Source organism: Ranitomeya imitator, chromosome 2 (assembly GCF_032444005.1).
Source record: "Ranitomeya imitator isolate aRanImi1 chromosome 2, aRanImi1.pri, whole genome shotgun sequence".
In the NCBI taxonomy this organism is placed as follows: Eukaryota; Metazoa; Chordata; class Amphibia; order Anura; family Dendrobatidae; genus Ranitomeya; species Ranitomeya imitator.
In genome coordinates this window covers 162,621,578-162,765,756 of record NC_091283.1, presented here as the reverse complement: position 1 = coordinate 162,765,756, position 144,179 = coordinate 162,621,578, and the positions used below count along the sequence as shown (strand labels likewise).

Sequence of the window (144,179 nt, the reverse complement as noted above, 5' to 3'; positions counted from 1 at the left end):
CCGTGCACACACAGGAAAATACACACACCCAGGAAAACACCCACACCCACCCAGGAAAACATACACACAGGAAAACACACATACATACACACATAGGAGAACACACACACACACATAGGAAAACACACATACATAGACACAGGAAAACACACACACTCCCACACAGGAAAACACACACACACTCCCACACAGGAAAACACACACATATAGGAAACACATACATATAGGAAACACATACACACACACAGGAAAACACTCATACACACAAAGGAAAACACACACAGGCTCCCACCCAGGAAAACACACAGACACACGAAAACACAGATATACAGGAAAGCACATACACGCAGGAAAACACACACACACCCAGGAAAACACACACAGGAAAACACACACCCAGGAAAAGACACATACACACACAGGAAAACACACACACAGGGAAACACACACACAGGAAAACACACATACACACCCAGGGAAACACACAGGAAAGCACACATGCATACAAGAAAACGCACATGCAAACAGGAAAACACACACAGGAAAACACCCACACCCACGAAAACACACACACAGGAAAACACGCATGCATACACACACACATAGGAAAACACACAGGAACACATGCACACACATAGGAAGACACACAGGAAAACACACATACACACACACGGGACAAAATACACATATGAAAACACACACACACATAGGAAAACACACACATAGGAAAACACACACACAGGAAAACACACACGCATAGGAAAACACACACACATAGGAAAACACACATACACACATAGGAAAACAGACACACACTCCCACACAGGAAAACACACACACACACACACAGGAAAGCACACACACATACAGGAAAGCACACACAGGAAAACACGCACCGCACACACACAGGAAAACACACATACACACACACACACAGGAAAACACCCAGGAAAACACACATACATGAAAACACACATGCAAACAGGTTAACACACACACAGGAAAACACCCACACCCACCCAGGAAAACACACACACAGGAAAACACACACATAGGAAAACACACACACAGGAAAACACACGCACACCCAGGAAAACACACACATAGAAAACACACAAACATATGGGAAAACACACAGACACGCATAGGAAAACACACACTCCCATCCAGGAAAACATACACACACAGGAAAACACACACTCCCAGGAAAACACACATACAGACACCCGGGAAAACACACACATACACACACATAGGAAAACACACACTCTCACACAGGAAAACACACACACAGGAAAACACACACACCCAGGAAAACACACATACATACAAGAAAACACACATGCAAACAGGAAAACACACACACAGGAAAACACCCACACCCACCCAGGAAAACACACATACAGACACCCAGGAAAACACACATACATACAAGAAAACACACATGCAAACAGGAAAACACACACACAGGAAAACACCAACACCCACCCAGGAAAACACACACACAGGAAAACACGCATGCATACATACACATAAGAAAACACATACACAGGAAAACACACAGGAAAACATGCACACACGTAGGAAGACACACACAGGAAAACACACATACACACGGGACAAAATACACACACATAGGAAAACACACACATATAGGAAAACACACACACACAGGAAAACACACACGCATAGGAAAACACATACATACATAGGAAAACACACACATAGGAAAACACACACATAGGAAAACACACACAGGAAAACACACACACACACACACACATAGGAAAACACACACAGGAAAACACACACATATAGGAAAACACACATAGGAAAACAGACACACACTCCCACACAGGAGAACACACACAGGAAAGCACACACACATACAGGAAAACACACACCCAGGAAAACACACACCCAGGAAAACACGCACCGCACACACACAGGAAAACACACACACCCAGGAAAATACCCAGGAAAACACACATACACACAACCAGGAAAACACACATACATACATGAAAACACACATGCAAACAGGAAAACACACACACAGGAAAACACCCACACCCACCCAGGAAAACATACACACAGGAAAACACACATGCATGCACACACACATGGGAAAACACAAACACAGGAAAACACACATACATACACAGGAAAACACACACACACACATAGGAAAACACACAAAGGAAAACACACAAACACACAGGAAAACATACACACACATAGGAAAACACACACACACGAAAACACACACACACAGGAAAACACACACGCATAGGAAAACACATACATACATAGGAAAACACACACATAGGAAAACACACACATAGGAAAACACACACAGGAAAACACACACACACACACATAGGAAAACACACACAGGAAAACACACACATATAGGAAAACACACATAGGAAAACAGACACACACTCCCACACAGGAGAACACACACAGGAAAGCACACACACATACAGGAAAACACACACCCAGGAAAACACACACCCAGGAAAACACGCACCGCACACACACAGGAAAACACACACACCCAGGAAAATACCCAGGAAAACACACATACACACAACCAGGAAAACACACATACATACATGAAAACACACATGCAAACAGGAAAAAACACACACAGGAAAACACCCACACCCACCCAGGAAAACATACACACAGGAAAACACACATGCATGCACACACACATGGGAAAACACAAACACAGGAAAACACACATACATACACAGGAAAACACACACACACACATAGGAAAACACACAAAGGAAAACACACAAACACACAGGAAAACATACACACACATAGGAAAACACACACACACAAAAACACACACACACAGAAAAACACACATATAGGAAACACACACACACATAGGAAAACACACAGACACACATAGGAAAACACACACTCCCATCCAGGAAAATATACACACAAAAGAAAACACATACACACAGGAAAACACACACCCAGGAAAACACACACTCCCAGGAAAACACACATACAGACACCCAGGAAAACACACATAAACACACATAGGAAAACACACACACACCCAGGAAAACACACATACATACAAGAAAACACACATGCAACCAGGAAAACACACACAGGAAAGCATGCATGCATGCACACACACACATAGGAAAACACACATACACACACATAGGAAAACACACACACATAGGAAAACACACAAAGGAAAACACACATACACACAGAAAAACATACACACACACATTGGAAAACACACACATAGGAAATCGCACACACACACACACACATAGGAAAACACACCCAGGAAAACACACACACACACACAAAGGAAAACACACACATAGGAAAACACATACACACTTCCACCCAGGAAAACATACACACACAGGAAAACACACACACACAGGAAAACACACACACAGGAAAACACATACACACAGGAAAACACAAACACACACAGGAAAACACAAACACACACACACAGGAAAACACACACCCAGGAAAACACGCATACACACACCCAGGAAAACACACACCAAGGAAAACACACACCCAGGAAAACACACACACCCAGGAAAATACCCACCCAGCCAGGAAAACACACACCAACCCAGGAAAACACACAGGAAAACACACATACATACATGAAAACACACATGCAAACAGGAAAACACACACAGGAAAACACCCACATCAGCCCAGAAAAACACACATGCAGGAAAACACAGATGCACAAACATGCAGGAAAACACGCATGCATACCCACACATAGGAAAACACACACATACATAGGAAAACACACACATACATACATAGGAAAACAAACACACATAGGAAAGCACACACACACACAAACATAGGAAAACACACACACATAGGAAAAACACACACACATAGGAAAACACACACAGGAAAACACACACACATAGGAAAACACACAGGAAAACACACATACACACACCCAGGAAAACACACACAGGAAAACACACACACAGGAAAACACACATAGAAAGCACACATACACACACACACACACAGGAAAACACACACACACACACATAGGAAAGCACACATAGGAAACTGCACATACCCAGAAAAAAAAACACATAATCTAACCTGCCATGTTTAATTTGTCAAATGCCCCCTCCCCCTGCTACTTAGCACAGGGAAAGTTGAGATGGGATTCTGGAGAGGTTACCTGGAATGTGTTGGGTAGTGGGCACACAGGGCAGCTATCTCTTACCTTGTCCTGCTGTCCTGTGTTGCTGCTCTGCACACTGTCGCTCCTCCCCCTCCAGGTCCTGGCTGATGGGACATCGGAGACAGATCTGCACACAGAATAGGAGGATGCTGCTTGCGATCACTCAGTAACGCACCCTCCTCCTCTTCTTAGTTGTGTGCCAGGAGCTGCCCCCTCTCACCGCTGCCTGCACATTACTGAAGCCAGCCATTGCTCCAGCCACACGTTCTTCCCCTTCTGGGCCTGCTCATCACATGCTGTTGCAGCCTGCATGCGGAGGCGGCAGGCGGGATGACGAGACCACGCACTACAGGTGCATTATGTTATAAAATCACTGCCGATCCTCCAGCGGCACAGTGCAGCTACTTAGGCACGGGGGGACATATGCATTCCTGCCACCTGGCCCAGCCCGACATTGGGTCCCAGTTCCAGGGACAGTTTGAGGCCCCCCTTCCTTACCGAAGACCGTCACATTGTGACAAATACTGCTCCTGTGTACAAGTAAATAACCACTATATTACTGCCCCTATGTACAAGTATATAACTATTTAAGTATTGGTCCTAGGTACAAGAATATCTACTATATAATTGTCTAAGGGTCACTTCCTTCTGTCTGTCTGTCACGGAAATCGGCCACGACCAATCAGCAACGGGCACAGTCGGGTGGCAAAATGGCCACTCCCTTCTCCCCTGCAGTCCGTGCCCGCTACATACTCCCCTCCAGTCAGCGCTCACATAGGGTTAATGGCAGCGTTAGCGGACTGTGTTATGCCGCGGTGTAGCGCACTCCGTTAACGCTGCTATTAACCCTGTGTGACCAATAGTAAAAAGATCTAATGTTAAAAATAATAAAAAAATTAAAAATCATTATATACTCACCCTCCGTCGGCCCCCCGGATCCAGACCAGGCTTTTCCTTGCTCCTCGCGACGCTCCGGTGACCGGTCCATGCATTGCGGTCTCATCAGATGATGACGTAGCGGTCTCACGAGACCGCTACGTCATCATCTCGCGAGACCGCAATGCACTCTTGGGACCGGATTGTCGCTAGGAGCATCGGTAAACGCCTGGGCTGGATCCGGGGGGCCGACGGAGGGTGAGTATATAACTATTTTTTATTTTAATTATTTTTTTAACAGGAATATGGTGCCCACATTGCTATATACTACGTGGGCAGTATTAGATACTGCGTGGGCTGTGTTATATACTACATCTGTACTATATACTATGTGGGCTGTGCTATATACTATGTGGCTGTGGTATATATTACATCGCTGTGCTCTATACTACGTGGCCTGTGTTATATACTGCATGGGCAGTGTTATATACTACGTCTCTGTGCTATATACTACATGGGCTGTGCAATATATTACGTGGCTGTGCTATATACTATGTGGCTGTGCTATATATTATGTGGCTGTGCAATATACTACGTGGCTGTGCTATATACTACGTGGCTGGGAAATATATTACGTGGCTGTGCAATATATTATGTGGCTGTGCAATATACTACGTGGCTGGGCAATATATTATGTGGCTGGGCAATATATTACGTGGCTGGACAATATACGACATGGCTGTGCTATATACTACGTGGCTGTGCTATATACTACGTGGCTGTGCTATATACTACGTGGGCTGTGTTATATACTACGTGGGCTGTGTTATACGCTACTTGGCTGTATCTGTTCATCATGAATCATGGTTTGTCTTAAAGAGGAGGGCCCACTGAGACTCTCTCGCCCGGGGCCCTCAAAAACCTGGAGCCGGCCCTGGCTTCACTGATTGGTCACGGCCGGGAGTGACCAATCAGCGACAGGCACAGTCCGCCCGCGAATTGGCACGGAATCTGAACTACGCTTCGCTAATTGGTCGCAGCCGGCCGGCCGAATCCTGTGTATAAATTGCATTATTCTGAAAACTTCATAAATATATTCTAGAATACCCGATGCGTTAGAATCAGGCCACCATCTAGTAACTACTATAATACTTCTCCTATGTACAAGACTACAATTGCTATAATGCTCTCCTATGTACAAGAATATAACTACAATTCTGCCCCTATGTACAAGAATATAACTTCTATAATACTGCTCCCATTTCCAAGAATATAACTACTATAATACTGCCCCCTATATACAAGAATATAACTAATAATAATAATATAATAATCTTTATTTTTATATAGCGCTAACATATTCTGCAGCGCTTTACAGCTTTGCACACATTATTATCACTGTCCCCGATGGGGCTCACAATCTAAATTCCCTATCAGTATGTCTTTGGAATGTGGGAGGAAACCGGAGAACCCGGAGGAAACCCATGCAAACACGGGGAGAACATACAAACTCCTTGCAGATGTTTTCCAAGGTGGTATTAGAACCCAGGACTCCAGCGCTGCAAGGCTGCAGTCCTGTCCACTGAGCCACCGTGCTGCCCTATACTATAATATTATACTACTATAATATTGCTTCATATATACAAGAACATAACTACTATAATGCTGTCTGTTATGTACAAGAATATAACTACTATAATACTGCTCCTATGCAGAAGAATATAAACTAATATAATGATTTTTTTTATTTAAAACTGACAACCATATATTACAGAAATATTACATTAAAATCACAAGACAATAAATAAAGGAAATAAATATTGTGTTGTTACATCTCTTTACACGATAGCATTAGGAAGCATTCACAAATCCCGATACATGGATGTTCCTCCAGGTCACATTACCCGGGTTACTCTTTATATCCTTGAAGTGACCGAGGGCAAGGTCGCCCATGTATATCCATGATCTGGCCCAGCAAAACTTCCACACTCAGATTCTATTTTAACAACAGTATCTTTACTGTTATACATTTTCTTTAACACAGCAGAACACAATAATATACAGTACAAAATATGCCTATTCACAGAGATAACGTGTAATAACAAACTGTCCCTCACTTTCCCTATCCACACGTTACCAGTTCCTTTGTTCCAAGAGGTTATCTTCCCACGTCGCAGGCCTGTCTGTCACTGCAGGGGGACGCTCCAGCCGAAGAGAAAAACAACAGGGATTGAACAAAACTCCGTCTCTCAGGTCCAGACTGTAGTCCTTGGGGTTCAACAGGTAAGGGTGGAATGTTCGGCCTCTCAACAGAGGACCCGCTTACAGTTCATGGGCTCCAGGATCTGTGAAGATGTCACCGTTGGGTGCTCCGCAGTGTGGGAGCTGGGAACAATCTGGATGTCGGCTTCCAAGAGATAGCGGTCATCCAGGCAATCTTCTATATCGCCTCTACAGGAGGACGCCAGCAGACACAGACCTCTCTCTGCACACACCAGTTTCCCGGGCTTTCTCTTTTCCTCCCCTTCCTGTTCACATGACATCACAGGGGGAAGTTTTGCCAATACAGTTTGTCCCTCTGTAATCACATTTGGCATAGGTATAACTTCTGGCCACACGGGGGCAGTGTCTGTCACAGATTCTATGTCAATGATAACAGAACAGTCACAGCCGGCCAGCTCACTACACGCCCCCCCCGCTTAAAGGTTGGCAGTCCCTGTCAACGACTGTCTCCAGGGCGGCGATGGCTGTGGAGGTTGTAGGACCCGGCTGCGAAAAGGGCCACACATATTGGTCTCTGTAGGACTGTCCCGGGGGCACTCCTGCGGTGGTCCTCGTTGTCCGCCTAACGGGTGCTAACCTCTCTTCCCGATCAGTCACCCCACTCTCTGCCCCAGTCGGTAAGTCAGTCGAGGAGGTAAGGGGTTCAGACGCTTCAGTCAGGCGAGCAGGGGTAGGGATGTCTTCCACCTCTACATCCCCGGTATCGGTGTCTCCCACAGTATTAGTGATATCCATCTCTCTAGGTATCACAGGAGGGGAGTCAGACTGAGAACGACAGGGGCGCAACATGTTGCGGTGCAGGGTGCGGAGGCTGCCGCTGTCTTCGCCTTGTACTTGGTAGACGGGGCCACCAGGGTACGGGTGTCCAATTATTCGATAGACTTCGGTCTCCCACTTGGGCCGGAGTTTTCCTTGCGGTTTCTTTATACGAACTAGGACCAGTTGACCCACACTCAGTAGGTCTTCTTGTACTGGAAGTGGATCAGCGTGGACCTGGTCCTGGATCTGCTGTTCCACCAGCCGGTAGACAGTTTCCATCCTTTGACGGTGTGCTTGTAGCCAGGAAGGATAGGTACCACAGGTGTCTTCATCAGAGTTAGACAGGTGTAGCTCATGGATGCCTTTGCCTGGGCGGCCAAAAAGGAGGGTGTAAGGCGTGTATCCGGTGACAGAATGAACTTGATTGTTATAGGCCCACAGCAGTTCTGGGAGGAATCGAGGCCAGTCGGGCTTTTTGTCTTCTGCTAAGGTTCGGATCAGTTGTAAGAGGGTCCGGTTGAAACGTTCACACGCGCCATTCCCTTGCGGATGATACGGGGTGGTCCTGGACTTCTTGATTCCATACATCTGCTGGAGTTCTTCAATGACTCGCCCTTCGAAACACGCCCCCTGATCAGAGTGTAGCCGCTCCGGACACCCGTAGACCCGAACAAAGTGCTGGCAGATGGCCTGTGCAGCTGATTCGGCAGTCTGATCTTTGGTAGCAACAGCGACGGCGAATTTCGTGAAGTGGTCTACCATCACCAGACAGTACTGGTAGCCACTATTCGCCGTTCCAATCAACAGATAGTCCACCATCAACAATTCGAGGGGCCTGGATGTGCTAATAGTCTGGACGGGTGCACGCTGCTCAGTAGACTTGTGGAGTTCACATGTACGACATCCTAGGCAGACGTTTTCAACCAGCTTACGGAGTCCTGGGCAAAAAATGAATTGCTGGGTCCACCGGAGGGTCTTGTCTATGCCGAAGTGGCCGTTCCTTCTGTGGGCTTCAGCCACCATCTCATGGGCCAGCTGCACCGGGACGACAATCTGCAAACATTCTTCCAGCATATGGGATAAAAGGGCCCTGCGATACAAGACTCCATCCTTCACGATCAGCCGATCCCATTGGGCAAGTAGGGCAGAGGTCCTGGTTGAGAGTCGGGCTCTTACTTCGGAGGGTGGTTTCTCTTGTGTCTTCACGTACTGTTTCAGTAAGACGTGTTCAGGGTCTCGATCTTGAAGCTTGGCCCATTCTTGTTGGGACAGGGGTGACCCCACTATGGCTTCGATCCCGCCTACAGCATACTGGCGGCTATCTTCTATTTGTTTAGCTAGCCGGGCAAAGTCGGGCAGTTCATCTTCCTCCAACTCTTCATCCCGGTCCCCCACTGGCGAGGATGATGTCACTCTGGAAAGGCTGTCAGCATTCTGATTCTCCGTCCCCGCTCTGTATTTAATTTTGTATTGGAATCTAGAGAGCCTTGCCATCCAGCGCTGTTCCATTGCCCCTAGTTTGGCATTTTCTAGGTGGGCAAGAGGATTGTTGTCTGTCACGACCAGCACCTCCGCCCCTGTCAGGTAGCCAGCAAATTTCTCTGTCATAGCCCAGGTCAGGGCCAGGAGTTCCAGGCGGAAAGAGCTGTAGTTGACGGGGTTCTTTTCGGTGTCACGGAGGGATCTACTGGCATAGGCTATTACACGTTCCTTGTTATCTTGGACTTGGGAGAGGACCGCCCCGAGACCTTGAAGGCTGGCGTCTGTGTATAACTGGAACGGCAGGGTGTAATCTGCAAATGCCAGAATAGGGGGCGATGTCAAAGCAGCTTGAAGCGCCCGGAAGGATTTTTCTTGGTCGGGCCCCCAGCTGATGCGTCGTCCTCTGGGACTGTTCGCGGTCCCTCGGAGAGTCTCATGCAGTGGTTCCGCAAGCCGGGCAAAGTCCTTGACAAATCGGCGGTAATAGCCCGCTAGTCCCAGGAAAGCCTGGACTTCTTTGATGGTAGTTGGTTGTGGCCACTCTCGGACAGCTGCTATCTTCTCTGGAGAGGGTTGGACACCTTCGGCTGAGATCCGGTGTCCCAGGTAATCGATCTCCTGCTGGAATAGACGGCACTTGCTGGGCTTCAACTTCAAGCCGTGTCTCTTCAAGCGCTGGAGCACTTTGCCAAGCTTGTGAAGATGATCCTCAAAGGTGGCGGAGTATACCACGATGTCATCAAGTTATATCAGCGTGAATTCGAAGTTGAAATCTCCCAGACAGCGTTCCATCAGTCTCTGAAAGGTCCCTGGTGCGTTACTCAAGCCGAATGGCATCCGGTCAAACTCGTACAGGCCCATGGGAAGGATGAAGGCGGTCTTTTCTCTGTCCTTCTCACTCATGGGGACCTGCCAATATCCACTGGCCAAGTCTAGAGACGAACAATATTTGGCCTTCTTCAGGGCGGTCAGTGACTCTTCGATCCGGGGGAGTGGATAGGAGTCCCGGATCGTGCACGCGTTCAGCCGACGGTAGTCTACGCAAAATCTCAGGGACCCATCTTTCTTTTTGACTATCACCACGGGTGCAGCCCATGGGCTCTGGCTCTCCCGCACCACTCCAGCGTGTAGCATAGATTCTAAGAGGCTTTTCACCTCCTGGTATTGTTGAGGTGGTATTTGTCGGTACCTCTCGCGAATAGGGGCAGTATCGCCCGTGGGAATCTCGTGTTGGATACTGGTGGTGTACCCGAAGTCGGTGTCATGCTTTGCAAAGGAGTCTTGGTGTTCTCGCAGTAGTCCCTCCACTTGAGACACTTCCTGTTTGGTGTACTGGGACGGGTCCAGTTGCACTTTTTCCAGTAATTTTCGCCCAATATCTTCATCATCTGCTTGAGCATTTATGGCTGAGACAGTTACCATCCAGCCATCTTCTGTAGACGGGGTGAATTGTAAGGGCCCCATGGGGTTCACTTCTGTGGGTAGAGCATATACTCTGGCAAGTTGCGTGCCAGCTTCGAGGGCTACACCTACGTCTGCGGTGTTGTTCAGCCGGACAGGGACTCTTCCGTTCCTCACGACGGCTAGGGTGCGGGCGACCAGTGGGTTTAGCTTACCCCCACTTGGAGCCCTCGGCTCGATTAACACTTCAACTCCTTCAAGCTGTCGGTTGGTGTTAAGAGGCAGGGAAATGACTGTCTCTTTTTCAGCGGGCAAAGTAATCCGGGTACAGCGGGGCACTTTAATGGCTGCTAGGGGTAGTTGTTCCTTTGCCATCTGTTGGAGTCCAACGGTCCGGATTACGCGCTGGAACGCCAGACGAGTCGGTTTATGTTTCGTAACTTTCTGCCAGTACTTGGGCCCTTTTCTTGTCAACAGCATAAGATCCAGGTCTTTCAAGATATTCATTCCGATTATTACTGGGGTCTCGGAGCCGAAGCCTTCCTTGACAATGACGATTCCTCGTTTCCCTAGGTCTTGTCCGCAGGCCTTCGTATCCATCCAGGCGACTCCGGTTACTGGAATGGGTAGGTTATTAGCCGCAATTATCTTAATGGCGGTATCTGGATCACAAGCAGTCCTTTGTTTGAGGTACTTTTCATAAAACTGTTCAGAGATCGTGGTCACTTGCGACCCAGTGTCCATCAATCCTTGTACTGCAACTCCCTCCAGAATAACTTCAAGTGTAGGACTACTCGAGGCAAGAGTACTCCGTTGCTGGCTCTGTTTTTCTACACCCCATTCTCTGTCCCCCCCTGCTGCTCGAACCTCAGCTGCAGGGGTGTCTAATTTAACGGCGGCCATTGTGGTGAGACCTGGCGTGGCTGCTCTGCTCGTGGATGTAGCTGATATTCTGTTCGTCGTGGTAACTGATGGTTTGTTCGTTGAGGACAACGATTCGCCCTATGACGAGGATCACCACATGACCAACACGGTCCTGCGGGACGGCTAGGTTGCATCCGCTGGTCTCTCTGTCGTTCTAGTGTTAACTGTGACACCTGTTGCTGTAAATCTGCTACCATCTGTTTCAGCTCCTCGGTGTCACTGTTGGGCTGTTTAACGTCTAATATGGATCTGCACGCAGCGCTTTGAGTCCCCACATCCATGACGGGTCCCCTAGAACGTTCTATGGCCTCCTGCTTGACTTCAGCGAAGGTGAGAGTCGGCGTCATCCGAATCAAGTCCTGTAGCGTACGGTTAAGATACTGGTCTATCAGCCCTATAACGAATTGGTCTCTCAGTACCAGGTCACGAGGAGCTATAGTAGTCAGTTGTTCCCCTTTTGCACAGACTTGTTCAAGGAGTACCTGAAGGGCATTTGCATATTGGGGGATGTCTTCCCATTCAAGCTGTGTCCGTCTAAAGAACAGGTATCGCAGTGTTCCCTGGTACGTAGTAGGTCCATAGGTCTTTTCCAGCACCCGCACCAAGTCCTCCAACGTACGCTGCCCCCTGACCGTCTCCAGTCTGACTGTCGTCCATGCCTCCCCCTCTAGCGTCAGTACCGCCATTTCTGCCAAGGTCTTAGGGTCAATATTATACATTTCTCCCAGTATCCGCACTTGTTCCGCCCATTCTGGTACGGGGTAGTTTCGCCCGCCAAACTTCCTGACCTGGTTTACAATGGACACCGGCGGCGGTTTCTGACTGTACACTGGGTGGGAATCCTGCTGGGCACAGATCCTGCCGACTACGCCAGATGAAGTGACCGAGGGCAAGGTCGCCCATGTATATCCATGATCTGGCCCAGCAAAACTTCCACACTCAGATTCTATTTTAACAACCGTATCTTTACTGTTATACATTTTCTTTAACACAGCGGAACACAATAATATACAGTACAAAATATGCCTATTCACAGAGATAACGTGTAATAACAAACTGTCCCTCACTTTCCCTATCCACACGTTACCAGTTCCTTTGTTCCAAGAGGTTATCTTCCCACGTCGCAGGCCTGTCTGTCACTGCAGGGGGACGCTCCAGCCGAAGAGAAAAACAACAGGGATTGAACAAAACTCCGTCTCTTAGGTCCAGACTGTAGTCCTTGGGGTTCAACAGGTAAGGGTGGAATGTTCGGCCTCTCAACAGAGGACCCGCTTACAGTTCATGGGCTCCAGGATCTGTGAAGATGTCACCGTTGGGTGCTCCGCAGTGTGGGAGCTGGGAACAATCTGGATGTCGGCTTCCAAGAGATAGCGGTCATCCAGGCAATCTTCTATATCGCCTCTACAGGAGGACGCCAGCAGACACAGACCTCTCTCTGCACACACCAGTTTCCCGGGCTTTCTCTTTTCCTCCCCTTCCTGTTCACATGACATCACAGGGGGAAGTTTTGCCAATACAGTTTGTCCCTCTGTAATCACATTTGGCATAGGTATAACTTCTGGCCACACGGGGGCAGTGTCTGTCACAGATTCTATGTCAATGATAACAGAACAGTCACAGCCGGCCAGCTCACTACATCCTTGTTATATACAGCCTTGAGACTTTCTAGGATCTTATACCTGACAGTATCATAGGACAGGACTTCCTTATTGATGAGCAGGCAGCACCGCGCACACCACAGGTGGTAGATGGTCACCACATTTATTAAATAAAAGGGAGCTTCTGTTATACCCCCTGAGCTCAGGCTGGAAGTCTCCGTACAGCAGCTGACTATATGATTGTCCAACCAGGTGCGGTAACTTTAGGAACAAGGACACAGACTCCCATACCTGCATACTAAAGGGACACTCCAACAGCAGATGCTCCATGGTCTCCAGTATATGGGGGCACTTTTCTCTGGGACAGGATCTGTCTGATACATTCCTGCACTTTAGATTATTCCTAACGTATATTTTACCATGGAGCGCCAGCCGCGCTACGTCTGTCATATGAGGGGGAACTCTGGGATCTAGCACGTTTCTTGCAGCCTGTTTTACATCTACACTTGGGGCGCCCCTCAGTTGTACCTGGACACTGAAGTGAGAAGACAGGACATTCTTATATAACTCCTTTCTACTGAGCTGCTTGATGTCATCATACAAGATCCTCCATCTAACGACCTTATTTATTATGTGGACACCATACCAAGAAACATTATTTTTAGTTGTCCTGAGATTCTCTTGATGGGGTCCCCTACCGACCACACAGACACAAACTGCTGGATCTGGCTCTTAAACAAACAAGACCATGGCACCTTCTCTGAAGTCTTACAAATTCTTCATAAGAAATAAAAGATTAAAGAAGAGCTCTGGACAAGGCATGGAGAGACCACCATTCTTATGAGGGAGATAGACAATGTTTCTCCTGACCACATTCACTCTGTTACCCCACAAAAAGTGAAGGAAGACATTGGTAAGTCTGGGGAGCAGCATATCTGGCTCCGGGAACACCACACTGATATAGAGGAAGAGTGGGAGCAGGAAGGTCTTCAGCAGGCGGATCTTCTCCAGATATGTCAGCTTCCAGTCTTTCCAGCTCTGCACCTTCTGCTCACACACCACCAGCTTCTCCTCCCAATTGACCTTCCCATCATCTACAGCACCAAACACAACTCCTTTGTAAAAACTTGTTTGATATTTTTGGACGTAAAAACTGCTTTGGTGCTTTTTCTTGTATATGCTATGAACTGCAGTCTGTCCGGCTAATTGTCCTATTATACTGGGGTATAGTTTTGGCTATATAGTTCTTGCCAGAACTTATACTACTTTTTCCCCCGGGTATAGACAATGTCACTGTGTTTTTACCTTATACTAATTATTTCTGTGTTATGCACAGGCTCCTTCGGTGACAGTATGGACTACCGAGCCAAAGAACAATCTTGGCTCAATCAGATGGATCAGGTGTTTGGGGGCAGTGGGAGTGGTGTGCAGCAGCCGGGCGATCCTATATGGGAGGAGAAATTGTTATCCATGAAGACTATGATCACCAGACGTACCAGGATCTGGTGGAATCGATCATTTATGGAAAAATATGTTAATACTAAGATGATCCCCAGGGGTCTAAGAGTCCGTGTGATTCCATCATACCCAGTGGAGGATGAGCAATTTATTATCAAGTGGGAGGATGCCTGCAATATATGCTCATTAACCCTGATGCAGCTTCTGATTAATCTTAACGCCACCAGCATTTCTGAACTTGATGGCGTGATTGATAAGGCTCAAGTGGAAATCCGGGCCAATTGCCCTGCGGATAAAATCCAACAATTTGAGATTGAACTTGAGAAATCGATGGATACATTAGTCAAAAAAATCCAAGAATCACAAATCCTTAAATATAACAGGGACCTTAGGGATTATCAAACTAAGAGAGTGTATCTCTGGAGGAGCAAACATAATCAGGGTCTCCGTAGGACTCCATCCACTGCTTCGGTATCATCTATCAGCGAAAAATCAGATATTTCCTCTGCATCCGAAGGAGCAGTGGGCGGATTGGATAGAGCCAGATTCCGTGACCATTCGTTCCATCCTTATAAAAGATCTGCTGCGACATCATCCTTTTCTAATAATAAGGATAATAAGGTGATTAATTTGAGTAGCTATTGTCTGTCTGATGCTGACCTCCGGCTCCTTGGAAGGGGTTTATCCTTTTCACCTTCATCTAAATTTGATGTTTTTACCACGGTGAAGGATTTAAATATGTTTGCCAGGTCATTACTGTTTAAGCGATATTTCTATAACAACGATCTACAATTGTTATTCCCTACAGAGGAGGAACAAGATGCGCTAAGGATTTTGGAGGAACTAGCGGTGGAGCATTTACATGAAGGAGGTAAGGTTCCTCCTTCTATACGCCCCCGGTCGAGGAAGTTTCCCCCTCTGTCATCATGTGCTAATATAGACCTTTTTGTTAAGGTGGTGACGGAAGAGTTTAATAAAATTCCTGGGTTTATTCCCCATGATAATCTATCTAGGGAGGAGAGAGTTAGACTTGGGGTTCTTCAGAGACTGCCGGATGTTGTTGTGAAGCCGGCGGACAAAGGTGGTAACGTCGTTCTGTGGCCAATGGCCATGTATGAGAGGGAGGCATTTAGGCAGTTAAACAATACAACTTGTTATAAAAAACTTACCTATAACCCCCTCTCTGCATACTGTGCCCAGTTGGATACCATCATTAAGCGGGCTTTACAGAACGACGTTATCACCAAAGACCTGGCTTCCGCACTGGTGGTGTCTGAACCCACCATAGCCACTCTATATCTCCTCCCTAAAGTACATAAAAATATTACGTCACCACCAGGAAGGCCAATAATTTCAGGTAGGGGAAACTTCCTCGAGAACGTAAATAGATGGATTGATTTCCATCTCCAGCCCTTGGTTGTCAACCTTCCTTCTTTTCTTAAAGATACAGGGGAGTTATTGCGCAAGGTGGATGGGTTGTGTTTTGGGGGTGACACTCTTTTGGTCTCAGCGGATGTAGAGTCCCTCTATACCAACATCAAACATCTCGATGGTATTTCTGCTGTTCGTTATTATCTTGCCACATCTACGCTCTCTCGTGGTCTGAGGGACCTACTGCTGGAACTATTGGAGTTCACCCTCACCCACAATTTTTTTGTTTTTAAGGGGTCATTCTACCTACAGCTCCAGGGGACGGCTATGGGGGCTTCCTTTGCGCCCTCCTATGCTTGTCTTTTCCTGGGGCTGTGGGAGAGGGACCTCTTCCTGTCCGACGAACAGGGGTTGGTGGACCGTGTCCCACTTTGGACGCGGTACATCGACGACATCTTCTTCGTCTGGCAGGGCACACCCACCGACCTTGCGCAATTTATCTCTACACTTAACAGTAATGACCGTAACATCCATCTAACCTTTATATGGAGTATAGAAAAAATTGATTTCTTGGATGTTACCATCTCCAGGGATGTGGCAGGGATGGCACAGACAGACATCTTTAGAAAAACCACCGCCACTAATACACTCCTTCACGCCTCCTCTGGGCATCCATCCCATATGGTTAGAGCTATTCCCATTGGACAGTTTCTGCGGCTACGCCGCATCTGTTCAACCGAATTTGATTTTGAAAAAAGATCTCTGGAACTAAGGGAACGGTTTAGGTTACGGGGATATAGTAATAGAGTGATAAAAAGAGCCTATCATAGGGCAAAATATACCTCCCGTCACAATTTACTATATGGGGCCAATACAAATACTCGTGGCCAGGATGATGTGGTTAGATTTATTACCTCATTCAGTTCACAATCTAAGAGGGTGAGGGCCGCTTTGGAAAAGGCTTGGCCTATCTTGACCATTGACCCCATTATTAGTAAATTCCTCCCTGCTAGGCCGTCCATCACTTTCCGCCGTTCTAGGAATCTTAGAGATTTTTTGACTAGGAGCCATTATACTGGGTCACGTCCATCCACATTTTTGGATGGTCATTCCAGTGGGGGTGGTTGTGTCCCCTGTGGTAGGTGCGTCGCCTGCCCTAACATAGATCGGTGTGCTTCCTTCGCGGACTCTAGCGGCAAGAAGAGCTTTAGTATCAGACAACGTATTACATGTACCACAAGATACGTAGTTTACTATGCATCATGTCCTTGTGGCTTGATATACGTTGGTCTGACTACACGCCAGCTGAAGGTCCGTGTAAGGGAGCATGTCTTGGGCATTCAGGCGGCATCTGCGCAGGTGGACACTTCCACCCTCAAGACGCTACCACGTCATTTTAAGACCTTCCATGACTGTGATGGCTCACTATTACGGGTACGGGGCATTGATGCCCTCCATATTAATATCCGGGGGGGTCAGTTATCTAAACGCCTTGGTATGATGGAATCACGCTGGATATGGACCCTTGGGACAGTCCACCCTCATGGACTAAATGAGAATCTCTCATTTGCCCCATTTCTGTGAACGCCCTTTTGCTGCGCACCTGATTATGTTACAGTGTATCGTTGTTTTTAATTGGTTTTAATTGTTCTTTACTTTTGTAGTTCACCTATTGTGCTTTTGGAATGTCATGTCCACTATGACATCAACACTACCATCTATCATGGATACAGTATTTCGGCTGATTGTCGGCATGGACATCGTGCCTGTATAGCCAAACATTACCCTTTATGGACTGTTTTTATATATGGGAAATCATATACGCATGAAACTTAATATAACTAGAGAAATGTCCCTGTGCATATATGTCATATGGATGATCTTGACTGTACGTTTTGGCAATTCACCCAGTATACCATCTGCTGGTACATAACTCCACTATGGCAATTGGTCCTTCTATATATCTATGTATCCATCTGTCTGTATATCATTGACTATGTATCACTGCTGTATATTTCTGTAATTGCATGGACATGTGTGGCCATGACACTGCTTAGCACATGTTTTTATATATATCCGTTTCACTCCTTAGTTGTCCTTTTGTTTAGTGGTTATTTGTGATTTTAGCATGTCCGTATTATATGTCTTGTTTCTGCGCAAACGCCGTTGGTCTCTTTTTACTCACTGTGGTTCTTTGATGAGTAGTTTCACGGGGCTTCCTACACTCATAGTTTGTGTGGATTTTGTGGTGGGTTGTATGCGCAGGCGCGGCTGGTTGCTCGATCTTGTGCCTTGCGGCTGGTCTGTTGTCCGATCACGTGGGGCCCCACGTGTGTCGGCGTCAGCTGACCTGCAGGCGCTGTTCTGGCCCAGCTTTCCTGGTATCCTAGCGACAATTACTCACTTCTGGCTCCGTAGTGACACCTAGCGTTCTCATCACCATGGCGACGATGTCTCATTTCCGGTTTAGCGCAAGTATACACACTATAAAACGCGGTAAGCGGCTAACCACGACACGCCCCCTGAGGAAGGTTTCATTCCGAAACGCGCGTCGGGGTGAGCAGTGGACTGTGCGGTGACTGGTGTTCTGTTTACGGGTAAGATCGGGGTTCCATATTTCTCTCTCTTTACGTGATGCCTGTCACACTGTTGTAATACGATAGGGCAATTAATGATGGGAATGTGGCTTTGCATCTGTTATGGCCTTTATTGGCCTTGGGCTTGTTATATAATATGGAAATTCCCCATACATAGAATATAATTCACCTCGCGTACAGTCAGCTGCTCCGTTTGGGCATATGGTGTTATACTGTTTACATGTCTTCCTGTTGCTCATTATATACCTGTTTGTTGATCTTTTTTAACTAATAAACTTGTTTGATATTTTTGGACGTAAAAACTGCTTTGGTGCTTTTTCTTGTATATGCTATGAACTGCAGTCTGTCCGGCTAATTGTCCTATTATACTGGGGTATAGTTTTGGCTATATAGTTCTTGCCAGAACTTATACTACTTTTTCCCCCGGGTATAGACAATGTCACTGTGTTTTTACCTTATACTAATGTGTGAACATAGCCTTACTCTGGTCTAAGCCCACAATATACGCCCCCACATTGTGATGCTTAATGTACGTCACAGCTTCTCTCACCAACAGCAATGAGTCCTCTACTGTATTGTCCGACCCTTCACACCACACGTCTGGTTGGCGATGATGAGCTCACCGCCACCTCACTCAGCTGATAATACAAAACCTTGGCCAGAATTTTATAATCCGTATTCAGTAAAGACAATGGACGCCAGTTTTTTATATCTTTTAGATTTCCTTTCTTTGCCCGGAGAACCAGAACAGACTTATACTGGGACTGTAAGAGCTTCCCTGCAGAGAGGCAATCATTATAGACCTGCGCCAAGTCCAGAGCTAATAAGTCTCTGAACTCTCTATAAAACTCCCTGGTCAAGCCATCCAGCCCTGGGCTCTTGTTGGCCTTTAAGGAGTCAATGCTCTTCTTCACCTCCTCCTCAGTTATGGGAGCGGCCATACTATCTGCCTTCGCCGGGCCTAATGTTGGTAGGGACACCCCCTTCAGATAGGCTTTAATGTCCTCTTATTATTATAACTAATATAATACTGTCCCTATATACAGGAACATAAGTACTTTCATACTGCCCCTATGTAGAAGAATAAAACTACAATGATACTGCTTCCTGAGCATAGCCTCTGATTCTGCTATGGTGGTGCTGCCAGTCATCTACTCTCTGTGAGTACATGGAGGGTTGTCAGCTTGACTTTTTTCTTTTTTTCTGGATGGCTTACCAAAAAATTATAGACATACAATATTTTTTGCGGTACATTGGAAAACCATAATAAATCATTATGATTATTATAAGATATACAGTTCTACACAGTTCTACAACCCATAATTCTGATATGAGGATATCAGCTGCACTCACTGCAAAATGATTATAATTGCAATCAAAATAATTTGCGTAGCTTTCTTCAACTTCAAAAAATCACGGACAACTAACTTTTTTTATGGTCAGGGCAAAAAAGTGCCCTATCTTTATGGCATGTCATGGATTTTGTGGATGATTGGCAACCCTGGTACATGCTTGTTCAGGGGGTATAATTAATTATGTACTATTATTTGCAGTATGCACACACTGCAGTTAGCTTGGTCATCGAGGAATAGCATAGTATCACAATGTTACATTCAGCAGTTAGTCTGTTTTTTTCTGTCTGATCTTCAGACATACAGTATGGTCTGGTGATATAATGGGTCTACAAGTTTAATGGCTGACTCATTGCTGGTTTATTAACTTAGTCTTTTTGTGTGTAACTAGGGAATGTTGTTTTAATCATCCATAATGCCCCAGCGAGTGATCGGAATATCTCACCTTTAACTGTGAAGGGTAAGCACTGCCAAGCAGAAAATATACAACTATGACTGACCTTTCATGGTGTGGTTGCCTTATGTACCTTTTGTTGTTGCACTTCCCTCTCATATGGTGTACAGGGTGGGCCATTAATATGGATACACATGGGTGGGCCATTTATAAAGTTGGATCCAAAATGGCCAACTTCAAAATGGCCGTCATGGTCACCACCCATCTTGAAAAGTTTTCCCCCTCCCATGTACTAATGTGCCACAAACAGGAAGTTGATATCACCAACCATTCCCATTTTATTTAGGTGTATCTACATACATGGCCTACCCAGATCCATCCATATAAATGGCCCACCCTGTACAATCAAAAAGTGTATAAGTACCCATGCCATACGTTGCATACTAATGATAACAAGCAGTATTCAGTATGGTGCCTGGATAACACTGACAGATTTTGGTCAAATATCATTTTTATCCAATTGACAAAAGAATGATGTAATAAAGTGCTGCCACACAATAATACTGGCATACAGTGCTCACATACTACCACCACACAATGCTCACATAATAGCTCAGCATAATGCTCACATATTACCACCTAAGAAAGGTCAGATAATGCCACCATAATGCTCACATAACACTGCAATTCAATGCGTACATAATACCGTCATACAATACTCACATAACACCAACATACAATGCTCACATAATACCGCCATGCAATGCTCACATAGCACTGCAATTCAAAGTGTACATAATACATCATAAAATACTCACACAACACCAACATACAATGCTCACATAATACCGCCATACAATGCTCACATAATACCGCCATGCAATGCTCACATAGCACTGCAATTCAATGTGTACATAATACCATCATACAATACTCACACAACACCAACATACAATGCTCACATATTACTGCCACTTAATTCTCACATAATGACATTATACAAAGCTCACATAATACCACCAAACAATGCTCACATAATACTACCCTTCAATGCTCATATAGTACCATTGTAAAATACGCACACAATAACACCATACAATGCTCACATGATTCTGTCATATATTGCTCACATAGCATTGTACAATGATCACATAACAATGCTTGCATAGTAGTGCCATAAAATGCTCACGTAATACCATTGTACATTGCTTACATAATATCGTCATACAATGCTTACATAATATTACCAAAAATGCACACAAAATACCGCCATACAATTCTAACATAATTCCGTCATATAATGCATGCATAATATTGTCACACATGATACAATCATACACTGCTCACATAGTTAAATTAAACATTGCTTACATAATACTGTCATACATTGCTTTCATAATACCGCCATACAGTGATCCATTAACAATGCTACATAGTAACCACAAAAATGATGTAGTGGTGCCAGACCGTTCCTCTATAACAGGTCCACACAGTTTGCACAACCAAAGGCTGGTCCTGCCTACGTCTGCAGACTACTGGGGCCACTTGTAAAACTCGTTACAGGACCCCCGTCAACCAATTATTAAAGGGGCTCCCTTTTTAAGAGGCAACAAAGTCAGTTATGAGATTACAGATTTTTAACACCGTTACATAAATTGATCTATCCCTTAAAGAGAAAATAGTAAATAGAATTTCTAGTTAGTTACTGGGACATAGATGGCCACCAATAGAAACCGGTATGGCCGCTGTGCTCCCACAATAGCGAGTGCCCATCTCTCCTGGGGTCCTAAGGGCTCGTCTGCCCCTCACATGTATGTATAACTACTTATTACACCGTGGCAGAATATAAACTTTCAGACTTTGCACAATTTTTCCAGTGTACTTCTGGAGTTTTCGTCGACCTTTGAGACAGATTTATGGGCCGTATTCCATCAGGAGGTCTGCGATGTTGGGAACCGTCCCTTTATCTGGCACAGGCGAGATGTAACTGGGTTCATGCTGTCATTCGTAAGATTTTTCCCAGCTCTGTCGCACAACGGGCAAAGGTTCATTTACAGTTAAGCTGCCTACGCACACAAGAATCCGCGATGGGGTCACATTAGCAACTGTACTAGGGAAACAAAGATGGCGGCCAGAGCTCAGCGACAGCAGACTTACCAAACTGTCTAAACACATGACCATCTTGTTGCCCCAAGCAATCAATCACAGTGCAGCTTTCATTTCCTACAGTGCTCTTATAAAATGAGAGCTGCATTGTGATTGGTTGCAAGAAAACAGTTCTCCCACCTGGGATTCTTCGCTCTTGATTTTTCCTCCTCGCTTTCCAAGAGCTATTACTTTTTTATTTGTTGGTCAATAGAGCCGTGAGCCGTAGTTTTTTTTTTTTCATTTTGGGGTCCGTATGACTTTCTGATCTCTTTCTTTTCATTTACTTGGGAGTCTAAATCACCAAAAAAACAGGTATTCTGCCATTTTGATTTTTTTTTCTTTCGCCGTTCACTCTATGGGACAAATATGATATATTACTAGATTGGACTGTAGCACATGTGGTGATTACAAATAGGCTACATTTCTTTCTCTTTTTAGACTTTCATAACATTCTGGGAACAGAGAATGTCATGAACTTATACTGTATATACACTCTTCAAAAAAATAAAGGGAACACTAAAATCCCACATCCTAGATATCACTGAATGAAATATCCCAGTTGCAAATCTTTATTCATTGCATAGTGGAATGTGTTGAGAACAATATAAACTAAAAATGATGAATGTAAATCACAACTAATATCCCATGGAGGTCTGGAGTTGGAATGATGCTCAAAATCAAAGTGGAAAACCAAATTGCAGACTGATCCAACTTCAGTGGAAATGCCTTAAGACAAGGAAATGATCCTCAGTAGTGTGTGTGGCCTTCATGTGCTTGTATGACCTCCCTGCAATGCCTGGGCATTGTTCTGAAGAGGCGGTAGACGTTATCCTGAGGGATCTCCTCCCAGACCTGGATTAAGGCATCGGTCAACTCCTGGACAGTCTGTGGAGCAATGCGGCGTTGGTGGATGGAATGAGACATGATATCCCAGATGTTCTTGATTGGATTCAGTGCTGGGGAACAGGCAGGCCAGTCCATAGCATCAATGCCTTCATCATGCAGGAACTGCTGGCACACTTCAGCCACTTGAGACCTAGCATTGTCCTGCATCAGAAGGAACCTAGGGCCCAGTGCACTTGCATATGGTATCACAAGGGGTCTGAGGATCTCGTCCTGGTACCTACTGGCAGTCAGGGTACCTCAGGCTAGCACATGGAGGGCTGTGCGGCTCTCCAAAGAAAGGCCTCCCCACACCATTCCTGACTCACTGCCAATCCGGTCATGCTGAAGGATGTTGCAGGCAGATCGCTCTCCACGGCGTCTCCAGACTCTGTCATGTCTGTCACATGTGCTCAGTGTGAACTTGCTCTCATCTGTGAAGACCACAGGGCGCCAGTGTTGAATCTACCAATCTTGGTGTTCTCTGGCAAATGGCAATCGCCCTGAATGGTGTTGGGCTGTAAGCACAACACCCATTTGTGGACGTCAAGCCCTCATAACACCCTGATAGCATCTGTTTCTGACAGTTTGAACAGACACATGGGTGTTAGTGGCCTGCTGGAGGTCATTTTGCAGGGATCTGGCACTGCTCCTCCTGTTCCTCCCTGCACAAAGGAGGAGGGAGCAGTCCTGCTGCTGAGTTGTTGCCCTCCTACACCACCTCCATCGCTCCTGGTGTACTGGCCTGTCTCCTGGTATCTGCTCCATGCTCTGGACACTGTGGTGACAGACACAGCTACTCTTCTTGCCACAGCTTGCATTGATGTGCCATCCTGGATGAGCTGCACTACCTGAGCAACTTCTGTGGGTTGTAGACAACGCCTCATGTTACTGTACAGGACCTCTAGGGGTGAGAGCAATGACAAAATGCAAAAGTGACAAAAACAGCCAAAAAGGATGAGAACGGAGAAATGGTCTGTTGTCACCCCCTGTAAAACCACTCCTTTATAGGGGTTGTCTTGCTAATTGCCTATCATTTCTAACTGTTGTCTGTTACACTTGCACAACAGCAGGGGAAATTGATTCAAAATCAGTGTTGCTTCATAACTCGATGGGTTGATTTCACAGAAGTATGATTCACTTGTAGTTGCATTGTGATGTTTAAGTGTTCCATTTATTTTTTGAGCAGTGTATATTTAAACTTGTATTTTTATTTTTTCAGATTTTATTTCTTGGCCTCCATGTCCCTTATGATCGCTGGTATAATCCACTATAATACCGTAATAGTGTCCTCAACGGGGCAGAGACATACGCCTGTGCAGGAGCGTGGAGCCGAGGAGACTGTGTGGATGATGTACAGAAGCGTCATCCACACAAAGCAAAAAGGAGGACGGCGATAGTAAGAAGTTGGGAGGCGCCGGACCAAGACCAGCGACACCCCTCGGACTGAACCGCCCCGCAGGTGAGTATAATAAAAGTAATTTTTCTTGTCTTGCAGGTCAAGTTGGGGGCTTATATACAGCATTATAGAATGCCTCATATGAGGGCTGGAAAGTGGTGGCCATATTTTATATCGGTCACACATGGTGACATGTTCCCTTTAAGAGGGCATTATTACTAGGTTACTAATGCCCCCTTAAAAGGGGTCCCTTAGGGGCATAATACTTGTCTCACCTTGGACACTGGCAAACTACGCTATACCACTGTACCCGGGGTCTGGAGCTACTGAACAGGTAGCGCATTGCCGTGTGACCCAACCATATTTATGACCTGCTGATAAAGCTCGCTGATTGCAACAGTGAGGCCGGCGTCACACACAGCGTAAAACAATACGGTCCGTATATTACGGCCGTAATACCCTGAAAAGTCCCGAAAAAAGTGGTCCGTAGCTCCTCCGTAGGCAGGGTGTGTCAGCGTTTTTTGCGCATGGCATCCTCCGTATGTAATCCGTATGGCATCCGTACTGCGTGGTTTTCTCGCAGGCTAGCAAAACCAACATACCGCTATAGAAGTGATCCATGTGTCCCAAAAAGAAAAGAAAATATATATATACTGTCTATATATATATATATATATATATATATATATATATATATATATATATGTCAGTAGACACATATATTAGAGAGAAAAGCCGGTAATTCAGTGCGGTGTACAGTAAAATCACACTGACAGCTTACAGTAGAATAGGTAGAATAAATGTGTACACATAGAATAGGTATATATATATATATATGTCAGTGAGACACATATATGTATATATATTAATATTTATTCCAGCGCTATACAGCTTGAAAGCCGGTAATTCAATTACCGGCTTTTTCTTTCTCCTTCCTAAAACCCGACATGATTTGAGACATGGTTTACATACAGTAAACCATGTCTTCTCTCCATTTTTTTTGCAGATTCCACACTACTAATGTCAGTAGTGTGTATCTGCAAAATTTGGCCGTTCTAGCTCTTAAAATAAAGGGTTAAATGGCGGAAAAAATTGGCGTGGGCTCCCGCGCAATTTTCTCCGCCAGAGTAGTAAAGCCAGTGACTGAGGGCAGATATTAATAGCCTGGAGAGGGTCCACGGTTATTGGCCCCCCCCTGGCTAAAAATATCTGCCCCCAGCCACCCCAGAAAAGGCACATCTGGAAGATGCGCCTATTCTGGCACTTGGCCACTCTCTTCCCATTCCCGTGTAGCGGTGGGATATGGGGTAATGAAGGGTTAATGCCACCTTGCTATTGTAAGGTGACATTAAGCCTAATTAATAATGGAGAGGCGTCAATTATGACACCTATCCATTATTAATCCAATTGTAGTGAAGGGTTAAATAAAACACAAACACATTATTTAAAATTATTTTAATGAAATAAAAACAATGGGTGTTGCAGTATTTTATTCCTAGCCAGGGAGCTTTCTAGGTAATTTCCCACGATCTATGAACAGCCAGCAGAGGGCGCCTCACCGCAAATGAAGCTAAATATAGATCATTGATCTATTTTTAGCCTCATTTCCTGGGGTTTTGCAGCGAGGAGCAGCCTGCATTAGCACAGCTCCTTGCTGCAAAATGTTTTAACCCCTTCAGAAGGATTTACATCGTTGGACGTTACAGATCTGCGGAGGGTAAGTATATTGTTGGTTTATTATGTTTTTTTACTCACAGAACGAGGGTCTTCAGTGACTGGATTGGGCGTTGAATAAAATACTGCAACACCCATTGTTTTTATTTCATTAAAATAATTTTAAATAATGTGTTTGTGTTTTATTTAACCCTTCACTACAATTGGATTAATAATGGATAGGTGTCATAATTGACGCCTCTCCATTATTAATTAGGCTTAATGTCACCTTACAATAGCAAGGTGGCATTAACCCTTCATTACCCCATATCCCACCGCTACACGGGAATGGGAAGAGAGTGGCCAAGTGCCAGAATAGGCGCATCTTCCAGATGTGCCTTTTCTGGGGTGGCTGGGGGCAGATATTTTTAGCCAGGGGGGGGCCAATAACCGTGGACCCTCTCCAGGCTATTAATATCTGCCCTCAGTCACTGGCTTTACTACTCTGGCGGAGAAAATTGCGCGGGAGCCCACGCCAATTTTTTCCGCCATTTAACCCTTTATTTTAAGAGCTAGAACGGCCAAATTTTGCAGATACACACTACTGACATTAGTAGTGTGGAATCTGCAAAAAAAATGGAGAGAAGACATGGTTTACTGTATGTAAACCATGTCTCAAATCATGTCGGGTTTTAGGAAGGAGAAAGAAAAAGCCGGTAATTGAATTACCGGCTTTCAAGCTGTATAGCGCTGGAATAAATATTAATATATATACATATATGTGTCTCACTGACATATATATATATATATATACCTATTCTATGTGTACACATTTATTCTACCTATTCTACTGTAAGCTGTCAGTGTGGTTTTACTGTACACCGCACTGAATTGCCGGCTTTTCTCTCTAACAGCGCTGCGTATTTCTCGCAAGTCACACTGCTTGTCCGTGTGTAATCCGTATTTTTCACGCTTCCATAGACTTTCATTGGCGTATTTCTTGCGCAGTACGGTGACAAACGCAGCATGCTGCGATTTTGTACGGCCGTAGAAAGCCGTATAATACTGATCAGTAAAATACGGCAAATAGGAGCAGGGGCATAGAGAATAATTGTGCCGTATTTTTTGCGAGTTTTACGGACGTAGATTCTGCGCTCTTACGTCCGTAAAACTCGCAAGTGTGACGCCGGCCTTAGATTTGACATGGTGATGCCAGTATGCTGCTGGAACGGTGCCGACATGTTTTATAATAGGCTGATAATCACAAAGCATGAGATAATCATGTCCTCCATTAATTTTGCTCAATACCTGCAAAATTATAAATTCCACAAGCTGCCAATTCTTATTACTAGATGTTTATGGAATGCCAATGAGTAACCATGTTATCTATGACCATTTCTTCTCCAAGGACATAACCGCTATAATGCAACAAATGAAATCCCAGTTTGGGCAATTCAGGGGTGCTGATTACAAGTGAACCGGATGACCTGGAATGGCTTAGTATATAATGAACGGAAAGTACCAGACACCTGGACTAACAGAGTGAATGGTGTGATTAAGGCCGGGATCAAACAAGCGTTATGTTCTCTCATGCAAGATAATTGGGCCGATTATGCAACTCTGTCAGAGTGTGAGCCAAGTGCCAGAGCTTTGTGCCCCACTCCTCTCGCATGGCAGAATCGCAGCACAGGTGCAGAGGAAATGGAGAAAGCAATTTCTCCATCTCCTCCATTGCCACCCCTGCAGTCCGATGTTTCACTTGCACCCGTAGACTTCAGAGAGTGCTATCACATGTGGGGTGGATCACACTCACTTGCAGGCCGCAAACCTTCACCCTTGCCAGGACTCCATCTTCCGAGCCACCGCATATAGATCAAGAGACACCCGTTTAATTTCAACAGCCAAAAGTTTACAGGTCAAGTTCATCAGGTTGCAACATGTAGTAATGGGCAGCACCACACTTCCTGTTCCTTCTGGATGATCCCCACGTTCACTGGCTCTCTCAGTCCCTTGGATTTCCCATCCAGTCCCGCAGTCCACCCTGGATCCTTTACCCTCCCTGCTCGTGGTTCCACATCCATCATTCCCTGTATGTCAGGGGATAAGACACTATCCCTAGTTCCCATACCGAGCCCCGAGCTCTTGACATTGCATGAATGTCCACAAGGGATTATAGTAAGGTCTACTACTGCCTTGAATGATAGATTCTTGCGCTGACGCTAGCAGCCCACTGCACTTGAACTTGACCTTGGTTACTGTATTTCCCTATCTGACTAACTATCAGGAAGTAATCCTCTTTTATTATGACTCACCCTCCCACTATGGGCTAGACCCAAACTTTAACTATATCTTATCCTATGCCCTAGATCATAATCTATTTAAAATATCAATAAAACTGCAATACCTAGTCGACAAAAGACAATTATATGTATAAAACGTATGACATTGTATAAATAACGCTATTGGTGTCTTCGGGGATAGGAATTTGACAGTATAGTTCACCACTCTTACATACAGTATGCTGCAGAGCTGCACTTACTATTCTGCTGGTGGAGTAACTTTGTACATGCAGTACCTTGAAAAATTATCCATATCCTGTGAACTTTTCCACGTTTTTTCATGTTACACCCACAAACATAAGGCTGTGTGCACACGTTCAGGATAATTCGCGTTTGTTCGCTATAAAAACGCTTAAAAACGCATACATTAAGCATCCCATCATTTTTAATGCATTCTGCAATTTTTGTGCACATGAAAAAAATGGGGAAAAAATGCGGGAAAAAATGCATCACGATAAAAAACGCAGCATATTCATTAATTTTGCTGATTTTTCGCGTTTTCCCCACTATTTAATGCACTGGGAAGCTCCGGAAAAAAACATGTGAAAAACGCGAAAAAAAATCATGCGGATTTCCTGCAGATAAAGTCCGGTTTTGTTCAGGAAAATTCTGCAGAAAATCCTGAACGTGTGCACATAGCCTAAATGTATTTTATTGGAATTTTTTATGATGATCAAAACAGAGTAGCAAGTACTTGTGAAGTATTAAGGAAACGATGCATGGTTTTCTATTTATTTAAAAAATTATAAATCTCATCTTCTCCAGGCTGCTAAGGTGGTAATTCCACGACACTGGAAGTCTTTGGACCCGCCTTCGCTAGAGGAATGGTTTAGGGAGGTGGCTAGAGTTCACCGGATGGAATCCCTGATAGCCCATACACAAGAGGCAGCTGACAAAGTGGCTGCAAAATGGTTTCATTTGGAATCCTTCTTATCCACATCGATGTACCAAAGTATGCTAAGATAATCGCTACCTTATCATTTTACGATATTTGGTATCATAGTACATACTCCGTCTGCCTTGGTGATTTGTCCTTATGGTCCTTCTAAACATTTCTTCTCTTTTCTCTTCTCCTTCTTGTTATTTCGTTTAACAGGTTGTCAATTGTCTTTTGCAAATTACTGTTGATACTGTGTGGAGTTGTTTGTTTTCACGTAAATAAACAATTCCCTATTTCAGTAGTTACTATGCCGTATGGTATGTTCGTTTGAACCTGTATGTTTGTTTTTGTTGTGTATTATAAAACAATAACATTTGGAATAAGAAAAAAACTATAAATCTGAAAATTGTGACGTGCATTTGTATTCAGCCCTCTAGAGTCCTTAAAGGGAACCTGTCACTTGAATTTGGCGGGACCGGTTTTCGGTCATATGGGCAGAGTTTTTGGGTGTTTGATTCACCCTTTCCTTACCCGCTGGCTGCATGCTGGCCGCAATATTGGATTGAAGTTCATTCTCTGTCCTCCGTAGTACACGCCTGCACAAGGCAATCTTGTTTTTACAAAAGAAACAAAAAAAGATATTACAAGATGAGAAAATTATAGTATGTACAGAACGATTACAAAATAAAAGGGATTAAAGATGAAAAAACACTTACAGTTCTCTCATATCATGGCTGACCATGTGGTGGGGGAAGGGCGACACATCCCAGATTGCACAGTTTCTGTTAGCTGACTTCCTGGGCAAAAGAATCACTCATAACTCAGCAGGTTAAAGATACACCCTCTGGTTGTGACATCACTGAGTGGCCTGAGTTATGAAATGCACTCCTCTTTTCTCAGAGGGTCAAAAACTGAAAACTCATAGCCATGAGCAGGGCCGTATTTGCCACTAGGCACGTGAGGGCACGTGCCTAGGGGGCAGGATGCAGGGGGCGGCACCTGAGCAAGGTTTTTTTTTTTCTTTTTATTTATTAACGGACACCCGCCCGTCCACCCACCATCCCCCCTCACTCCCTCCCCATTCCCCCCATCCTCGAAGATGACATACTCACCCTCCAGCGTTGCCTGCAGCTCCGTTGTCCTCAGCGCTGGCAGCTCATCCTGTGCTCACAGCGGTCACGTGGTACCACTCATTAAGGTGATGAATATGGACGCATATTCATGACCTTAATAAGCAGTACCATGTGACCGCTCACACAGGAAGAAGCTTCGGCCCTGGGAGTCGGGACAGACGAGCAGGACAGGGAGTCCGTTCAGCGCTCTGTGAAGAGGATGAGTATGATGGCAGGGGGAAGAAGGAGGCTGGGGGAGGATGAAGGAGGACGGGGAGCCACGCATACAAGATGGGAAGGGGGAAGCGGAGCCACGCATACAAGATGGGAGGGGGGAAGCGGAGCCACACATTAAAGGATGGGAGGAGGGGGAAGCAGAGCCATGCATACAATGATGGGAGGGGGGGAGCGGAGCCACGTATACAAGAATGGGAGGAGGGGGAAGCAGAGCCACGCATAAAAGGATGGGAGGAGGGGGGAGCGGAGCCACGCATACAAGGATGGGAGGAGGGGGAAGCAGAGCCACGCATACAAGGATGGGAGGAGGGGGAAGTGGAGCCACGCATACAAGGATGGGAGGAGGGGGGAAGCAGAGCCACGCATACAAGGATGGGAGGAGGGGTGAGCGGAGCCACGCATACAATGATGTGAGGGGAGGGGGAAGCGGAGCCACGCATAAAAGGATGGGAGGAGGGGGGAGCAGAGCCACGCATACAAGGATGGGAAGGAGGGGAGCGGAGCCACGCATACAAGGATGGGAGGAGGGGGGAAGCGGAGCCACGCATACGAGGATGGGAAGAGGGGGGGAGCAGAGCCACGCGTATGAGGATGGGAGGAGGGAGGAAGCGTAGCCACCCATACGAGGATGGGAGGAGGGGGGAAGCGGAGCCACGCATACGAGGATGGAAGGAGGGGGAACGGAACCCCGCATATGAGGATGGGAGAGGGGGGAGCAGAGCCACGTATACGAGGATGGGAGGAGGGGGGAAGCGGAGCCACGCATACGAGGATGGAAGGAGGGGGGAGCGAAGCCACGCATATGAGGATGGCAGGGGGGAGGAAGCGGAGCCACGCATACAAGGATGGGAGGGGGGGAAGCGGAGCCACGCATACAAGGATGGGAGGAGGGGGGAGCAGAGCCACGCATACAAGGATGGGAAGGAGGGGAGCGGAGCCACGCATACAAGGATGGGAGGAGGGGGGAAGCGGAGCCACGCATACGAGGATGGGAAGAGGGGGGGAGCAGAGCCACGCGAATGAGGATGGGAGGAGGGAGGAAGCGTAGCCACCCATACGAGGATGGGAGGAGGGGGGAAGCGGAGCCACGCATACGAGGATGGAAGGAGGGGGAGCGGAACCCCGCATATGAGGATGGGAGAGGGGGGAGCAGAGCCACGTATACGAGGATGGGAGGAGGGGGGAAGCGGAGCCACGCATACGAGGATGGAAGGAGGGGGGAGCGAAGCCACGCATATGAGGATGGCAGGGGGGAGGAAGCGGAGCCACGCATACAAGGATGGGAGGGGGGGAAGCGGAGCCACGCATACAAGGATGGGAGGAGGGGGAGCGGAGCCACGCATACAAGGATGGGGGGAACCACACATACCGGGATAGGAATGAGGGGGCAATACATACCCGGCTTACACTCGCGTAAATAAGCTTACCCAGTTTCCGTGGCAAAATTAGGTACCTCGGCTTATACTTGGGACGGCTTATATTCGAGTATATACGGTATATATATATATATATATATATATATATATATATATGTACAGTCATGGCCAAAAGTATTGACACCCCTGCAATTCTGTCAGATAATACTCAGTTTCTTCCTGAAAATGATTGCAATCACAAATTCTTTGATATTATTATCTTCATTTAATTTGTCTTAAATGAAAAAAACACAAAAGAGAATGAAGCAAAAAGCAAAACATTGATCATTTCACACAAAACTCCAAAAATGGGCCAGACAAAAGTATTGGCACCCTCAGCCTAATACTTGTTTGCACAACCTTTAGCCAAAATAACTGCGACCAACCGCTTCCAGTAACCATCAATGAGTTTCTTATAATGCTCTGCTGGAATTTTAGACCATTCTTTTTTGGCAAACTGCTCCAGGTCCCTGATATTTGAAGGGTGCCTTCTCCAAACTGCCATTTTTAGATCTCTCCACAAGTGTTCTATGGGATTCAGGTCTGGACTCATTGCTGGCCACCTTAGAAGTCTTCAGTGCTTTCTCTCAAACCATTTTCTAGTGCTTTTTGAAGTGTGTTTTCGGTCATTGTCCTGCTGGAAGACCCATGACCTCTGAGGGAGACCCAGCTTTCTCACCCTGGGCCCTACATTATGCTGCAAAATTTGTTGGTAGTCTTCAGACTTCATAATGCCATGCACACGGTCAAGCAGTCCAGTGCCAGAGGCAGCAAAGCAACCCCAAAAAATCAGGGAACCTCCGCCATGTTTGACTGTAGGGACCGTGTTCTTTTCTTTGAATGCCTCTTTTTTTCTCCTGTAAACTCTATGTTGATGCCTTTGCCCAAAAAGCCCTACTTTTGTCTCATCTGACCAGAGAACATTCTTCCAAAACGTTTTAGGCTTTTTCAGGTAAGTTTTGGCAAACTCCAGCCTGGCTTTTTTATGTCTCGTGGTAATAAGTGGGGTCTTCCTGGGTCTCCTACAATACAGTCCCTTTTCATTCAGACGCCGACGGATAGTACGGGTTGACACTGTTGTACCCTCGGACTGCAGGGCAGCTTGAACTTGTTTAGATGTTAGTCGAGGTTCTTTATCCAACATCCGCACAATCTTGCGTTGAAATCTCTTGTCAATTTTTCTTTTCCGTCCACATCTAGGGAGGTTAGCCACAGTGCCATGGGCTTTAAACTTCTTGATGACACTGCGCACGGTAGACACAGGAACATTCAGGTCTTTGGAGATGGACTTGTAGCCTTGAGATTGCTCATGCTTCCTCACAATTTGGTTTCTCAAGTCCTCAGACAGGTCTTTGGTCTTCTTTCTTTTCTCTATGCTCAATGTGGTACACACAAGGACACAGGACAGAGGTTGAGTCAACTTTAATCCATGTCAACTGGCTGCAAGTGTGATTTAGTTATTGCCAACACCTGTTAGGTGCCACAGGTAAATTACAGGTGCTGTTAATTACACAAATTAGAGAAGCATCACATGATTTTTCGAACAGTGCCAATACTTTTGTCCACCCCCTTTTTTATGTTTGGTGTGGAATTATATCCAATTTGGCTTTAGGACAATTCTTTTTGTGTTTTTTCATTTAAGACAAATTAAATGATAAGATAAGATAATAATAACAAAGAATTTGTGTTTGCAATCATTTTCAGGAACAAAATGAGTATTATCTGACAGAATTGCAGGAATGTCAATACTTTTGGCCATGACTGTATATATATACATGTGTATATATACTGTATGCGGAAACAGTACTGGGAAATGGCGGGCATGTATGAGGAAACAGTACGGGGGAATGAGGGGCATGTATGAGGAAACAGTACTGGGCAATGGGGGGCATGTATGAGGAAACAGTATGGGGGAATGGAGGGCATATATGAGGAAACAGTACTGGGCAATGGGGGGCATGTATGAGGAAACAGTATGGGGGAATGGGGGGCATATATGAGGAAACAGTACTGGAGAATGGGGGCATATATGAGGAAACAGTATGGGGGGATGGGTACAGGCAGTATGGGGAGCGACAGGGGAATGTATGTGGACACAGTATGAGTAGTGATGTGAAAAATGTATGTGGACAGAGTACGGGGTGAGGGTGATGGGATGTGTGGAGACACAGTATGGGGAGTCAGGTGAGCAGGCAGTATAGAAAGTGAGGGGGTAAATATATGAGGAGACAGTATGGTGAACAGGAGGGATGCTAGAGGAGACAGTATGAGGAGGGAGGGGAATAGTATGAGGAGACAGTATGTGGGGACAAAAGTAAGTGGGCACAGAATAGAAACTGAGTAGTGGGTTCGTAGCATGGGGAGACAGTGTAAAGGCACAGCCAGGAGGGGACAGTATACCAAGGAGGGGGGAGTGTGACAAGATGAGAGAGTGTGATGAGAGAGTACAGTATAAATACTGGGCCCTATAGGGGGGACACAGTATTAGAGGACAGTGTGAAGAGGGGGCCGGTATGGAAAGGAGAGGTCAGTGTAAAGAGCATGTACCATAAGAGGAACAATGAGGGGGTCATATTTTGTGCAGACAATATAGTGAGGGGCATTTTTTTTTATTCAGGAGCATTATAATGACCCTTGTATCTTTAAGGGCATCATGTGGAGATTTTCTGCAAAAGAGCGAAGACGATGGAAGTCTGCAGAGACGGCTGTGGATTAGAAAACTCATCATGGGGTCTGGACAGGATAAAAAAAAGGAGATTGGCTCCAGAGATGACATCATCTATAAGGTACCTGGATGTAAATGTTATTTGTCATATTGACTAATTATCATGTTTTTATTTATGTTAGGAGCATTAAAGGGGATGTGCAGGTTTGTGATGAGTCTGCAATTATTCTTTGTGACTGCAGACTTCTGAATGCTCACAGTGCGCACTGCACACTGTCAGGATTCTCTCGTGCTGGCGATTTAAATACATGCTGTCACATGCTGACTAGACATGTGTGGCCTTACTCAATGAAAATTAACTGAGCGAGGCCGGGCAAGTCTAGTCGGAATGTGATCAGAAGTATACAAATCACATACTTGTGCTGACATGACTTTCCACTGGCAAGGGAGAATCCTAAAAGTGTGCAGTGCATTAGTTGTGAAAATTCAGAAGCTGCGATGTCAGGATTCAGCTCTGCAGGTTCCAGTAGTATTCATCACATGGACACTTCACTCATATGTGACTTTCATACTTGTGGTCCTGTGACAAGGAGCTTCTCTTCAGCTTCTCAGTTTTTCACTGAACATTGAGAGCATTAGGGAGAGGAGCTCGTTGGCACATGACTAAGTGTGCAAATCACATATGTTCTTGGGGGGGCGCCAAAATGAATTCTTGCCCTGGGTGCCAGAAGCCCTAGATACACCTCTGCCGGTATGCTACTGTGCGCGGTGATTCCCGGGTCCGGTGGAGGGATGTCTGTGCACAGGCAGTGAGGCAGGGACACAGAGAGAATGGAGACCTGGAGACTGCCCCTCCCAGTCTACGCCGTTGCCTTGAGACCTCATTATCATAGGAATATGTCAGTAAATAAATTGTTTTTCTAAAGCTTTATAGTGCAATTTTAGGTCAGAGAGGGATGAGCTAGCAAGGTGCAGGGACAGGTAGTGATGGCTACTTGTGGACATGTGCAGCACTTGCGGATTTGCACTTGCGGTGAGACAAAAAAACACTGCTAGCAGCGATTTTTTCCATTGCTGTAAGTACTGCATTTACCGGATCGCGGCAAAACCGCAAGTGCCGCACATGTCCACAAGTCCTATAGGGAATGAATGAGGCCGAATACACTGTTGCCGTAAGGGATCCATTACGCGGCAGATGCGGGAAAACTGCCGGATCTGCTGCAAAGGCTACTTTCACATCAGCGTTTTATGGCAAAGTCACTGCCGATAGTGTCATACTCACCAATAAGGGAGGCAGCACTAAAAGTGCCTAGGGCAGCAGAAACTCTAAATACGGCCCTGGCCATGAGCTATGGGATTGTGAGCCCAAACATGAAGTATCTGACCCGGGTAAGTAGTAATCCACTTCTTGGGTTCTGTTGGTATGGGAAATTAGAAAACGCACTGGTGTGTAGCTCTACTGATGCACATTCCAAAAATCTAAGATTTCCCCTATCTCACTTAATTGATGCCATTATATTTAATCTTAAAATGAACTAGACAAAGAGATGGCCATGAGGCTCTAGGCTGCTTTCAACCAGTTCAGAGCCATAAAACTAACCAGCGAGGCTGCTAGCACACTGGTTTCTGATCACTCACAGGGAGGGGGAAGGAGTATAGGATTACACAAGATGGCAGGGGGGGAAAAGCTATTTAGTGCAGGGAGAAGAAGGAGGAGCTGTGAGAGGGACCACAGATGCAGCATGTGTACCTTACACAGACCTAATGTATATAGCAGAGCTCAGTGTGTGTAATAATATAGAACCAACTACGTCATATTTCCTGACAACCGGTGACATTATACACAGGAGCTCTGTATATAGTGTCAGTGTACAGGTAATACAGTGATCACCAGTGATATTATACACAGGAACTCTGTATATAGTGAATAGTGTACAGGTAATGCAATGATCACCGGTGACATTATGCACAGGAGCTCTGTATATAATATATAGTGTACAGGTAATACAGTGATCCCCAGTGACATTATACACAGGAGCTCTGTATATAGTGTCAGTGTACAGGTAATACAGGGATCACCAGTGACATTATACACAGGAGCTCTGTATATAGTGTCAGTGTACAGGTAATACAGGGATCACCAGTGATATTATACACAGGAGCTCTGTATATAGGTCAGTGTACAGGTAATACAGGGATCACAAGTGACATTATACACAGGAGCTCTGTATATAGTGTCAGTGTGCAGGTAATACAGTGATCACTAGTGAAATTATACACAGGAACTATGTACATTGTATATAGTGAATAGTGTGTGTGTACATGTAATACAATGACTCCCCAGTGACGTCTGAAGTTGAAGTCATTCATCTTTGCTTTTATTTTTGATCCAGTACAGATCGCCATCACTTCTTACAGCCAGGACTCATGTCTGCAAAAAAATAACACACAGTCATCAATAGCTGATCGCTTCTAGAGCACATTCCCTACTTTTTCCCTGACTTCTACACTACATCAGATAAAGAATGAAAGCGACGTAGTGCCGCCCTGCACAGTAACAGGACCCCCCTTTTGCTCCCTCCATGGCAAAACAGTTTCCTAACAAGTAAATTATCTTACAGTAGTAATAATGTTCCTGATTGGACCCTAAAGAAATTATGTTCCCCACTTGTCACTATAAACTAATATAGCATGTTCCTCATTCTCCCCCCAAACAGTAATTCAATCCCTCATCCTGGCCACCTTTATTTAATAATCTTGCTCACCCAAGCACCCTTTATTTCATAATATGCCCCAGCCTGGCCCCCTATAACCCCCATATATCCATCCTGGTCCCTTGTCCTGCCCCCCCCCCCCCATAAATCTATCTTGGCTCCCACATATATCCATCCTGGCCCCTTATATATCATCCTGGCCTCTCCATATCTCAATCCTGGCTCCCCCATGCATCTATCCTGGCTTCCTCATATATCCATCCTGGCTCCCCCATATATCCATCCTGGTCCCTCTATATATTCATCCCGGCCTCATTTATTCATCCTGGCTCCCCATATATCCATCCTGGCCCCTCCATATATCCATCCTGGCCCCTCCATATATCCATCCTGGCTCCCCATATATCCATCCTGGCCTCTCAATATATATCTATCCTGGCTCCCCATTTATCCACCCTGGTCCCACCATATATACGGGTTATGTCCTATCCTATAAGGGGGACAGAGAGAGAGAACATCTGTGAGGACCTTATCTGAAGCCTTAGGCAGTAAGGGACTACACCACCACGGCGCTAGAGGAAGGCTTTGATTTCTATCTGGATAAGGGGACTCCTAACTTGCCTCCAAGCCGGCCAGACCCTGCCTGCCCTGTGATCTGGTGCCCTAGACTGTGGCTGCCTGAAGACTTCAGTAAACCAAGGTAAAGAGACTGCAAACCTGTGTCCTGTGTGATCTGGTGCCCTAGACTGTGGCTGCCTGAAGACTTCAGTAAACCAAGGTAAAGAGACTGCAAACCTGTGTCCTCATTCTTTACTGCGCCATTCACCATCTTCTATCTACACACCGGGAGCCCTGGGGATATACTTCACCTGTGGGAAGTCATACCATCTAGCTGCCATAACATCACCCCAGAGGACCACTTAAAGCAGCATCGGTCCTCACCGAATACCACAGGTGGCGTCACGAACATAAACTTTATTTCCTTTAAAGACCTTCCCCTTTTAAATGGGTGCCATGGGCCACGGGCCAGGTCACCGCCACGTGACATCCCCCTATGAACTCAGGACCCGGTATCGAGTACCCCACGGCCCTGGCGGGGTGACTCATATATATCCATCCTGGCCCCCCATATATTCATCCTGGCCCCCCATATATTTCCATTCTGGCCCCCGATATATCCATCCTCGTCCTTTATCCTGGCCCTTCCATATACCCATCCTGGTCCCCCTATATATTCATCCTGGCCCCTCCATATATTCATTCTTGCTCCCCCACACATCCATCCTGGCCCTTCCCATATATCTGACCCCCATATATCCATCCTGGCCCCTCTTTATATCCATCCTGGACCCTTCATTTATCCATCCTGGCCCAACCATATATCCATCCTGGCTCCCCCATGTATCCATCCTGGTCCCTCTATATAGCCATCCTGCCCCCCCATATATTCATCCTGGTCCCTTGTCCTGGCCCCTCTATATATCCATCCTGGCCCCCTCATATATCCATTCTGCCCCCCCCCAATATATCCATTCTGGCAATGCCATATATCCATGCTGGTCCCTTGTCCTGCCCCCCATATATCCATCCTGGCCCCCCAAATATATGCATCCTGGCTCCCCATATACAGTATATGCATCCTGGCCCTTCATATATCCATCCTGGCCTTTCCATATATATGCATCCTGGCTCCCCCATATATATGCATCCTGGCTCCCTCATGTATCCATTCTGGACCCCCATATATCCATCCTGGACCCCCATATATCCATCCCCGGGCGGTGTCCTCCTCTGCAGATCCGGCACGCTCAGATTAAAATGGTCGCCAACCTAGCAGAGGCCGGTGGCTGAATGTGTGTGCCTGTAACATGCTGCGCATAACACTGTCGTCATACGCCAGCGACAACAGGAGCACACTTGTTAGTGTACATCGGGACGTGTGACACGGCGGTTCAGTTAATGAATGATGTGTGCATGCACCCCTGCACATACTCTGCCTGCGCTTTTAAAGGGCTCATGCTCTTAAAAAATGCAGACTCCCCGCATCTACTTCCCATCGCCATCTATCTGGTCCACTGCAAGGGCCCACTGGGGATTTCCCCCATACCCCTCCAGGACAGTCTGACTCTGCTTGCCACTTTAGAACTCTCCAGCGCTTTGTTTCCATCCATTTCTGGGTGCTTCTTGAAGTATGTTTGGTGTCATTGTCCTGCTGGAAAACCTATGACCTAGGATGCAAAGCCAGATTTCTGACACTGGGCACTATACTGCGACCCCAAATCCTTTGGTGATCTTCAGATTTTATGGTGCCTTGCACACAGTCAAGGCACCCAGTGCCAGAAGCAGCACAACAACCCCGAAATATCTTTGAACCGCCACCATATTTGACTTAGATACAGTGTTCTTTTCTTTGCAGGCCTCATTCTGTTTTTGGTAAACGGTAGAATGATGTGCTTTACCAAAAAGCTCTATCTTGGGCTACTTGTCCACAAGTTGCTTTCCCAGAAGGATTTTGGCTTGCTCACGTACATTTTGGCAAACTGCAGGCTAGCTTTTTTATGTCTTTGTGTCTGCAGTGGGGTCCACCTGGGTCTCCTGCCATTGCATTTCATTTCATTCATATGTCGATGGATAGTTCACACTGACACTGATGCACCCTGAGCCGACAGGACAGCTTTAATTTCTTTGGAACTTGATTGCTGCTTATCTACCACCAGGACTATCCTGCTTTGCAACCTTTCATCAATTTTTCTCTGCTGTCCATATCCAGGGAGATTAGCTACAATGACATGGGTTGTAAACTTCTTGATTATGTTGTTCACTGTGGACAAAGGAAAATCAAGATCTCTGGAGATGGACTTGTAACCTTGAGATTGCTGCTATTTTTCAACAATTTTGGATCTCAAGTCCTCAGACAGTTCTCTTCTCCTCTTTCTGTTCTCCATGCCACACAGACACACAATGCAGACTGACACTTTGTTTCTGGTTTCAGGTGTGATTTTCACATTGTCCACACCTATTACTTGCCACAGGTGAGTTTGAACAAGCAACATATGGGTGAAAAAAGTTGTTTACCCACATTTTTTTTGAAAGGTGCTTACAATTTTGTCCGGACCATTTTGGGGGTTTTGTGTGAAATTATGTCCAATTTGTCTTTTTGTCTGTTTTTTTGTGCTGTTCCAAAACACACAAAGGAAATAAACATGTCTATAACCAAACATGTTTAATTACAATAATAACCTTGTGAGTCTCTCAATTGATGGTAAGATTATGTTTCACTAACCAGGGCATACCCAACACAACTTTAGCTTGTAAAGAAGGAAACACCATAAATGAAATAGATTCTGTGTGCAATACTCCCACCCTTATTTACACATTCTCAACCTTAGAAGTAACATGATTTTGGGTAAGGGTAAAATTATCAATTGCGGATAAATGAATAGGATGTTCGAGAGATGAAACTGTGTACCCACACTTGATAGCAAAATCACTGTCAATGTGATCTAAGTCAACAAATGCAGAGGTGACAATAACTTCAGATTTGGTAACCAAAGACACTTGTCAAAAACAACCACTAGTATACATTAGAGTTAACTTTAAACATTTAGGACCAGTGTCCTTAAAGGAAACTTCTCAAGACCACTGTGCCCCCAAAACCAACAGGAGTTGTCTACATGGAGAAATACCCTGCCTAACAATCCCTATATTACATTATACACATAAACAGATATTTAGAAAAAATATTTCTAAAGTCTGTTTATCAAATGTCAATGAGGCCTTTGATTATTCGATGAGGCATTAGTGCCTCCAGACTAGTTGGCCCCATTAGCATGTTATCACGCTCCTGTGGGTGTGATAACATGTCTTACAAGAGTCTGCGTCATTGCAAGTGCGGCACCTCACACACCTTGCCCCAGCAGCAAGCATGGCGGAGGAGTTGGTTTTCTCCTGTCAGATAGCTGCTCCTTCACCCACTCCCACTGCCACCCTCTGTTACCCTCCCTTCCTTTGAGGTGCACTCTGCGAATCTATGCCCCCACCAACCTCCAACTGGCTGTCATTTACCGCCCCCCAGGGCCAGCCACCACCTTCTTTGACCACTTCACTGCCTGGCTACTTCATTTCCTTTCTGCGGACATCCCCACTATCATCATGGGCGACTTCAACATCCCCATTGACACTTCCCTCTCAGCTATCACTAAACTTCTATCTCTCACTTCCTCCTTCAGGCTCACTCAATGGTCTTCTGCAGCCACTCACAAAGATGGTCACACATTGGACCTCATCTTCACCTGCCTCTGCTCCTTATCTAACCTCTCTCAAGGTAATCCTTGACACTGAACCCTCCTTCAAACCGCATATCTAAGCCCTTTCCACTTCCTGCCGCCTTCAACCCAAAAATACCCCAGCAGCAAGCATGGCGGAGGAGTTGGTTTTCTCCTGTCAGATAGCTGCTCCTTCACCCACTCCCACTGCCGCCCTCTGTTACCCTCCCTTCCTTTGAGGTGCACTCTGCGCATCTATGCCCCCACCAACCTCCAACTGGCTGTCATTTACCGCCCCCCAGGGCCAGCCACCACCTTCTTTGACCACTTCACCGCCTGGCTACTTCATTTCCTTTCTGCGGACATCCCCACTATCATCATGGGCGACTTCAACATCCCCATTGACACTTCCCTCTCAGCTATCACTAAACTTCTATCTCTCACTTCCTCCTTCAGGCTCACTCAATGGTCTTCTGCAGCCACTCACAAAGATGGTCACACATTGGACCTCATCTTCACCTGCCTCTGCTCCTTATCTAACCTCTCTCAAGGTAATCCTTGACACTGAACCCTCCTTCAAACCGCATAACTAAGCCCTTTCCACTTCCTGCCGCCTTCAACCCAAAAATATTTCACGCATCCGTACATTCCTAAACCAAGAATCTGCAAAAACCCTAGTCCATGCCCTCATCATCTCCCGCCTCGACTACTGTAACCTCCTGCTCTGTGGCCTCCCCTGTTGTGAATTCTGCTTTTGGGCTCCCTCCGGTGGTTGTAGAGGGTAATTCAGTTGTGCCTGGACTGCAGGATTGGACAGGTGTATCTGCTAATTGCAAAGCTGACTGGGGTATTTAGCTTTGCAGGACTCATTAGTCCCTGCCAGTTGTCAATGTTCCTTTGGAAGTGTTGGTCCTGCCTGGCATCTCCTGCTTGCTGCCAATTCGGCAAAGATAAGTGTTTGCTTCATTTTGTTTTAGACACACTGCTGTGTTTTTATTTTCTGTGCTATCTTGTTTCTATTTTGTTCCTGCTAGACTGTGCCTGATGTTTTTCTCAGTCTAGTTGGATTCGCTGGAGTCGCAGATATACTCTCCACATCTTTAGTTAGGTGGTGGAGTTTTTGTATTTTTCTGCTGTGGATATTTTGTAGTGTTTTCTGCTGACCGCATAGTATCCTGTACTTTCCTTTCCTATCTAGGTAGAAGTGGCCTCCTTTGCTTATCCCTGTTTTCAGTCTGCGTGTGTCTTTTCCTCTCCTACTCACAGTCATTATTTGTGGGGGGCTGTCTATCCTTTGGGGGTCTACTCTGAGGCAAGAGAGTTTTCCTATTTCCATCTTTAGGGATATTTAGTTCTCCGGCTGTGTCGAGGTGTCTAGGTCTGGTTAGGCACACCCCACGGCTACTTCTAGTTGCAATGATAGGATCAGGGTTTGCGGTCAGTATAGTTACCACTGCTCCAGCGAAGGTCATTTCATGCTGCTCCAAGGCCACCTGATCATAACAGTACAACTGGCCAACAATGAGTTAAATGCATCTCAGAAGAAGGGAGGAAAGGTCTTGAGCCATTTTTTTTTCTTCAGTTTGATCTGTCTTCTCCTCCCTCTTAATCTCTGGGTGGCTGAGGAACCTAGTACTAACATGAATGTTCAGGAGTTAGCTTCTCGTGTGGATCAGCTTGCTGCTAGGGTACAGGGTATTTCGGATTATATTGTTCAGACTCCTGCTTTAGAACCTAAGATTCCCACTCCTGATTTATTTTTTGGTGACAGATCCAAATTTTTGAGTTTCAAAAATAACTGTAAACTGTTTTTTGCATTGAGACCCCGGTCCTCTGGTGATCCTATTCAGCAGGTTAAAATCATCATATCCCTGCTGCGTGGTGACCCACAGGATTGGGCATTTTCCCTGGAATCTGGCAATCCTGCTTTGCTTAAGGTTGATTCTTTCTTTCAAGCATTTGGGTTATTGTATGATGAGCCTAATTCTGTGGATCAAGCTGAGAAGACCTTGTTGGCCCTACCTCAAGGGCAAGAGGCGGCTGAATTGTATTGTCAGAAATTCAGAAAATGGTCTGTGCTGACTAAGTGGAATGATGATGCTTTGGCGGCAATTTTCAGAAAGGGTCTTTCTGAATCCGTTAAGGATGTTATGGTGGGGTTTCCCACACCCTCCAATCTGAGTGATTCTATGTCTTTGGCCATTCAGATTGACCGGCGCTTGCGGTAACGCAGAACTGTGCGTGCTATGGCGTCTGTCTAAAACGGAACGACAAGGTTTCAGACGTCTCAACAGGTTGTGTTTTTATTGTGGCGACGCTTCTCATGTCATTTCTGTCTGCCCTAAGCGGACAAAGAGGATCGCCAGTTCATTTACCATCAGTACTGTACAACCTAAATTTCTGTTATCTGTGTCCTTGATCTGCTCATTGTCGTCATTTTCTGTCATGGCGTTTGTGGATTCAGGTGCCGCCTTGAATTTGATGGACTTTGACTTTGCTAGGCGTTGTGGTTTTCCCTTGCAGCCTTTGCTGAATCCTATTCCTTTAAGGGGAATTGATGCCACACCCTTGGCTAAAGATAAGCCTCAGTTTTGGATACAGGTGACCATGCGCATGGCGCCAGCCCACCAGGAAGATTGTCGATTTCTGGTGTTGCATAATTTGCATGATGCTGTCGTGCTGGGTTTCCCGTGGTTGCAGGTCCATAATCCTGTTTTGGATTGGAAGTCCATGTCTGTAACTAGTTGGGGTTGTCAGGGGGTTCATAATGATGTTCCTCTGATGTCAATCGCCCCTTCTCCCTCTTCTGAAATTCCGGAGTTTTTGTCTGATTTTCAGGATGTATTCGATGAGCCTAAGTCCAGTTTCCTTCCACCGCACAGGGACTGCGATTGTGCTATTGATTTGATTCCAGGCTGTAAGTTTCCTAAGGGTCGACTTTTCAACCTTTCCGTACCTGAACATACCGCCATGCGGAGTTATATTAAGGAGTCTTTGGAGAAGGGGCATATTCGTCCATCTTCTTCACCATTGGGAGCAGGGTTCTTTTTTGTTGCTAAAAAAGATGGTTCTTTGAGACCCTGTATTGATTATCGCCTCTTAAATAAGATCACGGTCAAGTTTCAATACCCCTTGCCTTTGCTTTCTGATTTGTTTGCTAGGATTAAGGGAGCTAGTTGTTTTACTAAGATTGACCTTCGGGGGGCTTATAATCTTGTTCGTATAAAGCAGGGTGATGAATGGAAAACTGCGGTTAACACGCCCGAAGGCCATTTTGAATACCTTGTGATGCCATTCGGACTCTCTAATGCTCCATCTGTTTTTCAGTCCTTCATGCATGATATCTTCCGGAGTTATCTTGATAAATTCTTGATCATTTATTTGGACGATATTTTGATTTTTTCCGATGATTGGGAGTCTCATGTGCAGCAGGTCAGAATGGTATTTCAGATCCTTCGTGACAATGCCTTGTTTGTGAAAGGGTCTAAGTGTCTTTTTGGGGTGCAGAAGGTTTCCTTTTTGGGCTTTATTTTTTCTCCCTCATCTATAGAGATGGATCCGGTTAAGGTTCAGGCCATTCATGATTGGATTCAGCCCACATCCGTGAAGAGCCTTCAGAAATTTTTGGGTTTCGCTAATTTTTATCGCCGTTTCATTGCTAATTTTTCCAGCGTGGTTAAACCCTTGACTGATTTGACTAAGAAGGGCGCTGATGTGGCAAATTGGCCCTCTGCGGCTGTCTCTGCCTTTCAAGAACTTAAACGTCGCTTTTCTTCTGCTCCAGTGTTGCGCCAGCCGGATGTTTCTCTTCCGTTTCAGGTTGAGGTTGACGCTTCTGAGATTGGGGCAGGGGCCGTTTTGTCTCAGAGGGATCCTGTTGGTTCCTTGATGAAACCGTGTGCCTTCTTTTCCCGTAAATTATAGCCTGCGGAACGCAATTATGATGTCGGAAATCGGAAGTTGTTGGCTATGAAGTGGGCATTTGAGGAGTGGCGACATTGGCTTGAGGGAGCTAAGCACCGTATTGTGGTCTTGACCGACCATAAGAATTTGATTTACCTCGAGTCTGCCAAACGGTTGAATCCTAGACAGGCTCGATGGTCCTTGTTTTTTCTCGTTTTGATTTTGTGGTCTCGTACCTTCCTGGTTCTAAGAATGTTAAGGCTGATGCCCTCTCTAGGAGTTTTTTTGCCTGATTCTCCTGAGGTTTTGGAACCAGTCGGTATTCTGAAAGAAGGGGTGGTCCTTTCTGCCATTTCTCCTGATTTACGACGGGTTCTTCAGAAATTTCAGGCTGACAAACCTGACCGTTGTCCTGTGGGGAAACTGTTCCTGACAGATGGACTAGTAGAGTGATTTCTGAGGTTCATTGTTCTGTGTTGGCTGGTCATCCTGGTATTTTTGGTACCAGAGACTTGGTTAGTAGGTCCTTTTGGTGGCCTTCTTTGTCGCGTGATGTGCGGTCTTTTGTGCAGTCCTGTGTGACTTATGCGCAGGCCAAGCCTTGTTGCTCCCATGCTAGTGGGTTGCTTTTGCCATTGCCGGTCCCCGAGAGGCCCTGGACACATATTTCTATGGATTTTATTTCCGATCTTCCTGTTTCCCAAAGGATGTCGGTTATCTGGGTTGTTTGTGACCGATTTTCTAAGATGGTTCATTTGGTGCCTTTGCCTAAATTGCCTTCTTCTTCTGATTTGGTTCCGTTGTTTTTTCAGCATGTGGTACATTTGCATGGTATTCCGGAGAATATTGTGTCCGACAGAGGTTCCCAGTTTGTTTCTAGGTTTTGGCGGGCCTTTTGTGCCAAGCTGGGCATTGATTTGTCTTTTTCTTCTGCATTTCATCCTCAGACAAATGGCAAGACTGAGCGAACTAATCAGACCTTGGAGACCTATTTGAGATGCTTTTGTGTCTGCTGATCAGGATGATTGGGTGGCTTTTTTGCCATTTGCCGAGTTTGCCCTTAAAGGGACACTGTCACCTGAATTTGGAGGGAACAATCTTCAGCCATGGAGGCGGGGTTTTGGGGTTTTTGATTCACCCTTTCCTTACCCGCTGGCTGCATGCTGGCTGCAATATTGGATTGAAGTTCATTCTCTGTCCTACGTAGTACATGCCTGCACCAGGCAATCTTGCACAGCGCAGGCGTGTACTATGGAGGACAGAGAATGAACTTCAATCCAATATTGCAGCCAGCATGAAGCCAGCGGGTAAGGAAAGGGTGAATCAAACACCCGAAAACCCCGCCTCCATGGCTGAAGATTGTTCCCTCCAAATTCAGGTGATAGTGTCCCTTTAATAATCGGGCTAGTTCGGCTACTTTGGTTTCGCCTTTTTTTTGTAATGTTGATTTTCATCCTCGTTTTTCTTCTGGGCAGGTTGAGCCTTCTGACCTTCCTGGTGTAGATTCTGTGGTCGACAGGTTGCAGCAGATTTGGGCTCATGTGGTGGACAATTTGGTGCTGTCTCAGGAGGAGGCTCAGCGTTTTGCTAACCGTCGTCGGTGTGTTGGTTCCCGGCTTCGGGTTGGGGATCTGGCTTGGTTGTCTTCCCGTCATGTTCCTATGAAGGTTTCTTCCCCTAAGTTTAAGCCTCGATTTATTGGTCCTTATAGGATTTCTGAGATTATTAATCCGGTGTCCTTTCGCCTGGCGCTTCCGGCCTCTTTTGCTATTCATAATGTCTTCCATAGATCTTTGTTGCGGAAATATGTGGAGCCCGTTGTTCCCTCTGTTGATCCTCCGGCCCCTGTGTTGGTCGATGGGGAGTTGGAATATGTTGTTGAGAAGATTTTGGATTCTCGTTTTTCGAGGCGGAAGCTTCAGTACCTTGTCAAATGGAAGGGTTATGGCCAGGAGGATAATTCTTGGGTTTCTGCCTCTGATGTCCATGCCGCTGATTTGGTTCGTACCATTCATCGGGCTCATCCTGATCGGCCTGGGGGCTCTGGTGAGGGTTCGGTGACCCCTCCTCAAGGGGGGGTACTGTTGTGAATTCTGCTTTTGGGCTCCCTCCGGTGGTTGTAGAGGGTAATGCAGTTATGCCTGGACTGCAGGATTGGACAGGTGTATCTGCTAATTGCAAAGCTGACTGGGGTATTTAGCTTTGCAGGACTCATTAGTCCCTGCCAGTTGTCAATGTTCCTTTGGAAGTGTTGGTCCTGCCTGGCATCTCCTGCTTGCTACCAATTCGGCAAAGATAAGTGTTTGCTTCATTTTGTTTTAGACACACTGCTGTGTGTTTATTTTCTGTGCTATCTTGTTTCTATTTTGTTCCTGCTAGACTATGCCTGATGTTTTTCTCAGTTTAGTTGGATTCGCTGGAGTCGCAGATATACTCTCCACATCTTTAGTTAGGTGGTGGAGTTTTTGTATTTTTCTGCTGTGGATATTTTGTAGTGTTTTCTGCTGACAACATAGTATCCTGTACTTTCCTTTCCTATCTAGGTAGAAGTGGCCTCCTTTGCTTATCCCTGTTTTCAGTCTGCGTGTGTCTTTTCCTCTCCTACTCACAGTCATTATTTGTGGGGGGCTGTCTATCCTTTGGGGGTCTACTCTGAGGCAAGAGAGTTTTCCTATTTCCATCTTTAGGAATATTTAGTTCTCCGGCTGTGTCGAGGTGTCTAGGTCTGGTTAGGCACACCACACGGCTACTTCTAGTTGCGGTGATAGGATCAGGGTTTGCGGTTAGTATAGTTACCACTGCTCCAGCGAAGGTCATTTCATGCTGCTCCAAGGCCACCTGATCATAACACTCCCCTCTAACACTCTTGCACCCCTCCAATCTATTCTAAACTCAGTTGCCCGGCTAATCCACCTGTCCCCCACTATTCCCTGGCCTCCCCCCTCTGTCAATCCCTTCACTGGCTCCCCATTACCCAGAGACTCCAGTACAAAAGCCTAACCAAGACATACAAAGCCATCCACAACCTGACTCCTCCATACATCTGTGACCTTGTCTCCCAATACTTTCCTGCATGCAACCTCCGATCCTCACAAGATCTCCTTCTCTACTCCCCTCTTATCTCCTCTTCCCACAATCGCATACAAGAGTTGTCTCGCGCATCACCCCTACTCTGGAACTCTGTACCGCAACATATCAGACTCTCACCTACCATCGAAACCTTCAAAAAGAACCTGAAGACCTACCACTTCCGGCAAGCCAACGACCTGCAGTAATCACCGATCGATCAAACCACTGCATGACCAGCTCTATCCTTACCTACTGTATCCTCGCCCATCCCTTGTAGATTGTGAGCCCTTGCGGGCAGGGTCCTCTCGCCTCCTGCACCAGTTGTGACTTGTATTGTTCAAGATTATTGTACCTGTTTTTATTATGTATTCCCCTCCTCAAAGCACCATGGAATAAATGGCGCTATCATAATAAATAATAATAATAATAATGACTTGACCATACATGAGAGGCAAATCCATGATGTTGATATAGCATCAGATGACGATCTGGATACAAATCTTTCTGGGCCAGGACATGTTCGATACCGAATGGTACCTTGGCTACTGCTATAACAGAACAAAGCAATTGCGAAAAATGACTGTACATAGTTAACTGTTAACTCTGTGCTGCTACCGTTAAAAGTTCACAAACCCTACCAGGGTTTCTTCTAAAAGGGGTCCCCTGTTTAAAGGGATCCTATGTTTTGCACAGTTGCCTTCCATTTAAAGACACTTGAGTCAAGGACAGTGAGTGGCTCAAAACTTTCACTTCTAGATAGTTTGCACCTTCTTAAAGGTGCTTTCTACTGGTTTTACATACAAATTCTTAAAGGGACAGTTCCCATGCTGCCTTAAAGTTCAGACTTGTTTTCTAGAGACCTGAAGAAAAACCCGTTTGGCGCGGCAGGATTCTAGGTCTGGATACACACCTTGTAGCCGGCCCAAACCAACGTTGGGGGTTAATGACAGGTCTCTCGCATCGTTACTGCTGTTTTAGAGTTAATGATTGACTTGAATAGTAATTGCACTACCTCATTGAAAGACTTGAATATTGCTTGAACCCTTAAAGGGAATGTTTACTTGTTGCAGTTTGCCAGTTAGACTTATATGTTGCAAGATAGAAAAGTGAATATATTAAAGAATTAATATAGTAAATAGTAATAAAACTTGAGGTTTGAATTTAGATAGAATTGTGTTTTATATAGCCGATAGTGTGTAGCTGATATTACGATGCACTTTTGATAAAATGGAGAAAATATAGTGAGCCCATGGGGGTTGATAGACAGTTCTACACTTGAATAAAGCGTAAATGATTTATCTGCACTAGAAGTTCTAAGATAGTATACCCGTAGTGGGTAATCGTAATTCATAGTAATATTGTTTTATTAAAGTACGCTTACAATGTAAATAGTTCATGCAATGTTCAAGTGTCCTCACCTCCCATAAAGGGAAGCTCTAGTTATATAATATTAATTAGTTTGATAAGTTTTATAGCATTTTAAAAATTGTATGTCTTTTTGCTAACATGTATTGTTGTTCTTCTTTTCCCAGTCCAGGAGTACTGTATTTAACAGGGGGGAGTGCGGCGCCCCAGGGTCCTGGTCATTGCAGTAGTGTCGCTTTCCTCTCGGGGAGAGTGATGCTACGTTTGGAGGCAAGGAAGGATAACTGCATCCAGGTATCACAAACATGCAACACATTCATACTGCAGGCCACCAGGAGGAGCTTTTGATCCTATTCACTAGGTGACTCCCCACATATATATAACTGGTAGTCTGTAGGGAAAGTCAGCCAGTCCTTCAGGGAAGCTGTTCCTGGCAGGAGTGAATTCCTGTCAGAGGAGAGGGTCCACGGAGCTGTGCATGCCCTAAAAACTGCAGCTCCCAGAAAGAGACATTTTGAAAGCAGAATTATATTGCAGCAAGCATGAAGGAAGGCAAAGCAAAGGAGAGGATACCAGAAGGGGACCAGCCCCGAACAGGCTGCCTCCTTCTGAGGCGCAGAGCACCGGTAGCCGGAACATCGAGGTAGTAAGGATCTCTATGCTTTACTTCAGAGACCAACAGGACAGCTAATTGCATGTTACCTGTCCGCACCTACACCCAAGAGGCACGGTGGCACCCTTCAGAGGCCGGGGCATGCTAGAGTCCCTATAAACAGCCTCAAGCCACCAGTCATATGGGTTTTGTCCTATCCGAACATGGGGGACAGAGAGAGGCACTACATCTGTGAGGACCTTATTTGAAGCTTATGCTGTAAGGGACTACACCACTATAGCACAAGGGAAGGCTATTGATTTCCACCTGGATAAGGGGACTCTGGACTTGCCTCCAAACCGGCTGGACTCTGCCTGCCCTGTGGTCTGGTGCCCTGGACTGTGAATGCTGAAGTCTTCAGTAAAGGTAAAGAGACTGCAACCTTGTGTTCTTGTTCTTCACTGCGCCATTCACCATCTACATACTGGGAAGCCCTGGGGATATACTTCACCTGTGGGAAGGTATACCATCTAGCTGCCATAACATTACCCCAGCGGACCCCTTAAAGCAGCATCGGTCACCCTGACCGAATACCACAGGTGGCATCACGAACATAAACTTTATCCCTTTAAAGACCTTTCCCTTTTATACGGAAGTCCCAGGGCCACAGACCGGGTCAGCCACCGTGACATCCCGATGTGAATCGCAGGACCCGGTACCGAGTAACCCCTTGCCCTGATGGGGCGCTCCACAAGCAGGTGTCACAAAGTTGTTGGGATTTTGGGCGCTAACTAGGTCCCTAGAACTAGAGGTGCGCTGGTCCATCCCTGCCCCCCAGATTACACCTGAAGGTGGAGATGCTGGGTTCTCATGCCTTGCTATGCTCCTATATCAACCCTGATCTGTACCCTCCCCCACCAAGGGTGGTGGGAAGCAGCAGTGCATAGGAACACACTAACTAGACAAACAAGGAAAGAAGGGTAGGGATAAATGAAAATACTAAGCATACAAAAAGCTTTCACTAAACAAGAGATTGGGACATAGGGGAGTTAAAAGAAGTAGACACCAAATAGGAAAGGATGAGAATGTGCACACATACAAAACTCCAAGTAACAATATCCTGAACAATCTCCAAACACTAACTTCAACCACAAACTACATCTCCAATTCTAGAACAAGGCAGTGAGAACTAACCCTGGCAACCCTTGAGCCAGAGGCAAGCCATATAAAGCAGAGGGGAGTGACCACCACTGAACAGCTGAGACAATCCAGGTAGGAAATTTCCAGGAGCTACAACTGAACAAATTAACCCTTGCACTGCTAGCAAGGAAAAAAATCCACAGTTTAATACGATGAAGTACTTCTAACCACCTCTGTCTTCTGGCCCCTCACTCTCGCAGTTTTCCCTTGACAGTACCCACTCTTCTAAGAGGGACCTCCGGAACCTCAGGGCCAGGTCTATCAGGGTGTGCCAAATGAAAAAAATGGCTCAACCTGACAGCATGGACATCAGATGCTGGTACCCATATTCTCTCTTCAGGATCGTAACCCTTCCAGTGTACCAGATACTGAAGAGATCAACGAATCAAGCGTGAATCGATAATCTTAGCAATCTGAAATTCCAAATTTCCATCAACAATGACGGGAAGGTGATGGTGAGGATGGTTCAGAGGACTCAATATATTTTTTGAGTAGAGCACTGTGAAACACATTATGAATCCTAAAAGTGGGTGGCAACGCAAGGCAAAATGCTACTTGATTAACAACAACCACTATCTTATAGGGACCAATGAACCTAAACCCCTGGTCAGAAACAATATCAGTGGGAAACCCATGTAACTTCATGATTTCTTTGATAAAAATTTGCACCAAGGTCTTGGCATTAGGTAAAGCAAGTAGCGCAGTAATATGAGACATCTTGGTGAGCCTTTACAACCTCCTTCTCCAGATCAGAACATATAGTTGCAATAACCACCCCTTTCTGTAGTATAGAGACCGGTTCACAATTATCTCCACCATCAGGAAAACAATGAGATAAGGCATCCGCCTTAATGTTCACATCTCTCGGACTATACTTCACAAAAAAGTTGAATCTGGTGAAGATCAATGACCATCTTACCTGTCTAGGTATCAAACATTTAGCAGATTCCATATATAAAAGATTTTTATTATCGGTGATTAACATTACTAAAGTTCCCTATTACCCATGTCATTGTTTTTCTCAGTGGACAACAGTTTTTTTTGAAAAATATGCACACAGACTTCATTTACTTGAAGATGCACCTTGCGAAAATACAGCCCCCACTTAAGACACTTCAACCTCTGCAATGAATGGCTGAGTGACGTCAGGATGTATAAAAATCGGCACAGAAGCAAAACATTTCTTTAAAGTATTGAATGCCTCCCTGGCCAGACTGGACCATTGGGAAAAGTCTGTCCCTTTTCTGGTCATATCCGTCAGAGGTTTGGTCACCGAAAAGTTTTTGATATACTTAGGATAGTAGTTGGCAAACCCTAAAAACCTCTACAACGCCTTTAAATCCTCAGGACGATCACAATCCAGTACAGCCCAGACTTTCACCGGATCCATGGGAAAACCAGTGGATGATAAGTAATAACCCAGTAAAGGGATCTCCTGAATGGAAAACACACATTTCTCTGGCTTGACAAATAATTTAATGTCTAGTATCTGCAAGTCCTGCCTGACATGTACCTGATATGATTCAAGGTCAGGCGAATAAATCAATATGTCATCAGGGTTGATTATAACAAATCTACCTACCAGGTGACTAAAGATGTAATTTACAAAGTGTTGAAAAACGGTTGAAGCATTAGTGAACCTAAACGGCATCCCAAGGTTTTCATACAGTAGTTTCCCTCTGCTGTTTTAAAGGCTGTCTTCCACTGATCCCCCTCCTGAGTTTGAATAAGATTATTTGCTCTGTGGGCGACAAAACTTTTGTCTTGCCAAAATCTGACCATTCTGTGTCCATTAACTGATCAATATTTCTGCATTGATGACAATTTATTTTCTTAACCTAAACCACATTTCGGAGGGTTTAAGCTTTCAAAAAGAATAATTTATACAACCAATGGATGAATTTAACGTCAGGTTATAGGCTTTTATTTACATAACATGGATAAGTGACTTAATTTCTGTCAGGGAGTCTATAGTCCTACACGGCCTGCCTATCTGGACCAGAAATACACTGTGTGCAGAATTATTAGGCAAGTTGTATTTTGATCACATGATACTTTTTTATACATGTTGTTCTACTCCAAGCTGTTCAGCCTTAAGAGCCAACTACCAATTAAGTTAATCAGGTGATGTGCATCTCTGTAATGAGGAGGGGTGTTGTCTAATGACATCAACACCCTATATAAGGTGTGCTTAATTATTACGCAACTTCTTTTCCTTTGGCAAAATGGGTCAGAAGATAGATTTGACGGGCTCTGAAAAGTCCAAAATTGTGAGATGTCTTGCAGAGGAATGCAGCAGTCTTGAAATTGCCAAACTTTTGAAGCGTGATCACTGAACAATCAAGCGTTTCATGGCACATAGCCAACGGGGTCGCAAGAAGCATGTTTGGCAAAAAAGGTGCAAAATAACTGCCCATGAATTGAGGAAAATCAATCGTGAAGCTGACAAGATGCCATTTGCCACCAGTTTTGCCATATTTCAGAGCTGCAACGTTACTGGAGTAACAAAAAGCACAAGGTGTGCGCTACTCATCAGGGACATGGCCAAGGCAAGGAAGGCTGAAAAACGACCACCTTTGAACAAGAAACATAAGATAAAACATCAAGACTGGGCCAAGAAATATCTTAAGACTGATTTTTCAAAGGTTTATGGACTGATGAAATGAGAGTGACTCTTGATGGGCCAGATGGATGGGCCAGAGGCCGGATCAGTAAAGGGCAGAGAGCTCCGACTCAGACACCAGCAGGGTGGAGGTGGGGTACTGGTATGGGCTGGTATCATCAAAGATGAACTTGTGGGATCTTTCCGGGTCGAGGATGGAGTGAAGCTCAACTCCGAGATCTACTGCCAGTTTCTGGAAGCCACTTTCTTCAAGCAGTGGTACAGGAAGAAGTCAGTATCGTTCAAGAAAAATATGATTTTCATGCAGGACAATGCTCCATCACATGCCACCAACTACTCCACAGCGTGGCTGGCCAGTAAAGGTCTCAAAGAAGAAAAAATAATTACATGGCCCCCTTGTTCACCTGATCTGAACCCCATAGAGAACCTGTGGTCCCTCATAAAATGTGAGATCTACAGGGAGGGAAAACAGTCCACCTCTCGAACAGTGTCTGGGAGGCTGTGGTGGCTGCTGCACGCAATGTTGGTCGTAAACAGATCAAGCAACTGACAGAATCTATGGATGGAGGCTGCTGAGTGTCATCATAAAGAAAGGTGGCTATATTGGTCACTCATTTTTGGGGGTTTGGTTTTTGCATGTCAGAAATGTTTATTTCTAGATTTTGTGCAATTATATTGGTTTACTTGGTGAAAATAAACAAGTGAGATGGGAATATATTTGGTTTTTATTAAGTTGCCTAATAATTCTGTACAGTAAGGCCGGCGTCACACTTGCGAGTTTTACGGACGTATGAGCGCATAAAACTTGTCCGTAAAACACGCATTACACATGGCCCAATGATTCTCAATGGGTCAGGTCCTATCAGCCGTATAGTACGCATCCGTACTATACAGCTTTCTACGGGCTTTGAAAATCGCAGCATGCTGCATTTGTCAGCGTATTGCGCAAAAAATACGCCAATGAAAGTCTATGGGGACGCACAAAATACGGAATGCATACGGACCATGCGTGTGACTTGCGAGAAATATGCTACACTCAGGCAGGTGTCAGGAATTGTCCAAAGGGCTCAACCAGGAAGCTGAGACATGCTAATTAGCTCAAAAAGGCAGACAGTGAACCCGGAAGTCTGCTGCACGCCTCCTCGGAGTGAGATTCACCATGTCTCAGATTATAAATGTGGATATGCTCCTCATTTTGGTCCAAGAAAGGCCAGTTCTTTGGGACCAAAGAGATCCCAACTATGCAAACAGGGCCCAAAAAGAGGCAGCATGGAGGAGTGTGTGTGGGTCCCTATTCCCACATTATAAGCAGCAGCCACGTGAGGCACAGAGACAAATAAGTAAGTACACTCATGTTTGTAATTTATTTTTCGTGTGAAACAGTAGTAGCTAACTCCTTACAATTGGTATTCCTGATTTTTGGAATTATTACAGTTCTTTATTTAAGGCACACCAGTAGCTACATGGTGCTGTACATGATAAACGGATTAAAATAATGGTTTGAACAGATGTCCCTTACAGTGTTTGTTAACCAGAAAAATATAATTCCTGGATAGAGGGTAGCGGACTCTGTCCTTGTGGCCTTACATAAAAATTTGATTATTTGATCTAAATTACTAAGAAATGTATTCCACAAATGCACATTCCTATGCTACACTCAAATCTGTGTTGTCAATTACACCTTGTGTGACCACTGTGCATAATGGGGTAATCAATTTGTTTTATGTATTTTGTTTCAGTGGGTGATGTTACAACAAGATGGCGAAGTATCCGCGATCAATATAGGAGGGAGAGGCAGCAGCGTGAAAAGAGTGGGGCAGACGCACCTCCTAAGAAGAAAAAATATATATATTTTGATCGCTTAACATTCTTGAATCCCAGCATGGACCTCAGACCGTAAGTACAAACCTCACAACACATTTGACTCTTTGTTTTCAAAATTTTTCAAAAAAGGGAAAGAATATTAACCCCTTCCCGACCTTTGACGCACCGTATGCGTCATGAAAACCTGTGCCATTCCGACCTGTGACGCAGCATATGCGTCATGGCCGGATTGGGCTCCTGCAGGCCGGGTGAAAGGGTTAACTGTAATTTCACCTGGCCTGCAGGGACAGGAGGAGTTGTACTTTAGCCCAGGGGGGGTGGCTTCACCCCCCCGTGGCTACGATCGCTCTGATTGGCTGTTGAAAGTGAAACGGCCAATCAGAGCGATTTCCATGGCTGGAAACACTGATGTGCACCCACCCCACCGATCGCCCCCCCCCAGCCCTCCGATCTGTGGTCCGCTCCCCTCCGTCCTGTGCTCCGCTCCCCCGTCCTCCTGTCCGCTCCCCCCGTGCTCCAATCCCACCCCCCGTGCTCCAATCCAACCCCCCTGCACTCCGATCCACCCCCCACGCTCCGATCCACCCCCCCCCCGTAGTCCAATCCACCCCCGTGTTCCGATCCAACCCCCCATGTTCCGATCCACCCCCCCATGCTCCGATCCACCCCCCGTGCTTCCCCCCCCCCACGCCATCATACTTACCGAGCCTCCCGGGGTCCGTCCGTCTTCTTTCCTGGGCGCCGCCATCTTCCAAAATGGCGGGCGCATGCGCAGTGCGCCCGCCTAATCTGCCGGCCGGCAGATTCGTTCCAATGTGAATTTTGATCACTGTGATAAAACCTCACAGTGATCAAAATAAAAAAAACAGTAAATGACCCCCCCTTTGTCACCCCCATACGTAGGGACAATAATAAAGAATTTTTTTTTTCCACTAAGGTTGGAGTTAGAACTAGGGTTAGGGTACGGTATGTGCACACGTATTCTGCTCCTCTGCGGATTTTTCCGCAGCGGATTTGATAAATCCGCAGTGCTAAACCGCTGTGGATTTATCGCGGATTTACTGCGGTTTTTCTGCGCATTTCACTGCGGTTTTACAACTGCGATTTTCTATTGGAGCAGTTGTAAAACCTCTGTGGAATCCGCAGAAAGAAGTGACATGCTGCGGAATGTAAACGGCTGCGTTTCCGTGCAGTTTTTCTGCAGCATGTGTACAGCGATTTTTGTTTCCCATAGGTTTACACTGAACTGTAAACTCATGGGAAACTGCTGCAGCGTGTGCACATACCTTTAGAATTAGGCTATGTGCACACGGTGCGGATTTGGCTGCGGATCCGCAGCAGTGTTCCATCAGGTTTACAGTACCATGTAAACATATGGAAAACCAAATCCGCTGTGCCCATGGTGCGGAAAATACCATGCGGAAACGCTGCGTTGTATTTTCTGCAGCATGTCAATTCTTTGTGTGGATTCCGCAGCGTTTTACACTTGTCCCTCAATAGGAATCCGCAGGTGAAATCCGCACAAAAAACACTGGCAATCCGCAGTAAATCCGCAGGTAAAACGCAGTGCCTTTTACCCGCGGATTTTTCAAAAATGGTGCTGAAAAATCTCAAGTTCCTTGGGGCGTCTAGTTTCCAAAATGGGGTCATTTGTGGGGGAGCTCCAATTTTTAGGCACACGGGGGCTCTCCAAATGTGACATGGTGTCCGCTAAAGAGTGCAGCCAATTTTTCATTCAAAAAGTCAAATGGCACTCCTTCCCTTCCAAGCCCTGCCGTGCGCCCAAACAGTGGTTTACCCCCACATATGAGGTATCAGCGTACTCAGGACAAATTGGACAACAACTTTAGTGGTTCAGTTTCTCCTTTTACCATTGGGAAAATAAAGATCATTTTTGTGACTAAAAAGTTAAATGTTCATTTTTTCCTTCCATGTTGCTTCTGCTGCTGTGAAGCACCTGAAGGGTTAATAAACTTCTTGAATGTGGTTTTGTGCACCTTGAGGGGTGCAGTTTTTAGAATGGTGTCACTTTTGGGTATTTTCAGCCATATAGACCCCTCAAACTGACTTCAAATGTGAGGTGGTCCCTAAAAAAAATGGTTTTGTAAATTTCGTTGTAAAAATGAGAAATCGCTGGTCAAATTTTAACCCTTATAACTTCCTAGCAAAAAAAAATTTTGTTTCCAAAATTGTGCTGATGTAAAGTAGACATGTGGGAAATGTTATTTATTAACTATTTTGTGTCACATAACTCTCTGGTTTAACAGAATAAAAATTAAAAATGTAAAAATTGCGAAATTTTCAAAATTTTCGCCAAATTTCCGTTTTTATCACAAATAAACACAGAATTTATTGACCTAAATTTACCACTAACATGAAGCCCAATATGTCACGAAAAAACAATCTCAGAACCGCTAGGATCCATTGAAGCGTTCCTGAGTTATTACTTCATAAAGGGACACTGGTCAGAATTGCAAAAAACGGCCAGGTCATTAAGGGCAAAATAGGCTGGGTCATGAAGGGGCTAAAATTTGCACAAATATGTCATTACAGAACACAGTCTAATCTCACTGACAGGGAGACAGGGTCGGATTCCGAGTTGGTCATAGACCCAGTTGGAGAAGGAGAAGAGGTGGCTGGCCCATCTTCTGATCCGTCAGGCTCCATCCCTCCAGGATCATCGTCATCTGCCCAGCCAGCTCCAGCAGCACCAGCCCAGGAAGATGCCCCACCATCAGCATCAGCCCCAGCAGCAGCAGCACAAGCTAGCCAGGATGACCCTGCTAACAGCAGCAGCCCTACTGTTGCCCTTGAGCACTCACCACAGGCTGCAGTCATCTCCCAGCGTGCTCGCCGCAGAAGAGAGCTACTCCAAAGTAGGAGAAATGTGGATGCTGGGGTGTTGAACTACCTGGCAAGGGTTCGTGAGGATGATGGGGAGGAGGGATTTACGAGGAGCCTGGCCCGGTATTTACAGCCCCTAGAGCGTGAGGTGAGGCTTCATGTGAGGGGTTGCTTTCAGATCCTTATTGATGCATGCACCCCCCCAAACAACCCATACCAGCTTATGGAGAGTATTGAAAGTTGGCAGCTGTCACCACAAAATCTCCTGCGGCTGCAAAGATGTCCACAGGTGCATGCTCAACAGGGATCTGAACCACCCCCTCCACGTGAGCCTACACCTCAATCCCTACCCACATCCAACCCTCCATGGCAACCTCAGGCCCATATGGCAGGCTATCAGTAACCATCCCAATATGGCTACTTGTCCAGACCCAGTGCTGGAGGCTGGTCCCAACCTGGGTTTGGACGACATGGCCATATTGGGTTTGGGTATGATTCCAGGCCATATTTTCAGGAGCATGAGGGATTTCCCCAAAATCCTTATGGCCATTCCACAACTGGCCCACATGAGTCCAGGCAGAATGTGCCTCCAGCCCACACAGCATCCACACAGGGTGAAGGACAATTTGGCTGACAAAGGCCACCTGCTGATGCCCAAGATCTGAACCCATCTCCACCACCGACGTATCAAGATCTGTAATTTTTTTTTTTTTTGTGGACATTTTCATGTCTTTATTATGTTTGTGCTAACATAGCACGTTGTTGTTATTTATATTTTTTAGGCATATATTTGCTAAAAAAATTCATGCCTTAAAAGAGGTTAAAAAAAAACTTATTTGGTTTACAAAAAAAAAAGAGGCATTTCATTTAAGTAAAAATGAACAGTTAAAAAGCCTAATTTGTGTTGTCGTCAAATCATTATTACATCACACACATGCTAGCCTCAGAACCATATGTGAATTAAGAAAAGACAACACACAGTAGCTTTAGTTTGACAATTAAATTTTAAATTAAATATGTGAAATATTTCCAAAGACAACAATTCAAACATGCAAAATTGCATTATCTTGCCAGGGAGAGGCACCTTGAGGAGAAACAAAAAAATTTGTGAATACATCCCTAACTTTAAGCCCAGAAAGGGGACGCCGCGGAGGATGGCCATATGGGGTAGGCCTAATCACATTGCTCATCAGGTGTTCACCAATATCAGCTGAGGAACTATCATGTATGCGGGTAAAATTGTGCAAAATAACACAGGCTTTTATCACTTCATTCACTGTAGCCTCACTGAGCTGAATGGCAGACTGGAGAACACGCCATTTTGCCACAAGAATCCCAAAGGCGCACTCCACCAGTCTACGCGCCCTGGAAAGCCTCATATTAAAGACCCTCCGCCGGTGGTCCAGGTTGCGCTGGGGATAAGGCCTCATGACGTGCCTCTTCAGTTGGAAAGCCTCATCTCCAACCAAAACAAAAGGCACTGCTTCCGCATTGGAGCCTGGGAGTTGTTGTGGTGGTGGGAGGTCTAACTGGTTGTCACATAGCCACCGACCCATAATGGACGCATTGAAGACCCTAGAGTCTCCAGTTCGCCCATAGGCCCCAATGTCTACAATTATAAACCTGTAGTTACTGTCAGCAACAGCTAACAGAACTACAGAGAAAAACTGCTTATAATTGTAGAATTGGGAGCCAGAGTTCGGCGGCTTACGCACCCTGATATGTTTCCCATCCACAGCTCCAATGCAGTTAGGGAAGTCACAAGTGTTCTGGAATCCACGGGCTATTTTGAGCCAATCAGCCTGTTTGGGCTCAGGCATAACAAGTTCCTGAAGTTTCTCCCATATTTGATAACAGGTTGAACGAACAATGCCCGAAATTGTAGAGTGCCCAATCAGAAACTCAAGGTGTAGTCCCGCATACGACAAGCCTGTGGACAGGAAGCTGAAAGACAAAGAAAGATAATATTTGTTAGTTTACATGAGTATAAATAAAACATGAAAAAGCACAATTGCATAATATATTTACAAAGACATTATTTTCATTTTCAGGCCATGTTCACACTATGCGTTTTTAACTGCGGAACCGCCGCGATTTTGCCGCTGCGGGTCCGCAGCTGTTTTCCATGCAGGGTACAGTACAATGTTACCCTATGGAAAACAAGAACCGCTGTGCCCACATTGCGGAAAATCCAGAAAAAAACCGCGCTGAATTGCTGCGGAAAAAAAGAAGGACCATGTCACTTCTTTGTGCAGAATTGCAGCGATTCTGCACCCATAGAAATGCATGGATCCGCTTACTTCCCGCATGGGGCTGTGCACACCATGCGGGAAGTAAGCGGATAATGTGCGGGTTATACCCGGGGTGGAGGAGAGGAGACTCTCCTCCAGGCCCCGGGAACCATATTTGTGTAAAAAAAAAAAAGAATTAAAATAAAAAAAATCATGATATACTCACCCTCTGAAGTCTCAGCGCTGCACGCGGCCGTCCGGTCTCAGGTTTGCTATGCGACCAGGACCTGCGGTGACGTCGCAGTCACATGACCGTGACGTCACGAAGGTCCTGGTCGCACAGCATCTTTGGAACCAGACCGCCGCCTGCAGCGCCGAGGAGATTGGGACGTCAGAGGGTAAGTATATAATTATTTTATTATTTTTAACACTACTATTGATGCTGCATATTGCTGCATATGCAGCATCAATAGTAGGGGTAAAATCCCGCAGCGGAACCCGCAGGACAAACCGCGATAAATCTGCAGGGATAACCGCAGCGGGTTTGCCCTGCAGATTTATCAAATCCGCTGCGGGAGAACCCGCAGGACAGGACGCGACGTGTGAATGTGGCCTCACAATAAAAATAACCTGGGTTACTTTACTACAACATTCCCCACAGTTTTGGTGAAGTGCTTGTGCCATAATGCCCACAAATACTTAACAAAACATGCTAAAACACAACATCCCTAAGAAAATATCATCAACATACAGTATGTGAGAATGTGGGATACATACCGTAATGTTAGGAGAAGACGCTCTTCAGCAGATATGGCTTTTCGCATCCTTGTGTCCTGATAGGTGATACCTGGATGTAAGATCTCCAACAAGATATCAAAGGCACTGATGGTCATGCGACAGTACAGATAGAACTTGTCAGGATGTGACCTCAAAGCTGTATAGAGCCTCTGAAAATGTCCCTTGGTGAGGCGTTGGGTCAATAGAGGATGCACCCACAATCTTCGACTCCTCCTTCACGAATCAACATTCACCGGATATGGCTGGCCAAAGCGACGCGACAACAGCCAGTGAAACAACACCCGCTGAGTTGTGCTTAAAGACACATGGTCAGACATGTTTTGTAGGTCAAACCAACACAGCCAAAATAAGCTCAACAAAGAAATGGGCAGATGGGAGGGTTCCACCTGTTGTTGAGGGCTTAAATAGTGATGTTAATGATGATTTGAATTATTTGCAGGCCAGAGAACCGTTAAATGTCTATTTTGTGATGTTGCGTGAAAAATACGCCCTACAAATCACATACGGATCACACACGCAACAGTACATGCGCAAAATACGCGACCACACCTAGGCAACGGATTACCTACGGAACAATATTTCAGGGACATTTCAGCGTATTACGCGCGTATTACGGCCGTAAAATACGGACCGTATTGTCTTACGGCCTAATAGTTACCTGCACAAACAGATATCCTCCTAAGATACACACCATAATATTAACTGTGCAAGCGCAGTGTTTAAAATAGGAGGCAGGTCAGTGAAGGATCAGTGTCATTTAAGCCCATAAGGTCGACAATGAGAACAGAGCACCAAAATAAGACCCCCCACAGGCCGCCACAGAGCACGAGCATATCATTAACTGAAAACTGCAAAGAAAGATTAAACAACAACCACAAGACAGATTTCATCAACCAAGGTATAATTCTAATCTGTATAATGGTGCCGATCTGACACTGTCTGCAGGTTACTCAGCAGTCGGCACTCATAGCAAGTGAGCATTAAGTGTAGCACAAGTGAATATTCCATGAGACTACTGAAGCAAGTAAAAGTGAAAAAAATATGTATAAAAGGAATTAATCCGATCGGTAAATAGTGTAAACGCGAACAAAAATCAAAACACCAGAATTATGTTTTTTGGTCACCGCAACATTGAATTAAAATGCAATAACGGGCGATCAATAGATTGTATCCACACCAAAATGGTATCAATAAAAAACGTCAGCTCAGCACGCAAAAAATAAGCCCTCACCTGACCCGCCAACATGAAAAATGGAGACGCTACGAGTATTGGAAAATGGCAAATTTATTATTTTTTTTTCAAACTTTGGATTTTGTTTCACTACTTAAATAAAAAAAATATATATACATGTTTGGTGTCTACGAACTCTTAACGACCAGGAGAATCATAAGCATTTTAGCATTTGGTAAACATGGTAAAAAGAAAATTAAAAAACAATTGTAGGATTGCACTTTTTTTGCAATTTCATCGCACTTCAAATTTTTTTTCTGTTTTCCAGTACACGATATGGTAAAATGAATGATGATGTTCAAAAGTACAACTCGTCGCTCAAAAAACAAGCCCTCACATGGCCATATTGACGGAAAAGTAAAAAAACTTATGGTTCTGGGAAGAAGGGGAGCAAAAAACGGAGATGCAAAAACGGAAAAATGGAAATGCCCCTGGTCCTTAAGGGGTTAAGCTCATGCTACATTGCAACAGTAGTCCCTTCTAGCAAGATGAGTAAGATCCCCCCAGGGATCCCCACCTGTTAGCAGAGGTGCACAATGAGCGAATGTTGGAGCTCATTGCACAAACCACAATGGTGCCACCTTGTACTTGTTAACCCCTTCTCCACCATATCCAAGTCCAACCTGAAGAAAAGCGTATCATCCTAACCTGAGCTCTTTTTATGTATGATCTCCATAGAATTTGTATGATTTGTCCCTAAATCTGTCCCTTATCGAAAATATCTATTGTAAATCATTGTAGATTTTCTCACAAATGGCTCATCTTATTATTGTCTTTATCTTTAAACTTTGTTCCCTTCTACTGTGAATGTTAAAAATCACAATGATTAGTAATTAGTGACTCACTCAGTGGACATTGTCCAGGTTGCATTATGTCCTGTAGAAAAGAGTGTGACACCTGCAGTCCCCACTAGAGGGACCATGAGAGCATACTGCATACAGTTCATACAGAGAGGGCATATGCAAATTGACTCTTCTGAGAAAAAGAGGACTTAAACTCTATAGCGCCACCTGTTGGAAGTAGCGATCCTACAAGTCACAATCAACCCTTTAACGAGTCGTGCAATATGACTTAGGATAAAAGCCAAATCAATATCTCAATTCGCAGACACGGTGTTTCGGACTGTTGGCCCTCGTCAGTGCAAAGCATGAGAACTGATTTGGCTTGGTGAGAGGCTCTGGACTGGGGTCTAAGGAGTATCGTTTCTCCTTATGGAGAGTGACCTCCATCTTGTGGTGACCGTATGTAAAGAGAAGGCAGGCGATTCTGAGTTCTTTATCAGAAAAAAATTAACATAAAAGATTGTAAATAAATATTACATAAAAGTATGAACTGCTAGGTAAAGTTGCAGATTCACTTTATGATAAGGATATGCTACTTATCGTTGACATAGCATAAATGGCATCTATAACCTGCTAACACCTGGAGATTATAAATCTCAGTTTGTAATACCATCTGCAGATTCAAGATTCCATGAGCGAAATACTGGTGTACGGTGTCCTCTAGTGGCCACTTATAAGTAAGACGATCTGCCTCATAAACTCCTTAAAGGGGACTTGTCATGTCCTTATTAGCATGTAAACTGTCCCCAGTTGTTAGTGAAGCAATGTGCATTGTTAACATGTTTTTTTCATTAAAAACCGTGCTGTAATCATGTGCAAAAAGCACTTTATATACAGTATATACTAGAGTATAAGCCGACCCGAATGCAAGCCGAGGCACCTAATTTTACCACAAAAAACTGGGAAAACGTGTTGACTCGAGTATAATCCTGGCATGCATGGGCCCCTCATCCCTATCTTGGTATGCATGGCCACCTCATCCCCATCCTTGTATGTATGGCCCCTCATCCCTGTCCTGATATCCATGGCCTCCTCATCACCATCCTTGTATGCATGGCCCCCTCATCCCTATCCTGGTATGCATGGCCCCTCATCCCTATCTTGGTATGCATGGGCCCCTCATCCCTATCCTGGTATGCATGGCCCCTCATCCCTATCTTGATATGCATGGTCCCCTCATCCCTATCCTGGTATGCATGGCCCCTCATCCCTATCCTGGTATGCATGGCCCCTCATCCCTATCCTGGTATGCATGGCCCCTCATCCCTGTCCTGATATCCATGGCCTCCTCATCCCCATCCTTGTATGCATGGCCTCCTCATCCCTTTCCTGGTATGCATGGTACCCTCATCCCTATCCTGGTGTATATGGTCCCTCATCCCTATCCTGGAATGCATGGCCCCCTTATCCCTATCCTGGTATGCATGACTTCCTCATCCCCATCCTGGCATGCATGTACCCCTCATCCCTATCCTGGTATCCTCTTAATCCCCATCCTGGTATGTATGGCCTCCTCATCCCTATCCTAGCATGCATGGCCCCAGGGCCGGCGTCAGCACCTGGCGTACCCGGGCAAGTGCCGGGGCCCTGGTGAGACAGGGGGGCCCCCATTCAGGGCCGGTGTTAGGGGCAGACAGCTACCTAGAGCCCCCACTCCCCCATGGGCCCTCAGCTAGCAGCACATCAGCAGCCGCTATGGGGCCTCTGTGAGGCAGGGGGGCCCGCCTGTCGCCAGCGCCAACTCCTCTGCCGCCGCATTGAACTATACCGGCATCTGCCGGTAAAGTTCAAAGCAAATGATGGAGGAGAGAGCGTCACCTGACGTTCCCTCTCCCATCGTTCCCCACTCTGCCTCTGACACTGCCGCTGCGGGTGCGCGATGACGTCATCGCGCACTCGCTGTGTGTCAGGCAGTGCAGCGGCAGCCGCCGAGACCAGAACAGGGAGCAGCGCGGGCACGTTGAGAGGTGAGGAGTGGTTTTTTTTTTGTAACTATAAGGCCTCTTTCACACGTCAGTGTCTCCGGTATGTGTAGTGTCAGTTTTCTCACGTACCGGAGACACTGACACACGTAGACCCATTAGGATCTATGTGTTTCTGCACATGTGCGTCTTTTCACACGGACCATGTGTCCGTGTGCAAAACACGTAGACATGTCCGTTTTTTACCGGCAGCACGGACCACAATACGGACAGCACACGTGCACACGGAGAACAGTGTGCACTCTCCTCCGTGTGCACGTACCGCCCGCAGGAGAGACAGTGCTACAGTAAGCGCTGTCCCCGCTGCATGTGGTGCTGAAGCCGGTATTCATCCCTTCTCCCCAGCAGTTCGCTGGAGAGAAGGAATGAAAAATCCATGTTTTTTTTTATTTATTTTCCCTTAAAAATAAAGTTTGTGCGTCCCCTCCCGCCTTTCATCCCCTGTGCGCCCTCCCCCCGCTTGCCTGCTGGGAAATACCCAGCTCCCAGCTCCCACGATGTCTCCTCTCAGCGGCCGCTGGCAGCAGGTCCTGTGTGAGCGGTCACATGGTCCCACTCATTACAGTGAGGAATATGCGCATATTCCTCACTGTAATGAGCGGGACCATGTGACCGCTCACACAGGACATGCTGCCAGCGGCCGCTGAGAGGAGACATCGCGGGAGCTGGGAGCTGGGTGAGTATTTCCCGGCAGGCAAGCGGGAAGGGGGGGGGGGTTGGGGGGCGCACAGGGGATGGGAGGCGGGGGGGGACGCACAAAGTTTATTTTTAAGGGAAAATAAATTAAAAAACATGGATTTTTCATTCCTTCTCTCCAGCGAACTGCTGGGGAGAAAGGCTGAATACCGGCTTCAGCACCACACGCAGGGGACAGCGCTTAACTGTAGCGCTGTCTCCTGCACGGTCCGTGTGGTCCTCAGTCGGCACACGGGCGGCACACGGCTGCCGCACTTGTGCCACACTGATGTGCAACGTGAGCACATGGACACACGGACACGGATAATTCCGGTACCGATTTCTCCGGTACCGGAATTATCTGGACGTGTGAAAGAGGCCTAAGTGAGTACTGGACTATGGGGCCATTCTTGGGGGGAGGGGGGCTGCGCTGTATACTACATGTCTGTGCTATATACTACATGGGCCGTGTTATATACTACGTGGGCTGTGCTATATACTATATGGGCTGTTATATGCTACGTGGCCTGTGCTGTATACTACATGTTTGTGCTATATACTACATGGGCCGTGTTATATACTATGTGGCTTTGCTATATACTATATGGGTTGTTATGTGCTACGTGGGCTGTGCTGTATACTACATGGCTGTTCTATATACTATATGGGCTGTTATATGCTACGTGGGCTGTGCTATATACTACATGGCTGTTCTATATACTACGTGGGCCATGTTATATACTACGTGGGCTGTGTTATATAATATGTGGCTGTGCTATATACCATATGGGTTGTTATATGCTACATGGGCTGCGCTATATACTACATGGCTGTGTTATATGCTATGTGGGCTGTTATATACTACATGGCTGTGTTATATGCTACGTGGCTTTGCTATATACTACGTGGCTGTGTTATATACTGGTATGCATGGCTTCCTCATCCCAATCCTGGCATGCATGGCCCCCTCATCCCTATCCTGATATGCATGGTACCCCTCGTCCTTATCCTGATAGGCATGGCCACCTTATCCCCATCCTGGTATGCATGGCCTCTTAATCCCCATCCTGGTATGCATGGCCTCTTAATTCCCATCCTGGTCTGCATGGCCTGTTAATCCCCATACTGGTATGCATGGCCTCCTCATCTCTATACTGGTATGCATGGTACCCTCATCCTTGTCCTGATATCCATGGCCTCTTCATCCCCATCCTTGTATGTATGGCCTCCTCATCCGTATCCTGGTATACATGGCCCCCTCATCCCTATCCTGGTATGTTTGGCCTTCTCATCCCTTTCCTGGTATGCATGGTACCCTCATCCCAATCCTGGTATATATGGTCCCCTCATCCATATCCTGGTATGCATGGTAGCCTCATCCCTTTCCTGGTATGCATGGCTCCTCACCCCTATCCTGGTATACATGGCCCCCTCATTCCTATCCTTGTATGCCTATCCCCCTCATCCCTATCCTGGTATGCATGGCCCCCATCAGGAAAACATTAAAAAAGAAAAAAAACATCCTACTTACCTTTCCTGTGCTCCCTCGCAGGGTCTTGTTCTGATGCCAGTGCTGATTTATGATTTTAAGCAGCGCATGGCAGTGATAGCATGAGCTGCTCACAAGCAGAGGACAGCTGCTGGAAAACTCACTGCTCTCTAAACCAGGACAATAGGAGTGGAGAGTAGTGAATATCACTCCCACACTAACCTCAGTCACTGGCTTCCTGCAGCGGCAGGGCGATCACATGTGCCCACTACTAAATGGAATTAATATTTACTGAATTCAAGCCCATGGGAGTGGAGAGCAGAGAATATTAAGTCCCTTAAGCAGCAGGGACATGCGACTGCACAGCCACTGCAGGAAGCCAGCGGCTGCAGCTACTGTGCCCGCTATTAAAGAGAAATGAATATTCAATGCTCTCCACTCCCTTGGGTGTGGAGAGTTGTGAATATTAATTTCTGTTTAGCAGTGGGCACAGGAGTTATCCACAGTAGTTGGCTCCTGCCTCTTGTGACCCGCTGCTCCCCCTCCATCATGTGGGACCCTGACTCGAGTATAAGCCAAGAGGGGCTTTTTCAGCAAAAAAAATGTGCTGAAAAATGCAGCTTATACTCAAGTATATACGGTATTTAAATCACACCTGCTCATTTGGGTGTACTTCAGCTTATTCAGTCACGGTTGTCGTCGCCCACGCAGTTTGAATGATGTTCCTGGGGTTGCGCCGATGTCACTGAAATCCACTTTGCATGTGCAGTGTATCATGGAGCCGCGCTTGTGCAGTGTATTGTGGCGCCACGCTTGGGCAGTGTATTGTGGAGCGACACTTGCGCAGTGTATCATGGAGCCACGCTTGCACAGTGTATTGTGAAGCCACGCTTGCACAGTGTATCGTGGAGCTATGCTTGCGTAGTGTATAGTGGAGCCAAGCTTGCACAGTGTATCATGGAGCCACGCTTGCACAGTGTATCGTGGAGCCGCACTTGCACAGTGTATGGTGGAATTGCTCTTGCACAGTGTATCATGAAGCCGAGCTTGCACAGTGTATCGTGGAGCCACGCTTGCACAGTGTATCGTGGAGCCAAGCTTGCACAGTGTATCGTGGAGCCACGCTTGCACAGTGTATCGTGGAGCCGCACTTGCACAGTGTATCGTGGAGCCGCGCTTGTGCAGTGTATCGTGGAGTTGCGCTTGTGCAGTGTATCGTGGAGCCAAGCTTGCACAGTGTATCGTAGAGCCGAGCTTGCACAGTGTATCGTGGAGCCATGCTTGCACAGTGTATCATGAAGCCACACTTGCACAGTTTATCGTGGAGCCACACTTGCACAGTGTATCGTGGAGCCGCGCTTGTGCAGTGTATCGTGGAGTTGCGCTTGTGCAGTGTATCGTGGAGCCAAGCTTGCACAGTTTATTGTGGAGCCACGCTTGCACAGTGTATCGTGGAGCCGCACTTGAGCAGTGTATCATGGAGTAGCGCTTGTGCAATGTATCATGGAGCCGCGCTTGCGCAGTGTACTGTGAGGCCGCACTTGCGCAGTGTATCGTGAGGCCGCACTTGCACAGTGTATCGTGGGACCGCACTTGTCCAGTGTATCGTGAGACTGTGCTTGCGCAGTGTATCATGACAACGTGCTTGCGCAGTGACGATCAGGGAGCCGTTGGCACATTGCGTCTGTAGGGAGGAGAACCAGGCTAATGGTCTCTCTTGCGTGTCTGGGCTGGAACTACCAGGGATGTCACCATTATTCCTGGGGGAAGAGATTTCTCACCGGAGCAGTTCAGGACACCTGACTGATGGGGGCGGATCCGACTTAAATAGCGGTGTGCACAGGAAGACAGGGCTTTTTGGCAGGGAACCAGCATGGGAGCACAGAGACTGTTGACTCCCTCTCGACTTACCGACTCCAGTTTTGCGGACCTTCTCACCCAGGAGACCACGTGCCGAAGGACCCGTAGGATTCACCACCGTAAGGAGCCAGTGAATCGCCTTTCTGCGGGACCGGATTGGAGACTTCTCACTCTGACTGCGTCGCCACCAAGGAATCTTCCAGCCACCTCCTACCAAGGCTCAGAGAATGATAAGTTGAACTGTTATTACCTTTACAATAATACCCCCCCTGCTTGATTTATTATTGTGTTACATAAAGTCCCTGTTAAACCTTGCTCTGCCACCTGTATGGCACTGCATCCTACGCACCTGCCAGCATCTTACACTTGGCGTAGTCGGCAGGATGCAGTCCAATAGCATACAGGCGGCAGACCAAGCAGTTGGGGGTGGCCCCAGGACCAGCCTTTCCCTGAGGGCCATGCTGAGTAATTTGCCAAAAATTATGGGGTGCAACACTATCCTGTGGCGCTAGACTGAACGCATTAGAGGCTTAATGAGAATGCACCCCATGACCCCTGCGCTGGAGGCTCAGGTGGCTATTATGGCCCTGGACGGAGAAGCCAGGGATTCAATGATGTTAAGGGCCCCCCGAGACCGAGATACCTGTAATAAGGTGTTGCAGACCTTCGAGACTCATGGAGACCCCCACAGACGTAGGGGAACTGAGAACAAGGCTTTTTAGTAGAATGCAGAGGGAGGGGGAGACCGTAACCCAATATATGAATGCATTGCAAGAGCTACACACTGCCATTATTAGGAAAGACGGAATGGGAGTAGGATTCACAGACATAATGTTACAAGACCTCCTAGTGAATGGTTTGCGGGACGTGCTGATAAAACAAGCCCTGCAAGAACGTGTACTGGCGAACCCCCAAATGACTTTCCCTTAAGAAGGGAGTGAGGCATGCATGCGTGAACAGGAGCAGGTGGTAACAGTCCCGGTGGGGCAGATCCAGAGTGTGGGGGTGTCTGTAAACGCCATTGCTGAACCCCAATGGGTGGAAGAAATGAGGAGAGAACTTGTAAGTGTGAAAGTAGAACTGGCTGACATAAAGAAGAAAATAGAGACTATCAGTAATTCTTCAGAGAGCAGGGAAGGCCCAGAGCCCCACCGTGACTCCAGAATGTTTTGCCGGCTGAGGCTCATCACTTGTTACAACTGCGGAAAGAGCGGGCACATCGCACGGGAGTGTACCCGCCGAGGAAGAGTGACATCTCGCCGCCCATTAAACTAGAGGGCTCTGAGCCAGGGGGATGCCACCCGAAGGCAGAACAGGTGAGGAAGAGTAGTGAAAGTCCCACAAGCTTAGTGTTAACATTCCCCCTGATATGGGCAGAAATAAACAGACGGGTAGTGTGATGCCTAGTAGACACGGGCTCGCAGGTGACCACGATGCCAGAGGCTTAATTCCGGCGACATTTCCCTGGAGCCAAGCGGCCTGAATGGGGCCCTGTGATAAAGTTAATGGCAGCAAAACAATTACCCATCCCGGTCGCAGGGGTAGTATGGATGCAAGTGTCTATCTGCGGGAGAGACCTGGGACGGAAAGGTATGATATTGACCCAGGGAGAAGAAAGAAATGGACCCACCGTCACTTTGGGGATGAACGTACTGAAAGAGTTCGGATGTCCTCTCATCAGGGAGCCCTCTAAATGAGATTCTAAAACAGTGGGGCCCACATACCCCCCAAAGGAGAATTTTCCAAAAACTGGCCCGGGTAGCACAAGTACAAGAGTCTAGCTGTGAGGGAGCAGTGTTGGGAAAAGTGATCGTCTCCGCTTCCACCAAACTTGTTCTTCCACCGGGACAAACAGTGCTGTCTCTGCCTGTCCATGCCTGTGTCCCCTTGGAGGGGGTTGAGGTCCAAATTGAATCATCTCCTTCAGAACAACTACCTAGTGGTGCAAACATTAGCCGTTGTATGAGAAGAGACTGTTCCTGTATGGTGCATTAATTTAGGAGATCAGGACAACACTGTTGATCCCAGAAGTGTGGTGGCTCGAGTAATGAATCCACCTGAGGAAGTAATACCCTCTCAAGCAGTACAGCTGGAAATACAACCTTGAGACCCTTGGACTGTGGCAGTGAACTCCATCACAGTAACAGAACCTCATTACGTCAAAGAGGGTCGACCCATATTGGAATGACTGCGGGCCGAGTTGACCAATCTCACCCCCACCCAGGTACAACAGGTGGAAGCTATGCTGGGGAGGTATAAAGATGTTTTTGCTTTCCACGAAGATGATTTTGGCTGCACCACGGCCATTACGCACGAAAGACGGAACTGGAAGTACCGCACCTGTAAGAGAGCGTTACTGACAAATTTCCCCACAGTTATACCAGGGGGTGAAGAGCATGTTGAACCAGATGTTGCAGGCGGGCGTCATTAGGGAGAGCCAGAGTCCGTATGCTGCCCCAATTGTATTAGTGCGGAAGAAGGATGGTACCTTATGTTTTTGGGTGGATTACCGAAAACTCAATGCCTGTACCGCGAGAGACTCATATCCATTACCCCGGATTGAAGAGTCCCTATCCGCTCTGGGAAAAGCCAGGTTCTTCTCTACCTTGGACCTTGCCAGCAGCTACTGGCAAGTACCCATGTCTGAACAAGATTGAGCAAAGACAGCCTTTATTCTTCCCATGGGCTTGTACAAGTTCAATCGTATGCCGTTCGGCTTAGCCAACGCTCCTGAAACTTTTCAACTTCTCATGGAAAGGTGCTAGGAGACCTGAAATTTGAATCCACGCTCATCTACCCGGACGACATTATAGTCTATGCGGCTTCATTTGAGGAACACCTGCAGTGCTTAGAACAAGTGTTGGCCCGTTTTCAAAGACACGTACTAAAAGTGAAGCCCCAAAAATGCCATTTGTTTTGCACACAGATTGAGTACTTAGGCCATGTCTTTTCCGCTGAAGGAGTAGAGCCCTCCAGAGAAAAGATCGCTGTGATTCAAGACTGGCCCACTCCAGAGACCGTAAAGGATAATTGGGCATTCGTAGGACTGGCCGGATATTACAGGCGCTTTGTGAAGAACTTTGCTCGACATGCAAAGCCTTTGCTGGAGCTGTTGAAAAAGGTACCTTCCGGTGCAAAGAACTGGAAAATCTGCTGGAAGGAGTCCCAAGAATAGGCCTTTCAGGATCTAAAGAGAGCACTCACAGAAGCACCTGTCTTGGCTTATGCAGATTTCTCGCAACTGTTTATTCTCCACACCGATGGGAGTCTGCTGGGACTTGGAGCTCTGTTGTCACAGATGCAGGGCGGGAAACAGGGTGATCGCGTACGCTAGCCGATCCCTTCACGATTCCGAACGCAATCCGGACAACTTCAGCTCCTTTAAATATCAAAAGATACTAGGCCTAGATAAATGGCACTTCCAATATCAATACATCCCATAAATTCACAAGGAAGTCAATGCCAACAAGTGAAAAAACAATATAAATTTTATTTTAGCACCAATAGACATAACCTTTAAAATACATATAAAGGGGAACACAGTCACAAAAAAGCTGCAGACACAAAAAATGAATCAGACCAAAATGTAGGCACCTATCTTCCTATGAGCACCTGTCTTCATCAAATAGATTACCAATTTAACATATACTCCGTAAGTCAATACCTTAAATCAGTCCAATATATAATAAATAAGTCCACCACATATATACATTCCTTATTCAATACAGATTAATTTCAACAAAGTGCATATAGTGTTTCTTAGTTGTACAATGAACCGCCATATATAATAATAAGTACATAAAAAAGCCAAGTGCTTATTCAAAAATATATACGGTAAAAATATAGGCAGATTCAGTTATAAGGTGTACCATATAAGTCAAATGCTTATTAGAGTATATAGATAGGCAGATTCAATTATGGGCCTAATTCAAGGCTTATATATGGTACACCCTATAACTGAATCTGCCTATCTATACAGTTGTGGCCAAAAGTATTGACACCCTTGCAATTCTGTCAGATAATACTCAGTTTCTTCCTGAAACTGATTGCAAACACAAATTATTTGGTATTATTTTCTTCATTTAATTTGTCTTAAATGAAAAAACACAAAAAGAATTGTCCTAAAGCCAAACTCGATATAATTCCACACCAAACATAAAAAATGGGGTGGACAAAACTATTGGCACTGTTCGAAAAATCATGTGATGCTTCTCTAATTTGTGTAATTAACAGTAACTTACCTGTGGCACCTAACAGGTGTTGGCAATAACTAAATCACACTTGCAGCCAGTTGACATGGATTAAAGTTGACCCAACCTCTGTCCTGTGTACTTGTGTGTACCACATTGAGCATGGATAAAAGAAAGAAGACCAAAGAACTGTCTGAGGACATGAGAAACCAAATTGTGAGGAAGCATGAGCAACCTCAAGGCTACAAGTCCATCTCCAAAGACCTGAATGTTCCTGTGTCTACAGTGCACAGTGTCATCAAGAAGTTTAAAGCCCATGGCACTGTGGGTAACCTCCCTAGATGTGGATAGAAAAGAAAAATTGACAAGAGATTTCAACGCAAGATTGTGCGGATGTTGGATAAAGAACCTCGACTAAAATCCAAACAAGTTCAAGTTGCCCTGCAGTCTGAGGGTACAACAGTGTCAACCTGTACTATCTGTCGGCGTCTGAATGAAAAGGGACTGTATGGTAGGAGACCCAGGAAGACCCCACTTCTTACCCCGAGACATAAAAAAGCCAAGCTGGAGTTTGCCAAAACTTGCCTGAAAAGCCTAAAACGTTTTGGAAGAATGTTCTCTGGTCAGAGGAGACAAAAGTAGAGCTCTTTGGGCAAAGGCATCAACATAGAATTTACAGGAGAAAAAGAGGCATTCAAAGAAAAGAACACGGTCCCTACAGTCAAACATGGCGGAGGTTCCCTGATGTTTTGGGGTTGCTTTGCTGCCTCTGGCACTGGACTGCTTGACCGTGTGCATGGTATTATGAAGTCTGAAGACTACCAACAAATTTTGAGGCATAATGTAGGGCCCAGTGTGAGAAAGCTGGGTCTCTCTCAGAGGTCATGGGTCTTCCAGCAGGACAATGACCGAAAACACACTTCAAAAAGCACTAGAAAATGGTTTGAGAGAAAGCACTGAAGACTTCTAAGGTGGCCAGCAATGAGTCCAGACCTGAATCCCATAGAACACCTGTGGAGAGATCTAAAAATGGCAGTTTGGAGAAGGCACCCTTCAAATATCAGGGACCTGGAGCAGTTTGCCCAAGAAGAATGGTCTAAAATTCCAGCAGAGCATTGTAAGAAACTCATTGATGGTTACCGGAAGCGGTTGGTTGCAGTTATTTTGGCTACAGGTTGTGCAACCAAGTATTAGGCTGAGGGTGCCAATACTTTTGTCTGGCCCATTTTTGGAGTTTAGTGTGAAATTATCAATGTTTTGCTTTTTGCTTCATTCTCTTTTGTGTTTTTTCATTTAAGACAAATTAAATGAAGATCATAATATCAAAGAATTTGTGATTGCAATCATTTTCAGGAAGAAACTGAGTATTATCTGACAGAATTGCAGGGGTGTCAATACTTTTGGCTACAACTGTATACTCTAATAAGCATTTGACTTATGGTACACCTTATAACTGAATCTGCCTATATTATTTTTTTAGGAAGATGGGTGCCTACATTTTGGTCTGATTCATTTTTTGTGTCTGCAGCTTTTTTGTGACTGTGTTCCCCTTTATATGTATTTTAAATGTTATGTCTATTGGTGCTGAAATAAAATTGATATTGTTTTTTCACTTGTTGGCATTGACTTCCTTGTGAATTTATGGGATGTACAGCTCCTTTAAGTTGGAGCTGCTGGTGTTGGTGTGGGCTATGACGGAGAGATTCGCTGAATATCTATCTGGTTCCGAAGCATTAGTGCGCACTGACAACAACCCGCCCTGTCTAGGAGGAGAAGTACTAATCCAGAGCGGGAAAGAGATGCAGAGCTGGAAGATGAAAAAACCCCAAAGTTTCTGAGACCTACCAGGATGGTGGTGGAAGCATGCCCCGGCTGCCCCCTAGATACGCCTCTGCATGGGGTGCAGGCTGTGTGTGGGGTACATGGGGGTGCAAGCTGTATGTGGAGTACATGGTGGTGCAGACTATATGTGGGGTACATGGTGGTGCAAGCTGTGTGTGAGGTACATAGGGGTGCAGGCTGTGTGTGGGGTACATGGGGGCGCAAGCTGTATGTGGGGAACATGGTGATGCAGATTATATGTGGTGTATATGGTGAAAACTGTGTCTGGGGTACATGAGGGTGCAAGCTGTATGAGGGGTACTGTTATGGACCTGGTGGTTAGGAGCACCCGGTACGACCTGATAGTTAAACTCACACAGGACAAGCTCTGGGATGTGGGAGCTCTGCTGACCGCAACCCCTAATCCTATCACAACAACTAGAAATAGCCGTGGAGCGTTCCTGACACTCCCTAGACGCCTCTTCACAGCCTAAGAGCTAGCTAGCCCTAGAGATAGAAAATAAAGCCTACCTTGCCTCAGAGAAATTCCCCAAAGGAAAAGGCAGCCCCCCACATATATTGACTGTGAGTAAAGATGAAAGTCACAAACGCAGAAATGAAACAGGTTTCAGCAAAGGGAGGCCAGACTTACTAAACAGACAGAGGATAGGAAAGGTATCTTTGCGGTCAGCACAAAAAACTATAAAAGACCACGCAGAGTGTGCAAAAAGACCTCCGCACCGACTAACGGTGCGGAGATGCCACTCTGCATCCCAAAGCTTCCAGCTAGCAAGGCAAAATCATGATATCCAGCTGGACAAGGAAACAATGAACAAATAATAACTAGCAGGAACTTAGCTTCTGCTGGAGCAGACAGGTCACCAGAAAGATCCAAGAGCGAACTGAACCAATGCAGGAACATTGACAGCTGGCATGGAGTAACGATCTGAGTGGAGTTAAATAGAGCAGCCAACCAAAGGATAAACCACGTCACCTGTCTAAGGAACCTCAGAAGCAGCAGCTCCACTCACAGCCACTAGAGGGAGTCCATGGACAGAACTCGCCGAAGTACCATTCACGACCACAGGAGGGAGCTCGACAACAGAATTCACAACAGGGTACATGGGGTGTGTCACGAATCCCTCCGTGCTGTCACTAATTTGTCACGTACCTGCTTCTCTGCACGCGACTTGGGGTTGCACCTGCAAGGGTTAATCTATCTCCCCTCTCTCAGTCCAGCATTCAACCTCTGTCCTATGCTGTTAATATTATAATTGCTTGTTTTTGATTGGTGTATACAATAAACTTGGCACTCAAATGTTGTATACATTGATTGACGGGTTGGAGACCCTACATGAGCACCATATCTCACCATCCAGCAGAGTGCCGTGTTTTGTACAATATTTGTTTTTGATTGGGCCACAGCCACTCCCCCAATGAATATATTATTTTCCTCTGAACACTCTTTGCCTACAAGTTCTCACGGATAGATAGTGTCAGGCTGTAATTGACATCTGTCTTCAAAAGAGCTGAAGGTGTTAAGCGCTTCCTCTCCTTCCTGGTTCTTAGGAGGCCCCCTGGCGAGAGTGAGGACAGGAGACTGCTTTCTCAGGATAATACATATTAACACCTTGGTGAGACCTGCAGCCATCAGGACAGATGTTAAATTACTGAAGGTTACACAAATACATATTTCACTACACCTCCCTCCTTATGAACGTGCATGGGGGTTGACTTACAGGTCAGCTCCTGAGCACGTATCTGGTTCCGCCCCACCTTGGTGAGATAGGCTATCAGCATTGCCATGATCGGTTCCTTTCTTATGCTGAATTGTGAAATCATATTGTTGTAATATCAGACTCCATCTAAGCAATTTCCCGTTGTCCCCAACTACTCTGTTGAGCCAACTCAATGGGTTATGGTCTGTGATCATGGTGAAGTTGCGCCCATAGAGTTATGGTCGCAGCTTCTGCAGAGCCCACACAATTGCCAAACATTCGTTTCCAATGGAGGCATAAGCCACTTCTCTGGGCAGGAGTTTCCTGCTTAGGTACAGAATTGGGTGCTCCTCACTCTGTTGGTTCACCTGGCTGAGAACTGCACCTAGCCCATAGGTGCTGGCATCTGTCTGCACTACAAACCTGCGAGTGAAATCTGGGGCCTGAAGGACGGGTGAACTAACCAATGCTGACTTTAGGGCAGAAAATTATTTCTCACACTGAGGACTCCTGGAGACAATTTTGGGAAGTTTCCTCCTGGTCATATCAGTTAACGGTTTGGCCAGAGAACTATAGTTTGGTACAAACCTCCTATAGTAGCCAGCCGTACCTAGGAAGCAGTACTTACTTCTTGGTTCATGGGGTGCGCCAGGCTGTAATGGCTTCTACCTTCCCTGGCTCAGATTTTAGCAGTCCTCCCTCCACCCGGTGTCCGAGATATTGTACTTCCCGCAAGGCTACCTGACATTTCCCTGGCTTAACAGTAAGACCTGCAGTTTTAAAATTTGCAACACCTGAGAAAGATGTACGAGGTTTTCCTCCCAAGAATTACTAAAAATAGCTATGTCATCGAGATAAGCGATGACAAAACCATCACATCCTTCCAATAAGTGATTGACCAACCTCTGGAAGGTGGCAGGGGCATTCTTCATACCAAGTGGCATCACCAGAAACTCAAATAGTGTTATAAATGCAGACCTATCCTGAGCTTCTCTGGTCAGGGGTATCTGCCAATATCCCCTACTTAGGTCCATGATGGTGAGGTACGATGCCTTAGCTAGTTGCTCTAACAGCTCATCTATCCTTGACATGGGGTAGACCTAACATGTAGTCAGTAGATTTAACTTCCTGTAGTCTACACAGAACCAGGTAGTATGGTCCTTTTTCGGGACGAGAACCACAGGCGAGGCCCAAGCACTCTGGGATTTTTGTATTACCTTGAGGTTCAGCATCTCCTCTACCTGTTTTCTCATGTGTGCCTTCACCTCTGCTGACACCCAGTATGCAAACTGCCATACTGGAGGATTAGTACCAGTGTCCACATGGTGAGCTGCTAAGTGCGTCCTCCCAGGCTCCCCTGTGAAGACTTTGATGAACTCGCTGAGTGCCCCCATCAGTTCAGACCTCTGACTGTGGGATAGCTCAGGGTTAAACTCTGCAGACTCCAGGGACCCCATGTACTGAGTCCCAGCCCCCACATCTAGCAACATATCAGCCTCCCCCTCTTCAGGCAGGCTACAGATAGGTAAGACACAGGTCTCCCTGTCATGATGAGCCTTCAGCATATTTACATTAAATACTTTCTGACGCTTTGCATGCTCATCTAGGGTCACCACATAATAAACATCATAACATCTCTTGTGTACAGTGTATGGTCCCTCCCATGCGGCCTGTAATTTATTGTGTAACATAGGGACCAACACCCAAACCTTCTGCCCCTCCTCGTAGGCCCTCAGTCTGGCATTACCCAGACCTTTTGGCTGATTTGGGTCTGGGTCACGTTCTCATAGGCCAGGTTGCTCAGTTTTTGCATCCTTTCTATGAGCCACAGTACATATTCAACCACTGAGACGCCCGTAGTTTGGGGGTCATCCTCCCAACAGTCCTTAATCAAATCAAGTGACCCACTGACACTACTCCCATAAACCAGTTCAAAGGGGGATAATCCAGTAGACGCCTGGGGTACCTCTCTGAATGCAAACAACAGATGGGGGAGGTACCGCTCCCAGTCTCTCCCTTCAGTCTACACCAGCATTTTGAGCATTTGTTTTAATGTTCCGTTAAAACGCTTGCAGAGTCCGTTGGTTTGGGGATGATAGGTGCTGGCCACAAAATGCTGCACTTGTATTTTCTCGCAGAGGCTTTCCATCAGACTGGACATGAATTGGGTTCCCTGATCGGTTAACATTTCCCTGGGGAAACCCATATGAGAGAAAACAGTCAGTAGAGCATCTGCCACTTTGTCTGCTCAGATGGAGGACAGTGTCACAGCTTCCGGGTATCGTGTAGCATAGTGTTATGATCTGGTGGCCTTTGAGCAGCATGAGACGTACTCTGGAGAAGGTGGCACCTGTACTGACTGTGAACCCTGAACTTAGCAGCGCAACTAGAAGTAGCCGTGGGGGGTACCTAACGCTCCCTAGACCCCTCGACACAGCCTAAGAATTAACTACCCCTAAAGACAGAAACAGGAAACCTATCTTGCCTCAGAGAAAATCCCCAAAGGATAGACAGCCCCCCACAAATATTGACTGTGAGAGGAGAGGGAAATAACATACGCAGACATGAAATCAGGATTTAGCATAGGAGGCCATACTAGCTAAAAAGAAAGGATAGAACAGAGTACTATGCGGTCAGTATTAAAACACTAGAAAATATCCACCACAGAAAATACAAAACACCACATCTGACTAAAGACATGGAGGGTATATCTGCATCTCCAGAGACACAGCTTGGCTGCAAAAAAATCCTTCACAACAAAGCTGGACAAGACAAAACATGAAAAATGCACAGAACTATAAGGTCCACAGCAGGTGGACAGCAAAAACAAAGCCAGAACTTATCTTTGAAGAAAAGCACAGCGAACAGGAGAGACCAGAAGGGATGTGAATCCTCCAAAAACAATGGACAACTGGCACTGACTAAAGGAACAAGCAAGGCTATATAGCCCAGTCCAAATTGCAAAAAGTAGATACACCTGATAAATGCTGCGATCCAACTACCGCAGCACTACCACTCATAACCACCGGAGGGAGCCCAAGAGCAGAATTCACAACAGTACCCCCCACTTGAGGAGGGGTCACCGAACCCTCTCCAGAGCCCCCAGGCCGATCAGGACAAGCCAAATGAAAGGCACGAACCAAATCGTCAGCATGAACATTGGAGGCAACAACCCAAGAATTATCCTCCTGGCCATAACCCTTCCATTTGACCAGATACTGAAGCTTCTGCCTCGAAAGACGAGAATCCAAAATCTTCTCAACCACATACTCCAACTCCCCATCAATCAACACCGGGGCCGGAGGATCAACAGAGGGAACAACGGGCACCACATACTTCCGCAACAAAGATCTATGGAACACATTATGGATGGAAAAAGAGGCTGGAAGGGCCAAACGAAAAGACACTGGATTGATAATCTCAGAAATCCTATAAGGACCAATAAACCGAGGCTTGAACTTAGGGGAATAAACCTTCATAGGAACATGACGGGAAGACAACCAGACCAAATCCCCAACCCGAAGCCGGGAACCAACACACCAACGACGGTTAGCAAAACGCTGAGCCTCCTCCTGAGACAACACCAAATTGTCCACCACATGAGCCCAAATCCGCTGCAGCCTGTCAACCACAGAATCCACACCAGGACAATCAGAAGGCTCAACCTGCCCTGAAGAAAAACGAGGATGAAAACCAAAATTACAAAAAAAAGGTGAAATCAAGGTAGCAGAACTAGCCCGATTATTAAGGGCAAACTCAGCCAATGGCAAGAAAGCCACCCAATCATCCTGATCAGCAGACACAAAGCATCTCAAATAAGTTTCCAAAGTCTGATTAGTTCGCTCGGTCTGGCCATTTGTCTGAGGATGAAATGCAGAAGAAAAAGACAAATCAATGCCCAGCCTAGCACAAAAGGCCCGCCAAAACCTAGAAACAAACTGGGAACCTCTATCGGACACAATATTCTCCGGAATGCCATGCAAACGAACCACATGCTGAAAAAACAACGGAACAACATCAGAAGAGGAAGGCAATTTAGGCAAAGGTACCAAATGAACCATCTTAGAAAAAACCGGTCACAAACCACCCAGATAACCGACATCCTCTGGGAAACCGGAAGATCTGAAATAAAACCCATAGAAATATGCGTCCAAGGTCTCTCAGGGACCGGCAAAGGCAGAAGCAACCCACTAGCGCGGGAACAGCAAGGCTTAGACCACGCGCAAATCCCACAGGACTGCACAAAAGAATGCACATCCCGCGACAAAGAAGGCCACCAAAAGGACCTACCAACCAAATCTCTGGTACCAAAAATCCCAGGATGGCCAGCCAACACAGAACAATGAACCTCAGAAATCACTTTACTAGTCCATCTATCAGGAACAAACAGTTTCCCCACTGGACAGCGGTCAGGTTTATCAGCCTGAAATTCCTGAAGAACCCGTCGTAAATCAGGGGAGATGGCAGAAAGAACCACCCCTTCCTTCAGAATGCCGACCGGCTCAAGAACCCCAGGGGAGTCAGGGAAAAAACTCCTAGAGAGGGCATCAGCCTTAACATTCTTAGTACCAGGAATGTACGAGACCACAAAATCAAAATGGGAGAAAAACAGGGACCATCGAGCCTGTCTAGGATTCAGCCGTTTGGCAGACTCGAGGTAAATCAAATTCTTATGATTGGTAAGGACCACAATACGGTGCTTGGTCCCCTCAAGCCAATGTCGCCACTCCTCAAATGCCCACTTCATAGCCAACAACTCCCGATTGCCGACATCATAATTGCGTTCCGCAGGCGAAAACTTCCGAGAAAAGAAGGCACACGGTTTCATCAAGGAACCATCAGAATTCCTCTGAGACAAAACGGCCCCTGCCCCAATCTCCGACGCGTCAACCTCAACCTGAAATGGAAGAGAAACATCCGGCTGACGCAACACAGGGGCAGAAGTAGATCGGCGTTTAAGCTCCTGAAAGGCAGAAACAGCCGCAGAGGACCAATTCGTCACATCAGCGCCTTTCTTCGTCAAATCGGTCAGAGGTTTAACCACACTGGAGAAGTTGGCAATGAAACGACGATAAAAATTAGCAAAGCCCAAGAATTTCTGAAGGCTCTTCACAGATGTGGGCTGAATCCAATCATGAATGGCCTGAACCTTAACCGGATCCATTTCTATAGATGCGGGAGAAAAAATGAAGCCCAAAAAAGAAACCTTCTGCACTCCAAAGAGGCACTTTGACCCCTTCACAAATAAAGCATTATTACGGAGGATCTGAAATACCATCCTGACCTGTTTCACATGAGACTCCCAATCATCGGAAAAAATCAAAATATCATCCAAATATACAACCATGAATTTATCAAGATAACTCCGAAAGATATCATGCATGAAGGATTGGAACACAGATGGGGCATTAGAGAGTCCGAATGGCATCACAAGGTATTCAAAATGGCCTTCGGGCGTATTAAATGCAGTTTTCCATTCGTCACCCTGCTTAATACGAATAAGATTATATGCCCCTCGAAGGTCAATCTTAGTAAACCAGCTAGCCCCCTTAATCCTAGCAAACAAATCAGTAAGCAAAGGCAGAGGGTATTGAAATTTGACCGTGATCTTATTCAAGAGGTGATAATCAATACAGGGTCTCAAGGAGCCATCCTTCTTGGCAACAAAAAAAAACCTGCTCCCAATGGTGAAGAAGATGGACGAATATGCCCCTTCTCCAAAGACTCCTTAATATAGCTCCGCATGGCGGTATGTTCTGGCACCGACAGGTTGAAAAGTCGGCCCTTAGGGAACTTACAACCTGGAATCAAGTCAATAGCACAATCACAGTCCCTATGCGGTGGAAGGGAACTGGATTTGGGCTCATTGAATACATCCTGGAAGTCTGACAAAAACTCAGGAATTTCAGAAGAGGGGGAAGAGGAAATTGACATTAAAGGAACGTGACCATGAACCCCCTGACAACCCCAACTAGTCACAGACATAGATCTCCAATCTAACACCGGATTATGTACCTGTAACCATGGAAAACCCAGCACAATATCATCATGCAAATTATGCAACACCAGAAAACGACAATCTTCCTGATGGGCTGGCGTCATGCGCATGGTCAGCTGTGTCCAAAACTGAGGTTTATTTTTAGCCAACGGTGTAGCATCAATGCCCCTTAAAGGAATAGGGTTCTGCAAAGGCTGCAAGGGAAAACCACAACGTCTGGCAAATTCTAAGTCCATGAAGTTCAGAGCGGCGCCTGAATCCACAAATGCCATGACAGAAAATGATGATAATGAGCAGATCAAGGTCACAGATAACAGAAATTTAGGTTGTACAGTACTGATGGTAACAGAACTAGCGATTCTCTTTGTACGCTTAGGGCAATCAGAAATAATATGACCAGAATCGCCGCAGTAAAAACACAACCTATTCTGACGCCTGAATCTTTGACATTCAGCTTTAGACAAAATCCTATCACACTGCATAGGCTCAGGGCTCCGCTCAGAGGACAATGCCATAGTGTGCACAACTCTGCGCTCGCGCAAGCGCCGATCGATCTGAATGGCCAGAGACATAGAATCACTCAGACCAGCAGGCGTGGGGAACCCCACCAAAACATCTTTAACGGATTCAGAAAGACCCTTTCTGAAAATTGCCGCCAAGGCATCTTCATTCCATTTAGTCAGTACAGACCATTTTCTAAATTTCTGGCAATACGATTCTGCCGCTTCTTGACCTTGACACAGGTCCAGCAAGATTTTCTCAGCTTGATCCACAGAATTAGGCTCATCATACAATAACCACAATGCTTGAAAGAAAGAATCAACATTAAGCAAAGCAGGATTGCCAGTTTCCAGGGAAAATGCCCAATCCTGTGGGTCACCACGCAGCAGGGATATGATGATTTTAACTTGCTGAATGGGATCACCAGAAGACCGGGGTCTCAATGCAAAAAACAGTTTACAGTTATTTTTGAAACTCAAAAATTTGGATCTGTCACCAATGAATAAATCAGGAGTGGGAATCCTAGGTTCTAAGGCAGGAGTCTGAACAATATAATCTGAAATACCCTGTACCCTAGCAGCAAGCTGATCCACACGAGAAACTAACTCCTGAACACTCATGTTATTACTAGGTTCCGCAGCCACCCAGAGATTAAGAGGGAGGAACGGGCTAAGGAAAAAAAAATGGCTCAAAACCTTTCCTCCCTTCTTTTGAGATGCAATTAACTCATTGTTGGCCAGTTGTACTGTTATGATCTGGTGGCCTTGGAGCAGCATGAGACGTACTCTGGAGAAGGTGCACCTGTACTGACCGCGAACCCTGAACTTAGCAGCGCAACTAGAAGTAGCCGTGGGGGGTACCTAACGCTCCCTAGACCCCTCGACACAGCCTAAGAATTAACTACCCCTAAAGACAGAAACAGGAAACCTATCTTGCCTCAGAGAAAATCCCCAAAGGATAGACAGCCCCCCACAAATATTGACTGTGAGAGGAGAGGGAAATAACATACGCAGACATGAAATCAGGATTTAGCATAGGAGGCCATACTAGCTAAAAAGAAAGGATAGAACAGAGTACTATGCGGTCAGTATTAAAACACTAGAAAATCTCCCTAAGCCTGGCAAGGACCCTTCTACGTGCGATAATTACCGCCCGATCTCTTTAATAAATCTGGATATTAAAATATATGCAAAAATGTTAGCCAATAGACTATGCCCCCTTTTACCAAAACTAATAAACCAGGACCAGGTGGGCTTTGTTCCAGGGCGAGAGGCGAGGGACAACACAATCCGAACTATCTCTCTAATTGACAGAGCGGGCAGAGAGGGGGACCCCCTGTGTATCATGTCAATAGATGCTGAAAAGGCCTTTGACCGGGTCCATTGGGAATTTATTTCCCAGACTCTAGAGGAAATTGGCCTAAAAGAAAACATGCTGCGTAGGATCTCCGCCCTGTATTCTTGTCCTAGTGCCCAGGTCAAGGTAAACGGCACATTATCGGAAATGTTCCCGATCAGAAATGGTACAAGGCAGGGGTGCCCTCTCTCTCCCCTCTTATATATCCTAACAATGGAGCATTTAGCCGTGGCCCTGAGAAATAACCCATCAATTAATGGTATAAAATTACGCTCTGAAGAACATAAGCTGGCACTCTTTGCAGATGACATCCTCCTATATATTACGTCCCCCTCTACGAGCCTACCAAACATTATTTCGGAGCTACATAAATTTGGCCACCTAAGTAACTTCAAAATGAATTCCCATAAATCCGAAATCCTAAACATATCACTCCAACTCCCCTTGGTGGATCAATTAAGGAGGGCTTTCCCATTTAAATGGAGCTTTGATTCCCTTACTTATTTAGGTATCAAAATTACAAACAAAACGTCTAAACTGTTTGAAACCAACCTTGCGCCAATCCTACAGAAAACAAACTCAGACTTGGAGAAGTGGCACAGGCTACAATTGTCCTGGCTGGGTAGAATCAATGCAGTGAAGATGGACCTCCTGCCTCGCCTCTTATATTTTTTTCAAACAATTCCCCTATACCTACCAGCTTCCTTCTTTTCCCGCCTCAAACAAATAATTACTTGTTTTATTTGGTCTCATAATCGAGCACGTATTTCATATACAACATTGAGTAGATCTAAATCGACAGGTGGACTGGGTCTCCCGGACCTCGCGATTTATAGTTATGCATCAATGGGAGCTTGTATCCTAGACCTTTATCACAGTAAAAACAACAAAAAGTGGGTTAACTTAGAAAATGATCTCAATGGACGAGACTCCCAAATTGTACTTTGGAAAGGAGGCAAGGGGCTAGGGCCGGGCACCTACATACCCTTCCTTACGAGAAACTTGTTGCTTCTTATCAAAAACCGAAATAAAGACTTTCAGATCACAACCCTCCCGGGCCCCTTAATTCCAATTTACGATAATTCTGCTTTTCCGGCAGGGTTGAATAGAGAGACATTTCTAAATAAAAGAAAAGATTCAAAACCCATCATCCATGACTATTTAAATGAAACTGGGATGAAGTCCCTTAGGGAACTATTCCCAGAGGAGGAATCATACTCTGTTGACTGGTTCTTCTATGAACAACTAAAAAGTTATATCCACTCAATCTCTAAACAAGCCAACATCAACAGGCCGCTAACTCCCTTTGAGAAGCTTTGCATATCAGCAAATCCCCCAGATCATACTGTCTCGCTGCTTTATAAAATCTTCCAAGAGGGAAGGGCTCCGCTGCAGGGTTGGCCATTGTTTTTCTCAAAATGGGAGGGCGACCTAGGAAGACCCTTGTCATCTGAAGATAGGGAAAAAATTCTTCTCTTTTCTTCCAGATCGTCATTATGCGCAGTATCACAGGAGAGGAGCTATAGGATTCTAGCAAGATGGTATAGATGCCCCTCCATGGTGCATGCGGTATTCCCCACGACTCCTGACGTCTGTTGGAGATGTTTAAAGGAAATAGGCTCCTACATGCATATCTGGTGGGACTGCCCCCCCATAAGGGATTTGTGGCTGGCCGTCTTTAAACTTCATAATAAGCTGTCTATCACACAGATCCAACCTTCAGCAGGTCTAGCATTGTTGTCTCTATGCGACTTGTCAATATCTAGGTTCAAGAGGGGCATCCTCAGACACTTTCTTACCGCAGTCAGAAATCTGATCCCTAGGTTTTGGAAACAAGAAAAATTTCCTTCCCGTACAGATTTTGTGGCAGAACTTAATGACATCTATAGAATGGAGCAGTTGATAAATCAGTCACCAGGTAGCGCAGAGAAAACTTACAACATATGGGCCCCTTGGATCGCTTTTAGGGAAACTCCTGAACTGGATCTCTGGGTTTCCAGAACCCGACGCACTTTATAGCCTATTCTCGTATGCTTCCAGGCCGTTCCTCGGCGTGCGTCCTGTCTGCTGGGATGCGGGGGCAGCCACACTCCTTCCCTGAATTCCCCACACCCTCATCCATCCTTCTTTTCTTCTTCCCACCCTCTTTTCTTTCCCCTTCCTTACTTTCTATGTTTGTCCTCCTCATAACTAGTTCGATTATACATATTGTATTTTGAATATCCACAAAGAAATCTAACAATTGGTACCATCTATCCCGGCTGTTTTTTATTGTTATCAGCTCATGATTTCGGGATAGCCAGGAGCATTGCTGATCAGAAAAGTTAAATCATAAGACATAAATGCTGTAACTATGCTCCTCTTGTTCGACTTAAAATTACTGCCTATCATTGCACAGATTTACCAGTTTGTAACGTTTGCCTTTGTTTTTTTTATTGCTGTGACCAATAAAAATGATTTATACAAAACACTAGAAAATATCCACCACAGAAAATACAAAACACCACATCTGACTAAAGACATGGAGGGTATATCTGCATCTCCAGAGACACAGCTTGGCTGCAAAAAAATCCTTCACAACAAAGCTGGACAAGACAAAACATGAAAAATGCACAGAACTATAAGGTCCACAGCAGGTGGACAGCAAAAACAAAGCCAGAACTTATCTTTGAAGAAAAGCACAGCGAACAGGAGAGACCAGAAGGGATGTGAATCCTCCAAAAACAATGGACAACTGGCACTGACTAAAGGAACAAGCAAGGCTATATAGCCCAGTCCAAATTGCAAAAAGTAGATACACCTGATAAATGCTGCGATCCAACTACCGCAGCACTACCACTCATAACCACCGGAGGGAGCCCAAGAGCAGAATTCACAACAGTACCCCCCACTTGAGGAGGGGTCACCGAACCCTCTCCAGAGCCCCCAGGCCGATCAGGACAAGCCAAATGAAAGGCACGAACCAAATCGTCAGCATGAACATTGGAGGCAACAACCCAAGAATTATCCTCCTGGCCATAACCCTTCCATTTGACCAGATACTGAAGCTTCCGCCTCGAAAGACGAGAATCCAAAATCTTCTCAACCACATACTCCAACTCCCCATCAATCAACACCGGGGCCGGAGGATCAACAGAGGGAACAACGGGCACCACATACTTCCGCAACAAAGATCTATGGAACACATTATGGATGGAAAAAGAGGCTGGAAGGGCCAAACGAAAAGACACTGGATTGATAATCTCAGAAATCCTATAAGGACCAATAAACCGAGGCTTGAACTTAGGGGAATAAACCTTCATAGGAACATGACAGGAAGACAACCAGACCAAATCCCCAACCCGAAGCCGGGAACCAACACACCAACGACGGTTAGCAAAACGCTGAGCCTCCTCCTGAGACAACACCAAATTGTCCACCACATGAGCCCAAATCCGCTGCAGCCTGTCAACCACAGAATCCACACCAGGACAATCAGAAGGCTCAACCTGCCCTGAAGAAAAACGAGGATGAAAACCAAAATTACAAAAAAAAGGTGAAATCAAGGTAGCAGAACTAGCCCGATTATTAAGGGCAAACTCAGCCAATGGCAAGAAAGCCACTCAATCATCCTGATCAGCAGACACAAAGCATCTCAAATAAGTTTCCAAAGTCTGATTAGTTCGCTCGGTCTGGCCATTTGTCTGAGGATGAAATGCGGAAGAAAAAGACAAATCAATGCCCAGCCTAGCACAAAAGGCCCGCCAAAACCTAGAAACAAACTGGGAACCTCTATCGGACACAATATTCTCCGGAATGCCATGCAAACGAACCACATGCTGAAAAAACAACGGAACAACATCAGAAGAGGAAGGCAATTTAGGCAAAGGTACCAAATGAACCAACTTAGAAAAAACCGGTCACAAACCACCCAGATAACCGACATCCTCTGGGAAACCGGAAGATCTGAAATAAAACCCATAGAAATATGCGTCCAAGGTCTCTCAGGGACCGGCAAAGGCAGAAGCAACCCACTAGCGCGGGAACAGCAAGGCTTAGACCACGCGCAAATCCCACAGGACTGCACAAAAGAATGCACATCCCGCGACAAAGAAGGCCACCAAAAGGACCTACCAACCAAATCTCTGGTACCAAAAATCCCAGGATGGCCAGCCAACACAGAACAATGAACCTCAGAAATCACTTTACTAGTCCATCTATCAGGAACAAACAGTTTCCCCACTGGACAGCGGTCAGGTTTATCAGCCTGAAATTCCTGAAGAACCCGTCGTAAATCAGGGGAGATGGCAGAAAGAACCACCCCTTCCTTCAGAATGCCGACCGGCTCAAGAACCCCAGGGGAGTCAGGGAAAAAACTCCTAGAGAGGGCATCAGCCTTAACATTCTTAGTACCAGGAATGTACGAGACCACAAAATCAAAATGGGAGAAAAACAGGGACCATCGAGCCTGTCTAGGATTCAGCCGTTTGGCAGACTCGAGGTAAATCAAATTCTTATGATTGGTAAGGACCACAATACGGTGCTTGGTCCCCTCAAGCCAATGTCGCCACTCCTCAAATGCCCACTTCATAGCCAACAACTCCCGATTGCCGACATCATAATTGCGTTCCGCAGGCGAAAACTTCCGAGAAAAGAAGGCACACGGTTTCATCAAGGAACCATCAGAATTCCTCTGAGACAAAACGGCCCCTGCCCCAATCTCCGACGCGTCAACCTCAACCTGAAATGGAAGAGAAACATCCGGCTGACGCAACACAGGGGCAGAAGTAGATCGGCGTTTAAGCTCCTGAAAGGCAGAAACAGCCGCAGAGGACCAATTCGTCACATCAGCGCCTTTCTTCGTCAAATCGGTCAGAGGTTTAACCACACTGGAGAAGTTGGCAATGAAACGACGATAAAAATTAGCAAAGCCCAAGAATTTCTGAAGGCTCTTCACAGATGTGGGCTGAATCCAATCATGAATGGCCTGAACCTTAACCGGATCCATTTCTATAGATGCGGGAGAAAAAATGAAGCCCAAAAAAGAAACCTTCTGCACTCCAAAGAGGCACTTTGACCCCTTCACAAATAAAGCATTATTACGGAGGATCTGAAATACCATCCTGACCTGTTTCACATGAGACTCCCAATCATCGGAAAAAATCAAAATATCATCCAAATATACAACCATGAATTTATCAAGATAACTCCGAAAGATATCATGCATGAAGGATTGGAACACAGATGGGGCATTAGAGAGTCCGAATGGCATCACAAGGTATTCAAAATGGCCTTCGGGCGTATTAAATGCAGTTTTCCATTCGTCACCCTGCTTAATACGAATAAGATTATATGCCCCTCGAAGGTCAATCTTAGTAAACCAGCTAGCCCCCTTAATCCTAGCAAACAAATCAGTAAGCAAAGGCAGAGGGTATTGAAATTTGACCGTGATCTTATTCAAGAGGTGATAATCAATACAGGGTCTCAAGGAGCCATCCTTCTTGGCAACAAAAAAAAACCTGCTCCCAATGGTGAAGAAGATGGACGAATATGCCCCTTCTCCAAAGACTCCTTAATATAGCTCCGCATGGCGGTATGTTCTGGCACCGACAGGTTGAAAAGTCGGCCCTTAGGGAACTTACAACCTGGAATCAAGTCAATAGCACAATCACAGTCCCTATGCGGTGGAAGGGAACTGGATTTGGGCTCATTGAATACATCCTGGAAGTCTGACAAAAACTCAGGAATTTCAGAAGAGGGGGAAGAGGAAATTGACATTAAAGGAACGTGACCATGAACCCCCTGACAACCCCAACTAGTCACAGACATAGATCTCCAATCTAACACCGGATTATGTACCTGTAACCATGGAAAACCCAGCACAATATCATCATGCAAATTATGCAACACCAGAAAACGACAATCTTCCTGATGGGCTGGCGTCATGCGCATGGTCAGCTGTGTCCAAAACTGAGGTTTATTTTTAGCCAACGGTGTAGCATCAATGCCCCTTAAAGGAATAGGGTTCTGCAAAGGCTGCAAGGGAAAACCACAACGTCTGGCAAATTCTAAGTCCATGAAGTTCAGAGCGGCGCCTGAATCCACAAATGCCATGACAGAAAATGATGATAATGAGCAGATCAAGGTCACAGATAACAGAAATTTAGGTTGTACAGTACTGATGGTAACAGAACTAGCGATTCTCTTTGTACGCTTAGGGCAATCAGAAATAATATGACCAGAATCGCCGCAGTAAAAACACAACCTATTCTGACGCCTGAATCTTTGACATTCAGCTTTAGACAAAATCCTATCACACTGCATAGGCTCAGGGCTCCGCTCAGAGGACAATGCCATAGTGTGCACAACTCTGCGCTCGCGCAAGCGCCGATCGATCTGAATGGCCAGAGACATAGAATCACTCAGACCAGCAGGCGTGGGGAACCCCACCAAAACATCTTTAACGGATTCAGAAAGACCCTTTCTGAAAATTGCCGCCAAGGCATCTTCATTCCATTTAGTCAGTACAGACCATTTTCTAAATTTCTGGCAATACGATTCTGCCGCTTCTTGACCTTGACACAGGTCCAGCAAGATTTTCTCAGCTTGATCCACAGAATTAGGCTCATCATACAATAACCACAATGCTTGAAAGAAAGAATCAACATTAAGCAAAGCAGGATTGCCAGTTTCCAGGGAAAATGCCCAATCCTGTGGGTCACCACGCAGCAGGGATATGATGATTTTAACTTGCTGAATGGGATCACCAGAAGACCGGGGTCTCAATGCAAAAAACAGTTTACAGTTATTTTTGAAACTCAAAAATTTGGATCTGTCACCAATGAATAAATCAGGAGTGGGAATCCTAGGTTCTAAGGCAGGAGTCTGAACAATATAATCTGAAATACCCTGTACCCTAGCAGCAAGCTGATCCACACGAGAAACTAACTCCTGAACACTCATGTTATTACTAGGTTCCGCAGCCACCCAGAGATTAAGAGGGAGGAACGGGCTAAGGAAAAAAAAATGGCTCAAAACCTTTCCTCCCTTCTTTTGAGATGCAATTAACTCATTGTTGGCCAGTTGTACTGTTATGATCTGGTGGCCTTGGAGCAGCATGAGACGTACTCTGGAGAAGGTGGCACCTGTACTGACCGCAAACCCTGAACTTAGCAGCGCAACTAGAAGTAGCCGTGGGGGGTACCTAACGCTCCATAGACCCCTCGACACAGCCTAAGAATTAACTACCCCTAAAGACAGAAACAGGAAACCTATCTTGCCTCAGAGAAAATCCCCAAAGGATAGACAGCCCCCGACAAATATTGACTGTGAGAGGAGAGGGAAATAACATACGCTGACATGAAATCAGGATTTAGCATAGGAGGCCATACTAGCTAAAAAGAAAGGATAGAACAGAGTACTATGCGGTCAGTATTAAAACACTAGAAAATATCCACCACAGAAAATACAAAACACCCCATCTGACTAAAGACATGGAGGGTATATCTGCATCTCCAGAGACACAGCTTGGCTGCAAAAAAAATCCTTCACAACAAAGCTGAACAAGACAAAACATGAAAAATGCACAGAACTATAAGGTCCACAGCAGGTGGACAGCAAAAACAAAGCCAGGACTTATCTTTGAAGAAAAGCACAGCGAACAGGAGAGACCAGAAGGGATGTGAATCCTCCAAAAGCAATGGACAACTGGCACTGACTAAAGGAACAAGCAAGGCTATATAGCCCAGCCCAAATTGCAAAAAATAGATACACCTGATAAATGCTGCGATCCAACTACCGCAGCACTACCACTCATAACCACCGGAGGGAGCCCAAGAGCAGAATTCACAACAGCATAGTCCACCACTGTGAGGATGTACTTCCTGCCAGAGCTGCTAGGGATTGCAAGTGGCCCTATGATATCCACAGCCACTCGCTGGAAAGGCTCATAGATCACTGGCAGTGGTATCAATGGTTCTTTCTGTATATTCCCGAACTTTCCAACTCACTGACAAACTATGCAGGATTGACAGTAATTGACAATATCTGTCCCCATCTTGGGCCAATTGAATTATGTGTCAGGCGAGCTTTAGTCTTTTGTATTCCAAGGTGTCCGGCCAGAGAAATTTCATGAGCAATTCTCAATAATTGTTCCCTAAATGGATAAGGAACACATTGGTGGGAATAGCCTCTGATACTCCCACTACTCTCAGTCCTTTACCTGCTCCCCAGTCCAGGTACACACGGGCCATGGCCAAATCCAAAACAAGAAAGGCAAAAAAGCATGACCGCACAGCTGCTTAAACAGGATCAGAAACTGGCTGCGGTCCGTCCACTTATTAACGTGAGCCTGATGCCACGGTAGAGGTGCTCGTAAGAAAAAAGTATACCAACAAGAAATATGAAGAGCAATATGGCAACACTCACCGGTCCAGGTGTGGTTCAAATTCTTTATTGAAACATTAAAACGAAGCCGTCTTGTTCACGGCCCGGGATGGTGAAACATAAAAGGAGGTGAGCAGGGTGTGACGACGGCCGTTTCGCGCCTACATCAGCGATTCAACGGGTCACACGGGCCATGGGCACGGCAGGGCTGACCCAACCAATCCCGGTTATAGACATAGTCCTTCCTGGTATGATATCGGCAGGGGTTATCATGGCTGGACGCACCAGGGTCACCTCTGCCCCAGTGTCTCTGAGACCAATGGTGACTTTATTGCCAACACTGACAGATTGACAGTTCTCATTAGCCCTTGCATCAGAGCCGGCCACGAAGAGGACAGACGGTGGGGACACAGATAACTTTGTGGTGGGCTTGGACAGCACTGGTGATCGGCCGACAGAGGGAGAAGGGTCCCAGTTTGGCTTACCTCCCTTCCAGCTGAATCCCGATGACTTCCACACCTTAGGCATCCTGTTAGCCACATAGCAGTCTGCAATCTTTGCAGCTTGATCTGCAGTTTGTGGCTCTAGATCACACACAAATCGTCGTACATGCGTGGGGCACATGTGAAGAAATTGATCCTTGACCATAAGATCCGTTAAGTTCTCAAAACTGTTAACAGAAAGTCCCCTGATCCATTGGTGGAACGTGGTCCCCAAGGTGCTCACAACCTCCGCATAGCTGTCAGTTGATCCACGTTGTAGGTCCCGGAACTTTCTCTGATATACTTCTGGTGTTAGGTTGTATCTCCTGATCAGGGCCTCTTTTATGGCCTCATAGTTCCCATATACTGTAGCTCTGGTGGGAGGCCAGCAAAATCTTCCAGGGCTTTGCCTCTCAACCCTGGGATTAGATACTGCGCCCACTGCTCACGGGGTAGATGGTATTGCTTGCAGGTTTTTTCAAACCCCCGAAGGAAAGCTGTTGTAAGTCCATTTGTAAAGCAGAGTCCATATGCTCCTCAGCACTTCCATCAAATATCTACGGTGCAAGAGCTGGCATTGCTCAGTCTCTCTGAGATGAACTCTCTCCTTGCCCAGATGTTGTAGCACTTTGCTCCATGTCCTGCTTGACCAAGGCCTGTATCAGCAGTTCCTCGGATTTCTCGGCGGTCTCTATTCCTCTCTGCTCACAGAGGTCAGTCAGAGCCTCTTTGCTCTGCTTCTTGTACTGGGCTGCCATATCGATGAACAGTCTTTGCCATATAAAAGATAGAGAAGAAAAACGGGGAAGGGAAACTGTTTGCAAATATGTCTAAGTAAGCACTGAGTTGAACCTTGTAGAACCGGTGCACTCCTCGCCAGGATACCAATTCTTTAGTACAGGGAATAATTGCTTAAACGATGCACTAATGCTCTAATAGAAATAATTCTATTCCACAACCGCTGCCACCAATTGTCACTAATCCCTCTGTGCTGTCACTAATTTGTCATATACCTGCTTCTCAGCACTCGACTTGGGGTTGCGCCTGCAAGGGTTAATCTTTATCCCCTCTCTCAGTCCAGTATTCAACCTCTGTCCTATGCTGTAATGGGAGCATAAATCACACACCGACCCATGCCACACACCCGCTCATACACGCTGCCACCACTCACCGAACACAAGGGCGATGAGTCCCGGAAATATTACTACTACTGTCTGCCAATCATAAGGATCACACAGTTTAGGCTATGGATTCTTTAGAACATACAAGGTTCAACTTGTTAAAGTTTTAAACTTTAATACAAAAAAGATACAGTGCTTATAATAAAAAAGGTATAAAAATATGGTAATAAAGAGACATACAAATATGCACAAACAGTTATAAAATAAAGGGAGAAACATACAGAAATATCGAACTTTGCAGTCTGGTACTCTGTCCCTGAGGGAGGGAGAAATATGGAATGGCTCACATCAGCGTTCCAGGCTGCCCCCACATGTGAACAACTTTGTACGTATACAAGTCTAATTTATAGAGTTACTCTGGAGGTCAAATTTATAGACCAGCCTCTCATGTTAATATTATAATTGCTTGTTTTTGATTGGGCCACGGCCACTCCCCCAAGGAATATATTATTTTCCTCTGAACACTCTTTGCCTACAGGTTCTCAGGGATAGATAGTGTCAGGCTGTAATTGACATCTGTCTTCAAAAGAGCTGAAGGTGTGAAGCGTTTCCTCTCCTTCCTGGTTCGTAAGAGGCCCCCTGGCGAGAGTGAAGACAGGAGACTGCTTTCTCAGGATAATACATATTAACACCTTGGTGAGACCTGCAGCCATCAGGACAGGTGTTAAATTACTGCTGGTTACACATACAAACTATACATATTTCACTACAGGGTGCATGCTGTATGTGAGGTATATGGGGTGCAGGCTGTATGTGGGGCACATAAGAGCGCAAGCTGTGTGTGGGGTATGTGAGAGTACAAGCTGTGTGTGCGGTACATGGGGTGCAAGCTGTGTGTGGGGTACATGATGTACAGACTATATGTGGGGTACATGGAGTACAAAGTGTGTGTCGGTTACATGGGGTCCAAGCTGTGTGTGGGGTACATGGGGCGCAGACTATATGCGGGATACATGGGGTTGGTACAAGCTGTGTGTGATAGTGTCACAAAGGAGGGGAAGACAAAGGAGAAGGAATGCACTCCTTAGTGGACCTGAAATTTCAAGTAAGGGAGCACTCACACTGGCGTTTAACACGGCCGAATGCTATCTGATGTTTTAGCACTCTGCCCAGTGTTATTCTATGGGGCACCTCATATCTTCAATTGTTATTTATCCTCACCTGTGCTCTAATTCTCTCATGGGGAATTGGATCACAGTAGAATGACACTTGGATTATTATTATTATTATTTATTATTATAGCGCCATTTCAAACATCATTTGCATAATCGACAACATTCTCTTGCATGAGAGAATCGACGGCCGTGTAACCACAGCCTTACTTTTTCTGTAGATTGCTGGGGTTGAGCTTTGACAGTGAGGGTACAGTATATGAGGCAGGATACCAAAGAATGGGCAATGTAAAGGCACCATACGGACAGAGCAGTGTACAGACTGAGAAACAGTGAAACAGGACACTGTATGGGGGAGCAGTGTACAGATTGAGGGACAGTGTGTGAGGACACTGTATGGGGGAGCAGTGTACATCATGTGGGATAGTGTGTGAAGACACTGTATGGGAGAAGCAGTCTACAGATTGAGGGACAGTGTGTGAGGACACTGTATGGTGGAGCAGTGTACAGATTGAGGGACAGTGTGTGAGGACACTGTATGGGGGAACAGTGTACAGACTAAGGGACAGTGTGAGGACACTGTATCGGGGAGCAGTGTACAGATTGAGGGACAGTGTGTGAGACTATGGAACTCTCTGCTGAATGATGTTGTAATGAGTGATTCATTACCTAAATTTAAGAGGGGACTGAATGCCTTTCTTGAAAATTTCCTCCTGTTATTTATATTTATGTTTGAGTTGGTATTTTTTCTTCTATCATTAATGGGTTACTAATAGCCCTATCCTTTTGGCATTAAAATGTCACTGATTTATTTGTGTTTACCATATGGAGAGAGCAATGTACAGATTGAGAAACAGTGAAACAGGACACTGTATGGGGGAGCAGTGTACAGATTGAGGGACAGTGTGTGAGGACACTGTATGGGGGAGCAGTGTACAGCGTGTGGGACAGTGTGTGAAGACACTGTATGGGAAGAGCAGTGTACAGATTGAGGGACAGTGTGTGAGGACACTGTATGGGGGAGCAGTGTACAGATTGAGGGACAGTGTGTGAGGAGACTGTGTGGGGGAACAGTGTACAGACTAAGGGATAGCGTGAGGACACTGTATGGGGGAGCAGTGTACAGATGTACACCCATTTCACAACTAGTCACACCCACATCTACGTCCCAACCACACCCATTTAGCACTGCTGATCACACTGTTTAATATACAATAATTGTAACCAAAAGAAAATATGGCCACACAGTGCTCCATACTGTATAATAGCCACACATGATGCTCCATACTGTATAATGGCCACATATGATGCTCCATACTGTATAATGGCCACATATGATGCTCCATACTGTATAATGGCCACATATGATGCTCCATACTGTATAATGGCCCCACAGTGTTCCATACTGTATAATGGCCACACAGTGATCCATACTGTATAAAGGCAACACATGATGCTCCATACTGTATAATGGCTCTACATGATGCTCCATACTGTATAATGGGCAGCCACACATGAAGCTCAATACTGTATAATGGCCACACATGATGCTCCATACTGTATAATAGCCACACATGATGCTCAATACTGTATAATAGCCACACATGATGCTCCATACTGTATAATGGCCACATATGATGCTCCATACTGTATAATGGCCACATATGATGCTCCATACTGTATAATGGCCACATATGATGCTCCATACTGTATAATGGCCCCACAGTGTTCCATACTGTATAATGGCCACACAGTGATCCATACTGTATAAAGGCAACACATGATGCTCCATACTGTATAATGGCTCTACATGATGCTCCATACTGTATAATGGGCAGCCACACATGAAGCTCAATACTGTATAATGGCCACACATGTTGCTCCATACTGTATAATAGCCACACATGATGCTCAATACTGTATAATAGCCACACATGATGCTCCATACTGTATAATGGCCACATATGATGCTCCATACTGTATAATGGCCACATATGATGCTCCATACTGTATAATGGCCACATATGATGCTCCATACTGTATAATGGCCACATATGATGCTCCATACTGTATAATGGCCACACAGTGATCCATACTGTATAAAGGCAACACATGATGCTCCATACTGTATAATGGCTCTACATGATGCTCCATACTGTATAATGGGCAGCCACACATGAAGCTCAATACTGTATAATAGTCACACATGATGCTCAATGCTGTATAATAGCTACACATGATGCTTCATACTGTATAATGGCCACATATGATGCTCCACGCATACTGTACAGTGGCTCACCCCACTCCCATCCTGTATGCATGACTCATCTCTCCCCCATGCATGGCTCATTGGCTCCCTGCTCCCATCATGCATGGCTCATCTCTCCCCCCCTGTATACATGGCTCATCTCCCCCCTCCCATCCTGTATGCATGGCTCATCTCCCCCTCCTCTCTGTATGCATGGCTCATCGGCTCCCCGCTCCCATCATGCATGGCTCATCTCTTTCCCCCTGTATGCGTGGCTCATGTCCCCCTCCCTGTATGCATGGGTGGCTCTGGCTCATGTCCCATCCCCCCGTATGCGTGGCTCATGTCCCCCTCCCTGTATGAATGGGTGGCTCTGGATCATCTACCATCCCCCCCTGTATGCCTGGCTCATCTCCCCCTCCCTGAATGCATGGGTGGCTCTGGCTCATCTCGCATCCCCCTCTGTATGCGTGGCTCATGTCCCCCTCCCTGTATGCATGGGTGGCTCTGGATCATCTACTATCCCCCCTGTATGCCTGGCTCATGTCCTCCTCCCTGTATGTATGGGTGGCTCTGGCTCATCTCCCATCCTCCCCCTGTATGCATGGCTCATGTCCCCCTCCCTGTAAGCATGGGTGGCTCAGCCTCTGGCTCATCTCCCATCCCCCCCTATGCATGGCTCATCGCCGGCTCCCATCTTGCATAGCTCATCATCTCTCCCCCCTGGCCAGCCGCCCCCTCCATGCATGGCTCATCGTCATCGGCTCCCCGTTGGCGCCGCTCCCATCTTGTATGGCTCGGCTCCCCGTCCACGGTCCTCCTTCATCCTCCCCCCATCCTCCCTGGCTGTAATTATACTCACCGCGCACGGCGCGCAGAACGGAATCCTCCACCTCTGTCCCGCCGCAGCACCCTCGTCCTGTGTGAGCAGTCAGGTGGTACCGCTCATTAAGGTCATGAATATGCGGCATATTCATGACCTTAATGAGCGGTACCACCTGACCGCTCACACAGGATGAGCTGCCGTCACTGAGACTAGACCAGGCATCGCTGGAGTAGCTAGGTGAGTATGTATGGCTCATACTGTATGATGTCAAGAGGGGCAAGGACTCGTGGGAGGCAGGCAGGCTGCCGGACAGGTGGGGGGGGAATTAAGGTGGCCCCAACCCAGACTCTATAAAAAAAACAAAAAAACCTTGCTCAGGTGCTGCCCCCCGCATCGTCCCCGCCCTAGGCACGTGCCCTCAAGTGTCTAGTGGCAAATATGGCCCTGGGTAAAGGGGTTAAGGTGCAATGTGTCTGAATGCGCTACAGAAAACCAGAGAAGAGGGACGTCTGCGGAGACGAGTTGTGGATGTGAAAACTTACCCCGGCATCAGGACCAGAAGAATTAGAAAAGGATGAGAACAATTTCAGTGAGAGAAGATGTCACCTATAAGGTACCTGGATCTAAGGGTGCATTTACACTAGTCATTTGCACCTAAATTACTGTTAAGATATGTCGATATTTGCTTTCTGATTATCGGCTGAATGCACTTTACAGAGTAATTGGTAAGTAGTAGACGGCACTCACCACAGGCATGCCTGTAAAAGATGGCTATATTCGGTCATGGGACGACAGAGACATCAGAAGGACGAGCAACAGCTGCTTTGTGTGAGTACTTGCTTCTTCCAGCTCACTCTTCTGCTTATCTACTACTTAATTTCCCGCCTCAGGTCTTTGAGTTCACTGCGACACATGTCCTCTACCCGTTGGAGTCCATCGACGATAATGGCATCAGCTTCATCTTTTTGTGATGCTCGCTTGCGTCCACGCTGTGATTGCAACCGGGCACTCACACCAGCAGCAACACTGCTTCTCTCCACAGATCGTGGCTCGCTGATGCCAGACACATCTTCAGGTTGGGTTGGTTCCACTGGAGAAGGCGCCAGTTCCTCTGCCGGTCTAGGCGCAGCGGTACTGCATATCGTGCTGTAACCCAAAAATACAAAAATTAATTATTTTCCTTCCAACAATTTTGTCTCGCACACAGACCTATTTGTACTTACAAGCGCTGAGACAATGTTTTTTGAAGAAAGAGCAATTGGTCGTAATGCACATATGGGGTCACCCGTTTGCCACCTGATCCGCTTGGTGCATTTTGACTGTTGCGGTAGTCACGGACAAAGCGATCGCGTATGGATTTCCAACGGGTATGGACAGCATCGGCTTTAAATGAAAAAAAAAATAAGTTATATAAATAGTAGATAGATAGTTTGAAGATATATTAATATTAATAGTAGAAAAATTGTTGATAGATAGTTTGTTAAGATAGTTGATATATAGATAGTAGATAGATAGTTGTTAGATAGTAGTTATTAGATAGATAATAGAGAAATAGTTTAGAAATAGTGTATAGATAGTTGAGAGTTGAGAGATAGATAGTAGACAACAAGTGGATAGGTAGATAGGATAGAAAAATTTATTTTTATTTTTTCACATTTTGCAATGTAACGTCACCAATATTTACCAATTTTTTTCTTTGAGGTTGTCGACTTCTCCATGTATCGGGGATCGAAGTGACAGATAATTTGATCCCACAACTTGTGGTTCTTCACGATGTCATGGTGGGAGCTGTCGCTCTGGTCCCATATGGAGGGGTTGGCTTCCACAAGGTTGATCAGTGCCTCGTTGTGAATAGTCAATGGCTCTTCGTCAACGACAATCCTTTTTTTTTTTGGTCGCTGACTTGGACTATGTAAACACAAAACGTTATGTTGAAAGGGTCAATTTCACTTGATGGCCATATTCATAGATACAGAGATAGATAGATAGATAGATTGATAGATAGATAGATAGATAGATAGATATAGAGAGATAGATACATAGATATAGCGATAGATAGATACATGGATAGAGCGATAGATAGATACATAGATAGAGCGATAGATAGTGGATAGATAGTTTATAGATATAGTAGATAGAAAGTGAATAGATAAATTGTTGATAAATATTGGATAGAAAATTTCTAGTTTTATATTTATCACTGGCAGTTGTGGCGACGACAGACGGCTAGGAACCTTCTTTCTCTTGTGTCCTCCGTGTGCCACAACCTATTGTATATGTAAAATGAAAAAAAAAATACATTAATTGGATCAATAAATTTATGCCTGAAAAATTAAAAATGTGTGCCATGTACCTTTGTGGGTTTTGCCTGTTTTTTTGGGGGGGTCTAGCAGCCTCGGGCTCAGAAGACTCCTATAAAAACATGATTTTTATAAACGTGCTTAGCTCAATACAATGGAGTTTCACACAACATTATTGTGGTTTTTTAAAGTGCAAGCCTACCGATTGCGAAGAAAACACCGCAGACACGCTGCTGCTGCTGCTGCTGCTGCTGCTGACATCAGTATCCGACATCTGCGTGCAACAAAGCAATACATTTTTAGTACACACACATCCGACGGACAATACAGACTCCCATGATGTATACAGAGATATATAATATATAGAAATGTACTTACATTTCCTGTGATCTCTTGCAAGACTCTGTCACGTGCAGTAGGCCTCAGGAGAAATGTGTGGGTGGGATATTCCTCCTTTAACCCCTTAGCGACCGCCGATACGCCTTTTAACGGCGGCCGCTAAGGGTACTTAAACCACAGCGCCGTTAATTAACGGCGCTGTGGAAAAAGTCCATAGCGCCCCCCAGAGGCCGATTTTCTCCGGGGTCTCGGCTGCCGAGGGTAGCCGAGACCCCAGAGAACATGATTCGGGGGGGTTTTAACCCACCCCGCATTTGCGATCGCCGGTAATTAACCGTTTACCGGCGATCGCAAAAAAAAAAAAAAAAAAGCGATCTTTTTTTAATTTCTCTGTCCTCCGATGTGATCGCACATCGGAGGACAGAGAAAAGGGGTCCCAGGTGGCCTCCCAATACTCACCTAGCTCCCCCGATGCTCCTCGTGTCTCCCGGTGGGCGCCGCCATCTTCAAAATGGCGGGCGCATGCGCAGTGCGCCCGCCGGCCGGCACCGGGAGAATCTTTGGGGTCTCGGCTGCCGGGGGTAGCCGAGACCCCAAAGAGCATGATCGGGGTCGGTATTACCGACCCCTGTTTTGCGATCGCCGGTAATTAACTGTTTACCGGCGACCGCAAAAAAAAAAAAAAAAAGTAAAGTGTAATTCTCTGTCCTCTGATGTGATCGCACATCAGAGGACAGAGAAATAGGGGGATTCGGGGACCCTAGCATACTCACCTAGGTCCCTGGATCCTCTTGCTGCTCCTCCTGGCCGCCGGCAGCAGAACATGGCGGACGCATGCCCAGTGCGCCCGCCATCTGTCTCCATCTGCCGGCCGGCAGGAGAACAGCAGTTGGGGCTAAAATTAGGATTAGGGGTAGGGTTAGGGTTAGGGGTAGGGTTAGGGGTAGGGTTAGGGCTAGGGGTAGGGTTAGGGGTAGGGTTAGGGGTAGGGGTAGGGTTAGGGGTAGGGGTAGGGGTAGGGTTAGGGGTAGGGTTAGGGTTAGGGGTAGGGTTAGGGTTAGGGGTAGGGTTAGGGGTAGGGTTAGGGGTAGGGTTAGGGGTAGGGTTAGGGTTAGGGGTAGGGTTAGGGCTAGGGTTGGGGCTAAATTTAGGGTTAGGGTTGGGGCTAAATTTAGGGTTAGGGTTGGGGCTAAACTTAGGGTTAGGCTTCTTTCACACTTACGTCGGTACGGGGCCGTCGCAATGCGTCGGCCCGACATACCGACGCACGTTGTGAAAATTGTGCACAACGTGGGCAGCAGCTGTAGTTTTTCAACACATCCGCTGCCCAATCTATGTCCTGGGGAGGAGGGGGCGGAGTTACGGCCACGAATGCGCGGTCAGAAATGGCGGATGCGACGTACAAAAAAACGTTTCATTGAACTTTTTTTGTGCCGACGCTCCGCCAAAACACAACTGATCCAGTGCACGACGGACGCGACGTGTGGCCATCCGTCACGATTCGTCGGCAATACAAGTCTATGGGCAAAAAACGCATCCTGCGGGCACATTTGCAGGATCCGTTTCTTGTCCAAAACGACGGATTGCGACGGAATGCCAAACGACGCAAGTGTGAAAGTAGCCCTAGGGCTAGGGTTAGGGTTGGGGCTAAAGTTAGGGCTAGGGTTGGGGCTAAAGTTAGGGTTAGAGCTGGGATTAGGGTTAGGGTTTGGATTAGGGTTGGTATTAGGGTTAGGGTTGGCATTAGGGTTACGCTTGGGATTAGGGTTAGGTTTGGGATTAGGGTTAAGGTTAGGGTTGTGATTAGGGGTGTATTAGGATTAGGGTTAGGTTTGAGGTTAGGGTTGAGATTAGGATTAGGGGTGTGTTGGATTTAGGGTTTTGATTAGGGTTATGGTTAGGGTTGACATTAGGGTTGTTTTGGGGTTAGGGTTAGTGATTAGGATTATGGATGAGGTTGGGATTAGGGTTAGGGGTGTGTTGGGGTTAGGGTTGGAGCTAGAATTGGGGGGTTTCCACTGTTTAGGTACATCAGGGGGTCTCCAAACACGACAGCCAATTTTGCGCTCAAAAAGTCAAATGGTGCTCCCTCCCTTCTGAGCTCTGCCGTGCGCCCAAACAGTGGGTTACCCCCACATATGGGGCATCAGCGTACTCGGGATAAATTGGACAACAACTTCTGGGGTCCAATTTCTCTTGTTACCCTTGTGAAAATAAAAACTTGGGGGCTACAAAATCTTTTTTGTGAAAAAAAAAATATTTTTTATTTTCATGACTCTGCATTCTAAACTTCTGTGAAGCACTTGGGCATTCAAAGTTCTCACCACACATCTAGATAAGTTCCTTGGGGGGTCTAGTTTCCAAAATGGGGTCACTTGTGGGGGGTTACTACAGTTTAAGTACATCAGGGGCTCTGCAATCGCAACATAATGCCCACAGACCATTCTATCAAAGTCTGCATTCAAAAAAGGCGCTCCTTCCCTTCCGAGCTCTGCCGTGCGCCCAAACAGTGGTTTACCCCCACATATGGCACATCAGCGTACTCGGGATAAATTGGACAACAACTATTGCAGTCCAATTTCTCCTGTTACCCTTGTGAAAATAAAAACTTGGGGGCTACAATATCGTTTTTGTGGAAAAAAAAATATTTTTTATTTTCACGACTCTGCATTCTAAACTTCTGTGAAGCACTTGGGCATTCAAAGTTCTCACCACACATCTAGATAAGTTCCTTGGGGGGTCTAGTTTCCAAAATGGGGTCACTTGTGGAGGGTTTCTACTGGTTAGGTACATCAGGGGCTCTGCAAACGCAACATAATACCCGCAGACCATTCTATCAAAGTCTGCATTCCAAAACGGCGCTCCTTCCTTCCGAGCTCTGCCGTGCGCCCAAACAGTGGTTTACCCCCACATATGGGGTACCAGCATACTCAGGACAAATTGGACAACAACTTTTGGGGTCCAATTTCTCTTGTTACCCTTGTGAAAATAAAAATTTGGTGGCTAAAAAATCTTTTTTGTGGAAAAAAAAAATTTTTTTATTTTCACGGCTCTGCATTATAAACTTCTGTGAAGCACTTGGGCATTCAAGGTTCTCACCACACATCTAGATAAGTTCCATGGGGGGTCTAGTTTCCAAAATGGTGTCACTTGTGGGGGGTTTCCACTGTTTAGGCACATCAGGGGCTCTCCAAACGCGACATGGCGTCCAATCTCAATTCCAGCCAATTCTACATTGAAAAAGTAAAACGGCGCTCCTTCACTTCCAAGCTCTGCGGTGCGCCCAAACAGTGGTTTACCCTCACATATGGGGTATCGACGTATTCAGGAGAAATCGCACAACAACTTTTGTGGTCTAATTTCTCCTGTTACCCTTGTGAAAATAAGAATTTGTGGGCGAAAAGATCATTTTTGTGTAAACAAAAGCTATTTTTTATTTTCACGGCTCTACGTTATAAACTTCTGTGAAGCACTTGGGGGTTCAAAGTGCTCACCACACATCTAGATAAGTTCCTTAAGGGGTCTAGTTTCCAAAATGGTGTCACTTGTGGGGAGTTTCCACTGTTTAGGTACATCAGGGGCTCTCTAAATGTGACATGGTGTCCGATCTCAATTCCAGCCAATTCTGCATTGAAAAAGTCAAACGGCGCTCCTTCACTTCTAAGTTCTGCGGTGCGCCCTAACAGTGGTTTCCCCCACATATGGGGTATTGGCGTATTCAGGAGAAATTGCATAACAAAATTTATGGTTACATTTCTGTTTTTACACTTGTGAAAATAAAAAAAATGGTTCTGAATTAAGATGTTTGCAAAAAAAAGTTAAATGTTCATTTTTTCCTTCCACATTGTTTCAGTTCCTGTGAAGCACGTAAAGGGTTAATAAACTTCTTGAATGTGGTTTTGAGAACCTTGAGGGGTGTAGTTTTTAGAATGGTGTCACACTTCATTATTTTCTATCATATAGACCCCTCAAAATGACTTCAAATGTGATGTGGTCCCTAAAAAAAATGGTGTTGTAAAAATGAGAAATTGCTGGTCAACTTTTAACCCTTATAACTCCCTAACAAAAAAAAATTTTGTTTCCAAAATTGTGCTGATGTAAAGTAGACATGTGGGAAATGTTATTTATTAACTATTTTTCATGACATATCTCTCTGATTTAAGGGCATAAAAATACAAAGTTTGAAAATTGCAAAATTTTAAAAATTTTCGCCATATTTCCGTTTTTTTCATAAATAATCGCAAGTAATATCGAAGAAATGTTACCACTAACATGAAGTACAATATGTCACGAAAAAACAATCTCAGAATCAGCGGGATCCGTTGAAGCGTTCCAGAGTTATAACCTCATAAAGTGACAGTGGTCAGAATTGCAAAAATTGGCCTGGTCATTAAGTACCAAATTGGCTCTGTCACTAAGGGGTTAATGGCCGGAATCACATTTCCTGTCACATGACCACATGGACCACCCTCAAACGCTATTAAAACGTGTGGTTCTATTTGGAAATTTTTCATGATTTGCGTCTGACTGCGTTTGCCATAGCCTTCTATGGCAGAATGAACGCTTCCGTTAGTATTGCGTTAGCTTGGCCGGACCCGAAAACGCTGCAAGCCGCGTTCCAAGGTCCGTCAGAAAAAAACGTTATGTGACAAACGCATACCAATTTTGGCATGCGTCACGATGTGTCACACAATGCAAGTCTATGGGCGCGTTAGTATGTGCGTTATATTGCGTTTTCAGCACTTAAAAACGTGACCGTTAGACGGACTCACCTAGCGCAATGTGAACCTAGCCTTACCGATTATGAGATTAGGCTAGGTTCAGATTGCGTTAGAGCAATCCGTTTAGCCCTAAGCGCTAGCGGATTGCGCTAACGCAATGTATTTTTCAGGGTCGCGTTTAACGTCCCCTCTCTCGCAGATCCCCGATCTGTGAGAGCGGGGAACGGACCTCGGGCGCGCCGCGGACGCTGCAAGCAGCGTCCGAGGCGCGTCACAAAACACCGGCAGATTGCTAGCGCGTGCCGAAAATGGCACACGCTAGCGATGCGCGTTCCCATTGCTGCCAATGGGCGCGCTAACGGACGCGTTGCACGGCGTTAATTTCGCCGTGCAACGCTGTTCGTTAGCGCGGTCCCATTAACGCAATCTGAACCTAGCCTAAGCTGTGCAGGATCTGAGCACCACAAAGGCTGACAATCAGGTACGAAAACCTTTTGTTTGATCCCGTCTTCCCTGGATAGTGTGTGGTAGCAGTACCAGCATTATTCTTTTCTATTTTTTTTGCACTTCACAGACTTAGGCCTCTTCCACAGGCTTCCATTATAGCCAATGACGGACAGCGCAGGATCCGTCGATGTCCAATTTTTCACCGTACACAAAAAACGTTACTATGTCCGTTGTCTCCAGGTGACAGACACAGAATTTACGACAGATCGAATTTACGACGGATGAAACTGAAGGCCATCCGTCACATTCCTTCGCTAATACAAGTCTATGAGAAAAAAACGGATCTAGCAGCAACATTTGCTGGATCCGTTTTTTTTTCACAAAACGATGGATTTTGATGGAAACAAAAAGACTGAAGTGTGAAAGAGGCCTTAGGGTATGTTCACACGTTCAGGATTTCCATCCTTTTTTTTTCCTGACTGTTTTTTAAAAAACTGCAGCTCTTGGCAGAAAACGCAGGTCCTTTTTTTGGTCCTTTTTTGGTCCGTTTTTGATGCGTTTTTTGATGCGTTTTTTTATGCGTTTTTTTTATGCAGTTTTCTAGCCAGAGTCTGTGTGTTTTCTAGGAATTTTTTTAGGATTAAAATGGCTGAAAATACCCTAACCCTACCCCTAACCCTAACCCTAACCCTACCCCTACCCCTACCCCTAACCCTACCCCTAACCCTAACCCTACCCCTAACCCTACCCCTAACCCTAACCCTACCCCTAACCCTAACCCTACCCCTAACCCTACCCCTACCCCTATTCTAACCTTAGTGAAAAAAAAAAAAAAAAAATTCTTTATTTTTTTTATTGTCCCTACCTATGGGGGTGACAAAGGGGGGGGGGTGTCATTTACTATTTTTTTATTTTGATCACTGAGATAGGTTATATCTCAGTGATCAAAATGCACTTTGGAACGAATCTGCCGGCCGGCAGATTCGGCGGGCGCACTGCGCATGCGCCCGCCATTTTGCAAGATGGCGGCGCCCAGGGAGAAGACGGCCGGACGGACACCGGGACGCCGGGTGAGTATAAGGGGGGGAGATTAGGGCACGGGGGGGGGCATCAGAGCACTGGGGGGTGGCATCGGAGCACTGGGGGGGGGCATCGGAGCACGGGGGGGCGGGATCGGAACACGGGGGGGGCAGCCACACTCCGCCCACGCACTTCCGCCCGCTCCCCGCACTTCCTGCTGCAGCGGTTCTGCACATCAAACCGCAGTAAAACCCGCAGATATATTTTTGATCTGCGGGTTTTACTGCGGTTTGGACCTCACAATGGAGGTCTATGGGTGCAGAACCGCTGCGGCTCCGGAAAAATAATTGACATGCTCCTTCTTTTTTCCGGGAGCTATTCAGCGCGTCTTTTTTTTTACAATTTCCGGACCATGTGCACAGTGTGTCCTGTTTTCCATAGGGTACAGTGTACTGTACCCTGCATGGAAAACAGCTGCGGAACCGCAGCGGCAAAACCGCCGCGGTTCCGCGGTAAAAAACGCACTGTGTGAACATGGCCTTAAGCTACATTCACACATCTGGGTGAGGCATCTGAGTGCTGTCCAATTTTTTTTTTCCTTTCTTCAGCACTCTGTCCCGTAGTGTAGAATGGACGTATTCACACATGGAATGCACGGATTGTTATTACTAATAGGGGGTATGAGTACTTAAAGTGCCCAGGGCAGCATGGGCGCCAAATACAGCCGTGTGTATGATCATACATAAGTTACACGCCGCAGCTGCAGAAATATATCACTTATTACATAATAAAGTCATCCTCCAATCTGGCTATATCTGCAGAGTAATAAAGAAATTAATAAATGGAATAATCAGGAGGAATTATTGTCCGTGACATCAGTGTCGTTATTGCGGTTGTATCACGTGTTTACATATCGTGAGCCTTTTGTTCACAAGCTGGATATTTTGTTTTCCTGGATATTCTATCTGTTACAAGTAATAAATGTTAAAATGTCACCAAATTATCTAAGAGATTAACAGAATAAAGATTTGCTCATTGCAGAATAATTTCAGGTATGAGGCAATAAGATGTAAAGGTTGTGTATGGCAATGTTTCTAAATAACATTTATTGAAAGGAGAAGACCAATAGATAGCAAGAAATGTGAAAGCAGCACTAGCAAACACATGTGATAACCAAGTGCCAAACCTTCTGGGCATAGACCAGTCCTCAATATAATTTAAAAAAAAAATCAATTTAGATGATAATGTGTGCAAACTGTAAAGCGCTGCAGAATATGTTAGTGCTATATATAAATAAAGATTATTATTATTATTAGGAAAGAATAGAAAATAGTGTTTTTAACTAGCTGTGATGAACCCGCACCTCGCCACCCAGCCTGACGTTACTATTATGTCAGAAGGATCACATAATGAGGTCTCCCCACTTTCACCAACGTGACATTCCGCACCCACATGGGGACACGTAAGGTCAGATTGGTACAGTTTTACACTGACACCCCCTGTCCACATGGGCCCAGGGAGGCACGGGAAGTGAGAGGATGTAGCCCACACAGTCACTGACATGGCACAACACTCGCTCTCAACCCTGAGAGGCCCCTTTCACTAGCACCAGTGAAGCAGAGCGCTGCCAGCCTAATAGGACTGCCACCAGTTCCTTGTTAGATAGAAGCCCGGTCTGTTAACGGGATTATATCGGGCCAGAAACTAGCCTCGGTAGCATTGAAAGTAAAACCAAAAATACAGATATGTGGATTCGTGGATTGAGATAAAAGAGCAGCCCAAGGATAAATTATATATTTTATCACCTTTAGGGCACACTATAAAATACACTATATACACAATGGTTATACATATACAATGGTCAGATAAGCAAATACAATAGTGTACCCATCAGTTATGTCTTTGCTTCTTTCATTTAGTCTTACATGTTCAACATGACTATTGCACCTCCCTTGACAACAGGTTTAATGATGATTTCTTTGTTGCTTTTCAAAGACTGTATGCCCTTTATCTTCATTGCACTGATGTTGGATGTTTGTCTCCTGTTTGTGTGATGTTTGTCTCCTGTTTGTGTCTATGCAGGTGCAGCAAACAGACAACTGATGGACACACGCTATTACAAAAAATTGGAGTCTGATCTTAGACAAGTGAGTCGCCCGCCAAGGCCGTGGGGTACCCGGTACCGGGTCCAGGGTTCACAAAGGGATGTCACAGTGGCGACCCAGTCCATGGCCCTGTGCGCCCATGTAAAAGGAGAAATTTAATAAAGTTTATGTTTGTGACGCCACCTGTGGTATTCGTTCAGTGGGGACCGATGCTGCTTTAAGGGGTCCTCTGGGGTGATGTTATGGCAGCTAGATGGTACAACTTCCCACAGGGGAAGTATATCCCCAGGGCTCCCGGTGTGTAGATGGAAGATGGTGAATAGTGCAGTAAAGAATGAGGACACAGGTTTGTAGTCTCTTTACCTGGTTTACTGAAGACTTCAGGCAGCCACAGTCCAGGGTACCAGATCACAGGGCAGGCAGGGTCCGGCCGGCTTGGAAGCGAATCCAGAGTCCCCTTTACCAGGTGGAGTTAAAAGCTTTCCTCTAGAGTGGTGGTGTTGTAGTCCATTACTGCCTATGGCTTCAGATAAGGTCCTCACAGTTCTTCTCTCTGTCCCCCTTATAGGATAGGACAATACCTGCATGACAGGTAACTTGAGCCTTTTTACAGGGACTCTATCATGCCCCAGGCTCTATATGTTACTGTGTCTCAGGTGTCTGTGGCAGACAGGTATCTTGCAGTTCAGCTGTCCTGCCGGTTTCTGATATAAGTCTTAGAGTCCCTTGCAACCTTGGTGGTCCGGCTACCGGTTATCTGCGCTTTGCCAGGGAGACGGTCTGCTCGCTGCTGTCCTCCCCCTGGTGTCTCTCTCCTGTGCTTTGGTCTCCTGCACGCTCTCTGAACAATGTTCAGCTTTCTGTATGTCTCTTTCCAGGGGCTGTAGTACTTCAGACTACACACCCCCTTCAGACCTTCTGACTCTCTATGTCGGTCTGCTCTCTTCTGTCTCTCTGACAATCTGACCTCTCTTTCCCTCTGTCTCGGGGTCCTTCTCCGATATCACACAATCAACAGAGCTAGAGCATAGTAAACAAATCTAAGACCTTTATTTAGGCAAAAATATGAAAGGTCCATATACGATCCACCACACAAAGGATAAAATAGTCCAGAACACGAATGCAGTTCAGTAACAGGATAAAAGTCCAAAAATCCAGCAGAGGATAGCATAGTCCATATACTCTTCTTTCTCTCTTATATGCTGTGTCCACATCATTACTCCACACAGGACTGATTTCTCCGCTCATGTGCTCCCCAGCCCCCTCCTTATGTCCATGCATAGTCAGACAGGTTGGGGTGGTTTTCAGGCCTCCCAGACCTGACAAAGGTGCTTCAGGAATAAGGCACTACAGGGGATCATTGTTTCAACAAGCTAGTTCAATATGTCATTAGCATATTAGCAGACAGGTTTATTCACTGATCCTGTGAGAAGACAACAATACAGTGCTGTTATCAGATGGCAACCACAGCCATTCATCAATTAGCAAATAACTCCTTCTACAAGAGAACACCATGAAAATAAGCAAAATAGAAATATACACAAAAATGATACCCACATAGCATATCACACCATCACACCCTCTAAACCACAATATATAGGGGAGTCACCTAGGAATAGGATCAAAAGCTCCCCCTTGTGGCCTGGAATGTGAACATATTGTGTGTATGGTGATTACCTGATAAAAGATATCCTTCATCGCTTCCAAACGTAACATCACTCTCCCCGTGAGGAAAGCAATGCTACTGTGACGATCAGGACCCTGGGGCGTCAAGCAAGACTATTATAAGGAACTAAACAAGTTGGTATCTTATCTGCCTAACAAATCCATGAGAGTCGATGACCTGATAGCATCAATAGGTCCTCTACCAGAAGGAACCATCCTGGCCACCATGGATGTGGAATCTTTCTACTCTAATATCCCGCACCAGGATGCACTAAAATTTAGTGACTAAATGACTGCAAAGTCCTCATGGAAAATACAGGAATTGATGCTGATTATGTGATAAAACTTACAAAATTCATCCTCACCCACAATCACTTTGAATTTGATAACAAGATCTATCTACAGGAGACTGGTACAGCAATGGGAAGTAAAATGGCTCCACAGTACGCAAAGCTTTTCATGGCCAAGCTTGAAAGTGACTTTTTGCCCTCATGCCCCATCAGGCTTCTGGCCTACTACCGCTACATTGATGATATTTTAATCATCTGGACGGAGTCTGAGACACAGCTAAAGATGTTCCATAAACAGTTTAATCAATTTCATCCTACTATCAACTTTACACTCAACTACTCCTGTACTAAAATTAACTTTTTGGACACCATCATTAAGCTACAGAACAATTAAATAGAAGCATCCCTGTATCAGAAGCCAATCGATTATCCAACATACCTTAAATGGGACAGTTTCCATCCAAAACACATAAACTCTATTGTCTACAGTCAAGCCATCAGATACAATCAGATATGTTCCAATCCTATGGACAGAGACTAACACCTTGTTAGCCTCAGAAAGATCTTTTTGAACCAAGGCTACCATCTAAGAACAATTGAAAACCAGACTGCAAGAGACACCAGAATATAAAGAAATCACGTCCAGCATTGTAAAGCTAAAGAAGAAAATAACCTGGTGCCTCTAGTAGTCATCTACAATCCAAATATGGAAGTGCTAATGTATCACCCAGGTACTCAGGTCGCAGGGCAGCGTTGGATTTAGGGGGTCACGGGGATGGCAGCTGTGCCCGGTGCCTGTGCTCCAGGGACAGTGAAATTGGGAATAAAAATAAAAAAAATAAAAAGGAAAACAAAAATTAAAGAGAAGAGTTTGTGACACCAGTTGGAGTGTTCGGCTGTAAGATGGCCGCCACTGCAGATGATCCCTGGGGGGTCGGTGATGATGGCAGTACAGGTGTTTAAACCCCTCCAACTAGGGCTGGCCCCCAGGGATAGTGATTGAAGTAGATGGTGCAGAGTAATAAGGCAGGAGACAGGGAAAGTTGTTGTGAATTCCGCTCTTGGGCTCCCTCTGGTGGTGGTAAGTGGCACTTTTGTGAGTTCTGCTCTTGGGCTCCCTCCGGTGGTTTTAAGTGGTATGGCTGCTCCTTGGATTTAGCAGTCTGCAACTGCTTCCACTGATTGTCTTTCTGCTCGGCTATTTAGGCCTGGCTCTTCCCTTCAGCCAGTTCCACTTGTCAATGGTTCCTGGTTGGATTCACATCTCTCTTGGATTTCCCTGATATCCTGACCAGTTCAGCAAAGTTAAGTCCTTGCTTGCTCTTTTCTGTCCACGGGTTGTGGACTTATTCGTTCTGTGCTTTCTATGTTTTGTCCAGCTTGTCAGTATGGATTAATTCAGTTAAGCTGGAAGCTCTGGGAAGCAGATTTACCCTCCACACCTTTAGTCAGGTGTGGAGATTTTTGTAAACTCTGTGTGGATTTTTGTAGTTTTTAATACTGACCGCACAGTATTCTATCCTGTCCTATCTATCTAGCTAGACTGGCCTCCTGTGCTGCATCCTGGTTTCATTCTGTGTATGTCTTTTCCCTCTCCACTCACAGTTATTACTTGTGGGGGGCTATCTATCCTTTGGGGATTTTGTCTGAGGCAAGATAGTTTTCCTGTTTCTATCTTTAGGGGTAGTTAGTTCTCAGGCTGTGACGAGGTGCCTAGGGAGTGACAGGAGCATCCCACGGCTACTTCTAGTGTTGTGTTGAGCTCAGGGACTGCGGTCAGTACAGGTACCACCTCCTTCAGAGCTCGTCCCATGTTGCTCCTAAACCACCAGTTCATAACAAAAAGTCACCATTTACTGAAGTCCAGATGCAGTTTCAGAGGATGGAATACAACTCTCACCAGGTATACAGTCTGCACTGCAGGATGAGAGTTATCTCTCTCTGCTGTGATTCAGTATGAACTCCCTGCTGCTCTAATCCCTTCTGGGACACAGGTTTCCTGGAGTCTGAAACTTCCAGTTCAGCCATGTACTCACTGTGTTTTATCCCCCGGCAGCCCGCAGGGTGAATCCTATGTGAAGCACATGTTTGCTCTTGCACAATCACTCACTGATTCTCTGTTTCTATGGAGCTGCTGGGAAAAACACATCACTGCTGGTTATGAAAACTACACAGCATCTCAGCTTACCACCTGACTCTGGAAGCCTGGATGGCCTAGGGGCTGATGCCCTGATCCGTCTCAGCACTGTCCCTGGAGAGAGCATATATCTCTCCTCCTTGAACATTCTCCATTTTCTTTTCACACACTGTTTCCTCACAGACTAACCATGCCCCTCCACTCCCAGTTAGGGACGCCCCCATGGAAGAAGCATTCTGCAAAACAGCGCTGTCGGGGTGGGTGCGCGTGGCAGCTGGGACCCGCATAAAAAGCACTTTATAGGTACTCTTTAGCAATGACGAATGATGAATTGGTATTGACTTAACAGTCTATGTTCTCAATTGAAAGTCCCCCATTCCTCTTTTTTTATTTTTTCTTGGGTTGTATAATGGGCACCTATGTGCAAAAGTACTTACCTTGTGTCCTTATGCTCCTGCAACCTTCTTTTGTTCCAGAAGCTTGATTTATCATCATTCTATTGAATATATTTATAATTTATTAAATACCAATAAAGATTTATTTTTAATCTTCTATATCGTGCATTTTATCTTCGTATCTCTATACATTTAATTGAGGTTGTGTATATAAACTTCGTTAATAGACGTTTTTTGCTTAATTTTTCTATAAGACTATATTAATATATAATACACATATAAAATAGTACATATGTGACCATTTTCCATACAAAAGAACCAAAAAGAGAGTATAGTATTCTGAATAGAAATGAATTTATTAAATTACTACAAATAAATAATGACATACAACGATATAAACAATCACTTTTGAACAAAGTAAAAAAGCCTGACTTCACAGGTGTAACACCCAGGAACAACATATGTAAGTGGATGGGAAGGAAGTTTTAACATGTAGGCTCAGAGAGCAGATATTATTATCCACTCACTCACATTATAACCAGTATAACTAAATAAAGTAGCCAGACGAACCTATAAAAAGTGTCAATGTGCAAAAAAAGTGCTAGTCATGCAAGGACATCTAGTCAGTCATAAACTGGGTAATTAGAGTAAAAGACCCAATCCTAATAAAAGATTAAGAATCTTATGAATGGCCATGTTATAATCCTCACCCATAAATCTCCACTGTTAGGACCTGAGCGATGCAGCCCCAACGCGCGTTTCGCGTTTGCTTCCTCGGGGGGCTGTAACTCACTGTGTGCCATTAGTGCTCATTATATAGGGGAATACATTATGCCGGCGTTAATGCGGCGCACGCGCAGAGCGTCGCATCCCGCGACCGCGGCACTTCCGGCCTCCAGCCCCAGCATCACCGAGCGGGAAATCCCGCATGACGTCATAGATCGGCGACACCGGAACTTGCAGAGACCATTGGCGCCGCGTCGCTGAAAGGCGTCCCCTGGGCGTGCGCACAAGCGCCGGACACCATATTTACTGCTGGATGGATCTCAAAAACTACATCTCAAGTAAGGGAACAACATTGCCAGATTAAAATAAAATAAATAGGTGAAGATACAAAGCGCTCCCCTAGGGCAAATCCTCTTAAGTACCGCTATAATAAGAAAATAATAAATAGTAACACAGCAGAGTTACCAATAGCAGCGCGCCATGGATCCCACACCTATAGATGGAAATGGATCTTAATTCTTACACAAAAATTTCATAGTCACCCGAAAAAAGATAAATAAATAAATAAATAAATAAATAAGGGGAGACAAAAATCTTAGTGAAGTGCAATGTGTATAAATAAGTGCACAAAATAAAGCATATAATATATATGCCAAAAAACTATATAATCATACAAAAACGTGCAAACAACAATACAAAATGAGTGAGATAAACTTATCAAAAATAATATATAGAATGTAAGAGACTTAAAAAGTCTTATTGACAAAGTGAACCATAAACTAATACATAAATAGTCATAAAAAAGAGAAAATTTGTCTCCCCGAAATCTTCACATCTTGACTATGAATATCAGACAGCATCCGAAGTCCATCTCCATAGGCAATAATATTATTCCTCTTCTATCCGATCCTCCAATCAGAAACAGGAACCCATATATAAGAAGAAATTTTGTGGAATTGCGAAGCATAATAATTAACTATAAAAACAACATAAAAAGACACAATGAGACACAAATTAAAAATTAAACCAGAGAGGTAGATGATTTAAAGAAATGGGACAAAACTAATGTGTTCGTTCAAACCTGCTGGAGTTAGGGTTCCCAACACTGTTATCCAGCGACATTCCCGCTGCGCCAAAGTCTTCTTGGGGTCCCCTCCTCTAATCCCCAACCGTATTCTATCAATGCCCCACATCTGGAATCCAGCCGGATTACATTTGTGGTAGATACTAAAATGTCGGGGGATAGTCTTAAGTCCGCTGACATCCACAGCATTTTTAGCTGCCAGAATGTCCCTGACATGTTCACGTGTCCTCACCCTCAACTCACGCGAGGTGAGGCCCACGTACAACAGGCCACATGGACATCTAGCACAATATATCACATGTGTAGTGCTGCATGAAATATAGTCCAAGATTTTAAAACTACGTAATCCATCAGCAGAACAAAAAGAGGTAGTCCTAACCATATTCCTACACCCCAGACAATCACCACAGGGATAGCATCCGTTTTTCTGTTTGCCTGAATTAAACAGGCTTGGAGCTTTTGCAATATAATGGCTTTTTACCAGAAGGTCTTTCAGATTCTTACTTTTCCTAGGTGTCATTAACGGACTATCTGGTATAAATTTAGCCAAAATTGGTTCCGTTTTCAAAACGGACCAATGTTTTTGTAATATTTTACGGATGCTATCCCACCGGTGATTATTCGTAGAGATAAATCTGATAGGAGTATCATCACTCCTCCCCCTTCTGTTTGATACAAGTAGCTCATCTCTTGAAACTGCTCTGGCTCTAAGATAACCCTTTTTAACACATCTCCTGCTGTATCCCCTATCTTTAAATCTATCCCCCAAATCCCGAGCCCGGTTTTCGAAAGATTGGTCTGAAGAGCAAATTCTCCTCATACGGAGAAATTGCCCAGTGGGTACAGCTTGTATCGTTGACCTGGAGTGTGCAGAGCTCGCATGCAGCAGTGAATTAACTGCGGTCTCTTTCCTAAAAATGTCTGTCTGCAGTAAACCATTATTTTGTTTTTTAACCAATATATCCAGAAAAGAAATTTCTTCACGATGGTAAGTATACGTGAGCCTGATGTTGAAGTCATTGCAGTTCAAGCCTGACATAAAGGACTTCAGTTCTTCGACAGGGCCCTGCCAAATGAACAGGACGTCATCAATATAGCGGTACCACCCAAGAATCTGGGAGGCGGCGTGTGCACCGTCTGGGAAGATGTTCCTTTCCCAGAACCCTAAAAAAAGATTTGCATATGAAGGCGCACACGCCGCCCCCATGGCGGTACCCCTGCACTGCAAATAGAACCGATCCTTGAATGTAAAAAAATTATGTGTCAGGATGAACTGCAACAACTCCAACACCAGGCCCCTAACATCTGCATCAAGATTACTTGACTCCAGAAAAAACTGGGCTGCCATCAGTCCATCACTATGGCGGATACTGGTGTACAATGATTCTATGTCAGCGGTAACCAACAACATATCCTCCTCCAAATGCATACCATTTAGACGTTTTAGGACGTCCGTAGTGTCTCTGACATAGGAGGGCAGCGTCTCAACCTGTGGTTTAAGATAGTGATCAAGAAATTTACAAACAGGGTCACAAAGCCCTCCTATGCCAGAGACAATCGGACGCCCTGGCGGGTTTACGGAATCCTTATGTATTTTTGGAAGGATATATAGGGTGGGGACCACCGGAAACTTCACCAAAAGGCCATCCATGATCTTCTTTGTAATAATCCCTTGTTCAAATGCCATTTCCAGAATATTACTAAGTTTCTCCCTATACATCTGGAGAGGATTCTCAGAGAGAGGCATATATGTATCTCTATCTCGCAGTTGTCTAAATACCTCTTTCTCGTATTTCTCCACCGGCCAGATGACCACATTCCCCCCCTTGTCTGCCGGCTTTATAACCACCCCCTCAAGTGACCGTAGTTCTTCCAAGGCCTTTCTCTGTGCCCATGTCAAATTATCCTTTTTTCTATGATTGTTTAATAGTTTGAGATCATTGGTCACTAATTTAGTAAATATCTCTACTTGTGGGCAAATAGACAAAGGGGGGAAAGTGGTAGATCTGGGAGATATGCAAGGTGGAGAAATACCTGTAGGTTCCAATCCGGACTCTGTATCAAGTTCCTCCAAAATTTCAATTATCTCTGAGTCCAGTGTAGAATTCAACTCTCCCTCAGTCGGCATCCGGAAGTGAAGTTTTTTAAGGATTAGTTTTCTCGAAAACAAATGAAGATCCTTCAGGACTGTAAAAAAATCATAGTTATTACATGGCGCAAATGACAGTCCCAACTCCAGAACCTCTTTCTGTGTTGGAGAGATAGTGTGTGTGGACAGATTAATTACCTCCAAAGAATTTTTTGATTTCTTTTCTCTTTGGGGAGACGAGGTAAATTTACGTTTATTCCCAGTTCTCCCTCCTTTTGGGGCAACATCCCTTATTTGATCTCTCCTTTCCCACAAGGGTCTGCCCTGATCACCATTCTGGGATTTGTCTTCCACGGAAGAAACAGATGAGAAGGAGACTGATCTTGCTCGAGTAAAAGATTTCTGATTCAAATTCACTTTTCTCCATCTATAGACACGATTATTTTGTCTATCATTAAGATCTCGCTGATATTTCTTTGATTTACTAAGAACAATATTTTTCTCCCATTTTTCAAGTTCTTTTTCGATCTCCTTATTGAACTTATTCAGTGTCTCAGGATTCAGTGAACCATTAAGCTGACTCTGTAACTCATTTAACTCAATGTCCAACACATCTCATTTTGTTTGATTAGATTTTATCAATAGTTCCATGAACCCCTTGGAGCAATTAGAAGCCAGATCCTCCCATGATGTTCTAAATGATTCCTCCTCTACTGGGAAAGAAGGGAAGACCTGAACCCGGAGACCTCTAGGAATCAGGCCACACGACACATATCTCTCCAAGAAAGATTTATTCCACCAAAGTCTCGTCCGTTTATTTAGTAGATCCTTAAATTTGCACGTCATTTCTGTGACGTCTCTGGACAAAACTTGACAAAGTATTTAGCGATGGAACAGGTGTAATTTTAGATGTTAAATCCAGAGACGTCACAGAAATGACGGAATCATTTAGAACGTCTTCCCTTCTTTCCCAGTAGAGGAGGAATCATTTAGAACATCATGGGAGGATCTGGCTTCTAATTGCTCCAAGGGGTTCATGGAACTATTGATAAAATCTAATCAAACAAAATGAGATGTGTTGGACATTGAGTTAAATGAGTTACAGAGTCAGCTTAATGGTTCACTGAATCCTGAGACACTGAATAAGTTCAATAAGGAGATCGAAAAAGAACTTGAAAAATGGGAGAAAAATATTGTTCTTAGTAAATCAAAGAAATATCAGCGAGATCTTAATGATAGACAAAATAATCGTGTCTATAGATGGAGAAAAGTGAATTTGAATCAGAAATCTTTTACTCGAGCAAGATCAGTCTCCTTCTCATCTGTTTCTTCCGTGGAAGACAAATCCCAGAATGGTGATCAGGGCAGACCCTTGTGGGAAAGGAGAGATCAAATAAGGGATGTTGCCCCAAAAGGAGGGAGAACTGGGAATAAACGTAAATTTACCTCGTCTCCCCAAAGAGAAAAGAAATCAAAAAATTCTTTGGAGGTAATTAATCTGTCCACACACACTATCTCTCCAACACAGAAAGAGGTTCTGGAGTTGGGACTGTCATTTGCGCCATGTAATAACTATGATTTTTTTACAGTCCTGAAGGATCTTCATTTGTTTTCGAGAAAACTAATCCTTAAAAAACTTCACTTCCGGATGCCGACTGAGGGAGAGTTGAATTCTACACTGGACTCAGAGATAATTGAAATTTTGGAGGAACTTGATACAGAGTCCGGATTGGAACCTACAGGTATTTCTCCACCTTGCATATCTCCCAGATCTACCACTTTCCCCCCTTTGTCTATTTGCCCACAAGTAGAGATATTTACTAAATTAGTGACCAATGATCTCAAACTATTAAACAATCATAGAAAAAAGGATAATTTGACATGGGCACAGAGAAAGGCCTTGGAAGAACTACGGTCACTTGAGGGGGTGGTTATAAAGCCGGCAGACAAGGGGGGGAATGTGGTCATCTGGCCGGTGGAGAAATACGAGAAAGAGGTATTTAGACAACTGCGAGATAGAGATACATATATGCCTCTCTCTGAGAATCCTCTCCAGATGTATAGGGAGAAACTTAGTAATATTCTGGAAATGGCATTTGAACAAGGGATTATTACAAAGAAGATCATGGATGGCCTTTTGGTGAAGTTTCCGGTGGTCCCCACCCTATATATCCTTCCAAAAATACATAAGGATTCCGTAAACCCGCCAGGGCGTCCGATTGTCTCTGGCATAGGAGGGCTTTGTGACCCTGTTTGTAAATTTCTTGATCACTATCTTAAACCACAGGTTGAGACGCTGCCCTCCTATGTCAGAGACACTACGGACGTCCTAAAACGTCTAAATGGTATGCATTTGGAGGAGGATATGTTGTTGGTTACCGCTGACATAGAATCATTGTACACCAGTATCCGCCATAGTGATGGACTGATGGCAGCCCAGTTTTTTCTGGAGTCAAGTAATCTTGATGCAGATGTTAGGGGCCTGGTGTTGGAGTTGTTGCAGTTCATCCTGACACATAATTTTTTTACATTCAAGGATCGGTTCTATTTGCAGTGCAGGGGTACCGCCATGGGGGCGGCGTGTGCGCCTTCATATGCAAATCTTTTTTTAGGGTTCTGGGAAAGGAACATCTTCCCAGACGGTGCACACGCCGCCTCCCAGATTCTTGGGTGGTACCGCTATATTGATGACGTCCTGTTCATTTGGCAGGGCCCTGTCGAAGAACTGAAGTCCTTTATGTCAGGCTTGAACTGCAATGACTTCAACATCAGGCTCACGTATACTTACCATCGTGAAGAAATTTCTTTTCTGGATATATTGGTTAAAAAACAAAATAATGGTTTACTGCAGACAGACATTTTTAGGAAAGAGACCGCAGTTAATTCACTGCTGCATGCGAGCTCTGCACACTCCAGGTCAACGATACAAGCTGTACCCACTGGGCAATTTCTCCGTATGAGGAGAATTTGCTCTTCAGACCAATCTTTCGAAAACCGGGCTCGGGATTTGGGGGATAGATTTAAAGATAGGGGATACAGCAGGAGATGTGTTAAAAAGGGTTATCTTAGAGCCAGAGCAGTTTCAAGAGATGAGCTACTTGTATCAAACAGAAGGGGGAGGAGTGATGATACTCCTATCAGATTTATCTCTACGAATAATCACCGGTGGGATAGCATCCGTAAAATATTACAAAAACATTGGTCCGTTTTGAAAACGGAACCAATTTTGGCTAAATTTATACCAGATAGTCCGTTAATGACACCTAGGAAAAGTAAGAATCTGAAAGACCTTCTGGTAAAAAGCCATTATATTGCAAAAGCTCCAAGCCTGTTTAATTCAGGCAAACAGAAAAACGGATGCTATCCCTGTGGTGATTGTCTGGGGTGTAGGAATATGGTTAGGACTACCTCTTTTTGTTCTGCTGATGGATTACGTAGTTTTAAAATCTTGGACTATATTTCATGCAGCACTACACATGTGATATATTGTGCTAGATGTCCATGTGGCCTGTTGTACGTGGGCCTCACCTCGCGTGAGTTGAGGGTGAGGACACGTGAACATGTCAGGGACATTCTGGCAGCTAAAAATGCTGTGGATGTCAGCGGACTTAAGACTATCCCCCGACATTTTAGTATCTACCACAAATGTAATCCGGCTGGATTCCAGATGTGGGGCATTGATAGAATACGGTTGGGGATTAGAGGAGGGGACCCCAAGAAGACTTTGGCGCAGCGGGAATGTCGCTGGATAACAGTGTTGGGAACCCTAACTCCAGCAGGTTTGAACGAACACATTAGTTTTGTCCCATTTCTTTAAATCATCTACCTCTCTGGTTTAATTTTTAATTTGTGTCTCATTGTGTCTTTTTATGTTGTTTTTATAGTTAATTATTATGCTTCGCAATTCCACAAAATTTCTTCTTATATATGGGTTCCTGTTTCTGATTGGAGGATCGGATAGAAGAGGAATAATATTATTGCCTATGGAGATGGACTTCGGATGCTGTCTGATATTCATAGTCAAGATGTGAAGATTTCGGGGAGACAAATTTTCTCTTTTTTATGACTATTTATGTATTAGTTTATGGTTCACTTTGTCAATAAGACTTTTTAAGTCTCTTACATTCTATATATTATTTTTGATAAGTTTATCTCACTCATTTTGTATTGTTGTTTGCACGTTTTTGTATGATTATATAGTTTTTTGGCATATATATTATATGCTTTATTTTGTGCACTTATTTATACACATTGCACTTCACTAAGATTTTTGTCTCCCCTTATTTATTTATTTATTTATTTATTTATCTTTTTTTCGGGTGACTATGAAATTTTTGTGTAAGAATTAAGATCCATTTCCATCTATAGGTGTGGGATCCATGGCGCGCTGCTATTGGTAACTCTGCTGTGTTACTATTTATTATTTTCTTATTATAGCGGTACTTAAGAGGATTTGCCCTAGGGGAGCGCTTTGTATCTTCACCTATTTATTTTATTTTAATCTGGCAATGTTGTTCCCTTACTTGAGATGTAGTTTTTGAGATCCATCCAGCAGTAAATATGGTGTCCGGCGCTTGTGCGCACGCCCAGGGGACGCCTTTCAGCGACGCGGCGCCAATGGTCTCTGCAAGTTCCGGTGTCGCCGATCTATGACGTCATGCGGGATTTCCCGCTCGGTGATGCTGGGGCTGGAGGCCGGAAGTGCCGCGGTAGCGGGATGCGACGCTCTGCGCGTGCGCCGCATTAACGCCGGCATAATGTATTCCCCTATATAATGAGCACTAATGGCACACAGTGAGTTACAGCCCCCCGAGGAAGCAAACGCGAAACGCGCGTTGGGGCTGCATCGCTCAGGTCCTAACAGTGGAGATTTATGGGTGAGGATTATAACATGGCCATTCATAAGATTCTTAATCTTTTATTAGGATTGGGTCTTTTACTCTAATTACCCAGTTTATGACTGACTAGATGTCCTTGCATGACTAGCACTTTTTTTGCACATTGACACTTTTTATAGGTTCGTCTGGCTACTTTATTTAGTTATACTGGTTATAATGTGAGTGAGTGGATAATAATATCTGCTCTCTGAGCCTACATGTTAAAACTTACTTCCCATCCACTTACATATGTTGTTCCTGGGTGTTACACCTGTGAAGTCAGGCTTTTTTACTTTGTTCAAAAGTGATTGTTTATATCGTTGTATGTCATTATTTATTTGTAGTAATTTAATAAATTCATTTCTATTCAGAATACTATACTCTCTTTTTGGTTCTTTTGTATTGATTGCTGTTTTGAGAGTGTTCTGGGCTAAAATTAGCGCCCCCATGATGACATTAGAGGGGATTTGATATTTTGGGAATATGTTTTCTGTCTTGAAGACTGTATTGCCTATATGTGACCATTTTGTGGCAACACAGACACAGGGCGCCACACTAAGGGGAGCTGCACACAAATTACAATGATGCCCGATTACAATCCATATTGCCAGACCCCCCACTACTGTGTTTCAGGCAGCCCCCAAATCTAAGAAGCATCATTGTCAGAAGCTCGCTGTCCTCTCCAACAGCTACAGGAACCTTTCCCTGCAACCAGAAAAAAATGCAAAACCTGTCCATATATAATGACCACGGACAAGATAAAGATCCCCAACTCACATCAGGACTGCAAGATCCCAGGTACTTTCAGCCGTGTCACATCTAATGTGGTGTCACGGGGCTACCACGACAGAGAGGTTCCAGAGAACCGCAGCGCTCTGGGCCTCGTTCACACACAGTGAACAGAAGCTCTTCTCCTGTATTTTGACCTGGCTGCTTTGTGTTTATTGTTGTGTTTATACACTGGTGCAGTCCTCCTCCCTGGGGGGGAGAGGGGGCCACTTATAGGGCCTGCACAGGAGACAGGGATACGCTGGCGGCTCGGGCCTCCTAACCATCATAGGTACCCCCGAGATAAGGGAAAGCCAGGGCCCCATAAGTGGCCCCCTTTCCCCCCAGGGAGGAGGACTGCACCAGTGTATAAACACAACAATAAACATGGTATACAGACAAGGTAACTAAAAGTCTCAAACTCACCAAATGCTCACACAACCACAGAGGGTACACATAGAAGGGAAGAGAAGGAGAAAATTAGGAAGGAAAACAGGTTTAACAAGCAACCAAAACAGCAGACACCAATCTCTGTAATAAACCTCCAAGCTCCAAATATCACTCTCCTTCAACCTCCAAGCCAGGCAGCAGAACTGATCACTGACACTAGCTGTAGTCAAGGCTGGGTCTATATAGAGGAGGAGATTACAAAAATCCACTTCAGCTGAGAGACCTAGCTCACAGCAACTTAGCAAATAAGGTTAACTCCTGCACTGCTGGCACAAAGCAGCCAGGTCAAAATTCAGGAGAAGAGCTTCTGTTCACTGTGTGTGAACGAGGCCCAGAGCGCTGCGGTTCTCTGGAACCTCTCTGTCGCGGTAGCCCCGTGACATGTGGTGCACCTAATTATAAGTACCAAATGTCCAGCTGGGGGTCTGTATGTAGGGGACACAAGGCAAAAACTTAGAACAAGGATGAATTCTCATCGCCACACAATAAAAGAAAAAATAATGGATATACCTATGGCCAAATACTTGGACATGGCATTTCTTGTATTAGAAGGTAACTTCAAGTCTCAGAGACAGAAGAGTCTGGGAGTATAAACTTATGACAACATTTAACACACTCAGTGCAGGAATGAATTTGTCGCACGGATTTAGGGCTTTCTACATCAACTAAGGAATGTGCTCCTCAGACCATTTGGAGGCATCACATGTTAGGGGTCGAGTTCCCGCTTCTGCACAGGTGGAATCTTGGGCCGTTTCTGCTGTGGCCTCCCATTCTTCTCCTGCCACAGTGGAACCTGCTCAGCGGAGATGTCGGTCCTTGCATCTGGCTCAGTCTCACTCTGTGCTTAGGCTTGCTGTTGCTTTTCCAGCTTTTGCCATTAAAGCCAGTGCTGGGCAGCAGCGAGCAGACGCTTTTGGAACTAAGTCCTGCTTTTTCCCTTCTGAGCATGCCCAGGGTGAGATCTCCCATTGGAGATCGAGGGTCACATGCTCAGATGCTGCAGCGGTTCCCATTGGTCCTCCTGGAAGGTCCTGAAGGTGCTAAACTTCTGTGGCAGCTTACCATTGGTCCTTTTTTGGAAGGTCCTATACGTGCTGCAGCTATATAAGCTTCGCATGACCGCACGGCCATGCGCTAGTGTACAATTGTATACGTGTGTATGTTGATGAGTGCAAGTCGACCTTTAAATAACCCACCCTATTGAATGACTGCTCGTGTAAGGTGTATGGCTGCTATCTAGCGCCCGACTATTCTCACAACGTGTTACAAACAAATCAGCGTCCATTGCTGTGACCGCCAGTGCGGTGCCACGCGCCAGTAGTGCACTTTCTAACCCACGTCCGGGTGCTTGGTGGTGTCTGCCAGCACGGCACAGTTCGCACTTCGGTGCTCTAAAACTGTTTCTATTAGTTACCTAATACACCCAGTTGCGGTGTTATGCGCAATTAGTCTGAACGGACTTCAACCCCGAGTCTTGGGACTGAGTTCGGTGACTCTTAGCTTGCGCTCTTTAGTGTGGTATTGCGGTCCTGTGGCTTAACAGGGTTCACTTCCACCGCCATATAGCACTGCCATTTACTAGCAGCAGGTTTTCACCTGCACGGTGGACTCCGGACTGCGAACGCACCTAATATTATTTCACCTTATACTTGGTGCGTTCGCCAGTCCTAACAGAACACTAGCGCCAGGGTCTGGCTAGTAAATGGTGGACGATCTGCGTTTACAGTGGTACATCCAGCAGCTGGAGGGAAGGTTGGCGGCTCTAGAGCGTTCAACCTCAGCTGTGGATGTCACTGCTGTCGCTGTTCAGGCTGCAAGTGTAGCCGCAGCCAGTTTGTCCGCTGCCACCCCTGCTCCGACTATATCCCGTCTCCCGCTTCCTGACAAGTTTGCTGGTGACAGTAAACAATGTCACGGATTCGTGAGCCAGTGCTCCATACACCTCGAGCTCCTGGCGTCATGTTTCCCTACGGAACGGGCGAAAGTGGGATTTATTCTATCTCTCTTGTCGGGCAGGGCGTTGGAGTGGGCAAGGCCACTTTGGGAGCGTGATGATCGTGTGGTGCAGAGTGCTCCTCTCTTTCTGGACGCTCTGAAGCAGGTCTTTTTAGGACCCCGTGTTACCCACGATACCGCGCTCCAGTTGTTGACTATTACTCAGGGCTCGTCCGTGGTCAGCCAGTTTGCCGTCCAGTTCCAGACTCTAGCTTCAGAGTTAGAGTGGCCAGAAAAAGTTCTAATTCAGGTGTTCTGGAAAGGACTGGCAGACCACGTGAAGGACGCCTTGGCCACAGGGAGATACCTGCCACACTGGAGGAGCTTATTTCTGTATCTACCTGCATCGACCTCCGTTTTCACGAGCGGAGGTTAGAGCGGACCCAGTGTAGGCAGAGGTTTCGGCTGGCTCCCACCTTCGCTAGACATCTTGAGTCTCCTGTTTTGGCGTCCGACTCCCATGAGGCCATGGAGGTTTCTCGAGCGGGACCTAAGTCTCAGGCCGCTCGAGTACCCATGGTTTGTAAAAATTGTCACCAACTAGGACATTACAGCAATAAATGTCCACAGCGGTCGGGAAACGATCGCGTCTAGTAACCATTGGGGGAGGTTCACTAGACACAGCTGCATTTTCCTCCAAACTGTCCTTTAAAGGGACAATCCTGTTAGGCTCTTCCACTCTAAAGGTACCTTCACACTAAACAACTTCACAACGATAACGTTAGCGATCCATGACATTGCAGCGTCCTGGATAGTGATATCGTTCAGTTTGACACGCAGCAGCGATCAGGATCCTGCTGTGATGTCGTTGGTCGGAGCTAGAAGGCTAGAACTTTATTTCGTCGCTGGACTCCCTGCAGACATCGCTGAATCGGCGTGTGTGACACCGATTCAGCAATGTCTTCACTGGTAACCAGGGTAAACATCGGGTTACTAAGCGCAGGGCCGCGCTTAGTAACCCGATGTTTACCCTGGTTACCATCGTAAAAGTAAAAAAAACAAACACTACATACTTACTTTCCGCTGTCTGTCCCCGGCGCTCTGCTTCTCTGCACTCCTCCTGCATCCTGTGTCAGTGCCGGTCAGCCGGAAAGCAGAGTGGTGACGTCACCGCTCTGCTTTCCGGCCGCTGTGCTCACAGTCAGTGCGGGAAGCAGAGCGCTGGGGACAGACAGCTGAAGGTAAGTATGTAGTGTTTTTTTTTTTTACTTTTACGATGGTAACCAGGGTAAACATCGGGTTACTAAGCGCGGCCCTGCGCTTAGTAACCCGATGTTTACCCTGGTTACTGGGGACCTCGGCATCGTTGGTCGCTGGAGAGCTGTCTGTGTGACAGCTCTCCAGCGACCAAACAGCGATGCTGAAGGGATCGACATCGTTGTCGGCATCGCTGCAGCGTCGCTTAGTGTGAAGGTACCTTAACAGTCGAGCTTTGTGTGGATTCAGGAGCAGAGGGAAATTTCATGTCCTCTGCTTTTGCTCTGCACCACGCTATACCACTAGTAATGCTCGCCAAACCTGTAACAGTTAGAGTTGTGAATGGGTCGACACTTCCACTGCAAATCACACACCAGACTGTTCCATTCTCGTTGTCCATGTCCCCTTCCCACCAGGAGATTATTTCCCTTCTTGTCCTTCCCGAGGGAATGGATGAGATTTTATTGGGAATACCCTGGCTCCGTTTCCACTCCCCACATATTGAGTGGTCCTCAGGGAGAATATTGGGTTGGAGTAAGTCTTGTATGGGCAGGTGTGTGAGTGAGTGTGTACAGGTTTCTACTACCGAGGTACCCGCAGACCTTTCTTCTCTTCCCAAGTGCTATTGGTGCTATGCAGACGTATTCTCTGAAAAGGCTGCAGAGACTCTACCGCCTCATCGCCCCTACGACTGTCCTATTGATCTCTGGCCTGGAGCTGAACCTCCTCGGGGAAGGGTATATCCCCTCTCTCTCCCTGAGACGGAGGCTATGTCTCAATACATCCAGGAAAATTTGGCAAGATGGTTCATTAGGAAGTCAGTGTCTCCTGCAGGGGCGGGATTCTTCTTCGTACAGAAGAAGAACGGGAAATTACGTCCTTGCATCGATTACAGGGGTCTTAATGCCATCACCATTAAAAATAAGTACCTGTTGCCGCTGATTTCTGAGCTCTTTGACAGGCTAAGGGGAGCAAAGGTATTCACCAAACTAGATCTGCGGGGTGCCTACAACCTGATTCGCATCCATGAGGGGGACGAATGGAAAACGGCTTTTAATACCAGGGATGGGCACTATGAGTATCTGGTGATGCCCTTCGGGCTCTGTAATGCCCCAGCCGTTTTTCAGGACTTTGTCAACGATATCTTCCAGGATATGCTTTCCACCTCGGTCGTAGTCTATCTGGATGATATTTTCATCTTCTCTCCAGATATTGACTCCCACCGGAGAGATGTTGGCAGAGTCTTCAAACTCTTACGGGCGAATTCCATTTATGCAAAGTTGGAGAAGTGTGTGTTTGAGCAGAAGTCTTTACCTTTCCTGGGCTATATCATCTCCGCCCAGGGATTGGCTATGGATCCTGCCAAACTACAGGCTGTGATGGACTGGCAAGAACCCCATTCTCTTAAAGCTGTGCAGCGCTTTATGGGGTTCATAAATTACTATCGCCAGTTCATTCCCCACTTCTCAACTTTGGTAGCTCCCTTGGTATCCCTCACCAAGAAGGGAGCAAATCCCAAATTGTGGTCGGAAGAGGTCTCCAAGGCCTTCACTTCTATAAAGTCTCATTTTGCTAGCGCTCCCATCAGGGCCGGTGTCAGCACCCGGCGTACCGGGGCAAATGCCGGGGCCCTGAACAAATGGGGGGGCCCACTCATGGCCGGGATACCAGGGAGCCCGGGCTGCTCCTCCAGCAGCTTCGCCACTACTTGAGCTCAGCCGTCACTTAAATAAACATGGGCGCGCACAGTGCACTCTGCAGCGATGTCTCTGCTTCTGCTAGTAATGACGCGGCCGGGCGGACACACAAGCAAAGTTAAATGCACAGTGTCTGCCTGACCGCATCATTAGTAACAGACACAGCTGCAGCGTGCACTGTGGGTGGCCATGTCTGTTTAAGTGACGACCATCGATCAAGCAGCACTCCCTCCATATCTACATGCCAGAGGAGCCTGATGGGTGACAAGCCTGGGGGAGGTGAGTGAGGCTTGTGTGTTGTGTCTGTCTGTATGTCTGTGTATGCCTGTATGATGTGCATATCTGTGTATATCAGTGTGTTTGACTGTACATATTTATGTACTTTTGTGAATTTGTCTTCAAATATATGTATGTAAATATCTGCGTATTGTATGTGTATATCTGTGTATTGTATTTGTGTGCATGTCTGCGTATTGTATTTGTGTGCATGTCTGCGTATTGCATGTGTATGTCTGCGTATTGTGTGTGTGTGTGCATGTCTGCGTATTGTGTGTGTGTGCATGTCTGCGTATTGTGTGTGTGTGCGCATGTCTGCATATTGTGTGTGTGTGCATGTCTGAGTGCTGTGTGTGTGCATGTCTGAGTACTGTATGTGTGTGCAGCATGTCTGCGTACTGTATGTGTATGTCTGCGTATTGTGTGCGTGTGCGCATGTCTGCGTATTGTGTGTGTGCGCATGTCTGCGTATTGTGTGTGTGCATGTCTGCGTATTGTGTGTGTGTGTGCATGTCTGCGTATTGTGTGTGCATGTCTGCGTATTGTGTGTGTGTGCGCATGTCTGCATATTGTGTGTGTGTGCATGTCTGAGTGCTGTGTGTGTGCATGTCTGAGTACTGTATGTGTGTGCAGCATGTCTGCGTACTGTATGTGTATGTCTGCGTATTGTGTGTGTGTGTGTGTGTGCGCATGTCTGCGTATTGTGTGTGTGCATGTCTGAGTGCTGCGTGTGTGTGTGCATGTCTGAGTACTGTATGTGTGTGCAGCATGTCTGCGTACTGTATGTGTATGTCTACGTATTGTGTGTGTGTGTATGTCTGCGTATTTGTGTGTGTGCATGTCTGCATAGTGTGTGTGTGTGTGTGTATGAGTGCGCATGTCTGCGTACTGTAGATGTGTGTGTATGTCTGCGTATTGTGTGTGTGCATATCTGTCTATTTGAAGGATGAGGGGGAAGGCTAGGCCCTGTGTAATATATCTATATTTCTCCTCCGTATCTGTGCATCATGAATCGTGGTATGTGGGCCCACTGAGACTCTTTTGCCCAGGGCCCACAAAATCCTGGAGCCGGCCCTGGCTCCCATCTTACATAGTCCCGATGTGGATAAGCCATTCCTAATGGAGGTGGATGCCTCATCCGTTGGTGCTGGAGCAGTCCTCTATCAAAAGGATGCTCAAGGTCGGAAGCATCCATGCTTCTTCTTCTCAAAGACCTTCACACCAGCGGAGAGAAATTACTCCATCGGGGATAGGGAGTTGCTAGCAATGAAGTTGATCTTTTCGGAGTGGAGACATCTTTTGGAAGGTGCTCGGTTTCCCTTCCAAGTCTTCACGGACCACAAAAATTTGGTCTATTTGCGTACAGCCCAGCGGCTGAATTCTCGTCAGGCCAGATAGTCCTTGTTCTTCTCCCGGTTCCACTTCACTCTCCATTATCTCGCCGGGGAGAAGAACATTCGTGCTGACGCTCTCTCTCGCTCCCTTGTGTCAACTGAGGAGGAGGAAGAGGAGCCTCGGCTTATTGTCCCTTAGGAGAGTCTGAGAACCGTAGCTCCGGTTTCGCTAGAGTCTGTGCCTCCGGGCAAGACTTTTGTTCCCATCAATTTGCGACCAGAGGTTCTCTCTTGGGCTCATTCGTCCAGAGTGAGTGGACACTTTGGGGCAAAGAGGACATCTGAGTTGCTGGCGAGAATGTACTGGTGGCCACATATGGTTCGTGACGTCGGAGACTATGTTCGGACATGTGTCTCTTGTGCCAAAATTAAGTCTCTCCGACAACGGCCAGCTGGTTTGTTATACCCTCTGCCGGTGGCAGACAGGCCCTGGGAGATGGTCGGGATGGACTTTGTGGTGGGTTTGCCCAAGTCACGTGGCTCTACCGTCATTTGGGTAATCACCGACCATTTTTCTAAAATGGTGCATTTGGTGCCGCTTCCTCGGCTACCTTCTGCACGGGCCTTGGCAGCGTTGTTTATTAAACATATCTTCCGCCTTCACGGTATGCCGGACAAAATTGTCAGTGATCGGGGTCCCCAGTTTGCGTCTCGGATCTGGAGAGAGCTTTGTCATCTTCTCAGTATTGAGTTAAATCTCTCTTCTGCCTATCATCCCGAGACGAATGGGTTGGTAGAGAGAGCCAACCAGACCTTGGTCACATATCTGCGACATTTTGTCTCTGCTAGGCAAGATGACTGGGCATCTTTGCTATCGTCGGTGGAGTTTTCTCTGAACAACGCCGTAGCCGACTCCACTGGACAGACTCCATTCCTCCTTAACTATGGTCAGCATCCGCGGGTACCTGTGCCCATGCCCGTGTCTTCCGCCGATTCCAGAGTGGCAGACTGGGCTGTGGAGGCATGGGACATTTGGGATCACACTCAGGATGCCATTCGGGCTTCCAAGGAGAGTATGAGGCCCCGCTCCGACCTTTGCTCCTGGCGACTTAGTGTGGCTCTCCGCCCGTAACATCAGGCTGCGAGTTGAGTCCACTAAGTTTGCACCTCGCTACTTAGGTCCTTTTAAGGTCCTCGAATGGGTTAATCCTGTGGTCTATCGTTTAGCCCTTCTGCCTCACCTAGGTATCACCGACACCTTTCATGTGTCTCTTTTGAAGCCCGTATACATGTCCCGGTTTTCCGAGTCATCTCCTGGGACATCGGGTTCGTCTACGGACGATTACGAGGTGAATGCCATTCTGGGGTACAAGGTGATACGTGGCAAAAAATTTTATCTGGTGGATTGGAAGGGCTGTGGTCCTGAGGACAGGTCTTGGGAGCCTGCTGAGCACATTCGAGCTCCGCAGCTCATTGCTGCCTTCGAGCGTAGCGAGGTCCAGGGAGGGGGGGCCCTAGAAGGGGGGGGTAATGTTAGGGGTCGAGTTCCCGCTTCTGCACAGGGGGATTCTCGAGCTGTTTCTGCTGTGGTCTCCCATTCTTCTCCTGCCGCAGTGGAACCTGCAAAGCGGAGACGTCGGTCCTTGCGTCTGGCTCAGTCTCACTCTGTGCTTAGGCTTGCTGTTGCTTTTCCAGCTTTTGCCATTAAAGCCAGTGCTGGGCAGCGGCGAGCGGACGCTTTTGGGACTTAGTCCTGCTTTTTCCCTTCTGAGCATGCCCAGGGTGAGATCTCCCGTTGGAGATCGAGGGTCACATTCTCAGATGCTGCAGCGGTTCCCATTGGTCCTCCTGGAAGGTCCTGAAGGTGCTAAACTTCTGTGGCAGCTTCCCATTGGTCCTTTTTTGGAAGGTCCTATACGTGCTGCAGCTATATAAGCTTCGCATGACCGCACGGCCATGCGCTAGTGTACAATTGTATACGTGTGTATGTTGATGAGTGCAAGTCGTCCTTTAAATAACCTATTGAATGACTGCTCGCATAAGGTGTATGGCTGCTTTCTAACGCCCGACTATTCTCACAACGTGTTACACACGAATCAGCGTCCATTGCTGTGACCGCCAGTGCGGCGCCACGCGCCAGTAGTGCGCTTTCTAACCCACGTCCGGGTGCTTGGTGGTGTCTGCCAGCACGGCACCGTTCGCACTTTGGTGCTCTAAAACTATTTCTATTAGTTACTTAATACACCCAGTTGCGGTGTTGTGCGCAATTAGTCTGAACAGACTTCAACCCCGAGTCTTGGGACTGAGTTCGGTGACTCTTAGCTTGCGCTCTTTAGTGCGGTATTGTGGTCCTGTGGCTTAACAGGGTTCGCTTCCACCGCCATATAGCGCTGCCATTTACTAGCAGCAGGTTTTCACCTGCACGGTGGACCCCGGACTGCGAACGCACCTAATATTTTTTCACCTTATACTTGGTGTGTTCTGCCAGTCCTCACATCACAATCATTGACCAGACCTCAACAACAGGACAATAAAACTTTCACACTCCTTATCTATGAACTGTTCCAATATTTATAGCCACTACAGTTTATCCCTCTACCATAATGATAGTTCGGCTTCACGTCACTTGTCTTATCTATTGAACTATTTCTGTGCTGTGTTGTGTATAAATATGTGGTTTTTTTTTCAGATTTTGTGTTATTCTCTGCCTGATGAAGAGACTGGAAGAGTCTCGAAAGCTTGCCATTTGTTACCATCTTTTCAGTAATTAAAAGGTATCAACCACTGAGGACTCTCAAATCTTAATGTTTATCTAAAATTACAAGAATTTTTAGACTGACACCAAGTCGAAAAAAATAAAAAGAAATCTCTCCTGAACAGTGCCAATGGTGATGAAAGGATTTATGTGGTTTACATCCTCTGGAATGGGCTTATCACAATCCGTTTTGCGCAAACTCATTGGTCACAGATAAGAAGAATGTTCTAAGTTCTCTGTGAACCGACTGACCCAACTCTCCTTCCAGGACTTTGAGACGAAGCAATGTGACTCGCTGTCAATGTGCGAGGAACTATATTGTTAAGTCATTCTAAAAATTATGGAAAAAGTAAAATTTGGTTTTTAGATTGAACGATACACACCCACTTTGTCTGATCCATCCTTATTTGCTGATGGATAACTTGTGAAAAGTGGATAAAACATACAAAAATTGAAAAGACAGAACAAACACAAACTACTTGGGTGTTTTAGTATTTTATTACTTATCGTACTAGCTTTGGTGATTGTGACAAATTCTCATTTTCAGAATAAAAAAAAGATGAATTTCAGCATGTGAGCAGAGAGCGGATTGCATGGGAAAGAGGGGAGGGTCGAATAAAACTACAGTACAGACCAAAAGTTTGGGTTTGGACACACCTTCTCATTTAAAGATTTTTCTGTATTTTAATGACTATGAAAATTGTACATTCATACTGAAGGCATCAAAACTATGAATTAACACATGTGGAATATACATATACTTAGCAAAAAAAATGTAAAACAACTGAAATTATGTCTTAAATTCTAGGTTCTTCAAAGTAGCCACTTTTTGCTTTGATGACTGCTTTACACACTCTTGGCATTCTCTTTTATATATATTTTTAAATATTAAAATTGGTTCATTGGACATCATTTGTTTTTAATTATTTTTAATCAAATTCTTGTAAAAAAATATGTGAATGAAGTGAAAAAATGTATTTATATTAAAATAGGGAATCAATGTTCAATATATAACCAAAAGTGAATAATGACAATCAATAGTGATACACCAAAAAAATCATATCATGTGATAAATAAAAGTGCACAAATGAATGCCAAACTTAAAGTGAATTGAGCAAAAATAAAGGAGGCATTTTTTTTATTACAATAACACACACATATATATATATACTGTATATATATATATATATATATATATATATATATATATGTACTAGATTGTGGCCTGATTCTAACGCATCGGGTATTCTAGAATATGCATGTCCCCGTAGTATATGGACAATGATGATTCCAGAATTCGCGGCAGACTGTGCCCGTCGCTGATTGGTCGAGGCAACCTTTATGACATCATCGTCGCCATGGCAACCATTATGACATCTACGTCGATACTGTGCCCGTCGCTGAATCAGAAACGTGGGATGTCTACGTCCTTTATGACATCATCGTCGCTGTGCCCGTCGCCCAATCAGAGACGCGGGATTTCTGCGTCGATACTGTGCCCGTCTCTGATTGGTCGAGGCTTGGCGGCCTCGACCAATCAGAGACGCGGGATTTCCAGGACAGACAGACAGACAGACAGAAAGACAGACAGACAGACAGACGGAAAAACCCTTAGGCAATTATATATATAGATAGATACAGTATATATATTGTATGCCTATGGTTTTTTGGATAAAAAATAAAAGATAAAAAATATAGTAAATTATATACCTGCTGCTACACGGTCTGTTGCTCCCTGTCCTGTTTGACACATCTTTTCCTATATTTATACATATATATATTTTTTATATATATATGTATAATTTTATATATATTATTTTTATGTATTAAAATTGGTTCATTGGACATCATTTGTTTTTAATTATTTTAATAAAATTCTTGTGCATTGTGAGGCTTTTATGATTCATTTACAACGGTCCAGATGGAGTCTGAGGTCAGTGGTGTGACATGCTGGAGGCGCTCAGGTCCCCCCTGGTGAAGAGGAGGTCAGAGGCGCGGGCCTGGAGCAGTGTAGTGGCACAGAAGAGATTTGGGCAATGATCAAGATGGTGACAGAGAACATCAGGATTCGGGACATCCGGCTGGCGGGGACACAGCACCCGCACAGCTCGGTGAGTATAAATCTATGTCTAGTCTGTTGCCGGGGGGGGGGAGTTAGGTCAGGTGATGTTGGAGGGAGTCAGGTGTTAGGCGTGAGAGCAAGGGAGTTGGGGGGGTTCCGGTGGGACGGTAATGCCGAGGCTGCGAGATGTCTTAGTGTCCAGAAGCAAAGGAGAATGTGGAAGGCTCCACCATATGTATAGCTACAAGGGGTTCACCATGGGCAAAAATACAACAATCAAATACAAAAAAGAAAAGAAAAAGCATGCCCATAAGACAGGGAACACTCAAGCTCATTAGACTTTCAAATTTTTATTTCAATTACAAAAAGATAATCACAGCACATAAGACACACTGACAATTAAAAACATTTAAAAACACAATGTGAATTCTCAATGGTCATGCCTTATAATAAAGTCCGTGACCCACTGCAGCTGCCTACTCAAAACCAAAATAATAATATGAGCTCCAAAACATGCATGTAGAAACCACTAGTTTATAACAGGACTGCATATGTACAGGGGCGGATTATAAGAGGGTCAATCTGGGCGGTAGCCCAGGGCCCAGTGGTGTGGGGGGGCCCTGGGCTACCGCACAAATTGCCCGCTGGCTGCCGCCATCAGGGCATTACTGCACGTGCCCCTATCATTTATGTGCCCCTGGACCCGGTGGGCAGAGAGAGGGGGCCCGCATCGGCCCCCTACCGGCGCTGCGCCCGCACGTCAATAGTTAACAACAACAGCTGCCAGCCAATTGGAAGCTGGCAGCTGAAGTCGGCCGCAGGCGCAGCGCACACGTCGCTGGCGTCTGACGTCATTGTCAGTCGCTGGTGAGTGCGCGCTGCTGTTGGTAGCTCGCCGCCTGTAGCGCTGTCAGGTGAGGAGAACTCGGTTTGGTTTTTTTTGTTTTTTTTTTGTTTTTTGATAACCTTACGGTGGAGACACTGGGGGCAATGCTGGAGGACACACTGGGGCAGATGATTGCTGGACACACTGACTGGGGCAATGCTGGAGACACTGGGGCAATGCTGGAGACACTGGGGCAGATTGCTGTACACACTGGGGGCAATGTTGTGAATTCTGTTATCGAACTCCCTCCTGTGGTCATGAATGGTACTTCGGCGAGTTCTGTCCATGGACTCCCTCTGGTGGCTGTGAGTGGTGCTGCTGCTTCTGAGGTTCCTTCCACAGGTGACTTAGTTTACTCTTTGGCTGGCTGCTCTATTTAACTCCACTCAGATCGTTACTCCATGCCAGCTGTCAATGTTCTTGTACTGGTTCAGTTCGCTCTTGGATCTTTCTGGTGACCTGTCTACTCCAGCAGAAGCTAAGTCCCTGCTAGTTATTTATTTGTTCATTGTTTTCTTGTCCAGCTTGCTATCATGATTTTGCCTTGCTAGCTGGAAGCTCTGGGATGCAGAGTGGCACCTCCGCACTGTGAGTCGGTGCAGAGGTCTTTTTGCACACTCTGCGTGGTCTTTTTGTAGTTTTTTGTGCTGACCGCAAAGATACCTTTTCTATCCTCAGTCTAACCTTGGAAACCTATTTGAGATGCTTTGTGTCTGCTGATCAGGATGATTGGGTGACTTTTTTGCCGTTGGCTGAGTTTGCCCTTAATAATCGGGCCAGTTCGGCTACTTTGGTTTAGCCTTTCTTTTGTAATTTTGGTTTCCATCCTCGTTTTTCTTCAGGGCAGGTTGAGCCTTCTGATTGTCCTGGTGTGGATTCTGTGGTGGACAGGTTGCAGCGGATTTGGACTCATGTGGTGGACAATTTGACGTTGTCCCAGGAAAGGGCTCAGCGTTTTGCTAACCGCCGTCGGTGTGTTGGTCCTCAGCTTCGTGTGGGGGATTTGGTCTGGTTATCCTCTCGTCATGTCCCTATGAAGGTTTCTTACCCTAAGTTCAAGCCTCGGTTTATTGGTCCTTATAAGATTTCTGAGATTATCAATCCTGTGTCTTTTCGTTTGGCCCTTCCAGCTTCTTTTTCCATCCACAATGTTTTCCATAGATCTTTGTTGCGGAGATATGTGAAGCCCGTTGTTCCATCTGTTGATCCTCCTGCCCCGGTGTTGGTTGGGGGGGAGTTGGAATATGTGGTTGAGAAAATTTTGGATTCTCGTTTTTCAAGGCGGAAGCTTCAGTATCTTGTCAAGTGGAAGGGTTATGGCCAGGAGGATAATTCTTGGGTTGTTGCCTCCGATGTTCATGCCGCCGAGTTGGTTCGTGCTTTTCATTTGGCTCGTCCTGATCGGCCTGGGGGCTCTGGTGAGGGTTCGGTGACCCCTCCTCAAGGGGGGGGGGTACTGTTGTGAATTCTGTTCTTGGTTGTAAGTAGTATTTTTGTGAGTTCTGCTCTTGGGCTCCTCCTGTGGTCTTTAGTGGTATGACTGCTTCTTGGATTTAGCTTCTCAGCTGTTTCCTTTGATTGTCTTTTGGGCTCGGCTATATTAGTCTGGCCTTAGCCCTCATTCAATGCCAGTTGTCAATTGTCTCTGCCTGGATTCATTGCTCTTTGGATTGTCCTGACACTCTGACCAAGTTCTGCAAAGCTAAGTCCTTCCATGTCCTTTGCAGTTCACTTATTGTGGACTTGTTGTTTTGTACTGTCTTGTTTTTTGCTCATTTGTCCAGTTTATCAGTATGGATCTATTTAGCTAAACTGGAAGCTCTGGGCAGCAGAGTTTGCCCTCCACACATTTAGTTAGGTGTGGAGATTTTTGCATTTCTCTGCGGTGGACTTTTTCTAGTTTTTTCTACTGACCGCACGGAGCTCTTTTCTGTACTTTCCTTTTTAGCTAGAAGTGGCCTCCTGTGCTCAATCTTGTTTCATACTGCGTATGTCATTTCCTTCTCCTCTCACAGTCATTACATGTGGGGGGCTGTCTTTCCTTTTTGGATTTTCTCTGAGGCAAGATAGTTTTCCTGCTTTTATCTTTAGGGGTAGCTAGCTCTTAGGCTGTGACGAGTTGCCTAGGGAGCGTTAGGAGCAATCCACGGCTGCTTCTAGTTGTGTGTTGAGCTTAGGGTCTGCGGTCAGTATAGATACCACCTGCTCAGAGCTAGTCTCATGTCGCTCCATAATCACCAGACCATAACAGTTTAGTAAGTCTGGCCTCCTTTGCTGAAACCTGTTTCATTTCTGTGTTTTTGACTTTCATCTTAACTCACAGTCAATATATGTGGGGGGCTGCCTTTTCCTTTGGGGAATTTCTCTGAGGCAAGGTAGGCTTTATTTTCTATCTCTAGGGCTAGTTAGCTCTTAGGCTGTGAAGAGGCATCTAGGCAGAGTTAGGTACGCTCCACGGCTATTTCTAGTGTGTGTGATAGGATTAGGGGTTGCGGTCAGCAGAGCTCCCACTTCCCAGAGCTTGTCCTGTGTTAGTTTAACCATCTGGTCGTTCCGGGTGCTTCTAACCACCAGGTCCATAACAGTACAGCTGGCCCAAAGTGTTAATGCATCTCAATAGAGGGATAAGAGAAGTTCCGAGACCATTTTTTTTTCTCTGCAGTGTGTTTTGTCTTTCTTTTCCCCTTAACCTCTGGGTGGTTCAGGACACAGGTGTAGATATGGACAAGGTCAAGGTCTGTCCTCTTGTGTGGATCATCTCACTGCAAGGGTACAAAACATTCAGGATTTTGTGGTTCAGAATCCGATGTTAGAGCCTAGAATTCCAATTCCTGATTTGTTTTCTGGGGATAGATCTAAGTTCCTGAATTTCAAAAATAATTGTAAACTGTTTCTTGCTTTGAAACCCCGCTCCTCTGGTGACCCCGTTCAACAAGTAAAAATCATTATTTCTTTGTTGTGTGGCGACCCTCAAGACTGGGCATTTTCCCTTGCGCCAGGAGATCCTGCATTGCGTGATGTAGATGCGTTTTTTCTGGCGCTTGGATTGCTTTATGATGAACCAAATTCAGTGGATCCGGCAGAGAAAATCTTGCTGGCTTTGTGTCAGGGTCAGGATGAAGCGGAGGTATATTGTCAGAAGTTTAGAAAGTGGTCTGTGCTTACTCAGTGGAATGAGTGTGCCCTGGCGGCAATTTTCAGAAAGGGTCTTTCTGAAGCCCTTAAGGATGTCATGGTGGGATTTCCCACGCCTGCTGGTCTGAATGAGTCTATGTCCTTGGCCATTCAGATCGATCGGCGCTTGCGTGAGCGCAAAGCTGTGCACCATTTGGCGGTATTCTCTGAGCGTAGGCCTGAGCCTATGCAATGTGATAGGACTTTGACCAGAGCTGAACGGCAAGAACACAGACGTCGGAATGGGCTGTGTTTTTACTGTGGTGATTCCACTCATGCTATCTCCGATTGTCCTAAGCGCACTAAGCGGTTCGCTAGGTCTGCCACCATTGGTACGGTACAGTCTAAATTTCTTTTGTCCGTTACTCTGATTTGCTCTTTGTCATCCTATTCTGTCATGGCATTTGTGGATTCAGGCGCTGCCCTGAATTTGATGGACTTGGAGTTTGCCAGGCGCTGTGGTTTTTTCTTGGAGCCCTTGCAGTATCCTATTCCATTGAGAGGAATTGATGCTATGCCTTTGGCCAAGAATAAGCCTCAGTACTGGACTCAATTGACCATGTGCATGGCTCCTGCACATCAGGACGATATTCGCTTTTTGGTGTTGCATAATCTGCATGATGTGGTCGTTTTGGGGTTGCCATGGCTACAGGTCCATAATCCAGTATTGGATTGGAAATCTATGTCTGTGTCCAGCTGGGGTTGTCAAGGGGTACATGGTGATGTTCCATTGCTGTCAATTTCGCCTTCCACTCCTTCTGAAGTCCCTGAGTTTTTGTCGGATTACCGGGATGTATTTGATGAGCCCAAATCCAGTGCCCTACCTCCTCATAGGGATTGCGATTGTGCTATTAATTTGATTCCTGGTAGTAAGTTTCCTAAGGGCCGACTGTTCAATTTATCTGTGCCAGAGCACGCCGCTATACGGAGTTATATAAAGGAATCCTTGGAGAAAGGTCATATTCGCCCGTCGTCATCACCGTTGGGAGCAGGGTTCTTTTTTGTGGCCAAGAAGGATGGTTCTTTGAGACCTTGTATTGATTACCGCCTTCTTAATAAGATCACAGTCAAATTTCAGTACCCTTTGCCGCTGCTGTCTGATTTGTTTGCTCGGATTAAGGGGGCTAGTTGGTTCACCAAGATAGATCTTCGAGGGGCGTATAATCTAGTGCGTATTAAACAGGGCGATGAATGGAAAACAGCATTTAATACGCCCGAGGGCCATTTTGAGTACCTGGTGATGGCATTCGGGCTTTCTAATGCTCCATCTGTGCTTCAGTCCTTTATGCATGACATTTTCCGAAAGTATCTGGATAGATTCATGATTGTATATTTGGATGATATTTTGGTCTTTTCGGATGATTGGGAGTCTCATGTGAAGCACGTCAGAATGGTGTTCCAGGTCCTTCGTGCTAATTCCTTGTTTGTGAAGGGGTCAAAATGTCTCTTTGGTATTCAGAAGTGTTGTGAGTTCTGTTTTTGGGCTCCCTCTGGTGGTTACTGATGGTACTGGGTGACTTGTGTTCTCTGCGGTCTCTGGTGTCCACCTGTTCCATCAGGTTATGGGAGTTTCCTATTTAACCTGGCTTTTTTGTCATTTCCTCGCCGGCTATCAATGTAATCAGCGTGTCTTTTTACCTCTGCTCCCTGCGTCTGTTATCTTCAGGACAAGCTAAGTTTTGATTTTCCTGTTCCACGTTTTGCTTAATTTTGGTCTTAGTCCAGCTTGCAGATATGTGATTCCTTGCTGCTGGTTGCTCTAGTGGGCTGAAATTACTCCTCATGTTCCATGAGTTGGCACATGAGTTCAAGTAATTTCAGGATGGTTTTTTGAAGGGTTTTTCGCTGACCGCGCAGTTCACTTTTGTATCCTCTGCTATCTAGCTTTAGCGGGCCTCATTTTTGCTGATTCTATTTTCATAACTACGTATGTGCTTTCCTCTCATTTCACCGTTATTACATGTGGGGGGCTGCTATTTCTGTGGGGTGTTTCTCTGGAGGCAAGTGAGGTCTGTGTTTCTTCTTATAGGGGAAGTTAATCCTTCGGCTGGCGCGAGACGTCTAGGAATCATCGTAGGCACGTTCCCCGGCTACTGCTAGTTGTGTGTTTAGGGTCAGGATCGCGGTCAGCTCAGGTTCCATCTCCCTAGAGCTTGTTTTGTTTTTGTGCTTGTCCTTTTGTGATCCCCTGCCATTGGGATCATGACACAGAAGGTTTCAATTTTGGGTTTCATTTTTTCCCCTTCTACTATCGAGATGGACCCTGTTAAAGTTCAGGCCATTTATGATTGGACTCAGCCGACATCTGTGAAGAGCCTGCAGAAGTTCCTGGGCTTTGCTAATTTTTACCGTCGCTTCATCGCTAATTTTTCTAGTGTTGCTAAACCGTTGACTGATTTGACCAAGAAAGGTGCTGATGTAGTCAATTGGTCCTCTGCGGCTGTAGAGGCTTTTCAGGAGTTGAAGCGTCGTTTTTCTTCTGCCCTTGTGTTGTGCCAGCCAGATGTTTCGCTCCCGTTTCAGGTCGAGGTTGATGCTTCTGAGATTGGAGCAGGGGCTGTTTTGTCGCAAAGAAGTTCTGATGGCTCGGTGATGAAACCATGTGCCTTCTTTTCTAGAAAGTTCTCGCCTGC

The 144,179-nt window shown here is 45.7% G+C and overlaps 1 long non-coding RNA gene across 2 annotated transcripts; it reads left to right on the top strand.

Moving 5' to 3' along the window:
- Nucleotides 1–56,337: 56,337 nt before the first annotated feature.
- Nucleotides 56,338–136,008, top strand: LOC138667265 (uncharacterized). Of its 2 annotated transcripts, XR_011318679.1 has the most exons (4): nt 56,338–56,524; nt 56,924–57,080; nt 111,667–111,731; nt 135,359–136,008. It is a non-coding gene; the product is annotated as an uncharacterized lncRNA (long non-coding RNA). The 2 variants fall into 2 exon arrangements; XR_011318678.1 differs by lacking the exon at nt 135,359–136,008 and having other exon boundaries at nt 111,667–111,834.
- Nucleotides 136,009–144,179: the final 8,171 nt, after the last annotated feature.